Source organism: Oratosquilla oratoria, chromosome 42 (assembly GCF_046742065.1).
Source record: "Oratosquilla oratoria isolate Oo_2021 chromosome 42, ASM4674206v1, whole genome shotgun sequence".
Lineage (NCBI taxonomy): Eukaryota > Metazoa > Arthropoda > Malacostraca > Stomatopoda > Squillidae > Oratosquilla > Oratosquilla oratoria.
Genome location: NC_134818.1, coordinates 73,241 through 217,419, shown reverse-complemented (window position 1 = coordinate 217,419; position 144,179 = coordinate 73,241). Strand labels below are relative to the sequence as shown.

The 144,179-nt window shown below is 37.7% G+C and overlaps 18 protein-coding genes across 19 annotated transcripts; 9 read left to right on the top strand and 9 right to left on the bottom strand.

Moving 5' to 3' along the window:
• Nucleotides 1-3,032: 3,032 nt before the first annotated feature.
• On the bottom strand, nucleotides 3,033-4,069 carry LOC143021783 (uncharacterized). Its single transcript, XM_076179506.1, has 2 exons — nucleotides 3,917-4,069; nucleotides 3,033-3,800 (listed from the first exon to the last, which is right to left on the bottom strand). Exons 1-2 carry the CDS (start codon nucleotides 3,933-3,935, stop codon nucleotides 3,103-3,105), a joined length of 717 nt encoding a protein of 238 aa, XP_076035621.1. The 5' UTR covers nucleotides 3,936-4,069; the 3' UTR covers nucleotides 3,033-3,102.
• A 2,510-nt stretch (nucleotides 4,070-6,579) lies between these two features.
• Nucleotides 6,580-8,658, top strand: LOC143021375 (uncharacterized). Its single transcript, XM_076178810.1, has 2 exons — nucleotides 6,580-6,637; nucleotides 7,991-8,658. Exons 1-2 carry the CDS (start codon nucleotides 6,580-6,582, stop codon nucleotides 8,656-8,658), a joined length of 726 nt encoding a protein of 241 aa, XP_076034925.1.
• A 2,378-nt stretch (nucleotides 8,659-11,036) lies between these two features.
• LOC143021374 (uncharacterized) lies at nucleotides 11,037-11,869 on the bottom strand. Its single transcript, XM_076178809.1, has 2 exons — nucleotides 11,851-11,869; nucleotides 11,037-11,734 (listed from the first exon to the last, which is right to left on the bottom strand). The coding sequence occupies exons 1-2, from the start codon at nucleotides 11,867-11,869 to the stop codon at nucleotides 11,037-11,039; spliced, it is 717 nt and encodes a 238-aa protein (XP_076034924.1).
• Nucleotides 11,870-11,901: 32 nt separating this feature from the next.
• Nucleotides 11,902-16,063, top strand: LOC143021373 (uncharacterized). Its single transcript, XM_076178808.1, has 2 exons — nucleotides 11,902-11,977; nucleotides 15,166-16,063. The coding sequence occupies exons 1-2, from the start codon at nucleotides 11,902-11,904 to the stop codon at nucleotides 15,801-15,803; spliced, it is 714 nt and encodes a 237-aa protein (XP_076034923.1). The 3' UTR covers nucleotides 15,804-16,063.
• Nucleotides 16,064-22,799: 6,736 nt separating this feature from the next.
• Nucleotides 22,800-23,719, bottom strand: LOC143021722 (uncharacterized). The gene is made up of 2 exons (XM_076179399.1): nucleotides 23,685-23,719; nucleotides 22,800-23,543 (listed from the first exon to the last, which is right to left on the bottom strand). The coding sequence occupies exons 1-2, from the start codon at nucleotides 23,701-23,703 to the stop codon at nucleotides 22,936-22,938; spliced, it is 627 nt and encodes a 208-aa protein (XP_076035514.1). The 5' UTR covers nucleotides 23,704-23,719; the 3' UTR covers nucleotides 22,800-22,935.
• A 1,771-nt stretch (nucleotides 23,720-25,490) lies between these two features.
• On the top strand, nucleotides 25,491-26,434 carry LOC143021322 (uncharacterized). Its single transcript, XM_076178729.1, has 2 exons — nucleotides 25,491-25,529; nucleotides 25,643-26,434. The coding sequence occupies exons 1-2, from the start codon at nucleotides 25,511-25,513 to the stop codon at nucleotides 26,248-26,250; spliced, it is 627 nt and encodes a 208-aa protein (XP_076034844.1). The 5' UTR covers nucleotides 25,491-25,510; the 3' UTR covers nucleotides 26,251-26,434.
• Nucleotides 26,435-33,578: 7,144 nt separating this feature from the next.
• Nucleotides 33,579-34,337, bottom strand: LOC143021404 (U-scoloptoxin(01)-Er1a-like). Of its 2 annotated transcripts, none has more exons than XM_076178839.1 (2): nucleotides 34,301-34,337; nucleotides 33,579-34,188 (listed from the first exon to the last, which is right to left on the bottom strand). In XM_076178839.1, exon 2 carries the CDS (start codon nucleotides 33,860-33,862, stop codon nucleotides 33,581-33,583), a length of 282 nt encoding a protein of 93 aa, XP_076034954.1. In that variant the 5' UTR covers nucleotides 33,863-34,188; nucleotides 34,301-34,337; the 3' UTR covers nucleotides 33,579-33,580. The 2 variants fall into 2 exon arrangements, with proteins under 2 accessions (XP_076034954.1, XP_076034956.1); XM_076178841.1 differs by having other exon boundaries at nucleotides 34,301-34,331.
• A 10,013-nt stretch (nucleotides 34,338-44,350) lies between these two features.
• Nucleotides 44,351-45,931, bottom strand: LOC143021431 (uncharacterized). Its single transcript, XM_076178889.1, has 2 exons — nucleotides 45,895-45,931; nucleotides 44,351-45,781 (listed from the first exon to the last, which is right to left on the bottom strand). Exons 1-2 carry the CDS (start codon nucleotides 45,911-45,913, stop codon nucleotides 45,174-45,176), a joined length of 627 nt encoding a protein of 208 aa, XP_076035004.1. The 5' UTR covers nucleotides 45,914-45,931; the 3' UTR covers nucleotides 44,351-45,173.
• A 3,632-nt stretch (nucleotides 45,932-49,563) lies between these two features.
• On the bottom strand, nucleotides 49,564-50,425 carry LOC143021769 (uncharacterized). The gene is made up of 2 exons (XM_076179483.1): nucleotides 50,389-50,425; nucleotides 49,564-50,280 (listed from the first exon to the last, which is right to left on the bottom strand). Exons 1-2 carry the CDS (start codon nucleotides 50,405-50,407, stop codon nucleotides 49,673-49,675), a joined length of 627 nt encoding a protein of 208 aa, XP_076035598.1. The 5' UTR covers nucleotides 50,408-50,425; the 3' UTR covers nucleotides 49,564-49,672.
• An 8,281-nt stretch (nucleotides 50,426-58,706) lies between these two features.
• Nucleotides 58,707-59,594, bottom strand: LOC143021778 (uncharacterized). The gene is made up of 2 exons (XM_076179499.1): nucleotides 59,560-59,594; nucleotides 58,707-59,451 (listed from the first exon to the last, which is right to left on the bottom strand). The coding sequence occupies exons 1-2, from the start codon at nucleotides 59,576-59,578 to the stop codon at nucleotides 58,844-58,846; spliced, it is 627 nt and encodes a 208-aa protein (XP_076035614.1). The 5' UTR covers nucleotides 59,579-59,594; the 3' UTR covers nucleotides 58,707-58,843.
• Nucleotides 59,595-62,742: 3,148 nt separating this feature from the next.
• Nucleotides 62,743-63,504, bottom strand: LOC143021345 (uncharacterized). Its single transcript, XM_076178773.1, has 2 exons — nucleotides 63,470-63,504; nucleotides 62,743-63,361 (listed from the first exon to the last, which is right to left on the bottom strand). The coding sequence occupies exons 1-2, from the start codon at nucleotides 63,486-63,488 to the stop codon at nucleotides 62,754-62,756; spliced, it is 627 nt and encodes a 208-aa protein (XP_076034888.1). The 5' UTR covers nucleotides 63,489-63,504; the 3' UTR covers nucleotides 62,743-62,753.
• A 3,040-nt stretch (nucleotides 63,505-66,544) lies between these two features.
• On the bottom strand, nucleotides 66,545-79,354 carry LOC143021372 (uncharacterized). The gene is made up of 5 exons (XM_076178807.1): nucleotides 79,343-79,354; nucleotides 78,559-78,682; nucleotides 69,965-70,097; nucleotides 67,398-67,489; nucleotides 66,545-67,289 (listed from the first exon to the last, which is right to left on the bottom strand). The coding sequence occupies exons 1-5, from the start codon at nucleotides 79,352-79,354 to the stop codon at nucleotides 66,682-66,684; spliced, it is 969 nt and encodes a 322-aa protein (XP_076034922.1). The 3' UTR covers nucleotides 66,545-66,681.
• Nucleotides 79,355-86,522: 7,168 nt separating this feature from the next.
• LOC143021789 (uncharacterized) lies at nucleotides 86,523-87,692 on the top strand. Its single transcript, XM_076179519.1, has 2 exons — nucleotides 86,523-86,602; nucleotides 86,707-87,692. Exons 1-2 carry the CDS (start codon nucleotides 86,584-86,586, stop codon nucleotides 87,300-87,302), a joined length of 615 nt encoding a protein of 204 aa, XP_076035634.1. The 5' UTR covers nucleotides 86,523-86,583; the 3' UTR covers nucleotides 87,303-87,692.
• Nucleotides 87,693-95,691: 7,999 nt separating this feature from the next.
• LOC143021333 (uncharacterized) lies at nucleotides 95,692-96,574 on the top strand. The gene is made up of 2 exons (XM_076178740.1): nucleotides 95,692-95,733; nucleotides 95,856-96,574. The coding sequence occupies exons 1-2, from the start codon at nucleotides 95,715-95,717 to the stop codon at nucleotides 96,488-96,490; spliced, it is 654 nt and encodes a 217-aa protein (XP_076034855.1). The 5' UTR covers nucleotides 95,692-95,714; the 3' UTR covers nucleotides 96,491-96,574.
• A 7,553-nt stretch (nucleotides 96,575-104,127) lies between these two features.
• Nucleotides 104,128-105,085, top strand: LOC143021344 (uncharacterized). Its single transcript, XM_076178772.1, has 2 exons — nucleotides 104,128-104,245; nucleotides 104,367-105,085. Exons 1-2 carry the CDS (start codon nucleotides 104,227-104,229, stop codon nucleotides 104,999-105,001), a joined length of 654 nt encoding a protein of 217 aa, XP_076034887.1. The 5' UTR covers nucleotides 104,128-104,226; the 3' UTR covers nucleotides 105,002-105,085.
• A 7,618-nt stretch (nucleotides 105,086-112,703) lies between these two features.
• LOC143021432 (uncharacterized) lies at nucleotides 112,704-113,564 on the top strand. The gene is made up of 2 exons (XM_076178890.1): nucleotides 112,704-112,739; nucleotides 112,861-113,564. The coding sequence occupies exons 1-2, from the start codon at nucleotides 112,721-112,723 to the stop codon at nucleotides 113,493-113,495; spliced, it is 654 nt and encodes a 217-aa protein (XP_076035005.1). The 5' UTR covers nucleotides 112,704-112,720; the 3' UTR covers nucleotides 113,496-113,564.
• A 7,973-nt stretch (nucleotides 113,565-121,537) lies between these two features.
• Nucleotides 121,538-122,381, top strand: LOC143021439 (uncharacterized). Its single transcript, XM_076178903.1, has 2 exons — nucleotides 121,538-121,572; nucleotides 121,694-122,381. The coding sequence occupies exons 1-2, from the start codon at nucleotides 121,554-121,556 to the stop codon at nucleotides 122,326-122,328; spliced, it is 654 nt and encodes a 217-aa protein (XP_076035018.1). The 5' UTR covers nucleotides 121,538-121,553; the 3' UTR covers nucleotides 122,329-122,381.
• A 17,464-nt stretch (nucleotides 122,382-139,845) lies between these two features.
• On the top strand, nucleotides 139,846-140,723 carry LOC143021331 (uncharacterized). Its single transcript, XM_076178738.1, has 2 exons — nucleotides 139,846-139,889; nucleotides 140,011-140,723. Exons 1-2 carry the CDS (start codon nucleotides 139,871-139,873, stop codon nucleotides 140,643-140,645), a joined length of 654 nt encoding a protein of 217 aa, XP_076034853.1. The 5' UTR covers nucleotides 139,846-139,870; the 3' UTR covers nucleotides 140,646-140,723.
• The last annotated feature ends 3,456 nt before the right edge of the window (nucleotides 140,724-144,179 follow it).

The window sequence follows — 144,179 nt, the reverse complement described above, 5'->3', positions numbered from 1 at the left end:
ATTGTTAAACAGTCTGTGTTTGTATTATAAAGGATGTGGAAACGTTCAAATTTGTTCATATCGTTTCAGTTTTGTTCACTGCCGTCGTCTCTGCACAGCCGCAGTTCCCTGCTGTAAGACTTGCCCGACCTGGTTCCTTCGTTGGCGTAGGACTGCAGCAGGCAGACAACAGCTTCCGGCAAGGGATTAACAGTCAGAACAGTCAGTTCCAGGATGGATTCAGCAACAGTGGCCAGTTCCAAGCTGGATTCAGCAACAGTGGCCAGTTCCAGTCTGTCTCCAACTCCGAGTTCAGTAGCAGTCAGTTGAACTCTTTCCAGGACAGAAGCAGCCAGCTCTCCGCCCAGGTTCGCAGCTCTGACTCCGAGTTCCCCGTCGAGGGCGTCTTCGAGCCCCTCAACCTTCCCTCTGGAGCTTCCCTCCTGATGGGTCAGATCGACGTTTCCTTCTCGTGCGGCGATCGCCCCTACGGCTTTTACGCCGACGAGGGAAACAACTGCCAAGTCTTCCACGTGTGCAACCCTTACCTCTTCGACGACGGTCGCGTCGAGACCCACCAGTACAGCTTCATGTGCGGTGAGGGCAGAGTCTTCGATCAGAGCAAACTGACTTGCGTGGACCAGTTCGCTGCCATCCCCTGCGCTGAGTCTTCCTTCTTCTACTCCAGGAACGAAGAGTTCGGTCGTCCTGAAGAAAAGATCTTGTAGAAGGTGGTAAAGTCACAGCTGCCATGCGTGTAAATAATATTCAATAGCAGAACATTTCGAATAAAATAGAACAACTTATTTGTTGTTTCCACCCATGTATTACCATAATCCCTGCATCTTAATGGTATTTTGCTCTGGGCTCTTTCTGATAAAACAAACCAAACTTTATCTTCGATCAAGAATGAATTCATTATATATAATATATTAGGGATCTCGTTCATTTATGTTGCTACGATTCATTCATAAATAGAAAACCTGGCTTCTGTACGTGCCACATGTTTCTATATCCTTCCGGACAGGCGGTAAACTAATTATTTCACTGGGAAATGGGTTTTGCCCACTATTTACTAAGTAAATAAAAATTTTACAATAGGACCAAGTTAAATCCATTTCTGAGTGCCAATGCACCTCCATGGAGTAAGTGAAGAGATACATACATATGAGAACATAAGAATGGAGGGGACTGCAAGAGACCATAACGCCTACACAAATGCAGTTCCTTGGTCCATGACTACCCATCATTTCCATGTATTAAGTCGTCTAACCATTTCTTAAAACAACATTTTGTTTCAGCGCTTACTACATAGTTGCTAAGCCTATTCCATTTGTTGACCACTCTATTAGTAAACCAGTTTTTGCCTACAACCTTCTTAAATCTAATTTTGTCCAAATTAGATTCATTACTGCGAGTCCTACTCTGTTGTTTTGATATTATGACTTTGTTTTGCATCGCCTTGAACACCTCTATTAGATCATCTAGTACTCTGCGTATTTCCAGGGTATGTAAATTAAGGTGCCTAAATTTGTCCTTTTTAAAGGTAAATAACTGAGTCCCTGTATCATTGAGGCGGGCGGCGACTGCACTCACATTTTTTCATGAGGTGACAATTGTCAAAGTTGATATTTTTGGTCAGTAATCAAATCAATTAATCAAACTGTCACAATGAAAACAATAATAAAAAAAAATCTTCCCTGATCTTCCCTGTGTACAAGCGCACACACATGCGAGTTTCATGTATGTGACCGTAGAAGGTAGATCCACAGACAAAATCTTCGATTTTTTGTTATTAACAACAATACTAATACACTACAACCTTCTCACCGGTGGGTCACCAGTAGGGGAGCCACGCACGGCAGTCACGTGGGTTAGTAACCTATAACGGGGTTGGATAACCAGTGACTCAGATTTCATCTGCTATTTTTATTACAATCTTTTTCTTCCACCTGGGTATCCAACACACCCCTCTCACCAGTGGGTCACCAATAGGGGAGCTGGTTTAGTCGTCGACAATTCAACCATGCAGTAGGTAGTACTGGGTTACATGATACCAGTTACACAGCCTTGTTTATGAATGGGAGAGCTTCAGTTACTATTCTTATCCTAAGTATATTTGTATTTGTTTTCCTGTTTACGAATGCCTGCTTTGAAGATGTTGCATTATCTTTTGGTATTAGTGTTCTATTGTGTGTTGCAACAACTGATTCGTGAGAGAATGGACGATTCATTTTTAAGATTTTATTGCTTCTATTGTATTATGTCTTTTATCTATGTAATCACTTTTCCTCTCTAAAAATATATTTTTTTCTAAAATTTTGCTATTATCTTCCACTATCAATCCATTTGTAGGCGTTTCTGTTCCCCTTTATGTGTAGTATTAATCACATTTACTCACACACATACCCTCCTCTCACTCGACGGCGCCTGTGGTAGCGTTCGCAACAACTGGTACTACAGCGGTCCGGATTTGAATCCCACCCAGGGCTGAAATAATTTCAGTATCGCTGCGCTGTGAGTCGTTACTCCAACTCTCGTGAGCGGAGAGTTGGGGTGTGTGCGTATAAGGTCACATCATTATCCATAGATCGGTCATATATGAGCTTTGAGCTCTCTTCCGGGAGAGTAATGGCTGTCAATCCAACACGTGATCCAAGACCATGGTGAATCAAGATATCAGGTCTATCATTATTCATACCCACACCCACACCCATCCACCTAACCTAGGCATCTATATTTGTAAACTAGCAAAATCCATATAATTACACTCACTGACTGACACACGCACACCCACACACCCTCACGTCTTACCATACTCAAGACATAATGAATGCACCATAACCATGTTGAGGTTTTCAGTAGAAAATAAGATTGAGCCTAGATAAAGCCTTTCATATTTCATAACTTGAACTTATGCTTGACCCGAGAATAGAATTTGGTGTACTCTATCAGATGTAGCTCAGAACTGGGTCCTTGCTTTTATGGGCAAGTCCCATTTAGACGTGTGGATAAGGGTAGTGCTGTTGTCAAATAAAAAAATATTTGTTATGTTTTATTTGAAATGTTTCACTCTTAAATAACAACCCATTGCTTGGCAACAGGGACTCCCCTGGCTATTTTCTACAAGATCTTTTCTTCAGGACGACCGAACTCTTCGTTCTTGGAGTAGAAGAAGGAAGATTCCGAACAGGGAATAGCAGCGAACTGGTCCACGCAGGTCAGTTTGCTCTGGTCGAAGACTCTGCCCTCACCGCACATGAAGCTGTACTGGTGGGTCTCGACGCGACCGTCGTCGAAGAGGTAAGGGTTGCACACGTGGAAGACTTGGCAGTTGTTGGCCTCGTCGGCGTAGAAGCCGTAGGGGCGATCGCCGCACGAGAAGGAAACGTCGATCTGACCCATCAAGAGAGAAGCTCCAGAGGGAAGGTTGAGGGGCTCGAAGACGCCCTCGATGGGGAACTCGGAGTCAGAGCTGCGAACCTGGGCGGAGAGCTGGCTGTTTCTGTCCTGGAAAGAGTTCAATTGGCTGCTACTGAACTCGGAGTTGGAGACAGACTGGGACTGGCCACTGTTGCTGAATCCAGTCTGGAACTGGCCACTGTTGCTGAATCCAGTCTGGAACTGGCCACTGTTGCTGAATCCAGTCTGGAACTGGCCACTGTTGCTGAATCCATCCTGGAACTGACTGTTCTGACTGTTAATCCCTTGCCGGAAGCTGTTGTCTGCCTGCTGCAGTCCTACGCCAACGAAGGAACCAGGTCGGGCAAGTCTTACAGCAGGAAACTGCGGCTGTGCAGAGACGACGGCAGTAAACAAAACTGAAACGATATGAACATATATGAACGTTTCCACATCCTTCATAATACAAACACAGACTGTTTATCAAGAGGTCATTCAATTCCTTTAATGTAATATCATAACTTATACCACTCACCAATTGCGAGAGAATTCATAGTGAACGTTGTTTAGGCGGATCCAAAGTAGAATGTTTTCCTAAAGCGTTGAGGTGCTTTTATGTGGCACTGTCGCGCCGAATGGAAAGGTGTGGTTTTGTGCCAAGGTGAGGTACGCCGCGACCGCTGCTACAGCGTTCACATTCACCACCGCCATTTGGTGGGTAGAGAAACCAGAACCATTCTTGTCGGTGATTCGAGCTGCAGTTGTAACGCAAACATGATACATATTGCTTATTATAGGTTGTGGAAAGGCACTCCACCAAAAGACCTTTTGGTGGACTTAATGTATATTTCAAAGAAAAATACAAAGAAAATGCACTACATCTCATGAAGTTGAAAGAAGGAATGAGGATACTGTTATGTTATATATATATATATATATATATATATATATATATATATACACATACATATATATATATACATACATATATACATATATATATATATATATATACATATATATATACATATGTGTATATACATATCTATCTATCTATATATATATATATATGTATATATATATATATATATATATATATATGTATGAGGAGGGTGGAAGAGTAAGACACGGGTGTAGGGCCGAGTTTATTCCTGACCGGTTTCGCTTCAATCAGAAATGTTTTCAACATAAAAAGATAAGATTGTTCGAACTAAAGAGCTAGGAATGGTTACCAGCCATTTGCAGAGTTGTATAAGAGGCGGATCCTATTGATGAAATAATAAATCTTGTAGAGTAATTACATTTATGGGTCTTGATGAGACCACACATATAGGGTAAAGGAGGGCTAAGTGAAGTAAATTTCTGGATAAGGTCTCTATTTCCAATAAGTTGTTCTTTTAACTTCTTATTACAGTTATCATTTACTGATTTGGTGGGGGTTTTGGTAAGAGGGGTGTAAGTACTTCTCTCATCTAATAGATAATTAATTTTCCTTATCACACTTGTTTAAGATTACAACTGCATTAGACTTATCAGCTTCAGTGAAATGTAAATCACAATCCATTTTAAGATTGTTAATTGCATTCTTAAAGCCTTCTGGACAGTTAGGAACAATCTGTTATGACAAACGTCCTCAAATAAATCCTTTGCAAATATTGAAATATTCTACAGACAAATCTTGATTGTGTTTTAGATTACAAAAAGGTTCATCAATGCTTACAAAATCTGTAGGAATTAAATTGTTGGCAAAGCAAAACCCATAACCCAGAGCTGCAAACTCGACATTGCTAAGGATTTTGTCAGAAAAGTTGACTACAAACTTACTATTAGCATGATTAGTTATCAATTAGCTCTTGCAATTTCTTATCTGATTTATTGGATAACTTGTACAATTGAACACAAGTTACCAGTGTTTCTTACTAGTATATATATATATATACACACTCATACCTCGATTTAACGGACCTCACTTTAACGGATTTCGGATGCAACGGACAAAAAATGTAGCTTCCGGATCGTCCGGAGCGACCGGACTTTGTCCGATGTTTCCGCAGTTGACCGACAGATAACCTATGGTCGCTTTGTTTACAACTGTGCCGTACACGTGGAGCTGTTTGGTCCGTGTTTTTCGACCTTTTTGGCCCTGTTTTGTGTGTTGTTTGTGAAATAATTCATTTTTTTTTAACCATGGCACCTGTACATCCTGTAGAAAAGAGAAAAAGAGTCAATTTAACAGTATCACAGAAGCTTGAGTTGATTAAAAAGTTGGAAAGTGGAGTGTCGGTGAAGCAGGTGTGTGATGAATATGGAGTAAAGAAACAAACTGTGTCTGATATTCGTAAACAAAAGGAAGAACTTACCCAATATTCGCTGAAGTATTCGGTTGATGAAAATTTTGGACTTGGTACTCCTGGGGTGAAAATTTTGGGCCAGATCCCAGGTATTTACACTAACAGATTGGATAGTGTGCTTAAGTAAAAGTACCGTACTGTATTCATTCCTCATTTTTTCGTAACGTAATCGTTGAAATACAGTAGTATCGGAAACTTTGGACAATCGGGTATATCGGACCGGTGTTCCCCCCTTTTAGTCCGTTAAATCGAGGCATGAGTGTATATATATATATATATATATATATATATATATATATATATGTAGATACATGTATATATATATACATGTAGATACATGTATATATATATATATATATGTATATACATATATATATACATGTATCTACATGTATGTATATATATATATACATGTAGATACATGTATGTATATATATATATGTATATACATATATACATATATACATATATATATATACATGCAGATACATGTATGTATGTATATATATATATATATATATATACATGTAGATACATGTATGTATATATATATTTATATATATATACATATATACATATATATATATATATATATATATATATATATATCTATATATAAGATTCCATGTCATGATTGGTTGCAACAAACAACATCGAAAAAACATCTATCGTCAGAAATAAATATCGTTCCCATAGAATACACTCCCCCCAAATAAAGTATGCTACACATTCAGATCACGAAACAAGCACTTCACAACAGGCCTCCTAGTTTTATACTTCACCGGTTCTCCTCAGACATCAGCCCAACTGAGGAATCCCTCCCAGGACAACTAAGAACCACACTGGCATGGCTTCGTTCAGGTCTCTACCCCGCATTAAAAATGTACCAACACAGAATTGGTCTCGTAACGGACTCAAACTGCCCCCCGACGCAAGAACCACATAGAGGACAAACACTACATTCTGTACTCTCCCATCCTGACACTATATAGGTTTCGCAAAACCTCTTTTCTGAGTAACTTATTGTCTAGGCCAGAGGTGGGGAACCTGCGGCCTTAAGGCCTATGCGGCCTTCCAGACCATCAAGTGCGGCCTTCTGCGGCCTTAATATACATATTATTTTTTTTAAAAGGCCTTGAATATTTTTTAAGTCTGAAATGATTATACACCTGAAACTTATAATATAATAAAAGGGATAAAATAATTGAAAATAATAATAATAATTTGTTCAGTGCGGCCTCTATGTGGGACGATGAATTGTAAGGTGGCCTTCATGCACAAAAAGGTTCCCCACCCCTGGTCTAGGCTGTTGGCCATACCCTGTATCCCGTGGGCCGCATGTTTCCTGCAGGAGAGACCTGGAGCAACGAAATGAATGAACAATATTATTATTATCATTATTGTCAACAATATTATTAGTATTATCACTACTCCCCTGTGGTGAAATTCCATAGCATTTTATATATGTATATATATATACATATATATACATATATACATATATATACATATATATATACATACATATATGTATATATATATACATATATATATATACATATACCAAGGCTTTTTCCCCCTTACAAGGGAGGTAGCCAAAAAGGGAAAGGCATAAAATCATTTTCACCCATTCCATCCCTGAATACACTCCACACACCTCCACCCTCCCTCTTATCTTAGCACCACCTGGATGACGGGTAATCCCTGCACCTTGTCCACTGCAAACTGTGTCTCTGGTAATAGTAGTATCCTCATTTTTTTCTTTCTTTTTCATGACATGCAGTACATTTTCCTTGTTTCTTTGATACATATCTGCAGATATTATAATCTGCCTGGCCAGAGAGCAAAAGATCTTTCAGCGGAGTGCCTTCCCATAACATATTATAAGCAATTATATATATTATGCTTGCGTTACAACTCCAGATCGAATCACCGACAAGAATGGTTCTGGTTTCTCCACCCACAAATGGCGGTGGTGAATGTGGACGCTGTAGCAGCGGCCGCGGCGTACCTCACCTTGGCACAAAACCACACCTTTCCTTTCGGCGCGACAGTGCAACATAAAAGCAGCTCAACACTTTGGGAAACCATTCTACTTTGGATCCGCCTAAACAACGTTCACTATGAATTCTCTCGCAATTGGTGAGTGATATAAGTTATAATATCACATTAGAGGAATAGAATGACCTATTGTTAAACAGTCTGTGTTTGTATTATGAAGGGTGTGGAAACGTTCATATTTGTTCATATCGTTTCAGTTTTGTTTACTGCCGTCGTCTCTGCACAGCCGCAGTTTCCTGCTGTAAGACTTGCCCGACCTGGTTCCTTCGTTGGCGTAGGACTGCAGCAGGCAGACAACAGCTTCCGGCAAGGGATTAACAGTCAGAACAGTCAGTTCCAGGATGGATTCAGCAACAGTGGCCAGTTCCAGACTGGATTCAGCAACAGTGGCCAGTTCCAGACTGGATTCAGCAGCAGTGGCCAGTCCCAGTCTGTCTCCAACTCCGAGTTCAGTAGCAACCAGTTGAACTCTTTCCAGGACAGAAGCAGCCAGCTCTCCGCTCAGGTTCGCAGCTCTGACTCCGAGTTCCCCATCGAGGGCGTCTTCGAGCCCCTCAACCTTCCCTCTGGAGCTTCCCTCCTGATGGGTCAGATCGACGTTTCCTTCTCGTGCGGCGATCGCCCCTACGGCTTCTACGCCGACGAGGCCAACAACTGCCAAGTCTTTCACGTGTGCAACCCTTACCTCTTCGACGACGGTCGCGTCGAGACCCACCAGTACAGCTTCATGTGCGGCGAGGGCCGAGTTTTCGACCAGAGCAAACTGACTTGCGTGGACCAGTTCGCTGCCATCCCCTGCGCTGAGTCTTCCTTCTTCTACTCCAGGAACGAAGAGTTCGGTCGTCCTGAAGAAAAGATCTTGTAGAAGGTGGCAAAGTCACAGCTGCCATGCGTGTAAATAATATTCAATAGCAGAACATTTCGAATAAAATAGAACAACTTATTTGTTGTTTCCACCCATGTATTACCATAATCCCTGCATCTTAATGGTATTTTGCTCTGGGCTCTTTCTGATAAAACAAACCAAACTTTATCTTGAATCAAGAATGAATTCATTATATATAATATATTAGGGATCTTGTTCATTTACGTTGCTACGATTCATTCATAAATAGAAAACCTGGCTTCTTTACGTGCCACATATTTCTATATCCTTCCGGACAGGCGGAAAACTAATTATTTCACTGGGAAATGGGTTTTGCCCACTATTTACTAAGTAAATAAAAAAATTACAATAGGACCAAGTTAAATCCATTTCTGAGTGCAAATGCAACCTCCATGGAGTAAGGGAAGAGATACATACATATGAGAACATAAGAATGGAGGAGACTGCAAGAGACCATAAGGCCTACACAATGCAGTTCCTTGTCCATGACCACCCGTCATTTCCATGCATTAAGTCGTCTAAACTTTTCTTAAAACAACCCATAATTTCAAGCGCTCGCTACATGATTACTAAGCCTATTCCATTCGTTGACCACTCTATTAGTAAACCAGTTTTTGCCTACAACTTCCTTAAATCTAAATTTGTCCAAATTAAGTTCATTACTGCGAGTCCTGCCCTGTTGTTTTAATATTTTGACCTTGTTTGCATCACCTTGAACACCTCTATTAGATCATCTAGTACTCTGCATCTTTCCAGGGTATGTAAATTAAGGTGCCTAAATTTGTCCTTTTAAGGTAAATAATTGAGTCCCTGTATCATTGAGGCGGGCGACTGCACTCACATTTTTTCATGAGGTAACTATTCTCAAAGTTGATATTTTTGGTCAGTAATCAATCAATTAATCAAACTGTCACAATGAAATTAATTAAAAAAAATCTTCCCTGATCTTCCCTGTGTACAAGCGCATACACATGCGAGTTTCATGTATGTGACCGTAGAAGGTAGATCCACAGACAAAATCTTCGATTTTTTTGTTATTACCACAATATTAATACACTACAACCTTCTCACTTGTGGGTCACAAGTAGGGGAGCCACGCACGGCAGACACGTGGGTTAGTAACCTATAACGGGGTTGGATGGCCAGTGACTCAGATTCCATCTGCCATTTTTTTTTTCTTCCAATTGGGTATCCAACACACTCTTTTCACCAGTGGGTCACCAATAGGAGAGCCGGTTTAGTCGTCGACAATTCAACCATGCAGTAGGTAGTACTGGGTTACATGATACCAGTTACACAGTCTTGTTTATGACTGGGACAGTTTCAGTTACTACTCTTATCCTAAGTATCTTTGTATTTGTTTTCCTGTTTACGAATGCCTGTTTTGAAGATGTTGCATTATCTTTTGGTATTAGAGTTCTATTGTGTGTTGCAGCAACTGATTCGTGAGAGAATGGACGATTCATTTTTAAGATTTTACTGTTTCTATTGTATTACATGTGTTTTTTTACTTATGTAATCACTTTCCTCTCTAATATATATTTTTCTAAATTTGCTATTATCTTCCACTATCAATCCATTTGTAGGTGTTTCCTGTTCCCCTTTATGTGTAGTATTAATCACATTTACTCACACACATACCCTCTCTCACTCGATGGCGCAGTGGTAGCGTTCGCAACTGCTACTACAGCGGGCCGAGTTCGAATCCCACCCAGGGCTGAAGTAATTTCAGTATCGCTGCGCTGTGAGTCGTTACTCCAACTCTCGTGGGCGGAATGTTGCAGTGTGTGCGTATAAGGTCACATCATTATCCATAGATCGGTCATATATGAGCTTTGAGCTCTCTTCCGGGAGGGTAATGGCTGTCAATCCAACACGTGATCCAAGACCATGGTGAATCAAGATATCAGCTCTATCGTTATTCGTACCCACACTTATATATACACCCATCCACCTAACCTAGGCATCTATATCTGTAAACTAGCAAAATCCATATAATTACACTCACTGACTGACACACGCACACCCACACACCCTCACGTTTTTTCCATACTCAAGACATAATGAATGCACCATAACTATGTTGAGCTTTTCAGTAGAAAATAAGATTGAGCCTAGATAAAGCCTTTCATATTTCATAACTTGAACTTATGCTTGAACCTAGAATAGAATTTGGTGTACTCTATCAGCTGTAGCTCAGAACTGGGTCCTTGCTTTTATGGGCAAGTCCCATTTAGACGTGTGGATAAGGGTAGTGCTGTTGTCAAATTAAGAAATATTTGTTATGTTTTATTTGAAATGTTTCACTCTTAAATAACAGCCCATTGCTTGGCAACAGGGACTCCCCTGGCTATTTTCTACAAGATCTTTTCTTCAGGACGACCGAACTCTTCGTTCTTGGAGTAGAAGAAGGAAGATTCCGAACAGGGAATAGCAGCGAACTGGTCCACGCAGGTCAGTTTGCTCTGGTCGAAGACTCTGCCCTCACCGCACATGAAGCTGTACTGGTGGGTCTCGACGCGACCGTCGTCGAAGAGGTAAGGGTTGCACACGTGGAAGACTTGGCAGTTGTTGGCCTCGTCGGCGTAGAAGCCGTAGGGGCGATCGCCGCACGAGAAGGAAACGTCGATCTGACCCATCAAGAGAGAAGCTCCAGAGGGAAGGTTGAGGGGCTCGAAGACGCCATCGATGGGGAACTCGGAGTCAGAGCTGCGAACCTGGGCGGAGAGCTGGCTGCTTCTGTCCTGGAAAGAGTTCAACTGGCTGCTACTGAACTCGGAGTTGGAGACAGACTGGGACTGGCCACTGTTGCTGAATCCAGTCTGGAACTGGCCACTGTTGCTGAATCCAGTCTGGAACTGGCCACTGTTGCTGAATCCAGTCTGGAACTGGCCACTGTTGCTGAATCCATCCTGGAACTGACTGTTCTGACTGTTAATCCCTTGCCGGAAGCTGTTGTCTGCCTGCTGCAGTCCTACGCCAACGAAGGAACCAGGTCGGGCAAGTCTTACAGCAGGGAACTGCGGCTGTGCAGAGACGACGGCAGTGAACAAAACTGAAACGATATGAACAAATTTGAACGTTTCCACATCCTTCATAATACAAACACAGACTGTTTATCAATAGGTCATTCAATTCCTTTAATGTAATATCATAACTTATAGCACTCACCAATTGCGAGAGAATTCATAGTGAACGTTGTTTAGGAGGATCCAAAGTAGAATGTTATCCCAAAGCGTTGAGCTGCTTTTATGTGGCATTGTCGCCCCCGAATGGAAAGGTGTGGTTTTGTGCCAAGGTGAGGTACGCCGCGGCCGCTGCTACAGCGTCCACATTCACCACCGCCATTTGTGGGTGGAGAAACCAGAACCATTCTTGTCTGTGATTCGATCCGGAGTTGTAACGCAAGCATAATATATGTAATTGCTTATCATATGTTGTGGGAAGGCACTCCGCTAAAAGATCTTTTGCTCTCTGGCCAGACAGATTATAATATCTGCAGATATATATCAAAGAAAGAAACAAGAAAAATGTACTTCATCTCCTAAAAAAGAAAAAAAAAATGAGGATACTACCATTACCAGAGACACATTTTACACACACACACACACACACACACACACACACACACACACACACACACACACACACACACACACACACACACACACACACACACACACACACACACACACACACACACACACACACACACACACACACACACACACACACACACACACACACACCTACATATATATATATATATATATATATATATATATATATATATATATATATGCATATATATACACATATATACATATGATATGGAATTTCACCACAAGAGAGTAGTGATAACACTGATAATATTGATTATAATAATGGGGATAATAATATTCTTTCAATTCATTGCTCCAAATCTCTCCTGCAGGAAACATGCGGCTTACGGGATACAGGACTTGGCCACCAGCCCAGACAATAAGTTACTCAGAAATAAGGTTTTGTGATACTTGTATAGTATCAGGATGGGAGAGTGCAGAATGTAGTGTTTTGCTCCTCTACGGCAGCGTTTCTCAACCTTTTTACCCTTGCGTATCCTTTAAAATAAATTGCATGTCTCAAGGAACCCCTGCGCAAAAAAAAAAACAAAAAAAAAACCATATACCATATCTTTCTCATTTTTTTCCCATCGTAGTAGTAGGTTAGATAGGATGATGTCTATATTACATTTATTACAATATACAAGAATATGTGCATGTTTAATTGTATTACGTATAGGAAATTAAATAAAAAAAATCAAATGTTAATTAGCTTATCTCACTTGTTCTTGCGGAACCTTGATTGAGAAATATTGCTCTATGTGGTTCTTGCGTCGGAGGCAGTTTGAGTCCGTTACGAGGCCAATTCTTTGTTGGTACAGTTTTAATACGGGTTAATGACCTGAAGGAAGTCGTACCAGTGTGGTTCTTTGTTGTCCTGGGAGTGATTTCTCAGTTGGGCTGATGTCTGAGGAGAACCGGTGAAATATAAAACCTGGAGGCCTGTTGTGAAGTGCTTGTTTTGTGATCTCAATGTGTAGCACACTTTTTTTTTTTTTGGGGGGGGGGCTGTATTCTATGGGAATGATATTTATTTCTGACTTTAGATATTTTCTCGGTGTTGTTTGTTGCAATCAATGATGACACTGAATCTTACACACACACACACACACACACACACACACACACACACACACACACACACACACACACACACACACACACACACACACACACACACACACACACACACACACACACACACACACACACACACACTATATATATATATATATATATATATATATATATATATATATATTTATGTACATATATATGTTAATAAGAAACACTGGTAACTTGTGTTCAATTATACAAATTGTCCAAGAAATCAGATATGAAATTACAAGAGCTAATTGATAACTAATCATGCTAGTAGTAAGTTTGTAGTCAACCTTTCTGACAAAATCCTTAGCAATGTTGAGCTTGGAGCTCTGCGTTTTGGGCTTTGCTTTGCCAACAATTTAATTCCTACGGATTTTGTAAGCATTGATAAATCTTTTTTCGTAATTCAAAACACAATCAAGATTTATCTGTAGAATATTTCAATATTTGCAAAGGAATTATTTATGGACCTTTGTCATAACAGATTGTTCCTAACTGTCCAGAGGTCTTTAAGAATGCAATTAACAATCTCAAAAGGGATTGTGCTTTACATTTCACCGAAGCTGATAATTCTAATACAGTTGTAATCTTAAACAAGTGTGACTAAGAAAAATTAATGATCTATTAGATGAGAAAAGTACTTACATCCCTCTTAACAAAATCCCCACCAAATCAGTAAATAGTAACCAATAAGAAGTTAAAAGAACTACTTAGTGGTAATAGGGACCTTATCCAGAAATATACTTCAGTTAGCCCCCCTTTACCCTATATGTGTGGTCTCATCAAGACCCATAAATTTAATTACTCTACTAGACTCATTATTTCATCAATAGGATCCGCCTCTTACAAGCTCTGCAAATAGCTGGTAACCATTCCTAGCCCTTTAGCTCGAACAATCTTATCTTTCCATGTTATAAACACTTCTGATTGAAGCGAAACCGGACAGGAATAAACTCGCCCCTAGACCCGTGTCTTACTCTTCTACCTTCTTCATATATATATATATATATATATATATCTATATCTATATCTATCTATATATATATATATGTATATATATATATACATATTTATATATATATATACATTTATATATGTATGTATATATACATACATATAAATATATATATATATACACATTTATATATGTATGTATATATATACATATATATATATATATATATATATATATTATATATACACATATATATATATATATATATATATATATATTATTGTAAACTTTGTCTCTGGTAATGGTAGTATCCTCATTTTTTCTTTCTTTTTCATTACATGTATTACATTTTCCCTGTTTCTTCAACATACATCTGCAGATATCATAATCTGCCTGGCCAGAGAGCAAAAGATCTTTTAGCGGAGTGCCTACCCACAACATATGATAAGCAATTATATTTATTATGCTTGCGTTACAACTCCAGATCGAATCACAGACAAGAATAATTCTGGTTTCCTCACCACCAAATGGCGGTGACGGTGGTGAATGTGGACGCTGTAGCAGCGGCCGCGGCGTACCTCACCTTGGCACAAAACCACACCTTTCCATTCGGCGTGATAGTGCCAAATAAAAGCAGCTCAACGCTTTGGGAAACCATTCAACTTTGGATCCGCCTAAATAACGTTCACTATGAATTCTCTCGCAATTGGTGAGTGATAAAAGTTATAATATTATATTAAAAGAATTGAATGACCTATTGTTAAACAGTCTATATTTGTATTATGAAGGATGTGGAAACGTTCATATCTGTTCGTATCGTTTCAGTTTTGTTCACTGCCGCCGTCTCTGCACAACCGCAGTTTCCTGCTGTAAGACTTGCCCGACCTGGTTCCTTCGTTGGCGTAGGACTGCAGCAGGCAGACAACAACTTCCGGCAAGGGATTAACAGTCAGAACAGTCAGTTCCAGGATGGATTCAGCAACAGTGGCCAGTTCCAGACTGGATTCAGCAACAGTGGCCAGTTCCAGTCTGTCTCCAACTCCGAGTTCAGTAACAGTCAGTTGAACTCTTTCCAGGACAGAAGCAGCCAGCTCTCCGCACAAGTTCGCAGCTCTGACTCCGAGTTCCCCATCGAGGGCGTCTTTGAGCCCCTCAACCTTCCCTCTGGAGCTTCTCTCTTGATGGGTCAGATCGACGTTTCCTTCTCGTGCGGCGATCGCCCCTACGGCTTTTACGCCGACGAGGGAAACAACTGCCAAGTCTTCCACGTGTGCAACCCTTACCTCTTCGACGACGGTCGCGTCGAGACCCACCAGTACAGCTTCATGTGCGGTGAGGGCAGAGTCTTCGACCAGAGCAAACTGACTTGCGTGGACCAGTTCGCTGCCATCCCCTGCGCTGAGTCTTCCTTCTTCTACTCCAGGAACGAAGAGTTTGGTCGTCCTGAAGAAAAGATCTTGTAGAAAGTGGCTAAGCCACAGCTGCCATGCGTGCAATTAATATTCAATAGCAGAACATTTCGAATAAAATAGAACAAATTATTTGATGTTTCCACCAATGTATTACCATAATCCCGGCATCTTAATGGCATTTTGCCTAGAACAAGGGACAACTACTCTGGGGTCTCCCTGACAAAGTAAACCAAACTTTTATCATAGATCAACAATGAATTCATTATATATATATAAGATATTAGTGGTCTTGTCCACTTACGATGCTATTATTCATTCATAAATAGAAAACCTGGCCTTCTTTACGTGCCACATGTTTCCATATCCTTACGGACAGGCGGAAAACTAATTATTTTAATGGAAAATGGGTTTTGCCCACTGTTTACTAAGTAAATAATTTTTTTACAGTAAGACCAAGTTAGATTCATTCCTGAGTGCAAGTGCAACTTCCGTGTTGAGTTTCACTGGTGGAGTGGGGGAGGAGATGCATACACATAAGAACATAAGAATGGAGAAGACTGCAAGAGACCATAACGCCTACACGAGGCAGTTCCATGTCCATTACCACCTGTCATTTCCATGCATTAATCTGTCTAACCTCTTCTTAAAACAACCTATAGTTTCAGCGCTCACTACATGATTACTAAGTCTATTCCATTCGTTGACCACTCTATTAGTAAACCAGTTTTTGCCTACAACCTTCTTAAATCTAAATTTCTCCAAATTAAATCCATTACTGCGAGTCCTGCCTTGTTGTTATGATATCATGACCTAGTTTGCATAATCCTTGTGAAACCCCTAAATCTACTTGAACACCTGTATTAGATCATCCTGTACTCTGCATCTTTCCAGAGAGTGTAAATTTAAGTGCCTAAGTTTGTCCTCGTAAAGTAAATAACTGAGCCTGTGTATTATTCAGGCGGACGACTGCACTTATATTTTTTTTTCAAGAAGTGACTATTGTCAAAGTTGATAATTTTTTTTGTTAGTAATCAGTCAATTAATGAAACTATCACAATGAAATTAATTCAACAATCTTCCCTGTGTACAAGCGCACACATGCCAAGTTTCACGTATGTGACCGTAGAAGGAAGATCCACAGACAAAATCTTCGATTTTTTTTTACTACCACAATATTAATACACTACGACCTACGTACCTACCTACCTACTTATGGTGTGCATCACGCTTTCCATATTAATTGATACTCCTGAAGACTACTTTGGAGACTTCTTCGAAGACTCCTTCGGGAGACTTTGAAGATTTCTTCGGGTGATCTTCAAAGACTCCTTTGGAAGATTTCAAAGTTGAAAGACTGGAATTTCCATGGGTCCTGTACATCATACTTTGCCGAGTCCATTTGGAGAATTTTACAGTTTTCCTATACATGGATACAAACTTATCACTACGGTTCTATGGTTTATGAGGCTCGGTCAAGTTGAGATGTTTGAAAAGATCTGGGTTCATATTTCTTTTTGAGATTTGAAAATATATTGGGTCTCATGGACCTAACATGCTCCATTTTATCTCCATCGTTAGCTTTTTGCGATTTCACGATTTTTCCATTTGTGGGAAACTGGAACTCTTTGAACTCTGTGGATCCGAATTTCTGGGAAAGTTCTTCTGCTCTCTTATTTTTGGTCATCTCCCATTTGATTTGAGCTATAGAGGCCAAGTTTACTTCCTCCGCTTTGTCAAGAGTTTTAAATTGAGATCCTATTTTAAGGTCATTCCATTTGATTCTGTAATTTTTTCTTGGGATTGTGAGCGTGTGAAAACATTCTCAGAAGAGATACTTGTACAATTATGAAAAAGAAGCTTGTCATTTGCAGGAGTATCTGTGGCTTTAGGAGTGTATATTTTTCCATTTGCTAAGTCTTTAGTCAACAATAACTGGACATTGGTTATAGGCAACGAATCTGTACAAACAATATTGACTTCTCCCATTATCAGAGGGAAAGTGAGAAGCAGTTTGTGTAACTGGTATATCTAATATCCACCTAACCCATGTATTAGCACTGTACATACTTATGAAGGTAAGATTCAGTGAACTCAGATAAAGCGTCCTTCCTCATAAGGGTCTATTTGACTCTAGTATCTCTCAGAACAAAGATGGGGTGACGTGGACTATTCTTAGATGTGGGAATAATTCCGATAAAAAGGGTAGTCGGCTGTCCTGAGAGAGAGAATTTTCCAGGCACCCAGGAGTTTTACCTCGGGCCTAGCTCGACGCGTTTGTGTTTCATTTGCAACACCCCCGCACAGCGGGTTTTGTGATTTTGACGGGGACAGGTTGCAAACAAATCCCCAGCATATATGTCTAGTATAGTTGGCATATGTGTCTAGCCTGTGATTCACTCTCCCACGCCCCCAACCATCACCGAGCCCAAAGAGGGGAGACCAGGATTTGGGTATACACATTAACCTAATAGTCCCAGAGGTCATGAGAGAGTATTTGCACCCACCACCTTGGCACTAGGGGATGACAGCCGCGGGCCGTGCCGTGTCGCCCCAGGTGGTAGTTGCTTGACACAGGGCGTTCCTCATCCACAGATTCAAGTCTATATATCCAATTGATTTGCCTTTCTGAGCCAAGAGGGGCCGCCCGTCCTGGCCTGAATAGAGAATTAAGGAGACGTGTTGTTAGTTCCAGGGGGACACCTCAGTGCAATCACGGCACTGGGACATCACCCAGCCTCCAGGACTCCCATCTCCAGGCTCTGCAGGGATGCCACGCACGGCAGACACGTGGGTTAGTAACCCATAACGGGGTTGGATGGCCAGTGACTCAGATTTCATCTCTCATTTTCATTATTTTCTTTTTCTTCCATCTGGGTATCCAACACACCCTTTTCACCGGTGGGTCACCAGTAGGGGAGCCGGTTCAGTCGTCGACAATTCGATCATGCAGTAGGTGGTACTAGGTTACATACCAGTTACACAGCTTTGTTGATGAATGGGACAGCTTCAGTTACTACTCTTATCCTAAATATCTTTGCATTTGTTTTCCTGTTTACGAATGCCTGCTTTGAAGATGTTGCATCATCTTTTGGTATTAGTGTTCTATTGTGTGCTGCAGCAACTGATTCATGAGTGAATGGATGATTCATCTTTAAAGTTTTATTGTTTCTATTGTATTACATGTGTTTTTTTTATCTATCTAATCACTTTCCTTTTTTTCTAAAATGTATTTTTTCAATTTTGCTATTGTCTTCCACTGTCAATCCATTTGTAGGTGTTTTATCTCCTCCTTTATATGTAGTATTAATCACATTTACTGACGCACATAGGCCCTCTCCCTTATGATATCAGGTGCATCATTACTCATACCTACACTTATATATACACCCATCCACCTAACTACGCATCCGCATTTGTAAATTGGCAAAATCCATATCATCACTCACACTCACTGACTCGCACATACCCACACACCCTCACGTTTTTATCATACTCAAGACATAATGAATGCACCATAAATGTGATCAGTATCAAATAAGACTGAACCTAGATAAAGCCTTTAATATTTCATAACTTGAACTTATGCTTGACCCGAAAATAGAATTTGGTGTGCTCTATCAGATGTAGCTCAGAACTGGGTCTTTGTTTTTATGGGCAAGTCCCTTTTAGACTTGTGGATAAGGCTAGTGCTGTTTTCAAATTAAAGATTATTTGTTACGTTTTATTTGAAATATTTAACTCTTAAATAACAACCCATTACTTGGCAACAGGAACTCCTCTGGTTATTTTCTACAAGACCTTTTCTTCAGGACGACCGAACTCTTCGTTCCTAGAGAAGAAGAAGGAAGACTCCGAACAGGGAATAGCAGCGAACTGGTCCACGCAAGTCAGTTTGCTCTGGTCGAAAACTCGACCCTCACCACACATAAAGCTGTACTGATGGGTCTCCACTCAACCGTCATCGAAGAGGTAAGGGTTACACACGTGGAAGACTTGACAGTTGTTTCCTACGTCGGCGTAGAAGCCATAGGGACGATCGCCACACGAGAAGGAAACGTCGATCTGACCCATTAAGAGGGAAGCTCCAGAGGGAAGGTTGAGGGGCTCGAAGATGCCACCAACGGGGAACTCTGAGTCAGAGCTGCGGGCCTGGGTGGAGAGCTGGCTGCTTCTGTCCTGGAAAGAGTTCAACTGGCTGCTACTGAACTCGGAGTTGGAGGCAGACTGGGACTGGCCACTGTTAATGAATCCAGTCTGGAACTGATTGTTCTGACTGCTGAACCCTTGTTGGATGGTATTGACTGTTTGCTGAAGTCCTACGCCACCGAAGGAACCAGGTCGGGCAAGTCTTACAGCAGGAAACTGCGGCGTTGCCGAGGCGACGGCGGCAAGCAAAACTGAAAACGACATAAATGATCAAATATTAATTTCTCTACACTCTTTATAGCCCAAACGCCTATGTTGACCAAGAGGTAATTCAATTCCTATAATGCAATATCACAGCATAAGTCACTCACCGACTGCAAGAGGATTCATGTTCGGAATTAGGCAGGTGGATTCGTTGAAGAATGACTTCTCGAAGGATGGAGCTGCTTTTATGCGATCCTGTCGCACCAAATAGAAAGGTATGGCTACTTGCTAAGGTGAGGTCCGCCGCCGCCACTGCTTCCACCCTAACCACTGCCCCCAGGCCGCCACCACCACTGCCGTCGCTGCTTAGTCACCAAAGTTACCACCGACCCCATTCCGTTTTAGGTATTAATTGTATAAGTTTTATCTAGCTAATATTTAGGTAAACAAATCTTCACACCTGCAGTAAATTTAGTTGTATTGTTAGCAATTTACTATCAATTCTTCAACACTCCATCCCCACTAATTAGAAGTATAAACTAATGGTACCAGAAGATGATGATTACCACTTACATTTGAATCCAGCAAAATTTTAAAGCACATGAAATCCTTACTCCTTGTGTTTCCTTTGTTTTGTATATTAGAATTTGCACCAATGGAAGCTACTCAGAACGGTTAAAATTAAATAATTTAAATGAAGTATAACACTGATGGCCTCGGCACTAGAAGCCGTGGACTTGATTACTGCCCATGGAACTGAAATTCTAGCAGATGGGAGTAAACTCGAGTCAGCATCAAATGGGTGTGCACCTCAGCTGACACACTGAGCAGTGTAACTAATGCAGTCTTTCCGGTCCCCCTGTTCCATCTAGTAAGGAACTATCATTAACTTTTTCCAGCCACAAAAAATGGCACCGGACAGCAAATGGGTAGCAGCACTGCATGCAGTTCAGGGATCATGACCTCACTATCGGCTTTCAGCAACACTAGGTTAAAGTTACAAATACCAAACCCTCAATTTGGAGTACCACTTATTTCATTAAAAAAAACAATGAAATTTTATCTATTTTTATCAGCAACAGTCATCCGAAAACCAACCAGGGAAATCTAGGCCCAGTCATGTACAGATGCTCAAAGTATTAGCCCAGCGAACACTTTTAGTCAAACCTGACGCTACATAGGCTGTTCGGACATTATCTGGATCAGAAAATTACATAAGTTTGTTTGTTTTTTTCAGTGATCGGAAACATGATAATTTGCAGTAAAATGATTCAAGACATTCTCAGCAACTTCTCTGATATACATATTCTTATCTTCACTCAAGATATCTTTATGCCGCCATTTTAGAGTCTTGTATAGGTATACGAACCCATTCAACCTGGCAACACGACTCATCTCTTTATTCTCCAGTGTCTCACGCAGCGATGCCACTCCCACTCGTTGACTCTGATAGCTCTCCAGTGCCCTCGCCGAAAGTTTTCATATTTTCACGCTTGATAGTAGTCCATAGTTCTTCAAGGTCCTTAATCGAATGAAGATTGTTACCAAGTCTATCACTCTTAGGAACCTGGAATCAGTAATCTTCAACTTTCAGGACTTTGCAAGCCTTAGAAGAAGAGAGCTATCGGTATTCCTGTTCCTAAAGCCATGAATTTCTAAACATACTTTATAGCCAGCTCTGTCGGTGCCAGTAACCGCACTGAAATGGCCCAAAGTAACAAGAGTGTAACTCGGCGGGCACTGGTAGACAATGGGGTCAAACACGATATAGATAATATTTTCTCTTCAGATCTACATAGCCTCAGATTGAGCAAATGCTATGATAAGAGAAGCAGATCACAAGGGGTGTTTCAACTTCACTATCATCTTACGCTAATCAACTAGTGTAATATTTACCACGACGGGTTATAGTCGGCTAGACATGCTTAAAGCTACATCCCCATGTAAGCCTATTGGTGCGGCTTGACCATTAGTGAGTGTTATCTCACTGCTTATCTCATCACTATGACTCTTCAACTCAGAGAGAGAGCCAAAATGTCCATCCTATGTCCATCAGAATCCTTTGATAATAAAGGGTAGTAGATCACCTCAGGAGAGGGCAAATGTTCCAGGCGCCTTCAAGAGAAGCCTGGTGGACAATCACCCCGGACCCAGCTCGATGTGATTGTGACTAGTTTGTCTGACCAAAACCGCTTACATCTCGGCCTTAAAGAAATTGGCGGTAGAAGTAAAGAGACGTTTCGGTCAATCACGTATGTTGATGCCGTGAAAACATGGGCCAATCAGGTGTGTCGGCTTCGGGAGTCTAGGGCTGTGATGTCATCAGTCGAGTTGGGTTCATCGTCGAGTATATGTCTCTCCTGCGGGACGGGATGACAATGGATCTCTGTGTTTGCAGATTCATTGAAGGCGTTCTCCCCCGCATTGGGAGAGCTGCAAAAATCTGCATTCTCCTTGAGTCTTGTGCTTGCTTTATTATTTTAACTTTTTCTATCATCATGGTCCTAGTAAGTGTAGTATTATGGCAAGTCGCAGTGTGCATCTTTTGTGTTCCATGCTTCATATGTAGGTTGATTCTCCAGGCAACCTATTTATGTGGAATAAAGAGACTCAAAGTTTCCTTCTTTGCATGTATATTCATACACAAGATGTTGTAGCACAGAGGGTTTGCTAGTAGAATTGTTCTTGGGTAAGAGATTCGACATGACAATGGGGAAATCTACTTTGGGTTAAGGATGATACTGATGTAAAAACAAGGACTCTCTGGTTTCGTTTTATTGTAAATTTCCGCAATTAATTCCCTTGCATAGCAACGGTGACTTTTAATTATTTCCTACAAGTTCTTCTCTTCAGGACGACCAAACTCTTCGTTCCTGGAGTAGAAGAAGGAAGACTCAGCGCAGGGGATAGCAGCGAACTGGTCCACGCAGGTCAGCTCGCTCTGGTCGAAGACTCTGCCCTCACCACACATGAAGCTGTATTGATGGGTCTCGACGCGACCGTCGTCGAAGAGGTATGGATTGCACACGTGGAAGACTTGGCAGTTATTTCTCTCGTCGGCGTAGAAGCCGTAGGGGCGATCGCCACACGAGAAGGAAACGTCGATCTGACCCATCAAGAGGGAAGCTCCCGAAGGAAGGTTGAGGGGCTCGAAGACGCCCTCGACGGGGAACTCAGAGTCAGAGCTGCGAACCTGAGCGGAGAGCTGGCTGTTTCTGTCCTGGAAAGAGCTCAACTGGCTGCCACTAAATTCGGAGCCCGAGGAGGACTGGAACTGGCCACTGCTGCTGAATCCAGTCTGGAACTGACTGTTCTGATTGTTGAATCTTTGTTGGAAGCCATTAAGTACCTCCTGCTGTCCTACACCACCAAATGAACCTTGTCCAGCAAGTTTCACAGCAGGAAACTGTGGCTTTGCCGAGACGACGGCAGCGAGCAGAACTGAAACGACAAAAAATATTAAATGTTATCTCCATGCACATCCTACTTCGCAAAATAAAACAAATAAAAGAATATATAGATAAATGTTAAAAAACGTCCATTGAACTTTATTAAAGTAATATTATAACTTATGTCACTTACCAACTGCAAGACAATTCATGTTGAGCGTTGGCAGGGCGAATTCACAGTCGAATGTTTTCCGTACAGCTGGAACAGCCTTTTTGTAATGCTGTCTATCCGACTAGAAAGGCCAGGCTTCGTGGGAAACGTGCCAAGGAGAAACAGTCGCCAGTGTGTGCTTTCACGTCCGGGTCCGAATTGTGAGTGTAACAAGCCTTTCGCATGTAATTCGATTACTCTTTATACAAAATATTTTGGTGGTAATTTGGCTACTCTTGATATGAATAGATTCATGCGGTTCAACATATGTCTGCATAGTGGGGCGTATGGTTAAATGTCTATATAAAAATTATAATTCCCCTGTCAGATGGGAGAGAATTGTTAACGTCTACTAGAAGAAGCCTATTAATGTATAGTTTTCACTAAAGAGGCTAAACATTTCCAAATTTGTCTATAGTACAATATGTCTTTGGATCAGGTCATGTGAATATAGCAATCATGTCTCTTTTTCCTCCTTCCTTCAATGATGGCAGGTGCAGTGCTTGAAGCCATTCTTCATAACTCTTTTGATCGTCTTGATCCTGCTTATAAATTTCACTTTGGGCAAGGATTATACTCTTACTGTATCTTTCAATCACGGAAGAATTAGTGTGTCTATGATTTCCTCATTATCTCATTATCCATATAGTAAAGTTAGCTTTCTGTTCTTGAGCAATCCGAAAGTCTCCCCAACAATCTTATTGATATGTTTGTCAAGCGACAGATTATCCTTCATCAATACTCAGATCTTTCTCCTGTTTTGCATTTGTGATTGTTTGACCTCCTATTGAATTATTCAATGATGTTCCCTTGAACTATTTCCTATTTCTCTTATTTTGCAATTTTGCCATTGAAATTACTTTTCCACTCATAGCCCAAACCATATGTTATTTTCATATTTTTGCAAAAACCTACGTTTTTCTTGTCCCTAACGATTCTCATGATCTTGGCGTCGTCTACAAACATAATAGCATGTTGCCTGTACCTTCCATCATGTCATGTACGTAGATTAGGAACATTATAGGAGCTAGTACCGACCCTTGTGTGACTCCGCTTGCTACTGCTACTTATGTCCTCATAAACCTGTCCTTTAGGAAATCTTTCATTCTTTCAGAAAATTTATTTCTTAGTTTTCCAACATGTTTCAGTTTCCATAATAGTCGATTGTAAGGTACTTTTTCAAAGAATTTCTCCAGATCCACCCAGCCAGCTCCTTTTTCCAGCACATCAATCACTCGAAAAAAAAATGCGACATATATAATATTCCGTATGTAAAGCAGAATTGATTATATATCCACCAAAATATTCATCTCTTCAAGATAGCAAATATATCGATCTTTGACGACTCCTTCACATAACTTTACTCTAAACCTGATCCCAAGACATATTGTGCTATAGACAAATTTGGAACTGTTTAGCTTCTTTAGTAAAAAGTACACCTTATTAAACTTTTTCTGGTAAACATTAACAATTCACTCGCATATGACGGAATTACAAAAACTATATACATTCAGCTATATGTCTCACTTTGTAGACATATGTTGGGCCTCATAAATCTATTCATATCAAAGGTGGTCAAATTACCACCAAGATATTTTATATAAAAAGTAATCGAAATACATATAAAACGTTTGTTAGTTACGCGCACAATTCAGACCCGGACGTGAAAGCACACGTTGACGACTGTTTATCCTTGGCACTTTTCTCACGATGCCTGGCCTTTCTAGTCGGACAGACAGCATTATATAAAGGCCGTTCCAACTATCGGGAAAACATTCGACTGTGAATTCGCCCTGCCAACGCTCAACATGAATTGTCTTGCAGTTGGTAAGTGACATTAGTTATAATATTTCGTTGATGAAGTTCAATGGCAGGCTTTTTATTATTTTACGATGTAGGATGTGGATGGAGATAACATTTAATAATTTGTATTGTTTCAGTTCTGCTCGCCGCCGTCGTCTCGGCAAAGCCACAGTTTCCTGCTGTGAAACTTGCTGGACAAGGTTCATTTGGTGGTGTAGGACAGCAGGAGGTACTCAATAGCTTCCAGCAAAGATTCAACAATCAGAACAGTCAGTTCCAGACTGGATTCAGCAGCAGTGGCCAGTTCCAGTCCTCCTCGGGCTCCGAATTTAGTGGCAGCCAGTTGAGCTCTTTCCAGGACAGAAACAGCCAGCTCTCCGCTCAGGTTCGCAGCTCTGACTCTGAGTTCCCCGTCGATGGCGTCTTCGAGCCCCTCAACCTTCCTTCAGGAGCTTCTCTCTTGATGGGTCAGATCGACGTTTCCTTCTCGTGCGGCGATCGCCCCTACGGCTTCTACGCCGACGAGAGAAACAATTGTCAAGTCTTCCACGTGTGCAATCCATACCTCTTCGACGACGGTCGCGTCGAGACCCATCAATACAGCTTCATGTGTGGTGAGGGCCGAGTTTTCGACCAGAGCGAGTTGACCTGCGTGGACCAGTTCGCTGCTATCCCCTGCGCTGAGTCTTCCTTCTTCTACTCCAGGAACGAAGAGTTCGGTCGTCCTGAAGAGAAGAACTTGTAGGAAATGATTCAAAGTCACCGTTGCTATGCAAGGGAATTAATAGCAGAATTTTACAATAGAACGGAACCGGAGAGTCCTTGTTTTCACATCAATATTTTCCTCTGTCCCACACCCAAGTTGGATTCTCCCCATCGTCATATCAAACCATTCAGCCCTCTATCAGAGTGAATTTCGTCATCTACTAATAAACAAGAAGACATCAAATATCCTACTCAAGAACAATTCCACCAGCAAACCCTTTGTGCTACAATATTTTTTATATGGCTATACATGCAGACATTGGAACTTAAAAGTCCCTTCATTACACGTACATGGGTTTCTGCACCCCTACATTTACCAGAAGAATCAGTCCACATTTACAGAATGGAACTCCAAAGACGCACATTGGAACTTGCCACAATACTACACCTACTAGGCCTATGATGGTAGAAAAACTAAGATAATAGACCAAGCACAAGACACAAGAATATTACAGATTTTTTAAGCTCTATTAATATGGGAGAGAACGCTTTCAATGAATTTGCAAAGACAGGGACCTCTTGCCATTGTTTTATAAATGTAAATAATGTACGAAACGTCAAGCACTAAACTACTTTCTCTTCTCCTAAGTTTGACTTATATCCTTCGGACGATTTTTTTTAATACAGAAGTCACTTCTAAGATTAGACACCATGAAATCTCTCTATAAGATCATTCATGTAGATATTGTTGTTTGTTTCAACGATATATAATATATATATATATATATATATATATATATATATGTATATATGTATACATATATATATATATATATATATATATATATATGCATACATAATATATATATATATATATGTGTGTATATACATATATATATATATATTTACAAAGGATTACAAAGGCGGAGCATGCCGACAGGAGACCTTTTGTTCCATATCTAAGTCGGATGCGAAAAAAAAAATCATATTAATAATAGAATAATAAATAAAAACTATGATAATGTAAATACTATGATATATATATATATATATATATATATATATATATATATATATATATATATATATATATATATATATGTGTGTGTGTGTGTGTGTGTGTGTGTGTGTGTGTGTGTGTGTGTGTGTGTTTGTGTGTGTATGTGTATGTGTGTGTGTATGTGTTTGTGTGTGTGTGCGGAGTCACACACACACAACAATCACAAAGGCAAAACAGGTGAAAGTTCTGAGCATTGATGAAGGATAACCTGTCGCCTGACAAACATATGAGTAAGATATTTGAACTTTTCCCCACTCATATTCTTAATCAATGTCAAAATACCGACAAGAAACTTGCAATAAAAAACGAGGACACCATAAAAAACTTAATACACTTGTTCTTCCTTTTCATGAACATTTTCTTAGTATCATCAACCTACTCAAAAAATTGGATATCAAAGTAGCTTTTAAATATGACCACACCATCAAGAAAACTTTAATTAAGAACAGACCTCCTAACAACAACGGTGTGGTCTATAAAATTCCTCCCCAAGATTGTAAATTTTTGTATATTGGACAAACTGGGAAAAACTTGGAAACAAGGATTTCCCAACATAAATATAGTGTGAGATATGCTCAGGAAAATAATGCGTTATTTCAACATAAAGCGTTATACAACCATCATATTGATTGGTCTAAGGCAACAATTTTAGCCAAAAGAAAAAGCCTACAAGAAATATTATAGAATCCTGCTTAATATCAGGCACGTTTGATAAAAACATAAACTTTAAACTATGGTCATTTTAAATGTGATAAATTGGTAACCCAAATGGTCACCAAGATCTTTCCGCCAGATTGAGCCTTATGTGTTGGTCATGTCGATAGAGGTAAGGCCATCCTCCCTTCTCACATTGCATTGTCTCCCCCTCCCCCTCCTATGGTTGCCACCTGATACTTACATTTATACACAACTCTGTATTTCTGTCATTTAGTCTGAAGATGTAATATACAAAAGTACTTACTGTCTACAAGTTTCCCTTCTCCTGTGGTTATTTTGCATTTCTGTATCCCGGTGATGTGATTGCTTGCATATATATATATATATATATATATATATATATATATATATATATATATATATATATACATCATTGAAACAAACAGCAACATCTACATGAATGATCTTATAGAGAGATTTCATGATGTCTAATCATAGAATTGGCTTCTGTATTAAAAAAAATTGTAAACAAATAAAAAAATCGTCTGAAGGATACAAGTCAAACTTAGGAGAAGAGAAAGTAGAAGTTTAGTGCTTGATATTTTGTACATTATGTACATTTGTAAAAGCAATGGCGAGAGGTCAGAGTACAGGGTCTCATGTACAAAGAGTGGCAGATCAGATATAAAAATTCACAGGCAATAGAAGTAAAGAGAGAAATGTTTCGGTCAATCAGATGTGTTGATGCTGTGAAAACATGGGCTAATCAGGTGTGTCGGTTTCAGGAGTCTGAGACGAGGTGCTGACGTCATCAGTCGAGTTGGGTTCATCGTCAAGTGCCTCTCTTGGGGGACAAGATGACCATGAATCCCTGTGTTTGCAGATTCATTGAAGACGTTTTCTACCATATTAATAGAGCTAAAAGAATCTGCAGTGACCTCGCGTCTTATGCTTGCTCTGTTATCTTAGTTTTTCTATCATATGGTGCAAGTTCCAATGTTCGTCATTGAAGTTCCATTCTGTAAATGTAGGTTGATTCTTCTAGTAAGTTTTGTGGTGCAGAAACCTATGTATGTGGGATAAAGGGACTTGAAGTTCACTTGTTTGCATGTATATTCATACACAAGATGTTGTACAACAGAGGGTTTGCTGGTAGGATTGCTCTTGAATAAGATATTCGATGTTTACTTGTTCATATAGTAGATCACGATATCCACACTGATAGAGGGCTGACTGTCTTGACATGACGATGGGCAAAATTTAACTTGGGTGTGGGGTTGAGGATAATATTGATGTAAAAACAAAGACTCTATTTCTGTTTTATTGTAAATTTCTGCTATTAATCCCCTTGCATAGCAACGGTGACATTTAGTTATTTCCTACAAATTCCTCTCTTCAGGACGACCAAACTCTTCGTTTCTGGAGTAGAAGAAGGAAGACTCAGCGCAGGGGATAGCAGCGAACTGGTCCACGCAGGTCAACTCGCTCTGGTCGAAAACTCGGCCCTCACCACACATGAAGCTGTACTGATGGGTCTCGACGCGACCATCGTCGAAGAGGTATGGATTGCATACGTGGAAGACTTGGCAGTTGTTTCTCTCGTCGGCGTAGAAGCCGTAGGGGCGATCGCCGCACGAGAAGGAAACGTCGATCTGACCCATCAGGAGGGAAGCTCCTGAAGGAAGGTTGAGGGGTTCGAAGACGCCCTCGACGGGGAACTCGGAGTCAGAGCTGCGAACCTGAGCGGAGAGCTGGCTGTTTATGTCCTGGAAAGAGCTCAACTGGCTGCCACTAAATTCGGAGCCCGAGGAGGACTGGAACTGGCCACTGCTGCCGAGTCCAGTCTGGAACTGACTGTTCTGATTGTTGAATCTTTGTTGGAAGCTATTGAGTACCTCCTGCTGTCCTACACCACCAAATGAACCTTGTCCAGCAAGTTTCACAGCAGGAAACTGTGGCTTTGCCGAGACGACGGCAGTGAGCAGAACTGAAACAATACAAATTATTAAATGTTATCTCCATTCACATCCTACCTCATAAAAGATAAAAAGCGTACCTTTCCACTTCATCAACGAAATATTATAAATTATGTCAACTTATGTCACTTACCAACTGCAAGACAATTCATGTTGAGCGTTGACAGGGCGAATTCACAGTCGAATGTTTTCCCGATAGTTGGAACAGCCTTTATGTAGTGCTGTCTACCTGACTAGAAAGGCCAGGCATCGTGGGAAACGTGCCAAGGACAAACAGTCGCCAACGTGTGCTTTCACTTCCGGGTCCGAATTGTGGGCATAACTAATAAACGTTTTATATGTATTTCGATTAATCTTTATACAAAATATTTTGGTGGTAATTTGGCCACCTTTGATATGAATAGATTTATGAGGACCAACCTATATTTATAAAGCGACGCATATAGCTGGATGTTTACAGTTTTTGTAAATGCCTGTCAGATGGAAGTGAATTGCAAATGTCTACCAGAAGTCTAATAAGGTGTGTTTTTTACTAAAGAAGCCAAACATTTCTAAATTTGTCTATAGCACAATATATATTGTGATTAGGTTTAAAGTAAATTCATGTGAATGAGTCGTCAGAGATCGATATATCTAGTATCTTGAAGTGATGGATATTTTTGTGGATAATCAGTTCAGCTTCAGATTTGGAATTCCTGATGTTATGGGTCTCAGTGAGATGCCTGGTTTTTGCACTTTAGGCATCCTACTGAGACCCATAGGTTCAGGAATCAGTAGCGCACTACACAGATTAGCCAGTTAGACAAACCACTTTCACAAATGTTAGGATCAATAAGCGGAACCCATCTAAAGAATTCAGGAGATATGATAAATGGCGTAAAATATATATAATTTAAAATCAAGACGTAATATTGCTCTTTACAAATATTCCAAGAAATGAAGCATTAGACCCTATAAAAAGAGTAGCAGAAAGGATAGATGACAATAAACTACCCATTCCAAAACCAAATTATTTACAAGTAATTTCATTATGCATTAACTTCTGTCCCTTCGCATTCAACCAAGTGAAATATAGACAACACTACGGTCTTCCTATGAGGTCACCGTTTAGTGTAATAGCTACGAATCTTTTCTTGGAGACATTAGAATTAGACAATATACAAAAAATAATAGGCAGGCACATCACATGGATTTGATATGGGTAACATCCAAAAACTACAAACATACAAAACAAAGTCCGATTATTAAATAATGTACACGAAAAGATCAAGTTCACGTTAGAATAGGAATAAGAAGGGTGTTTATCATTTTTGACACAACAATCATTAGAACAGATTCCAGCCCAAAATATAAGGTACACAGAAAAAAAGAAAAAAAAAAAAATGATGTCCACAATTTATCAGGTCACAGTGAAAGAATTAATTCAAGTATAACTATTGGGTTCTTCCTACGCGAATATAGAATATGTAGCACAGAGTATATGGAAGACGAAATAAAACGCATAGTTTTAATATTTCAAAAATTAAGATATCATAACAGATTAATTAGTCAAAAACTAAAGGACAAGAAATGGAAAGGACAACAAGTAAGAAAGAAAAAGAAGAAAATAATAAGAACAATATATCAGTAATCCTAAAATCTACAGCAGTCACAACACTAAGAAAATGATAGAACAAAACAACATTAAAATAATTACAAACACAGGACAAAGAAGAGGAAAAATAAAAATAGCATTGTGTACAAAATCCACTCTACCGGGTGTGATCAATCGTACTATGGAGATGGTGGACAAGGAATCATAAAACGGACACAACACAAAAACGACGTTAGATCACACAGAACCAGAAACTCACTTGTAACACACATGGACAAAACAGGACACCTACCGAATTGGAAATACATAGAAATATTACACCAAAGACTCAACAAGAAAATGAGATAAATTATAGAAGCTGCAGAAATTAGTACTCGTAATAATTCTAATAATAACCGAGGAGGATTTATCATATGGTCTCTCCCAGCGGCATCACTAGCAATCAACGATTGGAAGAGACGAAAATGAAGGAGCTAACAACACGCGTAAATTATATATAAACTGTGCACCTATCCTCTAGATGTACTACTTTGAAAAATACCAGATATCGAAACTTCGGTAATAAAACTAAAAGCTCTTCTCGTGTTTCCGTTTCCTCTTTGTCCTAAAAATTTTCGTGATGAAGAATCATCATATATACATACATACATACATACATACATACATATATATATATATATATGTATATATATATATATATATATGTATATATATGCACGGAGTTAAACACGACAGCATTTTGGCACTGGTTAATCTTCTTACTGAGATTTTAAATTTTCCTCACAGTAGGTCTCATTTCAGGAGGGTGGGCAAATACAAGCCTTCCAAATTCTTCCATATTCAATTAACGTTTCGACTTCAGGGAGTCATCTTCAGAATAGTTACAAGAGAAAACTATTCTGAAGATGACTCCCTGAAGTCGAAACGTTAATTAAATATGGAAGAATTTGGAAGGCTTGTATTTGCCCACCCTCCTGAAATGAGACCTACTGTGAGGAAAATTGAAAATCTCAGTAAGAAGATTAACCAGTGCCAAAATGCTGTCGTGTTTAACTCCGTGTGTATTAGTGAGAATCTGCGCCCTAAATATACAATATATATATATATATGTATATATATATGTATATATATATATGTATATATATATATATATATACATCGTTTAAACAAACAGCCATATCTACACGAATGTCTGATGTCTAGTCATAGAATTGGCTTCTGTATAAAAAAAATCTTCCAAAGGATATAAATCAAACGTAGGTAAAGAGGAATTAGAATTTAGTGCTTGACGTTTTATACATTATGTACATTTGTAAAAGCAATGGCAAGAGGTCTGAGTTCAGGGTCTTGTGTGAAAAAAAAAAAAAGGTAGATCAGATATCAAGATTCACATGCAATAGAAGTAAAGAGAGAAACGTATTGATCAATCAGGTGTGTCGATGCCGTGAAAACATGGGCCAATGAGGTATGTCGGTTTCGGGAGGCTAAGGTGCTGACGTCATCAGTCGATTTAGCCTCATCATCCAGTGTATGTCTCTTCTGGGGGACGAAATGACCATGAATCCTTGTGTTTGCAGATTCATTGAAGGCGTTCTCTCCCATATTAATAGAGCTTCAAGAATTTGTAGTCTTCTTGTGTCTTGTGATTGCTCTAGTTTTTCTACCATCATAGGCCTAGTAAGTGTAGTATTGTGGCAAGTTCCAATGTGCGTCTTTGGATTTTCATTCTGTAAATGTAGGCCGATATTCCTGGTAAGTCTAGGGGTGCAGAAACACATGTATGCGAAATGAAAGGACTTTTAAGTTCCATTGTGTGCATCTATATCTCTACAAAAATGTTGTAGCACAGAGGGTGGTGGAATTGTTCTTTAGTAGGAGATTTGATGTCTTCTTGTTTATTAGTAGTTGTCGAAATTCACACTGATAGAGGGCTGACTGGCTTGACATGACGATGGGCAAAATATAACTTGGGTGTGCGACTGAGGATAATATTGATATGAAAACAAAGACTCTCTGGTTCCGTTTTATTGTAAATTTCTGCTGTTAATCCCCTTGCATAGCAACGGTGACTTTTAATTATTTCCTACAAGTTCTTCTTTTCAGGACGACCGAACTCTTCGTTCCTGGAGTAGAAGAAGGAAGACTCAGCGCAGGGGATAGCAGCGAACTGGTCCACGCAGGTCAACTCACTCTGGTCGAAGACTCGGCCCTCACCACACATGAAGCTGTATTGATGGGTCTCGACGCGACCGTCGTCGAAGAGGTATGGATTGCACACGTGGAAGACTTGGCAGTTGTTTCTCTCGTCGGCGTAGAAGCCGTAGGGGCGATCGCCGCACGAGAAGGAAACGTCGATCTGACCCATCAAGAGGGAAGCTCCTGAAGGAAGATTGAGGGGTTCGAAGACGCCCTCGACGGGGAACTCGGAGTCAGAGCTGCGAACTTGGGCGGAGAGCTGGCTGCTTTTGTCCTGGAAAGAGCTGAACTAGCTGTCACTAAATTCGGAGCCCGAGGAGGACTGGAACTGGCCACTGCTGCTGAATCCAGTCTGGAACTGACTGTTCTGATTGTTGAATCTTTGCTGGAAGCTATTGAGTACCTCCTGCTGTCCTACACCACCAAGTGAACCTTGTCCAGCAAGTTTCACAGCAGGAAACTGTGGCTTTGCCGAGACGACGGCAGCGAGCAGAACTGAAACGATACAAATTATTAAATGTTATCTCCATTCACATCCTACCTCATAAAAGATAAAAAGCCTACCATTCAACTTCATCAACGAAATGTTAGAACTTATATCCCTTACCAACTGCAAGACAATTCATGTTGAGCGTTGGCAGGGCGAATTCACAGTCGAATGTTTTCCCGACAGTTGGAACAGCCTTTATGTAATGCTGTCTATCCGACTAGAAAGGCCAGGCATCGTGGGAAACGTGCCATGGACAAACAGTCGCCAACGTGTGCTTTCACGTCTGGGTCCGAATTGTGTGCATAACTAACAAACATTTCATATGTTTTTCGATTAATCTTTATACAAAATATTATGGTGGTAATTTGGCCACCTTTGATATGAATAGATTTATGTAGCCCATCTTCTGTCTACAAAGTGAGACCTGAATGTTTACAGCCCAACATATGTTTACAAAGCGACGTATATAGTTCAATGTTTACAGTTTTTGTAATTGCCTGTCAGATGTGAGTGAATTGTTAATGTCTACCAGAAGTCTAATAAGGTGTACTTTTTGATAAAGAAGCCAAACATTTCTAAATTTGTCTATAGCACAATATATCTCGCGATCAGGTTTGGAGTAAAGTTGTGTGAAGGAGTCGTCAAAGATAAAAAAATTTTTTGTGGATAATCAGTTCTGCTTTACATCCGGAATTCCTAATGTTATGGGTCTCAGTGAGATGCCTAGTTTATGCACTTTAGGCATCCTACTGAGACCCATAACATCAGGAATCAGTAGCGCACTACACAGATTAGCCAAACAATTAGCCAAACCACTTTCACAAATGTTAGGATCAATAAGCGGAACTATCTAAAGAATTCAGGAGATATGATGAATAGATTAAAAGATACACAATTCAAAGACAAGAAACTATATAGTCTAGACATAATATCGCTCTTTACAAATATTCCAAGAAATGGAGAACTTGGCGCTATAAAAAAGTAACAGAAAGGATAGATGACAATAAACAACCAATTCCAAAACTAGATTATTTATAAGCCATTTTATTATACATTAACTTCGACCGCTTCGCATTCATCCAGGTAGACTATAGACAATACTACGGTCTCCCTATGGGGTCACCGTTTAATGCAATAGCTACAATTTTTTTTTTTTTGAGACATTAGAAATAGACAATATACAAAGAATAATAGGCAGACACATCACATGGGTTTGATTTGTAGACGATATATTAATTGTAACACCCAAAGCCACAAAAATCCAAAACAAAATCCGATTATTAAATAATGTAAACGAAAAGATCAAGTTCACATTAGAAGAACAAGAAGGATGCTTATCATTTTTTGACACAACAATCATTAGAACAGATCCCTGCCCAAAATACATCCACCCGCCTCACACCTGACCGCACATGACCGCCAAGCCAAGCAACATACGAAATCCCACCCCACGTCCCTCATAAACCACAGCAACTGCCCCACAAATACCAATGAATTCATTCTCTGTAAATATTACCTCTGAAGAAGCCTCATAGGCGAAATCGGTCAGGGATAAAGTATCTTGTTCCCAATCGTGTCTTTCTACTCTTACCATACATACATACATACATACATACATACATACATACATATATATATATATATATTTATTGTATATACATATATATACATATATATATATACATATTATATATACATATATATATATATAATATATATATATATATATATACATATATATATATATATATATATATATATATATATATATATATATATATATATATATATATATATCGTTGAAGCAAACAGCTATATTTCTCCATGAATGATCTTCTGAACTCTAATCATAGAATTGGCTTCTGTACAAAAAAAAAGTTCGTCCGAAGTATATAAGTCAAATTTAGAAGAGAAAATAGAATTTAGTGCATGACATTTTGTATATCATGTACATTTGTAAAACCGAGGGCGAGAGGTTAGAGTTCATAGTCAGATGTACAAAGAAAGGTAGATCAGATATCAAAATTCACATGCAATAGAAGTAAAGATAGAAACTTTTTGGTCAATCAAGTTTGTCGAAGCCGTGAAAATGTGGGCCAATCAGGTGTGTCGGTATCGGGAGTCTGAGGCGAGTTGCTGACGTCATCAGTCACGCTAGCTTCATATTCCAGTGTATGTCTCCTTGGGGACGAAATGACCACGAATCCCTGTGTTTGTAGATTCATTGAAGGCGGTCTCTCCCATATTGATAGAGCTTAAAGAATCTGTAGTGTTCTTGTGTCTTCTCCTTGCTCTATTATCTTAGTTTTTCTACCATCATTGGCTTAGTAAGTGTAGTATTGTGGCAAGTTCCAATGTGAGTCTTTGAAATTCCATTTTGTAAATGTAGACTGATTCTTCTGGTAAATATAAGGGTGCAGAAACCTATGTGGAATGAAGGGACTTGAAGTTCCATTATCTGCATGTATATCCATACACAAAATGTTTTAGCATAGAAGGTTTGCTGGTGGAATCGTTCTTGAGTAGGAGATTTGATGTCTTCTTGTTTATTAGCAGATGTCGAAATTCACACTGATAGAGGGCTGACTGGCTTGACATGACGATGGGCAAAATATAAATTGGGTGTGGGGCTACGGATAATATTGATGTGAAAACAAAGACTCTCTGGTTCCGTTTTATTGTAAATATCTGCTATTAATCCCCTTGCATAGCAACGGTGACTTTGAATTATTTTCTATAAGTTCTTCTCTTCAGGACGACCGAACTCTTCGTTCCTGGAGTAGAAGAAGGAAGACTCAGCGCAGGGGATAGCAGCGAACTGGTCCACGCAGGTCAACTCACTCTGGTCGAAGACTCGGCCCTCACCACACATGAAGCTGTACTGATGGGTCTCGACGCGACCGTCGTCGAAGAGGTATGGATTGCACACGTGGAAGACTTGGCAGTTGTTTCTCTCGTCGGCGTAGAAGCCGTAGGGGCGATCGCCGCACGAGAAGGAAACGTCGATCTGACCCATCAAGAGGGAAGCTCCTGAAGGAAGATTGAGGGGCTCGAAGACGCCATCGACGGGGAACTCGGAGTCAGAGCTGCGAACCTGAGCGGAGAGCTGGCTGCTTCTGTCCTGGAAAGAGCTCAACTGGCTGCCACTAAATTCGGAGCCCGAGGAGGACTGGAACTGGCCACTGCTGCTGAATCCAGTCTGGAACTGACTGTTCTGATTGTTGAATCTTTGCTGGAAGCTATTGAGTACCTCCTGCTGTCCTACACCACCAAATGAACCTTGTCCAGCAAGTTTCACAGCAGGAAACTGTGGCTTTGCCGAGACGACGGCAGCGAGCAGAACTGAAACGATACAAATTATTAAATGTTATCTCCATCCACATCCTACCTCGTAAAAGATAAAAAGCGTACCATTCAACTTCATCAACGAAATATTATAACTTTTTCACTTACCAACTGCAAGACAATTCATGTTGAGCGTTGGCAGGGCGAATTCACAGTCGAATGTTTTCCCGACAGTTGGAACGGCCTTTATGTAGTGCTGTCTACCTGACTAGAAAGGCCAGGCATCGTGGGAAACGTGCCAAGGAAAAACAGTCGCCAACGTGTGCTTTCACTTCCGGGTCCAATTTGTGTGCATAACTAATAAACGTTTTATATGTATTTCGATTAATCTTTATACAAAATATTTTGGTTGTAATTTGGCCACCTTTGACATGAATAGATTTATGAGGCCCAACCTATGTTTACAAAGCGACGCATATAGCTAGATGTTTACATTTTTTTCAATTGCCTGTCAGATGGGAATGAATTGTTAATGTCTACCAGAAGTCTAATAAGGTGTGCTTTTTACTAAAGAAGCCAAACATTTCTAAATTTGTCTATAGCACAATATATATTGCGATTAGGTTTAGAGCAAATTCATGTGAATAAATCGTCAAAGGTTGATATATTTAGTATCTTGAAGTGATGAATATTTTGGTGGATAATCAGTTCAGCTTCAGGTTCGGAATTCCTGATGTTATGATTCGCAGTGAGATGCCTGGTTTTTGCACTTTAGGCATCCTACTGAGACCCATAACTTCAGGAATCAGTAGCACACTACACAGATTAGCCAAACCACTTTCACAAATGTTAGGATCAATAAGTGGAACCAATAAGAAATTCAAAAGATATGATAGAGTAAGATATACACAATTTAAAGTCAAGACGTAATATTGCTCTTTACAAATATTCCAAGATGGAGCATTAGACCCTATAAAAAGAGTAACAGAAAGGATAGATGACAACAAACTACCCATTCCAAAACCAGATTTTACAAGTAATTTCATTATGTATTAACTTCTGTCCCTTGGCATTCAACTAAGTACAATATAGATAAAACTACGGTCTCCCTATGGGGCCACCGTTTAGTGTAATAGCTGCGAATCTTTTCTTGGAGACATTAGAATTAGACAATATACAAAAAATAATAGGCAGACACACCACATGGATTTGATATGTAGACGATATATGAATCATAGCACCCAAAACTACAAACATCCAAAACAAAGTCCAATTATCAAATAATGTAGAACAAGAAAGGTGTTTATCATTTTTAGACACAACAATCATTAGAACAGATTGCCGCCCAAAATATAAGATACACAGGAAAGAAACAAAAAAGAAGATTATGCCCACATTTTATCAGGTCACAGTGAAAGAATTAAATCAGGTATAATCATTGGGTTCTTCCTACGCGAATATAGAATATGTAGCATAGAGTATATGGAAGACGAAATAAAACACATAGTTTTAATATTTCAAAAATTACGATATCGTAAGAGATAAATTAGTCAAAAAGAAAAGGACAAGAAATAATGGAAAGAACAACAAGTAAGAAAGAAGAAGAAGAAAATAATAAAAACAATATATTAGTAATCCCAAACTCTACAGCAGTCACAAAACTAAAAAAATAATAAAACAACCCAACATTAAAATAAGTAAAAACACAGAACATAGAATGGGAAAAATAATAACAAAGAAAACAACTGACATTAAAAATGAAAATAGCATTGTGTACAAAATTTTCTGTACCGGGTGTGATCAATTGTACTATCGAGAGAATGGACAAGGAATTGCAAAACGGACACAACACAAAAACGATGTTGGATCACACAGAACCAGCAACTCACTTGTAACACACATGGACAAAACAGGACACCTATAGAATTGGAAATACATAGAAATATTACACCAAGGACTCAACAAGAAAATGAGAAAAGTTATAGAAGCTGCAGAAATAAGTAATAATAATTCTAATAACAACCGAGGAGGATTTATCATATGGGTCTCCCAGCGGCATCACTAATCAACGATTGGAAGAGACGAAAATGAAGGAACTAACAACACGCGTAAATTATATATAAACTGTGTATCTATCCTCTAGATGTAGTACCTTGAAAAAGACCAGATGTCGAAACGTCGGTAATGAAACTCAAAGCTCTTCTCGTATTTCCATTTCCTTTTTGTCCTAAACTTTTTCATGATGAATGATAATCATATGTACACACACACACACACACACACACACACACACACACACACACACACACACACACACACACACACACACACACACACTCACATTCACACACACACACACACACACATCTACACACACACACACACACACACACACACACACACACACACACACACACACACACACACACACACATATATATATATATATATATATATATATATATACATATACATATATATATATATTACACAGAGGAACCCACAGTCGGAGAAAGAATAAACTTCGAATAAAGAAAAATCCTATATTTCGGCTATCAACTGTAGCCCTCTTCAGGAAAGTCTCTTTCCTGAAGAGGGCTACAGTTGATAGCCGAAATATAGGATTTTTCTTTATTCGAAGTTTATTCTTTCTCCGACTGTGGGTTCCTGTGTGTAATTTACAAATGTGCTACTACATTTCTGTTTAGAAATACATATATATGTATATATACATATATATATACATATATATGTATATATATGTACATATATATATTATATACATATGCATATATATACATATATATATTATATACATATATATATATATATATATATATATATATATATATATATATCGTTGAAACAAACAGCAATATCTACACGAATGATCTTCTGATGTCTAATCATAGAATTGGCTTCTGTATAAAAAACTCTTCCGAAGGATATAAGTCAAACGTAGTAAAAGAGAAAGTAGAATTTAGTGCTTGACGTTTTATTCACTGTATATTTGTAAAAGTAATGGCAAGAGTTCTGAGTTCCGGGTCTTGTGTATAAAAAAAGTAGATCAGATATCAAAATTCACATGCAATAGATGTAAAGAGAGAAACGTATTGGTCAATCAGGTGTGTCGATGACGTGAAAATATGGGCCAATGAGGTGTGCCGGTTACGGGAGGCTAAGGTGCTGACGTCATTAGTCGAGTTGGCTTCATCATCCAGTGTATGTCTCTTCTGGGGGACGAAATGACCACGAATCCCTGTGTTTGCAGATTTATTGAAGGCGTTCTCCCCCATATTAATAGAGCTTCAAGAATTTGCAGTCTTCTTGTGTCTTGTGATTGCTCTTTTATCATAGGCCTAGTAAATGAAGTATTGTGGCAAGTTCCAATGTGCGCCTTTGGAATTTAATTTTGTAAATGTAGGCCGATTTTTCTGGTAAATCTAGGGGTGCAGAAACCCATGTATGGACTTTAAGTTCCATTGTCTGCATACGAGTATATATCCCTAGAAAAATGTTCTAGCACAGATGGTTTGCTAGTGAAATTGTTATTGAGTAGGAGATTTGATGACTTCTTGTTTATAAGCAGATGTCGAAATTCACACTGATAGAGGGCTGACTGGCTTGACATGACGATGGGCAAAATATAACTTGGGTGTGGGGCTGAGGATGATTTTGATGTGAAAACAAAGACTCCCTGGTTCCATTTTATTGTAAATTTCCGTTATTAATCCCCTTGCATAGCAACGGTGACTTTGAATTATTTTCTACAAGTTCTTCTCTTCAGGACGACCAAACTCTTCGTTCCTGGAGTAGAAGAAGGAAGACTCAGCGCAGGGGATAGCAGCGAACTGGTCCACGCAGGTCAACTCACTCTGGTCGAAGACTCGGCCCTCACCACACATGAAGCTGTACTGATGGGTCTCGACGCGACCGTCGTCGAAGAGGTATGGATTGCACACGTGGAAGACTTGGCAGTTGTTTCTCTCGTCGGCGTAGAAGCCGTAGGGGCGATCGCCGCACGAGAAGGAAACGTCGATCTGAGCCATCAAGAGGGAAGCTCCTGAAGGAAGATTGAGGGGTTCGAAGACGCCCTCGACGGGGAACTCGGAGTCAGAGCTGCGAACTTGAGCGGAGAGCTGGCTGCTTCTGTCCTGGATAGAGCTCAACTGGCTGCCACTAAATTTGGAGCCCGAGGAGGACTGGAACTGGCCACTGCTGCTGAATCCAGTCTGGAACTGACTGTTCTGATTGTTGAATCTTTGCTGAAGGCTATTGAGTACCTCCTGCTGTCCTACACCGCCAAATGTACCCTGTCCAGCAAGTTTCACAGCAGGAAACTGTGGCTTTGCCGAGACGACGGCAGCGAGCAGAACTGAAACGATACAAATTATTAAATGTTATCTCCATCCACATCCTACCTCGTAAGAAATAAAAAACGTACCATTCAACTTCATCAACGAAATTAGAACTTTTTCACTTACCAGCTGCAAGACAATTCATGTTGAGCGTTGGCAGGGCGAATTCACAGTCGAATGTTTTCCCGACAGTTGAAACGGCCTTTATGTAGTGCTGTCTACCTGACTAGAAAGGCCAGGCATCGTGGGAAACGTGCCAAGGACAAACAGTCGCCAACGTGTGCTTTCACTTCCAGGTCCGAATTGTGTGCATAACTAATAAACGTTTTATATGTATTTCGATTAATCTTTATACAAAATATTTTGGTTGTAATTTGGCCACCTTTGACATGAATAGATTTACGAGACCCAACCTATGTTTATAAAGCGACGCATATAGCTAGATGTTTACAGTTTTATTAATTGCCTGTCAGATGGGAATGAATTGTTAATGTCTACCAGAAGTCTGATAAGGTGTGCTTTTTACTAAAGCCAAACATTTCTAAATTTGTCTATAGCACAATATATATTGCGATTAGGTTTAGAGCAAATTCATGTGAAGAAATCGTTAAAGGTTGATATATTTAGTATCTTGAAGTGATGAATATTTTGGTGGATAATTAGTTCAGCTTCAGATTCGGAATTCCTGATGATATGGGTCTCAATGAGATGCCTGGTTTTTGCACTTTAGGCATCCCACTGAGACTCATAACTTTAGGAATCAGTAGCGCACTACACAGATTAGCCAAACAGTTAGCCAAACCAGTTTCACAAATGTTAGGATCAATAAGTGGAACCAATAAAAAACTCAAAATATATGACAAATAGAGTAAAATATATACAATTTAAAGTCAAGACGTAATATTGCTCTTTACAAATATTCCAAGTAATGGAGCATTAGACCCTATAAAAAGAGTAACAGAAAGGATAGATGACAACAAACTACCCATTCCAAAACCAGATTTTACAAGTAATTTCATTAGGTATTAACTTCTGCCCCTTGGCATTCAACTAAGTACAATATAGATGAAACTACGGTCTCCCTATGGGGCCACCATTTAGTGTAATAGCTACGAATCTTTTCTTGGAGACATTAGAATTAGACAATATACAAAAAATAATAGGCAGACACACTGATATATGATAGACGATATATGAATCATAGCACCCAAACTACAAACATCCAAAACAAAGTCCAATTATTAAATAATGTAGAACAAGAAAGGAGTTTATCATTTTTAGACACAACAATCATTAGAACAGATTGCCGCCCAAAATATAAGATACACAGGAAAGAAACAAAAAAGAAGATTATGCCCACATTTTATCAGGTCACAGTGAAAGAATTAAATCAGGTATAATCATTGGGTTCTTCCTACGCGAATATAGAATATGTAGCATAGAGTATATGGAAGACGAAATAAAACACATAGTTTTAATATTTCAAAAATTACGATATCGTAAGAGATAAATTAGTCAAAAAGAAAAGGACAAGACATAATGGAAAGAACAACAAGTAAGAAAGAAGAAGAAGAAAATAATAAAAACAATATATTAGTAATCCCAAACTCTACAGCAGTCACAAAACTAAAAAAATAATAGAACAAACCAACATTAAAATAATTACAAACACAGGACAAAGAATAGGAAAAACAATAACAAAGAAAACAACAGACTTTAAAAATAAAAATAGCATTGTGTACAAAATTCCCTGTACCGGGTGTGATCAATCGTACTATCGAGAGAATGGACAAGGAATTACAAAACGGACACAACACAAAAACGATGTTGGATCACACAGAACCAGCAACTCACTTGTAACATACATGGACAAAACAGGACACCTACCGAATTGGAAATACATAGAAATATTACACCAAAGACTCAACAAGAAAATGAGAAAAGTTATAGAAGCTGCAGAAATAAGTAATAATAATTCTAATAACAACCGAGGAGGATTTATCATATGGGTCTCCCAGCGGCATCACTAGCAATCAACGATTGGAAGAGACGAAAATGAAGGAACTAACAACACGCATAAATCATATATAAACTGTGTATCTATCCTCTAGATGTAGTACCTTGAAAAAGACCAGATGTCGAAACGTCGGTAATAAAATTCAAAGCTCTTCTCGTGTTTCCGTTTCCTCTTTGTCCTAAACTTTTTCATGATGAATGATAATCATATGTACTGACACACACACACACACACACACACACACACACACACACACACACACACACACACACACACACACACACACACACACACACACACACACACACACACACACATATATATATATATATGTGTATATATATATATATATATATATATATATATATATATATATATGTATATATATATATATATATATCGTTGAAACAAACAGCAATATCTACACGAATGATCTTCTGATGTCTAATCATAGAATTGGCTTCTGTATAAAAAACTCTTCCGAAGGATATAAGTCAAACGTAGGAAAAGAGAAATTAGAATTTAATGATTGACGTTTTATACACTATGTATATTTGTAAAAGCAATGGCAAGAGTTCTGAGTTCAGGGTCTTGTGTATAAAAAAAAAGTAGATCAGATATCAAAATTCAAATGCAATAGATGTAAAGAGAGAAACGTATTGGTCAATCAGGTGTGTCGATGCCGCGAAAACATGGGCCAATCAGGTGTGTCGATGACACGAAAACATGGGCCAATCAGGTGTGTCGGTTTCGGGAGGCTAAGGTGTTGATGTCATTAGTCGAGTTGGCTTCATCATCCAGTGTATGTTTCTTCTGGGGGACGAAATGATCATGAATCCCTGTGTTTGCTTATTTATTGAAGGCGTTCTCTCCCATATTAATAGAGCTTCAAGAATTTTTTGTTTTCTTGTGTCTTGTGATTGCTCTATTATCATAGGTCTAATAAATGTAGTATTGTGGCAAGTTCCAATGTGCGTCTTTGGAATTTAATTGTGTAAATGTAGGACGATTTTTCTGGCAAATCTAGGGGTGCAGAAACCCATGTATGGACTTTAAGTTCCATTGTCTGCATATATATCCCTAGAAAAATGTTTTAGCACAGAGGGTTTGCTAGTGGAATTGTTCTGGACTAGGAGATTTGATGACTTCTTGTTTATAAGCAGATGTCGAAATTCACACAGACTGCCTTGACATGACGATGGGCAAAATATAACTTGGGTGTGGGGCTGAGGATCATATTGATGTGAAAACAAAGACTCTCTGGTTCCATTTTATTGTAAATTTCTGCTATTAATCTCCTTGCATAGCAACGGTGACTTTTAATTATTTCCTACAAGTTCTTCTCTTCAGGACGACCGAAATCTTCGTTCCTGGAGTAGAAGAAGGAAGACTCAGCGCAGGGGATAGCAGCGAACTGGTCCACGCAGGTCAACTCGCTCTGGTCGAAGACTCGGCCCTCACCACACATGAAGCTGTACTGATGGGTCTCGACGCGACCATCATCGAAGAGGTATGGATTGCACACGTGGAAGACTTGGCAGTTGTTTCTCTCGTCGGCGTAGAAGCCGTAGGGGCGATCGCCGCACGAGAAGGAAACGTCGATCTGACCCATCAAGAGGGAAGCTCCTGAAGGAAGATTGAGGGGCTCGAAGACGCCCTCGACGGGGAACTCGGAGTCAGAGCTGCGAACCTGAGCGGAGAGCTGGCTGTTTCTGTCCTGGAAAGAGCTCAACTGGCTGCCACTAAATTCGGAGCCCGAGGAGGACTGGAACTGGCCACTGCTGCTGAATCCAGTCTGGAACTGACTGTTCTGATTGTTGAATCTTTGCTGGAAGCTATTGAGTACCTCCTGCTGTCCTACACCACCAAATGAGCCTTGTCCAGCAAGTTTCACAGCAGGAAACTGTGGCTTTGCCGAGACGACGGCAGCGAGCAGAACTGAAACGATTCAAATTATTAAGTGTTATCTCCATACACATACTACCTCGCAAAAAGACAGAAAGCCTGCCATTTAACTTCACCAACAAAATATTAGAACTTATGTCACTTACCAACTGCAAGACAATTCATGTTGAGCGTTGGCAGGGCGAATTCACAGTCGAATGTTTTCCCGACAGTTGGAACGGCCTTTATTTAATGCTGTCTACCCGACTAGAAAGGCCAGGCTTCGTGGGAAACGTGCCAAGGATAAACACTCGTCAACGTTTGCTTTCACGTCAGGTCCGATTTTTGTGCGTAACTAATAAACGTTTTATATGTGTTTCGATGACTATTTATACAAAATATTGTGGTGGTAATTTGGCCACCTTTGATATGAATAGATTTATGAGGCCCAACATATGTTTACAAAGCGACGCATATAGCTGAATGTTTACAGTTTTTTTTTAATTGCTTGTCAGATGCGAGTGAATTGTTGATGTCTACCAGAAGTCTAATAAGATGTACTTTCTTACTAAATAAGACAAACATTTCTAAATTTGTCTATAGCAAAATATATGTTATGATCAGGTTTAGGCTTCAATTTATGTGAAGGAGTCGTCAAAGATCGATGTGTTTAGTATCTTGAAGAGATAAACATTTTGGTGGATAATCAGTTCTGCTTTAGATCCGGAACTCCTGATGTTATGGGTCTCAATTGAGATGTATGGTTTGTTCACTTTAGGCATCCCACTGAGACCTATAACATCAGTAATCAGTAGCGCACTACACAGATTAGCCAAACAATTAGCCAAACCACTTTCACAAATGTTAGGATCAATAAGCGGAACTCATGTAAAGAATTCAGGAGATATGATAGATAGATTAAAAGATATACAATTTAAAGACAAGAAACTATACAGCCTAGATATAATATCGCTGTTAACAAATATTCCAAGAAATGGAACAGTAGACGTTCTAAAAAAGTAACAGAAAGGATAGATGACAATAAACTACCCACTCCAAAACTAGATTATTTATAAGTAATTTCATTATGCATTAACTTCGACCCCTTTTCATCGAACCAAATAGAATATAAATAACACTATGGTTTCCCTATGGAGTCATCGTTTAGTGCAATAGCTACAAATCTTTTCTTGGAAATATTAGAAATAGACAATTTACAAAGAATAATAGGCAGAGACACCACACGGCTAAGATATGTAGATGATATATTAATCATAACACCCAAAACCACAAACACCCAAAACAAAGTTCGATTATTAAATAATGTACACGAAAAGATGAAGTTCACATTAGAAGAAGAACAAGAAGGATGCTTATCATTTTTTGACACAACAATCATTAGAACAGATTCCAACCACAGAAAATAAACCAACAAAGAAGATTATGTCCACTATTTATCAGGTCATAGTGAAAGAATTAAATCAGATATAATTATTGTGTTCTTCCTACGCACACACAGAATATGGAGCATAGAATATATAAAGACAAAATAAAACGCATAGTTTCAATATTTCAAAAAACAAAATATCCTAAGAGATCAGTTATACAGTCAAAAACGAAAGCACAAGAAATAATGGAAAAGGACAACAAGTAACAACGAAAAAGAAGAACAAAGGATTACAAAGGATTACAAAGGCGGAGCATGCCGACAGGAGACCTTTTGATCCATATCTAGGTCGGATGCGAATGATAAATAAAAACTATAATAATATAAATAACAAATAAGATACATAAATAAATGCATAGGTATAGTTAAATAATAAACAAACAGGTAAATAGTAAATAATAACAAATTGACATATAACTAATAATAGATGAAAATCACAGACAAATGATAACAAAACAGAAACAAATAATATAAGATAAATTATAATCATTACAGCATCTTAGTTAGGTATTTATCTAAATGATTCTTAAAGCTTCGAACTGAACTACATTGCACTACCTGTGCAGGAAGTTTATTCCATTCATTAACTACAATATATTAGTAATCCCAAACTCTACAGCAGTCACAAAACTAAAAAAAGTTATAGAATAAAATAACAATATCATAATTACAAACACAGGACAATGAATAGAAAAAATAATAAAAACAAAACAACAGACTTTGAAAATGGAAATAGCATTGCGTACAAAATCCCCTGTACCGGATGTGATCAATCGTACTATGGAGAGAGGGGACAAGGAATCACAAAACGGACAGAACACAAAAACGACGTTATATCACACAGAACCAGCAACTCACTTGTGACACAAATAGACAAAACAGGAAACCTTCCGAATTGAAAAAAAAAAAGAAATATTACACCAAGGACTCCACAAGAAAATGAAAAAAGTTATAGAAGCTGCAAAAATAAGTAATAATAATTCTAATAACAACCGAGGAGATGATTGATCACATGGTATCTCCCAACGGCATCACTAGCAATCAACGATTGGTGGGGACAAAAAAAATGAGTTAACAACACACGTGAAATATATATATATATATATATATATATATATATATATATATATATATATATATATATATATATATATATATATATATTGTGTATCTATCTTCTAGATGTAGTACCTTGAAAAAGACTAGTATCGAAACGTCGGTAATAAAACACAACGCTCTTCTCGTGTTTCCGTTTCCTCTTTTTCCTCAAAATTGTGACGATGAGTGATAATCATATATACATATATATATATATATATATAATATATATATATATATACATGTATATATGCATATATATATATACATACATATACATGTTTATACATATATATATATATATATATATATATATATATATATATAGACTAGTATCGAAACGTCGGTAATAAAACACACAGCTCTTCTCGTGTTTCCGTTTCCTCTTTTTCCTCGAAATTGTGACGATGAATGATAATCATATATACATACATACATACATATATATATATATATATATATACATATATACATGTATATATACATATATACATACATACATATACATGTGTATACATATATATATATACATATATACACATATATACATGTATATATACATATATGTATATATATATATATATATATATATATATACATATATGTGTATATATATATATATATATATATATATATATGTCGTCCAAAGAATCTAAATCAAACTTAGGAGAAGAGAAAGTAGAATTTAATGCATGACGTTTTGCACATTATACAAAGAAATGTTTTGATCAATCAGGTGTGTCGATGCCGTGAAAACATGGGCCAATCAGGTGTGTCGGTTTCGGGAGTCTGAGGTAAGGTGCTGGCGTCATTAGTCGAGTTAACTTCATCATCCAGTGTATGTCTCCTGGGGGACGAAGTTACCATGAATCCTTCTGTTTGCAGATTCATTGAAGGCGTTCTCTCCCATATTGATAGAGCTTCAAGAATCTGTAGTCTTCTTGTGTCTTCTGCTAGCTCTATTATCTTAGTTTTTCTTCCGTTATAGGCCTAGTAAGTGTAGTATTGTAGCAGGTTTCAACGTGCGTCTTTGGAATTCCATTTTGTAAATATAGGTTGATTCTTCTGGTATAAGGGTGCAGAAACCTATGTATGAGGAATGAAGGGACTTGAAGTTCCTTTGTCTGCATGCATATCCATACACAAAATATTGTAGCACAGATGGTTTGCTGATGAAATTGTTCTTGAGTAAGGGATTTGATGTCTTCTTGTTTATTAGTAGATGACGAAATTCACTCTGATAGAGGGCTTACTGTTTTGACATGACGATGGGCAACATATAACTTGGGTGTGGGGCTGAGGATCATATTGATGTGAAAACAAAGACTTTCTGGTTCCGTTTTATTGTAAATTTCTGCTATTAATCCCCTTGCATAGCAACGGTGACTTTTAATTATTTCCTACAAGTTCTTCTCTTCAGGACGACCGAAATCTTCGTTCCTGGAGTAGAAGAAGGAAGACTCAGCGCAGGGGATAGCAGCGAACTGGTCCACGCAGGTCAACTCGCTCTGGTCGAAGACTCGGCCCTCACCACACATGAAGCTGTACTGATGGGTCTCGACGCGACCATCGTCGAAGAGGTATGGATTGCACACGTGGAAGACTTGGCAGTTGTTTCTTTCGTCGGCGTAGAAGCCGTAGGGGCGATCACCGCACGAGAAGGAAACGTCGATCTGACCCATCAAGAGGGAAGCTCCTGAAGGAAGATTGAGGGGCTCGAAGACGCCCTCGACGGGGAACTCGGAGTCAGAGCTGCGAACCTGGGCGGAGAGCTGGCTGCTTCTGTCCTGGAAAGAGCTCAACTGGCTGCCACTAAATTCGGAGCCCGAGGAGGACTGGAACTGGCCACTGCTGCTGAATCCAGTCTGGAACTGACTGTTCTGATTGTTGAATCTTTGCTGGAAGCTATTGAGTACCTCCTGCTGTCCTACACCACCAAATGAGCCTTGTCCAGCAAGTTTCACAGCAGGAAACTGTGGCTTTGCCGAGACGACGGCAGCGAGCAGAACTGAAACGATACAAATTATTCAGTGTTATCTCCATCCACTTCATACTTCGTAAAGAAAAGCCTACCATTCAATTCCATCAACGAAATATTATGAGTTATGTCACTTACCAACTGCAAGACAATTCATGTTGAGCGTTGGCAGGGCGAATTCACAGTCGAATGTTTTCCCGACAGTTGGAACAGCTTTTATATAATGCTGTCTACCCGACTAGAAAGGCCAGGATTCGTGGGAAACGTGCCAAGGATAAACACTCGTCAACGTTTGCTTTCACGTCAGGTCCGATTTTTGTGCGTAACTAATAAACGTTTTATATGTGTTTCGATTACTATTTATACAAAATATTTTGATAGTAATTTGGCCACCTTTGATATGAATAGATTTATGAGGCCCAACATATGTTTACAAAGCGACGCATATAGCTGAATGTTTACAGTTTTTTAATTGCCTGTCATATGCGAGTGAATTGTTGATGTCTACCAGAAGTCTAATAAGGTGTACTTTTAACTAAAGAAGACAAACATTTCCAAATTTGTCTATAGCATAATATATCTTGCGATCAGGTTTAGAGTAAGTTTATGTGAAGGAGTCTTCAAAGATCGATGTGTTTAGTATCTTGAAGAGATAAACATTTTGGTGGATGATCAGTTCTGTTTTAGATCCGGAACTCCTGATGTTATGGGTCTCAATTGAGATGCCTGGTTTGTTCACTTTAGGCATCCCACTGAGACCTATAACATCAGGAATCAGTAGCGCACTACACAGATTAGCCAAACAATTAGCCAAACCACTTTCACAAATGTTAGGATCAATAAGCGGAACCCATCTAAAGAATTCAGGAGATATGATGATAGATTAAAAGATATACAATTTAAAGACAAGAAACTATACAGCCTAGACATAATATCGCTGTTAACAAATATTACAAGAAATGGAGCAGTAGACGTTCTAAAAAAGGAACAGAAAGAATAGATGACAATAAACTACCCATTCCAAAACTAGATTATTTATAAGTAATTTCATTATGCATTAACTTCGACCCCTTTTCATTGAACCAAATAGAATATAAATAAAACTATGGTTTCCCTATGGAGTCATCGTTTAGTGCAATAGCTACAAATCTTTTTTTGAAAATATTAGAAATAGACGATTTTCAAAGAATAATAGGCGGAGACACCACACGGCTAAGATATGTAGACGATATATTAATCATAACACCCAAAACCACAAACACCCAAAACAAAGTTCGATTATTAAATAATGTACACGAAAATATCAAGTTCACATTAGAAGAAGAACAAGAAGGGTGCTTATCATTTTTTGACACAACAATCATTAGAATAGATTCCAACCACAGAAAATAAACCAACAAAGAAGATTATGTCCACTATTTATCAGGTCATAGTCAAAGAATTAAATCAGGTATAATTATTGTGTTCTTCCTACGCATACACAGAATATGCAGCATAGAGTATATAAAGACAAAATAAAACACATAGTTTCAATATTTCAAAAAATAAAATATCCTAAGAGGTTAGTTATACAGTCAAAAACGAAAGCACAAGAAATAATGGAAAAGGGCAACAAGTAACAAAAAAAAAAAAAGAAGAACAGTATATTAGTAATCCCAAGCTCTACAGCAGCCACAAAAGTAAAAAAAAAAAAGTTATAAAACAAAGCAACATTAAGATAATTACAAACACAGGACAATGAATAGAAAAAATGATAAAAACAAAACAACATACTTTGAAAATGGAAATAGCATTGTGTACAAAATCCCCTGTACCGGATGTGATCAGTCGTACTATGGAGAGAGTGGACAAGGAATCACAAAGCGGACACAACACAAAAAGCGATGTTATATCACACAGAACCAGCGACTCACTTGTAACAGACAGACAAAACAGGACACCTTCCGAATTGGAAAAAAACATAGAAATATTACACCAAGGACTCAACAAGAAAATGAGAAATGTTATAGAAGCTGCAGAAATTAGTAATAATAATTCTATTAACAACCGAGCAGGTTTTATCACATGGATCTCCCCCAACGGCATCATTAGCAATCAGTGATTGGAGGAGACGAAAAAAAGAGCTAACAACACACGTGAAATATATATATATATATATATATATATATATATATATATATATATATATATATATATATATATATATAATATTGTGTATCTATCTTCTAGATGTAGTACCTTGAAAAAGACCAGTGTCGAAGCGTCGGTAATAAAACACACAGCTCTTCTCGTGTTTCCGTTTCCTTTTTGTCCTCAAAATTGTCATGATGAATAATAAACATATATACATAAATACATTAATATATATAAATATATATATATATATATATATATATATATACACATATATATATACATATATATATTATATATATGTATATATATATATATATAAATATATATATATATATACTGTATATATGTCGTTGAAACAAGCAGCAATATCTACAGGAGTGATCTTCTGATGTCTAATCATAGAATTGGTTTCTATAAAAAAAAGAAAATAAATGAAAAAAAAAATCGTCCGAAGAATCTAAGTCAAACTTAGAAGAGAAAATAGAATTTAGTGCATGGAATTTTGTACATTATACAAAGAAATGTAGATTAGATATCAAAAGTCCGCTCGTGACCTCTCTCAGTCCGCTCGTGACCTCAGCTCAGTCCGCTCGTGACCTCAGCTAGAGACCTCGTTTTTCTGCACAGACACCAGCTAGCGAATTCCTGTGAATTTTATATCTCCGAATAGTGTTAAGTGATTGTGTTGTGTTTTTGTAATTGTATACGTATAGCGCTATACAGTTACAGATATAATATAAAGTGCAGGGTTCTATTTAATTTCAAAACAGTTTTCTGTTACCGTACTCCAAAGGTAGGAGAAATAGTATAAGGTAAGCAGAGTAAGCTTCGCGTATTTAGTTTATTAGAGACCGCTTTGATTTTTGTTGTTGTTGATTTGTATTTTCTCTTTGCCGTTTTTATTGCTTAAGGGGGAGCGAAATGGCTTGTGAAGGTTGCGTGAACCTAGAGGTCCGTCTCAGGATGTGTGAGGAGGAAATTCGGCTTCTCAGGAGTGCGCTCCGTGAGAAGAGTGAACCCTCCCCACAACCCAAAGAGCGTTCCACTTCTTCACCTACTGTCACTGCCATGAGCGAGTGGCGCTCCGTGGGGTCCCGTTTGTCGAGCCCGCGTTCGGTAGACGTGTGCCCTGTGGAGCAACCGCTGGCTCTAGTCAATCGTTTTGCTCTACTGGAGGATGAAGTGGCTGAAAACCAGGAGTTCTTGGTGGTGGGGGACTCCATGGTTCGAGGCTATGACGACATCCTGCAGCGAAAGACTAAGCGACGTTGCAAGCTTGTATGTCAACCGGGCCGTGGGATTGTTGATTGTACCCGGTCCATCAGGGAGCAAGGACGGAAGAACACGGTTACGATTGTTCATACGGGAAGTAACGATGTAGGTAGGGTGAGATCAGAGGAGCTTGTTCGGAATTACAAGGTCCTCCTTCAGGAGATGAAGGAACGTGGGAGCCGTCACGTAGTCTGTGGGATCCTCCCGAGGATCTACGCAGGTTCGTGTTGGAACAGTAGAGCCATAGGGATCAATGATAGGATATCGCAGTTGTGCACACAATTGGGATACCACTTTCTTGATCCTTGGTATCTCTTTTCTAGGCGCCATGACCTTTACGCTTCTGATGGGATCCACCTTACCCGCAGAGGCAAAGATGTTCTTACAAACCTCATTGTGGGAGTTTGTAATGAACTAGCTCCTTTTTTAGGGTAGAAGGCCAAAGGGAAGGGGAAATAGAATGTACTTGGGAAAACAGTGTAGAGTATAGCATTAATGTAGAACAATGTACCAGTATAGGACAAAATATAATTTTAGGATTTAATGTCGCTAGAGGACGAAATGTCACATTAGGATATAATGTCATAGGCCAAAATGTCACAATGGGATGTAATGACAGTGGAGGACAAAAGATCACGATGGGAAGTAATGATAGTGGAGAACAAAATATCACGATAGGATGTAATGATAATGGAGGAGAAAATATCACGGTAGGATATAATGTCATTGAAGGCCAAAATGTAATTTTAGGAAGGGATACCGGACAGAATGTCAATGAAGGCCAAAATATCATGATAGGATGTAATGTCGCTAGAGGACGATATGACACATTAGGATGTAATGTCATTGGACAAAATGTCACAATGGGATGTAATGACAGTGGAGGACAAAAGATCACGATGGGAAATAATGATAGTGGAGAACAAAATATCACGATAGGATGTAATGATAATGGAGGAGAAAATATTACGGTAGGATATAATGTCAGTGAAGGACAAAATATAATTTTAGGAAGAGATACCGGACAGAATGTCAATGAAGGCCAAAATATCAAGATAGGATGTGATGACAGTGATCACGATGGGATGTAATTATAGTGGAGGACAAAATATCACGGTAGGATATAATGTCACTGGAGGACAAATATAATTTTAGAAAGGGATGCCGGACATAATGTCACTGAACGATGGGAGGCCGGCGTGAATCACGGTGACGTAGGGGGACAAAATGTACAAAATAGATCGGATGACCGTAATCGACCAGATGTCCGTGATGGGGGAAATTTTAATTTAGATAGGAGAAAAGTTAATGAGGCATTGAATGTCAATGAAGGACCAAATAATAATAATATAGAGCAAGGCATAAATAAAAAACAAAATGATAATATAAGACATGATATTGAAACTCAAAATGTGACAAAAAGAAATAATCACGAGTTTCTTAAAACTATGTACTTTAATGCTCGTAGTATTAGGAACAAATTTCAAGAAATACAGGCGTATGTCAAAAGCGAAAATCTCGATATGATAGGAATAACTGAGACATGGTTAAATGGTACAGAGTTCGAAGCTGAATTTAATATTGCGGGATTTAAACACTTTCATCAGGATAGAAACCACAAGAAAGGTGGGGGTGTTCTATTGTACGTTAAAAACAATGTTCATGCTTGTGTTTTAGAGAAAGTGAAACAGGATGCATATGACAGTTTGTGGGTTGAGTTAACCCTAACAAATGGACAAAAAATGAATATAGGTGTAATATATAGGCCAAAGACATTATCATTAGCAGACGACAAACTGTTATTTCAAGAACTGTCTAGTTTCTGCAACCGGGATTTATTGATAATGGGTGATTTAAATTTTACTGACATTGATTGGATGACCCTTGAACATGGCCATATAGGTAGTCGCTTGATTGATTTTCTTGGTGACAATTACTTAATTCAGCATGTAAAAGAGCCCACAAGATATGGAAACTTGCTCGATTTATTGATCACTAGCCGCGAAAGCATGGTAACTGATGTAGAAGTCGGTGAATCTGTTGCAAATAGCGATCACAATTTAGTCAGATTCAAACTCCTAAACAATTTTAGAATAGATACTTGTGCTTCTAAAATACCCGATTTCAGTAAAGCTCAGTTCATAGAACTACGTCAGGAGCTTCAGCTTACAGATTGGGAGGCAAAATTAAACGAAAGTCCTGTAGATCAGATGTGGGAAATATTTCAAAATACGCTCACTAAGATGATTCAAACTTACATTCCTTTTAAGGACAGACGTCCCCCAAATCAGGCTCGCCCAAAGTGGCTCGACAAAGAAACTGAAAAAAGTATTGCTAAAAAGAGACAGGCTTATAAGAAATATAAGTGCTCGGGTGCATCTAATGACTATGAAAGTTATGTATCAATACAGAGAGATTTAAAAAAGACAATAAGAAAAAGAAAACGACAAAACGAAATGAACATCGCTGATAAATCCAAAGAGAATCCCAAAGAATTCTATAGTTACATTAGAGATAAAAAGGTTGTTAGGAATCACATTGGTCCACTATTATCTGCTGACGGTCAACTTGAATATTCAAATGAAGGAATGTGTAATATCTTAAACAATTATTTTAGCTCGGTATTCGTAAACGAAACACCTCAAAGTGAATTCCAAACTGAAACCTGTGAAAAGTCTGGGGTAAACTTACTCACTACGGTAAATATAACAAAAGAAAAAATTAAAAGGTGTATAGACAATCTCAAAGTTAATAAAACACCAGGGCCTGACGGTTGGCATCCAAGAATCTTAAAGGAAATGAAAAATGAGATTGTTGTTCCATTAGAAATTATTTTCAAGAAATCCATCATATCCGGAGATGTCCCAAGAGAATGGAAGCTAGCTAACGTTACTCCCATATTCAAAAAAGGTGACAAAAAGAAACCAAATAACTATCGGCCTATAAGTTTGACTTCGATCGTAGGAAAAATAATGGAAACTATCATCAGAGATGATATCGAATATCATTTAGAAAGTAACCGTTTGATAAATGATAGCCAGCATGGTTTCAGACGGAAACGTTCTTGCGTGACTAACTTACTCGAATTCTACAACACAGTTATCTCGAATTATGACAAAAGAAACAATATAGATTTAATATATCTAGACTTTGCAAAAGCTTTTGATACCGTCCCACACGAAAGACTACTCACTAAATTAGCTTTGCATGGAATAAGTGGTAGCCTATTAGGTTGGACTAGTAATTGGTTGAAAGGTCGAAAACAGAGTTGTTTTAAATGGAAAAACTTCTGGATGGAAAAATGTTGCAAGTGGAGTTCCTCAGGGTTCCGTTCTTGGGCCACTTCTATTCATAGTATATATAAATGATATAGACCATGGACTAAAATCTACTGTTTCCAAATTTGCTGATGATACAAAACTGTGCGGAGTGGCAAATGATCACTCAAACCAATTAGATATTCAAGAAGATTTAGATCAATTACAGCAATGGTCTGAAAAGTGGCTAATGAAATTTAACACAAGTAAATGCAAGGTAATGCACATAGGTAAAAATAACAGTAAGTACGATTACAAGTTATTTGGAAATTCGTTAACAAAAGTGGATAGTGAAAAAGATCTCGGCGTAATTATCAGTAATGACCTCAAATCATCCAAGCAGTGTATTTCAGCCTCTGAGAAAGCAAATAAGATTCTGGGATTGATTGCGCGATCTTTTGATTTCAAAAGTCCATCACTCATTAACAAGCTATATAAATCGTTAGTTCGTCCACATTTGGAATATGCTGTTTCCGTATGGTCACCGAATCTCATTAAAGACATTGACAGACTGGAAAAAGTACAACGGCGAGCCACAAAACTGATTCCAAATATCAAAAATAAATCATACGAAAATCGACTTAAGCACATGAATCTGTTTTCCCTAAAAAAAGCGTAGACTCAGAGGTGACTTGATACAGGTCTTTAAGATTTTAAAGGGAATTGACATCAAAAGTGACAAAATTTTCACATTGAATGAGAATCAGACAAGAAACAATGGTCTCAAACTGTCCGGAAATAGATTCAATTTGGAAGTAGGTAGAAACAACTTTGCCAACCGTGTAGTTAATGAATGGAATAAACTTCCTGCACAGGTAGTGCAATGTAGTTCAGTTCGAAGCTTTAAGAATCATTTAGATAAATACCTAAGTAAGATGCTGTAATGATTATAATTTATGTTATATTATTTGTTTTTGTTTTGTTATAATTTGTCTGTCTGATTTTCATTTATTATTAGTTATATGTCAATTTATAATCATTTACTATTTACCTTTTTGTTTGTTATTCAACTATACCTATGCATTTATTTATGTATTTTATTTGTTATTTTTACATTACTATAGTTTTAATTTATTATTAATATGATTTTTTTTTATTTATTTTTTTTTGCATCCGACCTAGATATGGATCAAAAGGTCTCCTGTCGGCATGCTCCGCCTTTGTAATCCTTTGTAAAGAGAGAAACGTTTTGGTCAATCAGGTGTGTCGATGCCGTGAAAACATAGGCCAATCAGGTGTGTCGGTTTCGGGAGTCTGCGGTAAGATGCTGACGTCATCAGTCGAGTTAGCTTCATCATCCAGTGTATGTCTCTTCTGGGGGACGAAATGACCACGAATCCCTGTGTTTGCAGATTCATTGAATGCGTTCTCTCCCATATTGATAGAGCTTCAAGAATCTGTAGTCTTCTTGTGTCTTGTGCTTGCTCTATCATCTATTATCTAACAACATAGGCCTAGTAAGTGTAGTTTTGTGGCAAGTTTCATCGTGCGTCTTTGAAATTCCATTTTGTAAATGTAGACTGATTCTTCTGGTAAATATAAGGGTGCAGAAACCTATGTATGTGGAATGAAGGGACTTGAAGTTCCATTGTCTGTACGCATATCCATACACAAAATGTTGTAGCATAAAGGGTTTGCTGGTGGAATTGTTCTTGAGTAGGAGATTTGACGTTTTCTTGTTTATTAGTAGATGACGAAATTCACTCTGATAGAGGGCTTACTGGCTTGACATGACGATGGGCAAAATATAACTTGGGTGTGGGGCTAAGGAAAATATTGATGTGAAAACAAAGACTTTCTGGTTCCGTTTTATTGTAAATTTCCGCTATTAACCCCCTTGCATAGCAACGGTGATTTTTAATTATTTCCTACAAGTTCTTCTCTTCAGGACGACCGAAATCTTCGTTCCTGGAGTAGAAGAAGGAAGACTCAGCGCAGGGGATAGCAGCGAACTGGTCCACGCAGGTCAACTCGCTCTGGTCGAAGACTCGGCCCTCACCACACATGAAGCTGTACTGATGGGTCTCGACGCGACCATCGTCGAAGAGGTATGGATTGCACACGTGGAAGACTTGGCAGTTGTTTCTCTCGTCGGCGTAGAAGCCGTAGGGGCGATCACCGCACGAGAAGGAAACGTCGATCTGACCCATCAAGAGGGAAGCTCCTGAAGGAAGATTGAGGGGCTCGAAGACGCCCTCGACGGGGAACTCGGAGTCAGAGCTACGAACCTGGGCGGAGAGCTGGCTGCTTCTGTCCTGGAAAGAGCTCAACTGGCTGCCACTAAATTCGGAGCCCGAGGAGGACTGGAACTGGCCACTGCTGCTGAATCCAGTCTGGAACTGACTGTTCTGATTGTTGAATCTTTGTTGGAAGCTATTGAGTACCTCCTGCTGTCCTACACCACCAAATGAGCCTTGTCCAGCAAGTTTCACAGCAGGAAACTGTGGCTTTGCCGAGACGACGGCAGCGAGCAGAACTGAAACGATACAAATTATTCAGTGTTATCTCCATCCACTTCATACCTCGTAAAGAAAAGCCTACCATTCAATTCCATCAACGAAATATTATGAGTTATGTCACTTACCAACTGCAAGACAATTCATGTTGAGCGTTGGCAGGGCGAATTCACAGTCGAATGTTTTCCCGACAGTTGGAACAGCTTTTATATAATGCTGTCTACCCGACTAGAAAGGCCAGGATTCGTGGGAAACGTGCCAAGGATAAACACTCGTCAACGTTTGCTTTCACGTCAGGTCCGATTTTTGTGCGTAACTAATAAACGTTTTATATGTGTTTCGATTACTATTTATACAAAATATTTTGATAGTAATTTGGCCACCTTTGATATGAATAGATTTATGAGGCCCAACATATGTTTACAAAGCTACGCATATAGCTGAATGTTTACAGTTTTTTAATTGCCTGTCATATGCGAGTGAATTGTTGATGTCTACCAGAAGTCTAATAAGGTGTACTTTTAACTAAAGAAGACAAACATTTCCAAATTTGTCTATAGCATAATATATTTTGCGATCAGGTTTAGAGTAAGTTTATGTGAAGGAGTCTTCAAAGATCGATGTGTTTAGTATCTTGAAGAGATAAACATTTTGGTGGATGATCAGTTCTGTTTTAGATCCGGAACTCCTGATGTTATGGGTCTCAATTGAGATGCCTGGTTTGTTCACTTTAGGCATCCCACTGAGACCTATAACATCAAGAATCAGTAGCGCACTACACAGATTAGCCAACCAATTAGCCAAACCACTTTCACAAATGTTAGGATCAATAAGCGGAACCCATCTAAAGAATTCAGGAGATATGATAGATAGATTAAAAGATATACAATTTAAAGACAAGAAACTATACAGCCTAGACATAATATCGCTGTTAACAAATATTCCAAGAAATGGAACAGTAGACGTTCTAAAAAAGGAACAGAAAGAATAGATGACAATAAACTACCCATTCCAAAACTAGATTATTTATAAGTAATTTCATTATGCATTAACTTCGACCCCTTTTCATTGAACCAAATAGAATATAAGTAACACTATGGTTTTCCTATTGAGTCATCGTTTAGTGCAATAGCTACAAATCTTTTCTTGGAAATATTAGAAATAGACGATTTTCAAAGAATAATAGGCGGAGACACCACACGGCTAAGATATGTAGACGATATATTAATCATAACACCCAAAACCACAAACACCCAAAACAAAGTTCGATTATTAAATAATGTACACGAAAATATCAAGTTCACATTAGAAGAAGAACAAGAAGGGTGCTTATCATTTTTTGACACAACAATCATTAGAATAGATTCCAACCACAGAAAATAAACCAACAAAGAAGATTATGTCCACTATTTATCAGGTCATAGTCAAAGAATTAAATCAGGTATAATTATTGTGTTCTTCCTACGCATACACATAATATGCAGCATAGAGTATATAAAGACAAAATAAAACACATAGTTTCAATATTTCAAAAAATAAAATATCCTAAGAGATTAGTTATACAGTCAAAAACGAAAGCACAAGAAATAATGGAAAAGGGCAAAAAGTAACAAAGAATAAGAAGAACAATATATTAGTAATCCCAAGCTCTACAGCAGCCACAAAAGTAAAAAAAAAAAAAGTTATAAAACAAAACAACATTAAGATAATTACAAACACAGGACAATGAATAGAAAAAATAATAAAAACAAAACAACATACTTTGAAAATGGAAATAGCATTGTGTACAAAATCCCCTGTACCGGATGTGATCAGTCGTACTATGGAGAGAGTGGACAAGGAATCACAAAGCGGACACAACACAAAAACGATGTTATATCACACAGAACCAACGACTCACTTGTAACAGACAGACAAAACAGGACACCTTCCGAATTGGAAAAAACATAGATATATTACACCAAGGACTCAGCAAGAAAATGAGAAATGTTATATAAGCTGCAGAAATTAGTAATAATCATTCTATTAACAACCGAGCAGGTTTTATCACATGGATCTCCCCCAACGGCATCATTAGCAATCAGTGATTGGAGGAGACGAAAAAAAGAGCTAACAACACACGTGAAATATATATATATATATATATATATATATATATATATATATATATATATATAAATATTGTGTATCTATCTTCTAGATGTAGTACCTTGAAAAAGACCAGTGTCGAAACGTCGGTAATAAAACACACAGCTCTTCTCGTGTTTCCGTTTCCTTTTTGTCCTCACAATTGTCATGATGAATAATAAACATATATACATAAATACATTAATATATATATATATATATATGCATATATATATACAAATATATATATTATATATATATATATACATATATATATATATACTGTATATATGTCGTTGAAACAAGCAGCAATATCTACAGGAGTGATCTTCTGATGTCTAATCATAGAATTGGTTTCTATAAAAAAGAAAATAAATGAAAAAAAATCGTCCGAAGAATCTAAGTCAAACTTAGAAGAGAAAATAGAATTTAGTGCATGGAATTTTGTACATTATACAAAGAAATGTAGATTAGATATCAAAAGTCACATGCGATAGAAGTAAAGAGAGAAACGTTTTGGTCAATCAGGTGTGTCGATGCCGTGAAAACATAGGCCAATCAGGTGTGTCGGTTTCGGGAGTCTGAGGTAAGATGCTGACGTCATCAGTCGAGTTAGCTTCATCATCCAGTGTATGTCTCTTCTGGGGGACGAAATGACCACGAATCCCTGTGTTTGCAGATTCATTGAAGGCGTTCTCTCCCATATTGATAGAGCTTCAAGAATCTGTAGTCTTCTTGTGTCTTGTGCTTGCTCTATCATCTATTATCTAACAACATAGGCCTAGTAAGTGTAGTTTTGTGGCAAGTTTCATCGTGCGTCTTTGAAATTCCATTTTGTAAATGTAGACTGATTCTTCTGGTAAATATAAGGGTGCAGAAACCTATGTATGTGGAATGAAGGGACTTGAAGTTCCATTGTCTGTACGCATATTTATACACAAAATGTTGTAGCATAAAGGGTTTGCTGGTGGAATTGTTCTTGAGTAGGAGATTTGACGTTTTCTTGTTTATTAGTAGATGACGAAATTCACTCTGATAGAGGGCTTACTGGCTTGACATGACGATGGGCAAAATATAACTTGGGTGTGGGGCTAAGGAAAATATTGATGTGAAAACAAAGACTTTCTGGTTCCGTTTTATTGTAAATTTCCGCTATTAACCCCCTTGCATAGCAACGGTGATTCTTAATTATTTCCTACAAGTTCTTCTCTTCAGGACGACCGAAATCTTCGTTCCTGGAGTAGAAGAAGGAAGACTCAGCGCAGGGGATAGCAGCGAATTGGTTCACGCAGGTCAACTCGCTCTGGTCGAAAACTCGGCCCTCACCACACATGAAGCTGTACTGATGGGTCTCGACGCGACCGTCGTCGAAGAGGTATGGATTGCACACGTGGAAGACTTGGCAGTTGTTTCTCTCGTCGGCGTAGAAGCCGTAGGGGCGATCGCCGCACGAGAAGGAAACGTCGATCTGACCCATCAGGAGGGAAGCTCCTGAAGGAAGATTGAGGGGCTCGAAGACGCCCTCGACGGGGAACTCGGAGTCAGAGCTGCGATCCTGAGCGGAGAGCTGGCTGTTTCTGTCCTGGAAAGAGCTCAACTGGCTGCCACTAGATTCGGAGCCCGAGGAGGACTGGAACTGGCCACTGCTGCCGAATCCAGTCTGGAACTGACTGTTCTGATTGTTGAATCTTTGCTGGAAGCTATTGAGTACCTCCTGCTGTCCTACACCACCAAATGAGCCTTGTCCAGCAAGTTTCACAGCAGGAAACTGTGGCTTTGCCGAGACGACGGCAGCGAGCAGAACTGAAACGATACAAATTATTCAGTGTTATCTCCATCCACTTCATACCTCGTAAAGAAAAGCCTACCATTCAATTCCATCAACGAAATATTATGAGTTATGTCACTTACCAACTGCAAGACAATTCATGTTGAGCGTTGGCAGGGCGAATTCACAGTCGAATGTTTTCCCGACAGTTGGAACAGCTTTTATATAATGCTGTCTACCCGACTAGAAAGGCCAGGATTCGTGGGAAACGTGCCAAGGATAAACACTCGTCAACGTTTGCTTTCACGTCAGGTCCGATTTTTGTGCGTAACTAATAAACGTTTTATATGTGTTTCGATTACTATTTATACAAAATATTTTGATAGTAATTTGGCCACCTTTGATATGAATAGATTTATGAGGCCCAACATATGTTTACAAAGCGACGCATGTAGCTGAATGTTTACAGTTTTTTAATTGCCTGTCATATGCGAGTGAATTGTTGATGTCTACCAAAAGTCTAATAAGGTGTACTTTTAACTAAAGAAGACAAACATTTCCAAATTTGTCTATAGCATAATATATCTTGCGATCAGGTTTAGAGTAAGTTTATGTGAAGGAGTCTTCAAAGATCGATGTGTTTAGTATCTTGAAGAGATAAACATTTTGGTGGATGATCAGTTCTGTTTTAGATCCGGAACTCCTGATGTTATGGGTCTCAATTGAGATGCCTGGTTTGTTCACTTTAGGCATCCCACTGAGACCTATAACATCAGGAATCAGTAGCGCACTACACAGATTAGCCAAACAATTAGCCAAACCACTTTCACAAATGTTAAGATCAATAAGCGGAACCCATCTAAAGAATTCAGGAGATATAATAGATAGATTATAAGATATACAATTTAAAGACAAGAAACTATACAGCCTAGACATAATATCGCTGTTAACAAATATTCCAAGAAATGGAGCAGTAGACGTTCTAAAAAAGGAACAGAATGAATAGATGACAATAAACTACCCATTCCAAAACTAGATTATTTATAAGTAATTTCATTATACATTAACTTCGACCCCTTTTCATTGAACCAAATAGAATATAAATAACACTATGGTTTCCCTATGGAGTCATCGTTTAGTGCAATAGCTACAAATCTTTTCTTGGAAATATTAGAAATAGACGATTTTCAAAGAATAATAGGCAGAGACACCACACGGCTAAGATATGTAGACGATATATTAATCATAACACCCAAAACCACAAACACCCAAAACAAAGTTCTATTATTAAATAATGTACACGAAAATATCAAGTTCACATTAGAAGAAGAACAAGAAGGGTGCTTATCATTTTTTGACACAACAATCATTAGAATAGATTCCAACCACAGAAAATAAAACAACAAAGAAGATTATGTCCACTATTTATCAGGTCATAGTGAAAGAATTAAATCAGGTATAATTATTGTGTTCTTCCTACGCATACACAGAATATGCAGCATAGAGTATATAAAGACAAAATAAAACACATAGTTTCAATATTTCAAAAAACAAAATATCCTAAGAGATTAGTTATACAGTCAAAAACGAAAGCACAAGAAATAATGGAAAAGGGCAACAAGTAACAAAGAAAAAGAAGAACAATATATTAGTAATCCCAAACTCTACAGCAGCCACAAAAGTAAAAAAAAAAGTTATAAAACAAAACAACATTAAGATAATTACAAACACAGGACAAAGAATAGAATAAATAATAAAAACAAAACAACATACTTTGAAAATGGAAATAGCATTGTGTACAAAATCCCCTGTACCGGATGTGATCAGTCGTACTATGGAGAGAGTGGACAAGGAATCACAAAGCGGACACAACACAAAAACGATGTTATATCACACAGAACCAGCGACTCACTTGTAACAGACAGACAAAACAGGACACCTTCCGAATTGGAAAAAACATAGAAATATTACACCAAGGACTCAACAAGAAAATGAGAAATGTTATAGAAGCTGCAGAAATTAGTAATAATAATTCTATTAACAACTGAGCAGGTTTTATCACATGGATCTCCCCCAACGGCATCATTAGCAATCAGTGATTGGAGAAGACGAAAAAAAGAGCTAACAACACACTATATATATATATATATATATATATATATATATATATATATATATATATAAATATTGTGTATCTATCTTCTAGATGTAGTACCTTGAAAAAGACCAGTGTCGAAACGTCGGTAATAAAACACACAGCTCTTCTCGTGTTTCCGTTTCCATTTTGTCCTCACAATTGTCATGATGAATAATAAACATATATACATAAATACATTAATATATATATATATATATATATGCATATATATATATACATATATTATATATATATATATTATATATGTATATATATATATATATATATATATATATATATATACTGTATATATGTCGTTGAAACAAGCAGCAATATCTACAGGAGTGATCTTCTCATGTCTAATCATAGAATTGGTTTCTATAAAAAAAAAAAAAAAAAAAAAAAAAAATCGTCCGAAGAATCTAAGTCAAACTTAGAAGAGAAAATAGAATTTAGTGCATGGAATTTTGTACATTATACAAAGAAATGTAGATTAGATATCAAAAGTCACATGCGATAGAAGTAAAGAGAGAAACGTTTTGGTCAATCAGGTGTGTCGATGCCGTGAAAACATAGGCCAATCAGGTGTGTCGGTTTCGGGAGTCTGAGGTAAGATGCTGACGTCATCAGTCGAGTTAGCTTCATCATCCAGTGTATGTCTCTTCTGGGGGACGAAATGACCACGAATCCCTGTGTTTGCAGATTCATTGAAGGCGTTCTCTCCCATATTGATAGAGCTTCAAGAATCTGTAGTCTTCTTGTGTCTTGTGCTTGCTCTATCATCTATTATCTAACAACATAGGCCTAGTAAGTGTAGTTTTGTGGCAAGTTTCATCGTGCGTCTTTGAAATTCCATTTTGTAAATGTAGACTGATTCTTCTGGTAAATATAAGGGTGCAGAAACCTATGTATGTGGAATGAAGGGACTTGAAGTTCCATTGTCTGTACGCATATCCATACACAAAATGTTGTAGCATAAAGGGTTTGCTGGTGGAATTGTTCTTGAGTAGGAGATTTGACGTTTTCTTGTTTATTAGTAGATGACGAAATTCACTCTGATAGAGGGCTTACTGGCTTGACATGACGATGGGCAAAATATAACTTGGGTGTGGGGCTAAGGAAAATATTGATGTGAAAACAAAGACTTTCTGGTTCCGTTTTATTGTAAATTTCCGCTATTAACCCCCTTGCATAGCAACGGTGATTTTTAATTATTTCCTACAAGTTCTTCTCTTCAGGACGACCGAAATCTTCGTTCCTGGAGTAGAAGAAGGAAGACTCAGCGCAGGGGATAGCAGCGAACTGGTCCACGCAGGTCAACTCGCTCTGGTCGAAGACTCGGCCCTCACCACACATGAAGCTGTACTGATGGGTCTCGACGCGACCATCGTCGAAGAGGTATGGATTGCACACGTGGAAGACTTGGCAGTTGTTTCTTTCGTCGGCGTAGAAGCCGTAGGGGCGATCACCGCACGAGAAGGAAACGTCGATCTGACCCATCAAGAGGGAAGCTCCTGAAGGAAGATTGAGGGGCTCGAAGACGCCCTCGACGGGGAACTCGGAGTCAGAGCTGCGAACCTGGGCGGAGAGCTGGCTGCTTCTGTCCTGGAAAGAGCTCAACTGGCTGCCACTAAATTCGGAGCCCGAGGAGGACTGGAACTGGCCACTGCTGCTGAATCCAGTCTGGAACTGACTGTTCTGATTGTTGAATCTTTGCTGGAAGCTATTGAGTACCTCCTGCTGTCCTACACCACCAAATGAGCCTTGTCCAGCAAGTTTCACAGCAGGAAACTGTGGCTTTGCCGAGACGACGGCAGCGAGCAGAACTGAAACGATACAAATTATTAAGTGTTATCTCCATCCACTTCATACCTCGTAAAGAAAAGCCTACCATTCAATTCCATCAACGAAATATTATGAGTTATGTCACTTACCAACTGCAAGACAATTCATGTTGAGCGTTGGCAGGGCGAATTCACAGTCGAATGTTTTCCCGATAGTTGGAACGGCCTTTATATAATGCTGTCTGCCCGATTAGAAAGGCCAGGCTTCGTGGGAAACGTGCCAAGGAGATACAGTAGCTAACCTGTATTTTCATGTCCGTATCCGAACTGTGAACGTAACAAACGTTTCATATGTATTTTGATTACTCTTTTACAAAATATTTTGGTGGTAATTTGGCCACCTCTGATATGAATAGATTCATGAGGCCCAACATATGTTTATAAATTGAGGCATATGGTTTAATGCTTATGATGATTATTCTAATACCCTGTCAGATGGGAGTGTTCTATATACCTACAAGAAGAAGTCTACTAAAGTATATTCTTAATTAAAGAAATAAAATACTTTCAAATTTGTTTATAGCACAATATATCTTACGATCAGGTTTGGAATAAAATTATGGAAGTATTGGTGGACAATTAATTCTGCTTTATATCCGGAATGTCATATATGTCGATTTTTTATTTATTTACTTATTTTTTTTTTTTTGTTTTTTTTTTTTTTTTTTTTTTTTTTTTTTTTTTTTTTTTTTTTTTTTTTTTTTTTTTTTTTTTTTTTTTTTTTTACTTGAGGGTGTAATGCAATAAGGAATTGGCTGGGTGGCTTGTGTCTGCCTGGATATGGATTTTTTTTTGAAAAAGTAACTCACAAACGAGGACAGTAGGGTAAGATGGAGAGCAGTGACAAGTCGAGTCACATAAGGGTCAGTACCAGCTCCTATAATGTTTCTAATCTACGTAAATGACAAAGAGGTACAGCAAACATGTTATTATGTTTGCAGAGGACGTTAAGACCACGGGGAGCGTGAGGGACGAGGAAGACGTAGGTTTTGGCAAAAATATTCATATAATATACAGTATATAGTTGAGGCTAAAAGTGGAAAATTAGTGTTTCAATAGCAAAAATACAAACTGGTGGAAATAGGAAATAGTTCAAGGGAACACCATTGAATAATTCAATGGGACGTGAAACAGTCAATGAGGCAAAACAGGAGAATGTTCTGAGTATTGATAAGGGATAACCTGTCGCCTGACAAACATATCAATAAGACTGTCGGGGAGACTTATGGGTTTCTGAAGAACGGAAAGATGAACTTTTACTATATATATGATGAGATAATGAGGAAATCATAGAGACCTTAATTCGCCCTTGATTGAATGTGAAATTTATGAGCAGGATCGAGAGGATAAAAAGAGAAGTGAAGAATAGGTAGAAGCACTGAAACTGCTATCATTGAAGGAATGAAAAAAAAAAAAAAAAGAGACATGATTGCAACATTCAGATAACGGAAGGTAGTGGATAAAGCTGGCTTGAATGATTTATCTATTTAGGATTGGAAGGGACCAAGAAGTAATGGAAACAAGTTGAAAAGATCCCAAATGTGTAAAGGATTGAAATATATATACATATCATGCAGGTAGGTAACCTTCTAGGGTAACCTAAATGATATAGGTCAAAATGGCATCATACATGAAGTTGGTATGAGGTATGATAAATGTTCGCTGGTGGTGTAATCGGAAGCAAAGATGACGGCTTCGGCCGCAGGTACGCGCCTCCGGGCGTAGGCCTCTCACCTTCCTTCTACGATGATTGGAGAATAAGGAACAGGGCCTCACTAGCATAGCTCACATCCTGTATACTATAATCAGGTAAATGCAGTTTGGTAAACATAATTAGGCAAATGCATAAAATTTAGTTTCGTGAATGAAGTTGGTACTCTAAAGTACCAGCAATGACAAAGATTACCATATGATAATTCTGCCAAAGTATATTAAATGTGCAGATATTAGTGACGCTTTGCTGGTCCTTCTTGAAAAAAAAAAGAAGAAAAAAGAGGAGTTGATATTAGAATGTATTTAACTATTACCGAAGACCTCAGGAATGCTCAGAAAAAGTGGTCATCAGGATCCTTGTGGGATTGACACAAGGGGTGTTGCAGTGACCCACAAGAAGAATTTTAATGTTGTCTTTTTCTTTCTCAGTGTTTTAAATAATTGTTTAATCAATTAAACTATTTTTCAATTATTTACGATCTTATCTATTTCCTATTAATTCGTTTATTTATTTATTCATATATTCATCTATTATTCATATACTTACTCAATTATCTATTCATATAATTATTCATTTGTTTATTTTTCTATCCTCTCAATTATTTATTTTGTTTTTTTATTTATCTGTCTATTTATCTGTGTACTGTATTTATTTATTAATTCATTCATCTATCTGAATTACTCATCTCTCCAATGATCTATTTTGTATTTATTTCTATTTATCTATTTATTCATTTATCAATTAATCATTTAATTAGTTAGTTAATAAATTCATTTGTATACTAATATTTATCTAACTATATATCTTTTTATTTGTTTATTCTTATCTATGAAACTATCTATTCGTTTTGCTATCTATTCATCTATACATATTTATTCACCTTTTTACTTATCAGCTTACATATTTTGATAAAAAAAAAAAAAAATTGGATATTCTACTATACCCACATCCTTCCCCGGCTGTAATACAATCCCTACATTGTGGTCGGTTACTTGTTCGGGAGAGGTACCGCCTCGCATGATCTACACTGGCTGTCTCCAACCATTTCTCTTCATTGAGATAAGACCTTTCAATGCCTGGCGGGAAGAAGAATGACGCTTCCTGAACGGAATACGGTCGTTTTGCGTGTTCCATAGTTAAGTCTACAGTGACGTCCTTCAGGACGAAAATCGCCTGATGATAACCGAAATAGAAATGGTAGACTAGGTCACTTCGTTCAGGGGTTCTGCTCTTGGTGACAAAGCTGTGTTGCATTTTAGGAAGTGTCAAAGCAAGACATGACCTGAGATACACAAAAAATGTACACACACGCGGGCTCATTTGTTGTGTGTGTGTGTGTTTGTGTGTGAGTATGTGTGTGTGTGTGTGTGTGTGTGTGTGTGTGTGTGTGTGTGTGTGTGTGTGTGTGTGTGTGTGTGTGTGTGTGTGTGTGTGCCCCTTTATTAGGCGTGCCCATGTATGCTAATGTGATTATTTCTCATGTCTACTTGTCTCTTGAAGGGAACGGGGTTCTGTACACCTATGCCCATGTACAGTGCTAATTTGTATATGTATATGTATATGTATATGTATATGTATATGTATATGTATATGTATATGTATATGTATATGTATATGTATATGCATATGCATATGTATAGGTACGGTATATGTATGTATATGTATGTGTATATGTATATGTATATGTATATGTATATATATATATGTATGTACGGTATATGTATATGTATATGTATATGTATATGTATACGTATATGCATATATTTATATGTATATGTATATGTATATGTATATGTATATGCATATGTATATGTATATTTGAAAAGATTTCTGTGCGGATCCACTGTTCATGATTAACCCGTTTGTGAGTTCTGTCGTCTTATACGCCATACTGCTCAGCAGAAGAAAAAAATTATTCCGTAACGAGTTAATACCAAACTCGATTAACCCGTTCGCAAGTTCCGCTGTCTGATATGCCAAACTGTTTTGTTCTCAGAGGGAAAGCTTTATTTCACAAGAGGATGAAAATGATCTCGATTATTCCACTTGAGAGTTTTGTCATCTTATACACGAGATATTTTTGTCCGGCAAAGGGGAAGTCTTCACTCTCCATAGGACTGAAGCGAATCTCGATTAATGTACTATATATTAATTTTTGCTAATATTAGAAGACTTGATTCAGTCGAAGAATAGCTCTCTGCCCAAAGGATTGACCAAACGAAGGTCGCCCACAGAAATCATGACTGCCGGATGTCGATCAAACTTGCCAAGAACTGTTTGGGATGGGAATGGGAGCTGCATGGGAGCTTGCCCGGAAGAACCGTAGCTATCAACGATTGCGTGCGAATGAACCGTCGACTCCCCTCCCTGCGTATTCTCTCAATTGATAATGATAAAAGGATTACCTATTTATATACTCTTTGGTACTCAAAATATTCATATACAGAATAAAAAGAAAAATACTTCATAATCAGAATGATGCATATATATATATATATATATATATATATATATATACATATACATACATATGTATATATATATACATATGTATACTTAGGGCGCAGGTTTTCTTTCATACACACTGATTTGAACACCAGAGCATTTTCACAGTTATTAATTTTTTTCTGAATATTTTCAAGTTTCCTCACTAAAGTTCTGATATTGGGAGGATGAGCGGAAACGAACTTTCCAAAGTTCTCCATTTTAATTATTCGACGGTTCGACTGTAAAGAGTCATTATCAAGATACAAGAACAGTTAAGACAACACAATCTACAGATACGTTACATGGTCACAGGAAAAATTAGAATGTTACACTCTTAGTTCAAGTGCGATCTTTAATATATATACATATGTATATGTATATATATACATATGTATATATATATATATATATATATATATATATATATATATATATATATATATATACATATATGTATATATATATTCCTTCATTAATTTGAGTGAGATTTTTGTCGGCTCACGATGTCCTCTTACTGAAATTCGTTCCTCATGTTTTGAACAATTCCTGATCACCTTGACCTACTTTCCTGCTCTCAAAATAAAACTGCATGTAAAGACGAAAAAGGCAAAGAGCTTACGCCAGGAGACGTTTTGCTGCAAGTGTCTTTCCTGTAGGATTAGGTTTGTTTATTATCTAAATATATCTAAACATTTGTTTATTTATTTTGTTCATTATCATTTATACTGTTATAGTTTTTATTTATCATTATTTTTTTCGCATCCGACCTAGTTATGGATCAAAAGGTCTCCTGTCGGCATGCCCCTCCTTTGTAATCATTAGATTCACAGTGCAAGAATCGATTACTGGAAGACATTGGACATGATTCCAAATCCCCACAAGCAAAATCGACATCATCGCGCCAAAGGTGAAGATGGTTAAGAATATGACTTAAGATATCCAAGGTCGTCTCACTCGAACATGTCTGTAACTGGAAATAAATCAAGTCATACTCCGTGAGGTGATACTAAGGGTTATAACTGCACTGAAGTACTGCTGTTTCTAGATTTTCCACATTCTTATTCCAAGGGCAACCAAAAACCTGTTTCTACTGCAAACTCGACTATATGGATCCACCGAACTTGTCTCTCTTTCGTGTCAAAGGAACATAATATCCTTTCATTTTCTTTAAATGGCGTGATAAAATGAATGAGTAATATATTCACGCATATTACCTTGTCCTCTTTTTTATCTTATTTCATGTTTTCAGCTGAGGCATCTGGTAAAAATATACAATTACATTTATATGAAAAATAGCAATAGCACAGATGAATATTTGTTTTGCTGATGCATTTGGTTCCTTATGATTTTGAACACTCGATCATATCTACCTGTGGACATCATCCTGGCTTTAGAAGGACTGGTATTGCTTCCGATGTCTCTCCACGGAGAGCGAGATTGGATGGGGCTGGGTGGTGTTGGGGTTGCGATGTGTGACGTCATATCGTCTCGCTCAGATCCAAAATCACATAAAGTATATTTATCATTATCAGTAATTTTATGTAAGTCACAGCCAATCATCAAAGATTAACATGGCGAGAGGACATGACTTGACCAACTACTGTCTATAGGGCTAGAAAACATTTCGCTAATAATTTATTTTGTTTTTAGCTAGTGTGGGTTTTGACTAACCGTGACAGTTTCACCAAACCGAAGTAAAAATAGAGTTGAATCTGTACAATCTCAAAATTACCCAAAGATGAATTATGTGACGAAACTCTATGTAATGTGAGAAGCGTTTGTTCTACGAAAAAAAGTAGAGTTTTAGGAAGAAAAATAGTGTAAGAAAATAAAAAGTCAAAGGAATCGAATTCAACCGCAGATCGGTTCCACTCCAGTCACTGTCGTCAACAATCCAGTCTCACCACTGTGCGCGCGGTCGAACAAGTTTCCATGCAACTGTACCCAAAGTAGAAGGCACCTCGGAGCAGTTTAGCTACTCCATTAATGCTGAATAAAATCGTCTGGAAGTTCCTGGAAAAATACAGATTATCACTGTATTGGAAGAGTTTATGGTGACGTCTACATTTTATGGAAAGTACCCTATGGATCATAAAAAAAAAACATGTTTAACTAATTCTAGGTTGAAAATTACTTCACATTTTCCCCTAGTTTCCGAAATAACTTTAAATTCTCATTGCTGTCGAAGAGTACCGTGCAAATTAATAAAATCGTATGATAATAGTCGCAACAAAAGAATAAGAACCCACCACCTTCAGGTACGTAGGAGATTAGTAAGTTCATCTCTGCTGAACCTTTCTTCATGAGTCTGCCAAGTCCTTTGAAAATAAACTCGAAGGAGATAGTTATCTTTCATATTTAAGAATGAGGGTCACAGAGAATAAATCGCATATTTATTAGATAGTAACAGTGTTTATTCTGCATATATTTTTTGATTAACATAATCAACATATAGGGTATATATTTTGCAAGCTATGTGCATCGTCAATGATATACTAAAGACTTTAGACTTAGACTTTTCATTTCACCAATATTTCCTTCATTATTCTCAGAGGTTTATATCATTATATGGTTCTTATTCGGCTGCATATATTTTTTGATTAATATAATCAATATATAGGGTATATATTTTGCAACCTATGTGCATCGTCAATGATATACTAAACACTTTAGACTTGGACTTTTTATTTCACCAATATTTCCTCCATTAATCTTAGAAGTTTTTATAATTATATGCTTCTTATTCGGCTGCCACCCCCCATACCTTTTGAAAATACACATCGTCATCTCTGTTCCTCTGTCAATTCCTTTTACGCTACAGACCCCATAAACAGGTCTTTTCTAAAACCTTCATAGTCATTTATCCCGATCTTCACCTTTCAGACACGAATATATTGTATGTTGGTGCAACTGGTTTGGTAAATTCTAACATTTACTTCAGGGGCCTCATTTCTGTTCTCCGTTTTTTTTTTTTTCATTTATTCGTTATGATTTGAACTGTAATTATTCACCTCTTCCGCACTATCATCCAGTGGACTACCGTCCCATCACAGTGTTTTGTTTATTCTAAAACCCCAGTCAACTTGTCTTACTCCTTTTGCAATTCCAGTCAACTCTCACTCATCCAGATTTGTTCCTTCTACTCCCAAGTGGAAAAAATCAACTACAATTTATTCATGAAAGGGTGATTGAAAAACATGTAACTCATAAGTATAATTTAACTAGAGGTATCACCAGCAGATGAAAGGGACCACAGACTGTAGTCGTGATATAAAGGCCAATAAAAAAAATATTCAGACCTGACAAAGGAACATGAGCGAACATTAGTGAACGGATACTACTGTGGACATGGGAACTTGAGCTGTTACATCAAAGATATGCATAAATTTTTGTTGTTATCCGATAAACAGTAATTCCATATACAATAATTCTATTATGATAGTATATTCGTGGACAAGATTGTATTCAACAAAAAATAAAAAAGTTTACATGATTCCTAATATGACATGGATCAGGTTCGGAAGTAAGTACCATTGGAAAAAAAAAAAAAAAAAAAAAAAAAAATCCAGACCATTCGAAATGGACAATTAATTACCACAGGTGAAGGCATATTTCTATAAAATAATCACAATAAAAATGCCACAGGAATGATGTCAACCAATACCACGCCGTTCCCAAGCCTAGTTAAAAAAAGAGGGAAGTCTTGCAACAGGCCTAGTAGGCCGACAACGAGCCTTGTGCGCGTAAAACGCATACTAAACCTCGGAGGGGTAACAAGGCACAAGCAAATGACAAGTGTCATTTCAGAAGTAAGAATGTAAAAGTGTTAACAAGTTATGAAAGCCACTTCGTTGGGTTTGTTCTCTTGCACTTGGTATATTCTTTGCGGGTCTAATCGTAGGCTAGTCTGGCCAACCTGCCCATCCCTTTTTTATTTTATTTTACTTATTTATTTTTTGTCACGTTTCGTATTTACGAGAAAGTAAATTTATATAAACGAAATGCTTACTTCCAGCATATGTTCGTGAAAATTAATATATACATTACAACGTCTAGATATGTATACAATAATGATGTTTGTGATAATTCTGAATCGATGGAGTATTTATATCAATGAACATGAAACCATGTCAAAAACATAATCAAAAAGTAATACCTGTTTTTTTTTTATTATCTTTATAGATTTTTGGAAGAAGAATATTATACTATCAACCTTAAAATAATCGTTTCTATCTTGCAGTAACTTGTTTGTTACGAAAAGCTTATAAATTTTATCATGCAGGTCTCGTACTTACTGAGTACTCTCCGGCCACAGAAAACTGTATGGAGAGATCTGCTCCGGCTGTAAAATATTTCATGGCTACCATATGCCGGGTGACATTTTGGACCGAACAAACAACCTACCTGGAGTCTGCTGACCAAGGTGACGATCAACACGAAATATACAGCCTTCTCCACCAAGCAAAGGCTGGCCTTCGACAGTGCATTTTCCTTACAAAGGAAAGCTCCAACAATGTCCTATCTATGAAAGTTGACAAGATCAACCACTGAAAGCATTTCAGCCAGAACTCTCACCATCCATCCTTTCCTGAGGACCCCTCTTTTATGGATGCAGCCATTGCAGCCAACGACCCAAATCTAGATAACTTTCTACTCCACTAGCCTAGACGGGACCAAAACAGCAGCAATAAGGAATCTAAAAACAGAAAAAATCCTGGTATCTGCAGCATCACAGTCGAGATACTTAATGTCTTACCTAAACCATAAGCTACATGCGGAGGAGCAGCAAGAATTCAAGATGGACAGATCCTCCACGTCACTTTTATTGACTCAATGCTGCCCAAAATTATTAGGTCTTTTTAACAGTTGTATGACAAAGCTCAAACGTGTATTCGGGTGAACGGTAAGGACTCCAAATGGTTCTCCATTATGAGTAGAGTACGGCAAGGCTGCGTCTTTGCTCAGGAGTTTTCAACTACGTCATCGAATACATTATGACAAGGGTTTAAAAGCTTGTCTTTGGAATGTTATTTGCTGAATGCACCCTTGCGAACCTCAGATACGTGAATGATATAATCCTATTAGTTGACACGCTCGAAAAACTTAAAGACGTCCTACCAGTATCCGATGAAGCGTCCAAAAATCTTGATCTTATTATCTGCTGGTCAAAGACCAAACCTAAGCATGTCGGAAACGCCCCCAATCGTCCACCATTCCATTTCAATAACACTATCGTAAAATTTGCATCCGTCCTCAGATTATTGTATTGCATTGCAATGTATTATGTTACATTAATAGAAGCACGCACTCAGAAATACGGGTCCCATAGATAAGAAATGTGCGAAGGAACAAGTCAGATCGTGACTGAGGACACATTAGGGTAATCACTCGATACGACGATAAGCCATGATGATATACGAATACGAAAGACGCAGAACCAAGAATGCCAAAATCAGAAGTTAGAATAAAATTAATTATAAAGTGGTAGTAATCTGGAAATGAGCATTAAGGGAGAGCAACTGGAGGAAGTTGATAGTTTTAGATATTTGGGTGCAAATGTGGCAGGAAAAGGTGGAGTGAAGGTGGAGGTAGAATGTAGATTGAGAGAAGCGAGTAAATGCCTTGGTGGATTAAAAAGTGTGATGAGGAATAGAAATTTGGGAATGGATGCTAAGAGGAGACTGTATGAAGGAGTGATTGTGCCAACAGCACTGTATGGAGCAGAAACATGGAACATAAGAGAGGAAGAGAGAAGGAGCTTGAATGTGTTTGAGATGAAGTGTCTGAGAAGTATGATGGGGGTTACTAGGCTAGATAGAGTGAGAAATGAGGAGGTGAGGAGGAGAACAGGGGTGGAAAGGGAGCTGGGAGATAGGGTTGATGAAAGAGTATTAGGATGGTTTGGACACATGGAAAGAATGAGTGAGGAAAGACTGGTGAAGGAGGTATGGAGGGCAGATGTGGAGGGAGTGAACATGAGGGGACGTCCTAGGATGAGATGGATGGATGGGGTGAAGGGGGCTTTGGGGAAGAGGGGAATGTCTGTTGAGGAAGGACGGGAGAGGACAGAAGACAGGGGTGAATGAAAAATTGTTGTATATGGAAGATGTTGTGATGCATGAGGTGGAATGGACGGGGGGATGGGGGGTGAGGTAGTGTGTGTGAGCAAAATTTTGACGCAGCCCGAAGGGATTTCTCCCCGTCCTCTCCTTTATATGGGGGGACGGAGAGGGGGGGGTCGCCGATTTAATGAAGCGGCCTTGCTGTGGATGTGCTGTGTCTTGCGACACTGCTTCTGACCCAGGGCAGTGGACAGGGTGCAGGGATGACCCGTCATCTAGGAGGTGCTAAGATGGGAGGGAGGGTGGAGGGGTGTTGAGTGTTTTCGGGGATGGAATGGGTGGGAATGATTTTATGCCCTTTCCTTTTTGGCTACTTCCCTAGTATATGGTATATGTATGCATGTACAAAAGTCAGATAAACTAATAAGAAATAAAGTAGCATAGATCATGTTATAATAAAGACAATGGTGACAAAGTAGAATGTAAAAAAGTCAGTTAGGAAGTAGAAGGAATAGAACATATGCAAATTGGTAACTCAATGAGTCTACTTAATCGTAGAACAGACAGGAGAGAGGACGAGAAAGAGAGGTTCACAGTTAGAGTATGGGTGTTAGGGTTACTTGTGAACTAATTTACGTGTGGCTAAATTATAGTTCTATAAGATGGTGTCTGAGTGTAGTATACTACTGTGTTACGCTGTATTTACTCCGAAGTGTTTGAAAAATGTGTTAAGTTGGGAATATACGGAAAACGAACAAAATACTTTATTTGTTACGCTACCTTTCCAACAAAATATCTCTCATCATTTTCCAAATCGGGCGAGCTAAAAACAGAAACTGATCTGCGACTAGCATCTGCAGTCATGCAGTCGTTTCTGGGACCCATGTAGAGATAACAATACCTCCCAAAGAACCAAACTACCCATTTAAAATGCCTCAGTGGTGTCAATTTTCTTGTATGTTTCCAAGTCTTGGCCGCGAAATGATACCTTGGCGGCCAAAATTGATGACTTTGACCGCAGATCCCTCAGAAAGAGTAAAGGTAAGCAGTGGTTCCAGCACATAACCAATGATAAACCCAAAGAGAGGACCCAACAGCCACCAGGCTTCCGCCTATCCGCAAAAAGTCCGATGGTATGACCACATCTTGTGTCTCCCTCCTAATCACCCAACCTGCCCCATACTGGACTTCGATCCTGACCGAGTTGGCTGGAGACAATTAAGAGGGGTTCTCCACTTTCGTTGGTTTGATGTCGTATTCTGTAACATCATCCAGGATCAAGCTCATCAACTACCATAGAATAGATCCATGCAGAAAATACTAATGAATCTTGTTAGCCCAAATGCGGAAGCAGATAAATATTAATGAAAATAATTATATTGTTTTTGTCTTCTCCATAAAGGCATACACCTGAGAGGAACGCCCGTTACCCAAAGACTGTAACGATACCTGGTGACCGTGACAGAACAGGTCCTCAATAAATATCTGGACATTTGACTCTTCACATTTCCCACTCTACAGTTTCATTTCCTGTGTACATGAATGGCAATGCCAGTGGTATAACAAACGAATAACATCTATAGTTCTATTACTTGTAGGACTAGTTGCTTTTCACCAATGACAGACATATCCAAAAATATTCATTGTATTACTACACAGTATCTAAATTACATTTTACATTGTCTCTCTCATGAACAAAAAAGTAAAAAAAAAAAATAATAATAATAATAATAATGCATGTATGAAAATTTCTTCTTTATACCAAATCATACCTGTTGAGACATGTTTCCGTTCCACTTCACATTTTCTATTACTTCTCCAAACCCTCAAGCATCTATTGTACTACGATGATTTTCTTCTTTCAAGCAGTTATGCCCAGTAATCTACCTTCGAACATCAAAATCCTTAATCGCCATAAGTAATTTTGTGAATTAAAAAATAAAAGTTCAAACAAAGACCAGCCCCTCATATGTCATGCTTTGATCCATCAGGAAAAATCGGGAATTAAAATCAAAATGTGAAAACTCTGACATAGTAGAAGTTGCTTACCTTCCTATTCCGGTATCCTCGAAGTCACTCACTGCAAGGACGCATTCAAATGCTAGTACACGCACGTAACCACACACGCACACACAAAAACACAAGCACCCCCCCCACACACATACACTATATATATATATATATATATACATATATATATGTATATATATATATATATATTATATATATGTATATATTTGTATATATATATATATATATATATATATATTTATATATATATATATATATTCGTAAATAGCTGGAGTCCAGGAACCATTTTTATGGGAGAAAGTATACGCTGGACTCGACGTTCGTCAATTTATTCTGACGTTTCGAACCCTGTCCGGGGTTCGTCTTCAGGGTAATTACCCTGAAGACGAACCCCGGACAGGGTTCGAAACGTCGGAATAAATTGACGAACGTCGAGTCCAGCGTATACTTTCTCCCATAAAAAAAAAAAATATATATATATATATATATATATATATATATATATATACATATATATATACATATATATTTTTGCAGAAACCACCGGGAAATTGAAAAAACAGATACCGAACGTTTTCGTCTATTTAGACATTTTCAAAGGTACAAAAAAAGCAATACAGAAAGAAACAATAAATACATAAGAAGACGAGGATACTCGGTGAGGTCCCATGTTACAATTTATCACCCACAATTTTGTCAATGATAAAATTGTCCAATCTAAATAAACCCAAACTCAAGTTCGTGTTATTTCCAAAATTTCTTTTTATATAACAAGATTCAATAATATTTCTTTCTATAATATTATTACAAGAAGTAATTACTTTAGAGTTTCCCCATCAATATTATGACCATAATCCCTTTGGTGGACAAATAATCCACTGGACACTTGTCCCGTTCTGATACTATATTTATGTTGGCCTATTCTTTTTTCTAAGCCTTTGCCTGTTTGGCCTATATAAATAAAATCACAGTTTTTACATGGTATATTATAAATACATCCTTCTTTACTTCTTGGAGAATTTTTAATTAACAGACTCTTAATGTTATTATTATTTTTGAATACTATCTGGATACCAAATTTTTCAAAAATGCTAGGAAGATGGATTAGATTTTCGTGGTACGGAATTGTTAACATATTTCTATAATTAAATGGTTTGACCTGCGACGTATTAAGAAAACATTTCCTAGCTTTGATTTTTGTTTTATCAATAAGATGTTTTGGATATTTTAAATTTTCTCCAATGTCATAGATGAATTGTATTTCTTGATCCAAGAACTCAGGGGAACAAATTCTATAAGCTCTCAGGAACATTGAAGAAAAAACTGACAACTTGGATTTTTGACTGTGATACGAGTAAAAATGAATGTACGAGAGGACATTGGTCGGCTTCCTGTAAACGTCAAATTTAAAGTATTTTCCACATCGGTAAATATTTACATCTAAAAATGGTAACATATTATTTTCTTCAACCTCTACTGTGAATTTAATGGAATGCACCAAATTATTTAAATCTGACAAAAAAGTATCCAAATGTTGATCATTAGGCCAAATGCATAATATGTCGTCAACATACCTGTACCAAACTGCATTAATTGGAAGAATGTTTGGTAATAACTCTCTTTAAAAAAACTCCATATACAAATTGCTAAGAATTGGAGACAGACATTCCCCATGGCCATACCAAATGTTTGAGTATAAAAGTTTCCATTAAATTCAAACTTAGAGTCTATTACACATAATTTGATTAAACTAATAATAGTATGAGCAGGGAGTGTAAAGTCATGTTTCTTTAATTCTTTTTCTAGAAATCCCAACAAATCTAAACCTGGGACCCAGTGGGACCCAGTGGACCCAGCATCGACGCCACCTCGATAGGGAGACTATGGTAAAAAACACCGAAGTTGTGGCAAAAGAAGAGGACCCACAGCGCTTGGCTATCTTGGAAGCCATCTGGATAAAGGAGCTGCAACCTGCCATTAATAGGCAGGTAAACGATTTCGCCCTCCTCCCTAGCATGAAACCTGTTCGGAGGAACCAGATGGACAATCCCAAGACATTGGGCTCTCCTCCCCAGAAGCTCCCCATTCCCCGTGAAAGGGAAAAACTTCCTACCATACGTCGTTCCCAAAGACTGAGAAGCAGATTGGCGCCGAACCCGGGAGTGACCTCCCCGAGTACCATTTCCGCCAACCTGTGATCTCTCCCAGTGTTCGTGGTCCTGCGTGTGACTACCCCCAGTTGCAACACGGTGACTTCTCCCCGTGCTTCCCATTTCATTTAGAATATGCTCCCTTTCCCTTTCTTTTCACTTCAACTGAGGATGCAGAAAGATCTGCGAAACGTCTTGATATCTATTTTGTTGTGCTTGTATTTTGTTTTTTGCTGTATTTCTTGTATTCTTTTCTTGTATTGTGTACTGTACTTTTGTGTTTGTTATAACTTTTGTGTTTCCTATGAATTTTGGAAATTTGATTTACTCCCTTTCCCCCTACCAAAAATCTACTTTTCGCAAGCTTGAGAGCTCACGGAAAAAACTAATTAATAATTCTTTTGCTGTCGTTTTTAACAGAATATGCCTCAGAGAGAATCTCCTGCCACGCTTCACCAATATATATATATATATATATATATATATATATATATATATATATACAATCACACACAAACACACGCGCGCACGCACACACGCACACACACACACATACACACACTCACACACCCGCACATACACACACACACACACCCGCACATACACACACACACACAAACATACACACACACACACACACACACACATTTTACAAGTATATCCTATTATGTAAACGACTGCTTTTTTATATTCGAGATCCGGATGACCCGTAGAGGTAAAACGCTCGAACAACTGCTTTATCCAAGTTGCACATTTAACAGCCTCTCATCAAGGACCTTTCGACCTACTCATCAGTAAGACGGGGTCGTCGTCGGAACAAACTGTCCACCTTCGAGATCATCGTCACCTTCAGGACCTTCAAGATCTTCAAGAACTTCAAGACCTTCGAGATCCTCAAGACCTTCAAAAGCCTCGGGAATCTCAGGAGCTTCAAGATCTTCAAGACCTTCGAGATCTTCGAGACCTTCAAGATCTTCAAGACCTTCGAGATCTTCAAGACCTTCAAAAGCCTCGGGAATCTCAGGAGCTTCAAGATCTTCAAGACCTTCGAGATCTTCGAGACCTTCAAGAGCTCCAAGAACTTCAAGAGCTTCAAAAATTACAATCCTCAGGAACTTCACTTCCAGATCTTCAAGAACATCAAGGCCCTCGAGGTCTAAAAGTCCACTTGATCTAAAAGACCTACAAGATCAAAGAGATCCATAAGATCTAAAATATCCACAAGATCTAAGAGATCCATAAGCTCTAAAAGATCTAGAAGACCTAAAAGATAATCGATATCTAAAGATTTGCGACGACTAAAAGATTCACTGGATCTAAATGGTTTTCCAAAATCTAAAAGTCTTAAGGATCTAAAAGACCTAATGGTTCTAAAAGATATCAAGGATTTAGAATATCTCAAAAATCTACAAGAACTGAAGGGTCTAAAAGAACTCAAGCATCTTAAAGATTTCTAGAATCTAAAAGATCTAATGGTTCTAAAAGATTTCCTCAATGCTTGCATTCGTTCTCTATTACGGTCTCGTAATATTTTTCTTTCTTGTGCTCGTAATCCCCCTCGTCTTCTTGTTTGGCGTTCTCTTGCTGCCTCCCTCTGTTGTCTCACTCTCTCTTCAATGTTTTGGACTTTTGGTGAAATACCAGTAATTCTAAGTCAAAATAACTACTAAGTTTTGTAGTTCGACGAACTATATAGTTTGTAGTATCCGTGATAGAATGAATCCACCCAAAACATACTTGCCCATGTGCAGGAGAGGCATGTATAGACGTTTGAATTATCAGGGAACCTATAGATAAACTTGAATAGACGTTTGAATTGTCTTCACAGAACCTATGGAGGAGTATGACGAACACTATTAAGAATATATTTATTTACCCATTTAATTATTTATTAACTTATTTACTTATTGATTTATTTGTTTATTTGTTTATTAATTTATTTATAAGTTTATATATTTATTCATTTATTTATCTATCTACTTATTTTTGTGAGGTTCGGTCAGAAGCTCAGAAAGCAACGCGACATGACATCATACGTTACCCGTTGGAAGCACAGAATGCGCAGCGGATTCTCGACTCGGCTCTCTTTCGTTAGGTCAATCATAAAGGCAATAAAAGTTTTTGAATCGTTTATGTCATGTCTTGGTATGAATATGTTATATATAGAAATACAAGAGGAAAAATTTATTATAGAGCAGATTATTCTGAAAAACAAATGGGTTTTGAAGTTTGTGTGTCACTGCTTGGGCTTGTGTACGTGCTTGTGAACGTGATTGTGTTCGAGTGTGTGATGCTGTGCTTGGATATACGTGCATACATGTTTCTCCAGTCAAGCGCTACAGGAACAAGTAAAAAATGTAATATATATCCCGTTCTTTTTTACGAATATTTTTTTTTATTTACGTTTGAAATACTTTGATTTATTCATCTGTCTAATTCTTGGATTTATTTTCTCATGTAATCATTCCATTTTATTTACTTGTTTGATTATCTTATTTACCTATTTATTTATTCATTCAATCTATGTAACTCTAATATTTTATTTATTTATTTTATTTTATTTTATTTTTGCCTCAGCAGAATTTACACGATATCGTTTGGTTGATGAAATCAGATTTGGGATAACATTGTATCCCGGTCGATAGTGATTCATTCGGAACGAAACTAAGTGACATTTATTTGACTTGATTCAAACGAGAGCTATAAATCACGTTACTGTGTTGAATTAGTTGAAACGACTTAGATTTCACTTTAATGGCATTCTATCCTAGGTGACGCTCTGAAGTTTACTTTCTAACCCTGACCGCAGTTCTCGATCTAGAAAGTGTCCTTGAACCGACAAAAATCGTCAGGCTTCAATCTAAGAGGGTTAAGGACAGTTACCATAGCAGTCCGGTAGGCTGGCATATGGTGACGCAAAACCATAATGGAAAGATAATCGAACCATTCACAAAATGTGGAAGTTTTGATGTTGATGTTATCTTTCAACTCTGCGGTACTGAATGATTATCTCATCCAGCTCGTGTATATAATGAGCCAAACATAATGAAAGGAAAGGGACATCTCTTCATTACATCTTTGGATCGTGTATGTACTGATTTTGCTTTGTCCGACCGACATATACGATCCAATGCGGTCGGATCCGACCACCGGCCTCAAGATCAGATCGTACCGTGGATGGAGGTCCCTAAGAGCTCGGTTTCCCATCACGTAAATCGTCACGCTTGAGTGTCTGTGAATTGGTTCTTCCTCTGTATCTGGAACAGATACAGAGAGCAAAATTGCTCTCCTCTGTATCTGGAACAGATACAGAGGAGAGCAATTTCCAGCGGCCATCTATATATATATATATCCACTTTCCGTCTGGTCTCTCTCCTACCCATTTCCCATCTCGCGTCGTCCACTCAATAGCACATTTGCTCCACCGCTCATCATTTTTCGCACTAACTTAACCTCCCAATTTCACTTCTTCTCTTTTACTGGCTCAAAAAAAAAAAACCAAAAAAAAAAAAAAACACTCGTGTCTGCATTACCTTCATTTTAGTCATATACATCTTCAAAAATATCTTCAGACTTTCCTTGTTTGCATCACTCAAAGCCTATCTTCTATTTTTTTTTTCTGAAATATGAATGATGCCACTCCACCAACTTCATCTTAAAAAAAGTATAACACTGTCCTTCAACATCCCCAATAAATCCTGAAAGCGCTACTTGATTTGTGTTCAAAGGAAAACCTTTTTTTTTTTTTTTTATTTCATCTGCCCCAATGGTCTCTGGGCTCCTAACAGAGAATCATTCTTCCCTTCTCTACTGCTACATCGCTGACATCTTGCGAGTAAAAGAAACAAATAGTTTCCACGACCTTAAGAATTGCTTTGTTGATGCCTCTAGACTTAATTTTGAATAAGAAGTCAACAATGGACACCTCCCTTTCCTTGATGTCCTTGTCACCACGCTAGGAACAGGCTTCATAACGACGATTTACACAAATACAACAAACACCGGGCTCTTCTTAAACAGAAAAAGTGAATGCCCTTACTATTGGCGCCTATATCAGAACACTCTCCCACTACTCATCATAGAGACCCATAAGGAATTAGAGAGGATATCCATGTCATCACCATCCTGTAGACGTATATGGAATTACCTTTAGCTAATTGAAAAATACAAATAAGTTTATTTTCGATCGTTCAGCTCAATTTAAAACCTGTAGAACTTGAGACCCCACCGGCACGATTAACCACAATTCATCTGAACATTGACCACAAACGACAAGTATGACGGTTGTCAAAAACCTAGCTTTACCTGACTGAATCGGCCTGGGGAGAGCCCAAAGTGAAAACAAGCTCCTCAGGAGTCTCCTTCATTCGTTTCCAGTGAAGGCCGATTCAGATCCGACGGATTGTGTTCTCTTGAATTGGAACCTTTACGAGTCACGTGTGGAGGGTTCAAGGACATCGGATAAGTGAGTCTTGTTGCTTCAAATGAAAGTTGAAACTCCGAAATGAAGCTGGGAATCCAACTTATAGCGTAAAAGTGGAATATTATATGACAGCAAGCGGATTTACGTTGTTGCACATATGATTATGCAGGTAACAACCAAACCTGCTCAACGACTGAAACAGTCACTGTTACTCCTTCAGACAGGTTATGCCGTCACCTCCATACCCCACCCTGCACCTCCTCACTTTCTTCCTCCTCTCCCTCCTCCGTGAAGAGTGCTGTCCTCTCAAGCCACCTCCTCCTTCAAGTTTTCCTTCAACGTAGCCCAGTTTTAAAAGCCGCATGGTTTGTTGAGCTGTCATTCGTCGCTTATCCATATTCATCTCAACATGAACGCCCTTGTCCTTGGTAAGAAATATACTAAATATTGTCTTCAGAAGCATTGAGGTCACTGTTGCATTGTTAAACTCCTTTCTAACCCCAAGCTTTAACCAGAGTCGTTTTTCTTTCAGTTCTGCTTGCTGCTGCGGCTTCAGCCAAACCCCAATTTCCTGCTGTAAGACTCGCCGGCCCCGGATTCTTCGTGGGTGAAAGTGCCTTTAGGTCCTCAGGATTTCAGGGCAATAACTTCCAGCAAGGAAATAATAACCAGAACAACCAGTTCCAGGGCAGTTTCAGTAACAGCCAGCTTCAATCCGAGTTCCAGCAAAGTAGTCAATTTCAGACAGCAAATGCCCAGCTCGCTGCCCAGCTCCGCAACACCAATTCCGAGTTCCCCATAGATGGAGTCTTCGAGCCCCTCAACCTTCCCTCCGGAGCTTCCCTACTAATGAGGCAGATCGACACTTCCTTCTCTTGTGGCGACCGCCCCTACGGCTATTACGCCGATGAGGGTAACAACTGCCAGGTCTTCCATGTGTGCAACCCTTACCTCTACTCTGATGGCCGCATTGAGGCTGTTCAACACAGCTTCATGTGTAACGAAGGTCTTCGCTTCGATCAGAAAGAGCTGACTTGTGTGGAACAGTATGCTGCCATTCCCTGCGCTGAGTCTTCCTTCCATTACTCCAGGAACGAAGAATTCGGACTTCCCGAGGAGAAGTTTTAATACTAGAGAACAAAGCCGTTTACAAAAGGCAATTGTAATTCAGTCCTTAAACAAATCAGAATTCACTAACAAATGTTGGTGTTCCTTTGTAAATCTATGCCTTTTGTTTTTAGTGTTGAATAGTGTACATATGAAAATATGGGCTGCTGAGATGATGAAGGCCTTGCTTAGGATCTTTTTGCTATGTGTATATGGGTGACGAAAATAAATAACAAACGAAGAGCCATGTTTTATACTTGGTCCCTTAGAAAAATTTCCTTGACAACTAACATTATCATTATATGTGTTTCTCTACTAAATTTCACTGAGATACATAAAGTCATTCCAGTAATACTTTTTTCTCGGAGATAAGGAATGTTTTTTTTAGAGAAGATCATGCCTCTTAAGCGTTCCTTCTACTTTACACTTTCATTCCATGACCTTCAATTAAAAATATAATCGAATGATAAATTTATGGCGGGAAAGCATTTTCCAGGTAACTCACATGAAAAACAATCATATCTATAACTTGAAAAATTACTTGAATTTTTTTTTTATCATATAATTACTAGAAATTACCCTCTGATACTACATAAATGAACTTTTTAATCTCTTCTCGATTTTTACCAGCTAATATATCTTTGTATTTTGAAATTATATTTGCTTTAATTTGCAACACTGATTTCTTTGCCAACAAGCAGGGTTTTTCTGTATATTTGCAGTTATTAGATCTAAATAATCTCCATAAAGTGCTGCGAATTCTACCAATCAAGAGCTCCCCTTTTTTTGTATAATTTCTTTTACTATATCACTTCCCTCCCCAAATATGGGTGTGGCGGAAGGGAAAGAATCCTGACACTATATTTCCCATGCGTATTGTAAAAGGTGACTTAGTGGGTTGGTGTGAAGGGACAAGGCATCCTGCACTCTATATGTTTCTCTTATGAAAAGTCAAGGCATAAGAGAATCTAGGAGGAGTTCAGCTAGAGCCCTAATGAGGTCATTAGATGTTCGTGGCTGTGGTACATATGAGGCTAAAAAGGAAAAGATAAGCAGTTCCGCCCCCACCTTTTTAAGAAGGAAGATGGATTTGTTAGCGTTAAGTGAAAAAGCCAACTCTAGTTTGGCAGTGTAGTGGGAAGGATATTGGCAGTAATGAGGAAGCGAAGGATAGGAGTGGTTCTGCATCTAAATGATAAAATAGGAATGAGTGTGATGGATTAGAAAGAACCGTCTTCGATGTTAGTGTGGTTGAAAGTGAAATTGAGATGAAAGATGTGAGTTTTTTGTGAATACGCACGGTCCTGGTAGTTAGAAAAGTGAAGAGAAAAAGGAGGGAGATGAGTAGAACATTTCAGAAATTTGTTAAATGTGGAGGAGGTTAGTAACTGATTGATCATGGTAGTTTAAGGTGCATAAAAACATAAGGTACAAAGACCAATGAAAGTAATGAAAACTGGTTAAGTACCTGGTTTGGTGCGGTCTGTCTGGCAAAAGGAGGAACAGTTATAGTGGATTCGCTAGTGAGGCTGTTTAATGTATGCCTAAGGGAAGGGAATGTTCCGGAGAAGTGAGGGAGTGCTTGTACATTTCTGTCTTACAAAAAGATCAGTTTTTTGAGTGTAGTTGGAAAGGGATATAGGAGGGTGCTCAGAGAATAGGAGTGGAACAGAAAGATTAATGCAACAGGAACAGTTTGAGATTTGGAAAGGTAGAGGGTATATGGATTAATTTATTGTGGTCAGACAGATATGCGAGAAGCTTCTGGCAAAAGGTAAAGATTTTTGGGTCTTTTATGAATTTAGAGAAGGCTTATGATAAGGCCGACAGGAAGACATTCTGGGAGGTGTTGCCAATGTATGGGATAGGTGAAAAACTGTTGAGGACTCAATTTTTTTTTACGTTAGTAAATGAGCTTATGCTAAGGAATGGTGAGAGTGAGAAATTTGAGCTCAACGTTTCGTCTTAAATACAAGTACCCGATTTCTTAGCACTTTTTTGTATTGTACCTTTCCCACATATTAACAGAATTGTTCCTATATAATTTACTCGTTGCTGTAATTGTATTCTTTTTCAAATTTTACCAGAATTGTTCATATATAATTTGTTTTTGTACAATTGTTGTCGTTGCTGTATGTGATTGTGTACTTTTTGTTATTGCAGTTTACTCTTGAAAATGTCTTTCTCAAGACGAAACGTTAAGCTCTACAATTAAAAGAAATGAAATGGAAGAATACGGAGACCTAGTTTCTGTTCACCCTGTTCATAGCAGAATTTCAATCAGGAAAATTGAGAATACGACGAAAAATCTGAACAACTGCAATGTTGTCGTTTTTAACCCTACGTGGATTACTGAAAACCTGCTCCCTTCTTTTACATATTTATTATATATATATATATATATATATATATATATATATATATATATATATATATATTTATATATATATATATATTTATATATATATATTTATATATATATATATATTTATATATATATATATATGTATTTATATATATACATATATATATATATATATATATTTATATATATATATATATATTTATATATATATACATATATATATATATATATTTATATATATAAATATATGTACATATATATATATATATATATATATATATATATATATATATATATATATATATATATGATTGGCCCTAGTACATCTCATCGCTGCCTTGGCATGGTAGTTTGTACACTCCGGGGTTATTGTCCATATTAAAGAATCAATGTGGATAATAGCAGAAATTTAGTGCACCAATGATTTCTAATTTTATCAATTCATTTACCTTACTGTAATGCAATCGGCCTTATCATAGATCAAAACATGTCTTGTCGGCGTTTTCTTTCATGAAATTCGTTGTAGACTAAAATGAAATATATGAAAAAACGCCATCGTGAGGAAACGGTAATGTAAGTCTTATAACCATACCTTTTTATCCATTACATGTTAACTGTTGATCATTTAAAACTGCTAATCTGGTATCCTGGATAATCATGAACCAAATGAGATTCTTTTACACTATACTGACTATATATGAAGTTATTCATGCGTGTATAGTTTTGTTGTGGTATGTTCATAATGAAACAATAACTAAAGTATAAATTCAGGATTTTTACGGCCGTTCCTTTCCAATGACGGTGGAAGTGATTGCAACAGGGACAGACTTCGCCTTGATACGAAGCCAAAACTTTCTAATCCGCTCAGCAGCAGCACATAAAAGCGAATCCATGCATCGGGTTAGCATTCGAATCTGAATCCGCCAAGTGAACCTTCAATATGAATTCTCTTGCACTTAGTAAGTTAATATTAAATGTGTTGTTGCACTAAAGACATGAAACGATGTCTTGGCAAAGGTAGATTGTATATATGATGTGTAGAGTGTGTAAAAGTTGATATCTAATCATTCATATCGTTTTCAGTTTTGCTTGCTGCCGTCGTCTCGGCACAACAACAGTTTGCTGCTGTTAAACTTGCTCGACCCGGTTCCTTCGGTGGCGCTAGGCAGCAGCAGGTAGTTGAAAGTAATCAGCAAAGATTCAACGGCCAGCAAAATCTTTTCGAGGCCAGTTCTAGTAACAGCGGCCAGTTCCAGTCACGTTCCGATTTCAGCGGCAGCCAATTGAGCTCTGTCCAGGACAGAAGCAGCCAGCTCTCTGCTCAGGTCCGCAATTTCGACTCCGAGATCCCTGTCGATGGAGTCTTCGAGCCCCTCAACCTTCCTTCCGGAGCTTCCCTCCTGATGGGTCAGATCGACGTTTCCTTCTCGTGCGGCGATCGCCCATACGGCTTCTACGCCGACGAAGCCAACAACTGCCAGATCTTCCATGTGTGTAACCCTTACCTCTTTGATGACGGACGCGTCGAGACCCACCAGTATAGTTTCATGTGTGGCGAGGGCAGAGTCTTCGACCAGAGTGAGTTGACGTGCGTGAATCAGTTCGCTGCCATTCCCTGTGCTGAATCTTCCTTCTTCTACTCCAGGAACGAAGATTTTGGTCGTCCTGAAGAAAAGGTCTTGTAGGGAGAATCTAAAGCCATCACTTTCATCCAAGCGTTTAATGATAATAGCGGAACTTTTCGAATAAAACGATATAAGTAATTCTGTGTTTTATTAGCGTTATATTTATTTCTAAGACTAGAGAAATTTTTGTCTTTGAGAAACAAAAGAACATTTGATGAATTTCATCTACTACGAGAAACCAAAAGGGATGTCTTCTTTTTATGCTTACACAGAGCTTGACTGAGAAATCAGTAATTTCGAGAATTCTAATTAATGAGAATATGGAGTCCATGAGATTAGACATGATATGTAATTTGTTAAATAAAAAAGTCAGAACTAAATTATAATTTTAGAGCGTCACTAGAATTCATAATAATGATGTTTGGTGGGTATTCGTAATCTGTTTACAAATATGACCAATGATGAAACTATCCAACATATACAGTACAAGCCACTACTAATGTTCAAATGATCTATTCAGAATGTTTGATAAGACTGCTTTCTACGATATTACTGTTCACAATTTTAAGTTGTACTTCAATTGTGAACACAGATATCAGGGGAGACAGTATTTTTAAGCATCCTGAAGAGGTTAATCTCAACATTAGTAGTGGGTTGTATAAATTGATTAGTTTCATCTCTGGTAACATTTATAAACAGTTTATAAATTTCCGTCGAACATCATAGTTATGAATTCTATTGACATTCTAAACTCATAATTAAGTTGTGACTTTCAAATCTAATTATGTGCTGTGACTACATACTAATACATTACGCAAATATCATTGGGGTTTTGGTCAATTTCTTTTGTATGATTGTCGTGGAGAATTTGTTAGTGTCCTTGATTTACGGTAAAAATTAGCACAGCCAATGGTTCAAGTCCTAGCTGCATAACCTCTAGGTCCATTTGTCATAAATTCACAATTTGTCGAATGGCTTGCCTGAATAAAGACTCGATGAAATTGAGGCTATATACTGATAAACTACGTGAATCTTGTCGGGGAATTAGTCACTTCATTTTATACGATTGTCGTGGAGCATTGGTTAGCGTCGTTTGCCTTGTGTTAACGATTAACACAGCCAAGGGTTCAGGTCCCATTGACGTATTTTCTAAATACATTTGTCATAAAGTCACAACTTCACAGCTGGCTCACCTGAAAAAAGACTCGATAAAATTGAGACTACATACTAATACACTACTCGAATGTCGTAGGGGAATTAGTCAATTGCTTTTGAACGATTGTCGTGGAGTATTGGTTAGCGTCGCCTTATGGTAACAATGAGCAAAGGCAAGGGTTTGAGTTCCAGTGGCATTGCTTCTAAAGCCATTTATCATAAATTCCCAACTATATATATATATATATATATATACATATATATATATATATATATGTGTGTGTGTGTGTGTCTGTCTGTGTGTGTGTGTGTGTGTGTGTGTGTGTGTATGTATATATATATATATATATATATACATATATATATGCATACATATGCCAACAGCTCTTTTCCTCCTACAAGGAGGTAGCCAAAGTCAAAGGCATAAATCCGGTTCCACACTTTTCATCCCCACACACCCAACTCCCATTCACCACCCCTTCCTCCCTCTTTCTTTGGCTTCCCCTGGATGACAGGTCATCCCTGCATCTTAACCACTACCCTGGGTTAGAAGCAATGCAGCAAAACACAGCACATCTACAGCAAGGCCGCTTCATTTAATCGGCGACCCCACTCTCCGTCCCCTCATGCAGAAAAAGAGAAGACAGGGAGAAATCCATTCGAGCAGTGTCAAAATTTCATTCACACATACACCCTCACCCCATCCCCCACCTACTCCCTTACATGCATCACAGCTTCATCCATACACAACCATTCTCCACTCACCCCTATCTCCTGTCCCCTCCCTTCCTTCCTCAACAGACATTCGCTTCTTTCCCAATGCCCCTTTTACCCCATCCATCCATATCATCTTTGGTCACCTCCTCATATTCACTCTTTTCACCTCGGCCTTCCACACCTCTTTTACTGATCTTTCTTCATTCCTTTTTTCCATGTGTCTAAACCATCCCAAAACTTATCCATCCTATCTCCCAACTTCCATTCCACCCCCCACTCTCCTCCTTACCTCCTTGTTTCTCACTCTGTCCAGCCTAATAAACCCTACCATACTTCTCAGGCATTTCACATATGTTCAATGTTTCTTCCCCATACAATACTGTCATCACAACTACTCCTTTATACAATCTCCTCTTAGCACCCATTCCCAAACGTCTATTTCTCATTACATATTTTAATCTCCCAAGGCATTTACTTGCTTCTCTCAGCCTACATTCTACCTCCACCTCTACTCGTTCCTTTCCCGCCATATTCGCACTCAAGTATCTAAAGCTATCCACTTCCTCCAGTCTCTCTACCTTAATACTCACTTCCAAATTGCTGCCATCCTTTCCCCTTGTACATTTCATCATCTTATTTTTATCCACATTTGTCTTTCGCACACTTTCCCAAGTTCCATAACTAACTTCCTTAATCCCTTTTCTGATCCTGCTTCAAGCGGAGTGTCGTCAGCAAACAACGACTGGCTTATCTCCCACTTTTCTCCATTTTCTTTAACCATCACGTTTACCTTTCGCACCACCCCATCCATGTATAAATTGAACAGCCAAGGCGACACAACACATCCCTGGCAAAGTCCCACCTTCACCACAAACCACCCAGTCTCTCCATTTCTAATTCTAACACAGGCTCAACTATTCTCATAAAAACTTTTGACTGCTCTTAACAGCTTTCCTTCTATTCCATATATCTGCGATACCTCCTACAGTGCCTTCCTGTCTACTCTGTCAGAAGCCTTTTCCAAATCCATAAACGCCCAAAAAACATCCTTACCTTTTTCTAAAGCTTTCACACATATCTGCCTTACCACAAAAATCTGATCCACCCAACCCCTACCTGTCCTAAACCCACACTGTTCTTCACCAATTACTCCCTCTGTTCCTCTCCTAATCCTCTCAATCAAAACCCTCCCATAAGTCTTCCCAACTACACTCAACAAACTGATCCCTCTGAAACTACTACACTCACACTTGCCCCCTTTCCCTTGTAAAGTGGAACTATACAGGCACTCCTCCAGTCCTGCGGCACTCTACCCTCTTTTAAACAAACATTAAACAACCTCACCACCCAGTCCACCATCACTGTATCTCCCTTTTTTAGACACTCCGCATGACACCCATCTAACACTGCCTTACCTGCTATCATAATTTTAATAACTGCTTTCACCTCCTCTTTCCTTATTTCTCTTTTATTTTCCTCATTCATCGATGTCATTTTCTTAGCGCTTCCTACTGCAACTATCCCTCACATTTAGCACCTCCCTAAAATAATCTGCCCATCTTCCTCTTATATCTATATAGGAATGACACACAGGGAAAGTAAATTAAACAAAGCATATCGCTTCCATATATTACATCTTCAGTTTAAAGTACACAGAAAAAGAGGATAGAAGCGATTAACACAGAAACACTATTTGGTCGTGTGGAACGCCATAGTCCTTGTGGACCCCCTAGAATCACGTAAGGACGTTATAGGCGCTTGGAGTTCCCATGTAGTCACGTTAGGAAGCCAAAGTGCCACATGGGAATACATAAGGTGCAGGTGTTTATGCTTAATAATTTATCTACTTATCATTATTATTATTATTATTATTATTATTATTATTATTATTATTATTATTATTATTATTATTATTATTATTATTATTATTATTATTATTATTATTATTATTATCATTATCACTATTTTTACAAATAAAGTTATATAGTTTGTATAAACAATGGTGAAGATTTCGTTATCATCCTGGGTGGTGTAGATCAAGTTGCATTTTATTAGACTTCTTACTACCATGCTGTTACAGAAAGTGATGGTTTGGGCGTTGGCCCAACTAACTGGATAATTTAGTTCTTCTACATGTTTGAATATAGCATTGATATCCTTACCAACCCTACATTTTTTCTTGTGTTGTTCAATTCTCATATATAAGGATTGGCGATTTGGCCTGTAAAGAATTAATTACATATTTTCAAAGTATTTTGTAAATACATCCTTTTTAACATTTAATACTGTTATGAATATGAAAATGTTTCATTCTACTGATGGTCTTCATAAGCATATTTACATTAAAAGTTTTTAGTAAATCTGGAACATGTAACAAATTTTCTTGCTAGCGCCGAACTGAGATAATCTAGGGAACTATACCCGTGAATTGGTGGTTGTGGTTTCGGTGGCGGTGGTAGACTCACCTTGACGAGAAGGCTCACCTTTCTAACCAACCCCACGCAGTACATAAAGGCGGTTTCGTGCTTGTGACAAGCATTCAATTCTGAATCCGCCCAGCCAACATTCAATATGTATCCTCTTGCAGTTGGTGAGTGACACGTACCTGTAAGCGAGTACGCAGGTGCTAAAGGACGTTTTGTGTAAGAGTGAGCTGTGTTTACTCTGTAGGACTTATAGTAACTGATATATGATCATTTGTATCCTTTTCAGTTTTCCTTGCTGCTGTCATCTCGGCACAGCCACAATTTCCTGCTGTGAGACTTGCCGGACTTGGTTTCTTTGGTGGTGCAGGACAACAACAAACAGTTAATAAGTTCCACCAAGAATCCAACTCTCAAGGCAACCAGTTCGTGGCCAATTTCAACAGAAATAACCAGTTTGACCAATCTAGATCTGAGTTCAGTGGCAGCCAGTCGAGTTCTTTCCAGGACAGAAGCAGCCAGCTGAGTTCTTTCCAGGACAGAAGCAGCCAGCTCTCCGCTCAGGTCCGCAGCTCCGACTCCGAGTTCCCTGTCGATGGCGTCTTCGAGCCCTTCAACCTTCCCGCCGGAGCTTCCATCCTGATGGGTCAGATCGACATTTCTTTCGCATGCGGTGATCGCCCATACGGCTTCTACGCCGACGAAGCCAACAACTGCCAAATCTTCCATGTGTGTAACCCTTACCTCTTTGATGACGGACGCGTCGAGACCCACCAGTATAGTTTCATGTGTGGCGAGGGCAGAGTCTTCGACCAGAGTGAGTTGACCTGCGTGGATCAGTTCGCTGCCATTCCCTGTGCTGAATCTTCCTTCTTCTACTCCAGAAATGAAGATTTTGGTCGTCCCGAAGAAAAGAACTTGTAGAAAGATACACCAGGCATCCCCACTGCCATGCAAGGGATTAATGACAATAGCAGAACATCTATAATAAAATGATATAACATATAATTTTGTATTCCCACTTTATTATCCTTATTCATCTTCAAACCTACTTTGAGACTTTCCTTGTTCATATCACTTAGCATATCTTGCAAGTCTCCATGTACGTATATGGAAAAAATGGAGGACAATGGTGAGTCTATTGCAAGTCCGTGTTTAGTATAGTTAATCTATCTATGGCTTTTTCAGCGGGGAGAACTTGAAAGGTGGTTTAGAACATATACAAATTCATTGAGGCTGCTATAGCAATAGTTTACATATGAGTTTTCAGCTAAGTTCATTGACGAGATAATAAGAAAATAAACTTGTCAGAAGAAAAGAAGTCATGTGCAATTGCAGAAGATAAAATATAAATGTAGAAGATTATATCAAGTGAACAGGTAGAGAAATAGAGTCTTGGTGGACCACAACGACACTAGATTTTTTTCTGGTCCAGTTGGATATGATAGAGAGTTCAGAAGTCAGGTGTTTTGTAACAATCATTTTAGAAGAATTGAGTTTTTTTTTCGTGATGGTCAACTGAAGAGCGAAGTAGAAAATCGTAGAGAAGTGTTATCTACATAACAATGTATAGAAAAATATGTATTGTCTGCTATGCTAGATCAATTATTGATTGTAGGAAAACAGAATAAGACAGAATAGATCCCTGTAGGGTGGCACAGGCTACAGACATAAAGAAACAACGAAGAGTTACATTAGCTTTTAAAGAACAGCCAGAAAGAAAACAAAGAATGAGGAGGCAGACAGAAAAATAGATTTCAAATGAGATTACCTTAAAAATAGCATGTTTTTTCCACTCTTTCAAGTGGTTTTGATATGTCTAGTGCAGCAGCATAGTTATCATAAAATAAAAAAGACCAAAATTGAAAAGAAGCTTTAAAAGACCTGCAGGAACACTCCCTTACGGATGCCATACTGGTAATCAGAATCTTGAGAGGATAGGTCTTTCATAATATTTCATTTAAAGATATATATATATATATATATATATATATATATATATATATATATATATATATATAGGAACGTTAGATTGATTTGTAGGATTATCCACCTACCTATAGAAGAGGTTTGATATATTTATGATAGAACATAACAAGGAGCAGCAAGTTCAACGACACAGATGAAACAACTTACCTAGACAAGGAGTCGGGATTCAGATATTTTATCGACTAACGAAACGGAATAATTCATCTAGACCGTAAGCATTTTTATTTGAAGGCAAAATACATACCTATAGCAAAAAAACTTTACCCCTATATTAGGTAATTGAGTAAAAGACAATTGTGCAGGGTACAAGATTTCCAAAGCAAGGTTTGACAGCCAAAGCTGGTCTATCCCCACCGCTTCATCTTATGGTGTTTACCCTTTTCATTCAAGGCCAACTAGAAAATAAGAAAAAATTAAAAAGAAAATTGGATGGTTAGTATGAAGAGGTTAGAGGGAGTGGTAGGAGGAGTAATGGCGTCAGAACTATAATTTTTTTTTCCAGTGTGTGTTTTAGAAAATAGATATGATTTTCAGATTGATATATAACACTACCTTAGCCAAAATTAACAGGAGCCACAGATCATATAAAGAATCAGAAGAACCAAGCGTTAGACATTTGTTAATTATATAAGTGTTTGGCTTTGCTAAGGATGGGTTTTGCACCATTTCGGGCAGAAGTAAATAGCTTATACATACATACATACATACATACATACATACATACATACATACATACATACATACATACATACACATTATGTATATATATATATATACATATATATATATATATATATATATATATATATATATATATATATATATATATATCAATTATTTGTAATGGGACAGTATTTCCTTTTTATTTTAAAAGACTTCGATGCCAATCGTCGGGTCTTTATGTTTTTATAATTATGAGTTTTCCATACAATTTCTTTGTTATTTTTCCTAATATATATAATTTCTTCTAAATTTACCATAATTTAGATAACCATTGATAGACAATGTGGACCAATTTGATAACTGATAACCTTCTTATATCTAATGTAACTGGACAGTTATTTGGGATTTTCTTAGAACTGATCAATAATCTTAATTTCTAATGGTATTTATTTACATATATGTAGTCATCATTATCATAGATTAAAATATGTCCTGTAGACGTTTTCTTTCATGTAATTTATTGTAAACCAAAGTGAAACATATAAAATCAACACTGTGTAGAAACGGTAATATAAGTCTTATAATCGTACCTTTTTATCCACTCCATGTTAATTGTTGATCATTTAAACGTTCTTCATTTGGTATCCAGAATGATCATGGACCGAATAATATTCTGTTAAACTAAGCTGACTTTATGTATGAAATCATTCATGTGTCTATAACTTTGCTGTATTATTTTCATAGTTCAACCAAAACTACAGTAGAACCTCAAAATTTGAATAAGTTTTACTGCTGCACCTTTCCAATGGCGGTGGAAGTGATTGCAGTAGGAACAGGCTTCACCTTGATACAAATCAAAACTTTCTAATCCGCTCATTAGCAGTACATAAAAGCGGATCCATGCATCGGGTTAGCATTCGAATCTGAATCCGCTAAGTGAACGTTCAATATGAATTCTCTTGCACTTAGTAAGTTAATGTTTAATGTGTTGTTGCACTAAAGAAATGGAACGACGTCTTGGCAAAGGTGGATTATATATATGATGTGTAGAGTGTGTAAAAGTTAATATCTAATCATTCATGTAATTTTCAGTTTTGCTTGCTGCCGTCGTCTCGGCACAACAACAGTTTGCTGCTGTTAAACTTGCTCGACCCGGTTCCTTCGGTGGCGCTAGACAGCAGCAGGTAGTTGAAAGTAATCAGCAAAGATTCAACGGTCAGCACAATCTTTTCGAGGCCAGCTCTAGTACCAGCGACCAGTTCCAGTCACGTTCCGATTTCAGCGGCAGCCAATTGAGCTCTGTCCAGGACAGAAGCAGCCAGCTCTCCGCTCAGGTCCACAGCTTCGACTCCGAGTTCCCTGTCGATGGAGTCTTCGAGCCCCTCAACCTTCCCTCCGGAGCTTCCCTCCTGATGGGTCAGATCGACGTTTCCTTCTCGTGCGGTGACCGTCCATACGGCTTCTACGCCGACGAAGCCAACAACTGCCAGATCTTCCATGTGTGTAACCCTTACTTATTTGATGATGGCCGTATCGAGACCCACCAGTATAGTTTCATGTGTGGCGAGGGCAGAGTCTTCGACCAGAGTGAGTTGACCTGCGTGGACCAGATCGCTGCCATTCCCTGTGCTGAATCTTCCTTCTTCTACTCCAGAAACGAAGAGTTCGGTCGTCCTGAAGAAAAGGTCTTGTAGGGAGTATCTACAGCCATTGCTACCATGCAAACGTTTAATGATAATAACGGAACTTTTTGAATAAAACGATATAAGTAATTCAGTGTTTTCTTGCCGTTATTCTTAATACTAGACCTAGAAAAGGGGTATCTGGTGAATTTCATCTGCTATGAGAAACTAAAAGAAATGTCTACTTTTTATGCCTGCATAGAGCTCGACTGAAAAGTCAGTAATTTAGAGAAATCTAGATTGTCACCTTACAACTAAAACGGAATAAAAGATAGGAGCAGCGGAGATGAAAGTGCATAGATGTTTAAAAGGGTTGGCGAAAATGGACAGAATCAGAAATACGCAAATAAGGGAGGAACTTGGAATAACAGATATTATGAAAATCATAGAAACAATCAGAACTAGGTGGTACGGACATGTAATGAGAATGGACAAAGAGAGACTGCTAAGACAAGCACTGACATGGAAGCCTAATACAAGAAGACCAATTGGTAGACCCAGAAAGAGATGGATTGACGGTGTGGAGGAAGCGCTATAAAGAAAAGACGAAGTTCTGGGAATGATGGGTAAGAGGAAAGATATCAAAACAAAGAGAAACACAAAAAAATCGTTGAGACGAGGCCCCCTAGCTGACAGGCGTCGGGTGATATTCGTAATCTATTTACATATATGACCAATGATAAAACTATTCAACTTATACAAGACGCTATTAATATTGAAATTATCCTCTTCAGAATGTTTGATAAGCCTGCTTTTTATGATATTTCTGTTGACAATTTTATGTTGCAATTAAATTGTCAACAGAAATATTAGAGAAAGCAGTATTATTAAACATTAGTAGTGGTTTGTATAAGTTGGATATTTTCATCTTTAGTAATATATATAAGTTTGTAAATTCCCGACAAACATCATCATTATCAATTCTATTGACGTTCTAAACTTGTATTCATATTGTTATCGTAAAACTGGTCAATAGCGTGATTTACAAATGTTTCCATAAATGATGCCCTAGAGGCAGTAAAGAAAGTGGCTGCAGATATAAATGATGATATTCTTCCAGTTCTGCTTATCTAAGGGAGTGTCGCATCGCTTTACAGAGTAGATGAAATTAAACGTTCAAATATGTGTTTAATGACCTTAGGCATAATTACCTCTTACATTAGTGCATAGTTCCTCAGGTTATTATGTTCCTCCCATGTATATGTAAAGCATAGTAAAGATTTAGTGAAGATATAGTGAGCTCGAGTGAAGTTCTAATTACTTAACGGAAAACACTTCCACATCATTCAGCTTAATATGAAATAAAAACTTAGAGTTTTGGGAACAAAAAATATTGAATACATTTTCTCTGAATAATTAAAAAAGGCTACAAAATTTAGGTTTCATAAAAAATCAAATTTCGATTTATTTTTACAGCAGAAAATAAAGAGCATGATGTTTTCTTTCAAATGAAACAAAAATGACAAAAGTCCATAGAGAACAACCGATGATATTACAACAAAAAGAACAAAAACATCAACTTTACAGGACGGGGATTTAAGTTTTCGCAACCGGTTTTTGCGACCATTTGTTTGATTGTTGCCATGTATAACAAATCTCCAATTTCCTCTTCTTTGCTGATGAGGTGTGAGGTGAGGGTGAGTGGTGTGGCGTGAATGGAGGAGGTGTAAGGTGGGCGTGGCTAGTAGATGCTTGCGGAGTGATGGGTGCAGCTGTGCTGCTTTTCTCCTCTTTCTCTTTCCTTCTTCTTTTTCTATTTCAGGCACTCACTGGCCCTCTCTATATTCTGCCGATTCACTCTCTTGTTTCTTGTTCACTTCTCCATGATCACAGCAACAATACAGAGCGAGGAATCAAAATTGTTGCGTACGGTGAGAGCGCCAGGAGCGACGTCACCTTACTTTGATCTTTGCAAGAGTACTGGTGTCCTGTCCATTGTCTTTGTGAGGTATACTGGTGGGACGAGTTGCCAAATATCTCCATAAACACAAATCTGTAGCAAAACACGAAATAGCTATAGAAATGTTGACTCTATTTCAATATACAGAATGTTTTTTATGTAATGGGGTTGCCAGAGGTTGCCAATATTTGATCTATTCTTATGCCGTATAAAAATAGAAAAGAAACAGTTGTATAACTTTGTATGAGTGTTGTCACCATCATAGATGCTTTTGAAATGTTTACCTAAAATTCGCTCATGTACCAGAATTATTAGAATGATCGCTGGCGATGCTCCCTTAAAGCTTATCTCCATGTGTAAGTTTTGGATACTTAATGTTCAATGACACTGAATTTAAACAGCTCAAAGGCCTCGCAATGGGGAGTCCGTTATCGACTGCTATGGCCTGTCTGTTCATGGAAGTGTTATAAACAGACAAATATATTAACTTCATGGGAAGAGGTATCACTTGGCTCAGGTACGTGGTTGATATAATTGTGGCAATGCCAAAAGGAACCAGTGTAGAGGGTAAGGTAAAGACTCAACGCTGTGAATAGAAACATTCGATTCACAATTGAGGTAGAAAAAGAGTGTAAGTTACCTTATTTAGGCACGTTGATAAATAGAGGATTTTATTTATTTATTATTATTATTATTTTTTTTTTTTTTGGTAAATACAACACACACCAATAGGGATGATTTCATGTACTATTTCTCAGCACACAGCAGACGAATCTAAACTGGTGTTTTAATAGGTTTCTTTCTCAGAGCTTTTCGTATCAGTGGTAAAAGACTCCCAGAAGTCGAATTTATATACGTCAAGAATGATCTTAAGAAGCTGAAATACCCCGGAGGCTTCATCATCAAAGCATTGAAAAAAAATAACAAGGAATTTTACGAAAGACCAAATTTCCAGGCCCCTAGAAAAAATAAGTCACAATTCATATATGTCCCTAATTCTATGAACACCGAAACTATTGGTGATTAATTATTCAATGAAAGGTGAAAGTGTCTTCCAGTATGACAGGAAAAATATTCAAAAACTATATCATTAATCGTAATAGCCTCATTATCATTGACCGCATTCCCTGCGGCGGTTGTCCCCCATCGTACTTCGGCGAGTCAGGTCGAGGAATTGAGGAACGCCTGAGTGAACACAAAAATGATCCTAGGACATATGGAACGCCTAGCACCTTAAATCGTCACCTAGACAAATGCCTAATGGAGCCAAAAATAAATACTGGACGAGGGACTTGAGAAGATGAGAAAGACTGTGGAAGCTGCGTTCATTATAACCAGGGAAAACAACAAGGACAGAGAAGTGTTTGTCTGCGTTTCAAAAGCAGCAAGTATCTTAATAACTAAATCGGTATTCAAAGGGACAACTTCGCATATCCAACCACTCATACCATGACGGGTACACTCTCGCTACTATTATAAAATATGTGATCAAAATGTAATGCAGCAAGTCCTCTGAAGAAGACCATGGAGGTCGCAACGTTACGGCAACAACTCTATTGCCAGACAATCTTAACTTATTTATATACATATACAATATATGTATGAATGACGACTGGGAAAAAAATCAAACGAAGCAAAGCGCTTCCGTATATTACATCTTCAGTGCAAAGTACATAGAAAAAGAGGATTGGAGTACTATATAAATGCATCCGTATAAAGAATGTAGATACACTATTTAGTCATCTCGGACGCCACAGTTGCTTGCACATATCCTGGAGGCCCGTAGGGAAATCATAGGCGCTTGGGGAAACCTTGGAGTCACGTTGAGACGCCTAGGTGTTACATAGGGAAACAAAATATTTATTGTATTCATAATAATCTAGAGTTTTCTTTATAGCTGAAATTATATAATTCGTATAAACCATGGTGTATATTTCATTATGATCCTGGGTGGTGTAGACCACTACATTTCATTAGATTCCTTATGACCATGTTATTACTAAAATTATTTGGGCGTTGGCCCAGCTTTACCCGATGATTTTGTTCCTTTACATATTTGATTATACCACTGGAATTGTTGTCATCCATACATCTATATAGAATTTATTACCAATTTTGTAAATTCATCCTTTTTGACATTTAGTACTGCTATTAATAAGCAAATGTGTTATTCCATTGGTGTTCTTGAAAAATACATTTACATTAATTTTTTTTTATAAATCTGAGACATTTAATTTTTTTTTGAAAGCCTCACGTTCAGATAATTTAGGCAACCCCCCGTCCCCACCCATGGTCGTTTCTGTGGTGGTGGTAGACTCACCTTGACGAGAAGGCTCACCTTTCTAACCAACACCACGCAGTACATAAAGGCGGTTCCGTGCTTGTGACAAGCATTCGATTCTGAATCCGCCCAGCCAACACTCAATATGTATCCTCTTGCAGTTGGTAAGTGATACGTACCTGTAAGCGAGTACGCAGGTTCAAAGGGCGTTTTGTATAAGAGTGAGCTATGTTTACTACTCAGGACTTATAGGAACAGATATCTGATCATTCGTATCCTTTTCAGTTTTCCTTGCTGCTGTCATCTCGGCACAGCCACAATTTCCTGCTGTGAGACTTGCCGGACTTGGTTTCTTTGGTGGTGCAGGACAACAACAAACAGTTAATAAGTTCCACCAAGAATCCAACTCTCAAGGCAACCAGTTCGTGGCCAATTTCAACAGAAATAACCAGTTTGACCAATCTAGATCTGAGTTCAGTGGCAGCCAGTCGAGTTCTTTCCAGGACAGAAGCAGCCAGCTGAGTTCTTTCCAGGACAGAAGCAGCCAGCTCTCCGCTCAGGTCCGCAGCTCCGACTCCGAGTTCCCTGTCGATGGCGTTTTCGAGCCCTTCAACCTTCCCGCCGGAGCTTCCCTCCTGATGGGTCAGATCGACATTTCTTTCGCATGCGGTGATCGCCCATACGGCTTCTACGCCGACGAAGCCAACAACTGCCAGATCTTCCATGTGTGTAACCCTTACCTCTTTGATGACGGACGCGTCGAGACCCACCAGTATAGTTTCATGTGTGGCGAGGGCAGAGTCTTCGACCAGAGTGAGTTGACCTGCGTGGATCAGTTCGCTGCCATTCCCTGTGCTGAATCTTCCTTCTTCTACTCCAGAAATGAAGATTTTGGTCGTCCCGAAGAAAAGAACTTGTAGAAAGATACACCAGGCATCCCCACTGTCATGCAAGGGATTAATGACAATAGCAGAACATCTAAAATAAAATGATATAACATATAATTTTGTATTCCCACTTTATTATCCTTATTCATCTTCGAACCTACTATGAGACTTCCCTTGTTCATATCACTTAGCATATCTTGCAAGTCTCCATATACGTATATGGAAAAAATGGAGGACAATGGTGAGCCTATTGCAGGTCCGTGTTGACTATAGTTAATCTATCTATGGCTTTTTCAGCGGGGATAACTTGAAAGGTGGTTTAGAACATATACAAATTCATTGAGGCTGCTATAGCAGTATTTTAGATATGAGTTTTCAGCTAAGTTCATTGACGAAATAATAAGAAAATAAACTTGTCAGAAGAAAAGAAGTTATGTGCAATTGCAGAAGATAAAATATAAATGTAGAAGATTATATCAAGTGGACAGGTAGAGAAATAGTCTTGATGGACCACAACGACACTAGATTTTTTTTTCTGGTCCAGTTGGATATGATAGAGAGTTCAGAAGTCAGGTGTTTTGTAACAATCATTTTAGAAGAATTGAGTTTTTTTTCGTGATGGTCAAATGAAGAGCGAAGTAGAAAATCGTAGAGAAGTGTTATCTACATAACAATGTATAGAAAAATATGTATTGTCTACTATGCTAGATCAATTATTGATTGTAGGAAAACAGAATAAGACAGAATAGATCCCTGTAGGGTGGCACAGGCTACAGACATAAAAAAACAACGAAGAGTTACATTAGCTTTTAAAGAACAGCCAGAAAGAAAACAAGGAATGAAGAGGCAGACAGAAAAATAGATTTCAAATGAGATTACCTTAAAAATAGCATGTTTTTTCCGCTCTTTCAAATGGTTTTGATATGTCTAGTGCAGCAGCATAGTTATCATAAAATAAAAAAGACCAAAATTGAAAAGAAGCTTTAAAAGACCTGCAGGAACACTACCTTACGGATGCCATACTGGTAATCAGAATCTTGAGAGGATAGGTCTTTCATAATATTTCATTTAAAGACATATATATATATATATATATATATATATATATATATATATATATATATATATGTATGTATATATATATATATAGGAACGTTAGATTGATTTTTAGGATTATCCACCTACCTTTAGAAGAGGTTTGATATGTTTATGATAGAACATAACAAGGAGCAGCAAGTTCAACGACACAGATGAAACAACTTACCTAGACAAGGAGTCGGGATTCAGATATTTTATCGACTAACGAAACGGAATAATTCATCTAGACCGTAAGCATTTTTATTTGAAGGCAAAATACATACCTATAGCAAAACAACTTTACCCCTATATTAGGTAATTGAGTAAAAGACAATTGTGCAAGGTACAAGATTTCCAAAGCAAGGTTTGACAGCCAAAGCTGGTCTATCCCCACCGCTTCATCTTATGGTGTTTACCCTTTTCATTCAAGGCCAACTAGAAAATAAGAAAAAATGAAGAAAGAAAATTGGATGGTTAGTATGAAGAGGTTAGAGGGAGTGGTAGGAGGAGTAATGGCGTCAGAACTATAATTTTTTTTCCAGTGCGTGTTTTAGAAAATAGATATGATTTTCAGATTGATATATAACACTACCTTAGCTACAATTAACAGGAGCCACAGATCATTTAAAGAATCAGAAATACCAAGCGTTAGACATTTTTTAATTATATAAGTGTTTTTTGCTTTGCTAAGGATGGGTTTTGCACCATTTCGGCCAGAAGTAAATAGCTTATACATACATACATACAAACACACACACACACACCTATATGTATATATATATATATATATATATATATATATATATATACATATATATTTACATATATATATGTATATATATATGAATTATTTGTAATGGGACAGTATTTCCTTTTTATTTTAAAAGACTTCGATGCCAATCGTCGGGTCTTTATGTTTTTATAATTATGAGTTTTCCATACAATTTCTTTGTTATTTTTCCTAATATATATAATTTCTTCTAAATTTACCATAATTTAGATAACCATTGATAGACAATGTGGACCAATTTGATAACTGATAACCTTCTTATATCTAATGTAACTGGACAGTTATTTGGGATTTTCTTGGAACTGATCAATAATCTTAATTTCTAATGGTATTTATTTACATATATGTAGTCATCATTATCATAGATTAAAATATGTCCTGTAGACGTTTTCTTTCATGTAATTTATTGTAAACCAAAGTGAAATATATAAAATCAACACTGTGAAGAAACGGTAATATAAGTCTTATCATCGTACCTTATTATCCACTCCATGTTAATTGTTGATCATTTAAACGTACTTCATTTGGTATCCAGAATGATTATGGACCGAATAATATTCTGTTAAACTAAGCTGACTTTATGTATGAAATCATTCATGTGTCTATAACTTTGCTGTATTATTTTCATAGTTCAACCAAAACTACAGTAGAACCTCAGAATTTGAATGATTTTTACTGCTGCACCTTTCCAATGGCGGTGGAAGTGATTGCAGTAGGAACAGGCTTCACCTTGATACAAATCAAAACTTTCTAATCCGCTCATTAGCAGTACATGAAAGCGGATCCATGCATCGGGTTAGCATTCGAATCTGAATCCGGTAAGTGAACGTTCAATATGAATTCTCTTGCACTTAGTAAGTTAATGTTTAATGTGTTGTTGCACTAAAGAAATGGAACGACGTCTTGGCAAAGGTGGATTGTATATATGATGTGTAGAGTGTGTAAAAGTTGATATCTAATCATTCATGTAATTTTCAGTTTTGCTTGCTGCCGTCGTCTCGGCACAACAACAGTTTGCTGCTGTTAAACTTGCTCGACCCGGTTCCTTCGGTGGCGCTAGACAGCAGCAGGTAGTTGAAAATAATCAGCAAAGATTCAACGGTCAGCACAATCTTTTCGAGGCCAGCTCTAGTACCAGCGACCAGTTCTAGTCACGTTCCGATTTCAGCGGCAGCCAATTGAGCTCTGTCCAGGCCAGAAGCAGCCAGCTCTCCGCTCAGGTCCACAGCTTCGACTCCGAGTTCCCTGTCGATGGAGTCTTCGAGCCCCTCAACCTTCCCTCCGGAGCTTCCCTCCTGATGGGTCAGATCGACGTTTCCTTCTCGTGCGGTGACCGTCCATACGGCTTCTACGCCGACGAAGCCAACAACTGCCAGATCTTCCATGTGTGTAACCCTTACTTATTTGATGACGGCCGTATCGAGACCCACCAGTATAGTTTCATGTGTGGCGAGGGCAGAGTCTTCGACCAGAGTGAGTTGACCTGCGTGGATCAGTTCGCTGCCATTCCCTGTGCTGAATCTTCCTTCTTCTACTCCAGAAACGAAGATTTCGGTCGTCCTGAAGAAAAGGTCTTGTAGGGAGTATCTACAGCCATTGCTACCATGCAAACGTTTAATGATAATAACGGAACTTTTTGAATAAAACGATATAAGTAATTCAGTGTTTTCTTGCCGTTATTCTTAATACTAGACCTAGAAAAGGGGTATCTGGTGAATTTCATCTGCTATGAGAAACTAAAAGAAATGTCTACTTTTTATGCCTGCATAGAGCTCGACTGAAAAGTCAGTAATTTAGAGAAATCTAGATTGTCACCTTACAACTAAAACGGAATAAAAGATAGGAGCAGCGGAGATGAAAGTGCATAGATGTTTAAAAGGGTTGGCGAAAATGGACAGAATCAGAAATACGCAAATAAGGGAGGAACTTGGAATAACAGATATTATGAAAATCATAGAAACAATCAGAACTAGGTGGTACGGACATGTAATGAGAATGGACAAAGAGAGACTGCTAAGACAAGCACTGACATGGAAGCCTAATACAAGAAGACCAATTGGTAGACCCAGAAAGAGATGGATTGACGGTGTGGAGGAAGCGCTATAAAGAAAAGACGAAGTTCTGGGAATGATGGGTAAGAGGAAAGATATCAAAACAAAGAGAAACACAAAAAAATCGTTGAGACGAGGCCCTCTAGCTGACAGGCGTCGGGTGATATTCGTAATCTATTTACATATATGACCAATGATAAAACTATTCAATTTATACAAGACGCTATTAATATTGAAATTATCCTCTTCAGAATGTTTGATAAGCCTGCTTTTTATGATATTTCTGTTGACAATTTTATGTTGCAATTAAATTGTCAACAGAAATATTAGAGAAAGCAGTATTATTAAACATTAGTAGTGGTTTGTATAAGTTGGATATTTTCATCTTTAGTAATATATATAAGTTTGTAAATTCCCGACAAACATCATCATTATCAATTCTATTGACGTTCTAAACTTGTATTCATATTGTTATCGTAAAACTGGTCAATAGCGTGATTTACAAATGTTTCCATAAATGATGCCCTAGAGGCAGTAAAGAAAGTGGCTGCAGATATAAATGATGATATTCTTCCAGTTCTGATTATTTAAGGGAGTGTCGCATCGCTTTACAGAGTAGATGAAATTAAACGTTCAAATATGTGTTTAATGAACTTAGGCATAATTACCTCTTACATTAGTGCATAGTTCCTCAGGTTATTATGTTCCTCCCATGTATATGTAAAGCATAGTAAAGATTTAGTGAAGATATAGTGAGCTCGAGTGAAGTTCTAATTACTTAACGGAAAACACTTCCACATCATTCAGCTTAATATGAAATAAAAACTTAGAGTTTTGGGAACAAAAAATATTGAATACATTTTCTCTGAATAATTAAAAAAGGCTACAAAATTTAGGTTTCATAAAAAAATCAAATTTCGATTTATTTTTACAGCAGAAAATAAAGAGCATGATGTTTTCTTTCAAATGAAACAAAAATGACAAAAGTCCATAGAGAACAACCGATGATATTACAAAAAGAACAAAAGCATCAACTTTACAGGACGGGGATTTAAGTTTTCGCAACCGGTTTTTGCGACCATTTGTTTGATTGTTGCCATGTATAGCAAATCTCCAATTTCCTCTTCTTTGCTGATGAGGTGTGAGGTGAGGGTGAGTGGTGTGGCGTGAATGGAGGAGGTGTAAGGTGGGCGTGGCTAGTAGATGCTTGCGGAGTGATGGGTGCAGCTGTGCTGCTTTTCTCCTCTTTCTCTTTCCTTCTTCTTTTTCTATTTCAGGCACTCACTGGCCCTCTCTATATTCTGCCGATTCACTCTCTTGTTTCTTGTTCACTTCTCCATGATCACAGCAACAATACAGAGCGAGGAATCAAAATTGTTGCGTACGGTGAGAGCGCCAGGAGCGACGTCACCTTACTTTGATCTTTGCAAGAGTACTGGTGTCCTGTCCATTGTCTTTGTGAGGTATACTGGTGGGACGAGTTGCCAAATATCTCCATAAACACAAATCTGTAGCAAAACACGAAATAGCTACAGAAATGTTGACGCTATTTCAATATACAGAATGTTTTTTATGTAATGGGGTTGCCAGAGGTTGCCAATATTTGATCTATTCTTATGCCGTATAAAAATAGAAAAGAAACAGTTGTATAACTTTGTATGAGTGTTGTCACCATCATAGATGCTTTTGAAATGCTTACCTAAAATTCGCTCATGTACCAGAATTATTAGAATGATCGCTGGCGATGCTCCCTTAAAGCTTATCTCCATGTGTAAGTTTTGGATACTTAATGTTCAATTACACTGAATTTAAACAGCTCAAAGGCCTCGCAATGGGGAGTCCGTTATCGACTGCTAGGGCCTGTCTGTTCATGGAAGTGTTATAAACAGACAAATATATTAACTTCATGGGAAGAGGTATCACTTGGCTCAGGTACGTGGTTGATATAATTGTGGCAATGCCAAAAGGAACCAGTGTAGAGGGTAAGGTAAAGACTCAACGCTGTGAATAGAAACATTCGATTCACAATTGAGGTAGAAAAAGAGTGTAAGTTACCCTTTTTAGACACGTTGATAAATAGAGGATTTTATTTATTTATTTATTTATTTTTTTATTTTTTTTTGTAAATACAACACACACCAATAGGGATGATTTCATCTACTATTTCTCAGCACACAGCAGACGAATCTAAACTGGTGTTTTAATAGGTTTCTTTCTCAGAGCTTTTCGTATCAGTGGTAAAAGACTCCCAGAAGTCGAATTTATATACGTCAAGAATGATCTTAAGAAGCTGAAATACCCCGGAGGCTTGATCATCAAAGCATTGAAAAAAACAAAAAAAATTACGAAAGACCAAATGTCCAGGCCCCTAGAAAAAATAAGTCACAATTCATATATGTCCCTAATTCTATGAACACCGAAACTATTGGTGATTAATTATTCAATGAAAGGTGAAAGTGTCTTCCAGTATGACAGGAAAAATATTCAAAAACTATATCAATAATCGTAATAGCCTCATTATCATTGACCGCATTCCCTGCGGCGGTTGTCCCCCATCGTACTTCGGCGAGTCAGGTCGAGGAATTGAGGAACGCCTGAGTGAACACAAAAATGATCCTAGGACATATGGAACGCCTAGCACCTTAAATCGTCACCTAGACAAATGCCTAATGGAGCCAAATATAAATACTGGACGAGGGACTTGAGAAGATGAGAAAGACTGTGGAAGCTGCGTTCATTATAACCAGGGAAAACAACAAGGACAGAGAAGGGTTTGTCTGCGTTTCAAAAGCAGCAAGTATCTTAATAATCAAATCGGTATTCAAAGGGACAACTTGGCATATCCAACCACTCATACCATGACGGGTACACTCTCGCTACTATTATAAAATATGTGATCAAAATGTAATGCAGCAAGTCCTCTGAAGAAGACCATGGAGGTCGCAACGTTACGGCAACAACTCTATTGCCAGACAATCTTAACTTATTTATATACATATACAATATATGTATGAATGACGACTGGGAAAGAAAATCAAACGAAGCAAAGCGCTTCCGTATATTACATCTTCAATGCAAAGTACATAGAAAAAGAGGATTGGAGTACTATATAAATGCATCCATATAAAGAATGTAGGTACACTATTTAGTCATCTGGGACGCCATACTTGCTTATACATATCCTGGAGGCCCGTAGGGAAATCATAGGCGCTTGGGGAAACCTTGGAGTCACGTTGAGACGCCTAGGTGTTACATAGGGAAACAAAATATTTACTGCATTCATAATGATCTAGATTTTTTTTTATAGTTGAAATTATATAATTCGTATAAACCATGGTGTATATTTCATTATGATCCTGGGTGGTGTAGACCACTACATTTCATTAGATTCCTTATGACCATGTTATTACTGAAATTATTTGGGCGTTGGCCCAGCTATATTCGATGATTTTGTTCTTCTACATGTTTGAATATACCACTAGAATTGTTGTCATCCATACATCTATATAGAATTTATTACCAATTTTGTAAATTCATCCTTTTTGACATTTAGTACTGCTATCAATAGGCAAGTGTGTTATTCCATTGGTGTTCTTGAAAAATACATTTACATTAAAACTTTTTGATAAATCTGAGACATTAAAACAAAAACAAAATTGAAAGCCTCAAGTTCAGATAATTTAGGCAACCCCAACCATGGTCGTTTCTGTGGTGGTGATAGACTCACCTTGACGAGAAGGGTCACCTTTCTAACCAACCCCACGCAGTACATAAAGGCGGTTCCGTGCTTGTGACAAGCATTCGGTTCTGAATCCGCCCAGCCACTCACTCAATATGTATCCTCTTGCAATTGGTAAGTGATACGTACATGTAAGCGAGTACGCAGGCTTAAAGGGCGTTTTATATAAGAGTGAGCTATGTTTACTACGCAGGACTTATAGGAACAGATATCTGATCATTCGTATCCTTTTCAGTTTTCCTTGCTGCTGTCATCTCGGCACAGCCACAATTTCCTGCTGTGAGACTTGCCGGACTTGGTTTCTTTGGTGGTGCAGGACAACAACAAACAGTTAATAAGTTCCACCAAGAATCCAACACTCAAGGCAACCAGTTCGTGGCCAATTTCAACAGAAATAACCAGTTTGACCAATCTAGATCTGAGTTCAGTGGCAGCCAGTCGAGTTCTTTCCAGGACAGAAGCAGCCAGCTGAGTTCTTTCCAGGACAGAAGCAGCCAGCTCTCCGCTCAGGTCCGCAGCTCCGACTCCGAGTTCCCTGTCGATGGAGTCTTCGAGCCCTTCAACCTTCCCGCCGGAGCTTCCATCCTGATGGGTCAGATCGACATTTCTTTCGCATGCGGTGATCGCCCATACGGCTTCTACGCCGACGAAGCCAACAACTGCCAAATCTTCCATGTGTGTAACCCTTACCTCTTTGATGACGGACGCGTCGAGACCCACCAGTATAGTTTCATGTGTGGCGAGGGCAGAGTCTTCGACCAGAGTGAGTTGACGTGCGTGGATCAGTTCGCTGCCATTCCCTGTGCTGAATCTTCCTTCTTCTACTCCAGAAATGAAGATTTTGGTCGTCCCGAAGAAAAGAACTTGTAGAAAGATACACCAGGCATCCCCACTGCCATGCAAGGGATTAATGACAATAACAGAACATCCAAAATAAAATGATATAACATATAATTTTGTATTCCCACTTTATTATCCTTATTCATCTTCGAACCTACTATGAGACTTCCCTTGTTCATATCACTTAGCATATTTTGCAAGTCTCCATGTACGTATATGGAAAAAATGGAGGACAATGGTGAGTCTATTGCAAGTCCGTGTTTAGTATAGTTAATCTATCTATGGCTTTTTCAGCGGGGATAACTTGAAAGGTGGTTTGAACATATACAAATTCATTAAGGCTGCTATAGCAATAGTTTAGGTATGAGTTTTCAGCTAAGTTCATTGACGAAATAATAAGAAAATAAACTTGTCAGAAGAAAAGAAGTTATGTGCAATTGCAGAAGATAAAATATAAATGTAGAAGATTATATCAAGTGGACAGGTAGAGAAATAGAGTCTTGATGGACCACAACGACACTAGATTTTTTTCTGGTCCAGTTGAATATGATAGAGAGTTCAGAAGTCAGGTGTTTTGTAACAATCATTTTAGAAGAATTGAGTTTATTTTCATGATGGTCAACTGGAGAGGGAAGTAGTAAATCGCAGAGAAGTATTATCTACATAACAATGTATAGATGAATATATATTGTCTGCTATGCTAGATCAATTATTGATTGTAGGAAAATAGAATAAGACAGAATAGATCGCTGTAGGGTGGCACAGGCTACAGACATAAAAAAACAACGAATAGTTAAATTAGCTTTTAAAGAACAGCCAGAAAGAAAACAGGGAATGAAGAGGCAGACAGAAAAATAGATTTCAAATGAGATTACCTTAAATATAGCATATTTTTTCTACTCTTTCAAATGGTTTTGATATGTCTAGTGCAGCAGCATAGTTATCACAAAAAAAAAAAAGACCAAAATTGAGAAAAAGCTTTAAAAGACCTGCAGGAACATTCCCTTACGGATGCCATACTGGGAATCAGAATCTTGAGAGGATAGGCCTTTCATATTTTATTTAAGGACACATAGATACATACATATATATATATATATATATATATATATATATATATATATATATATATATATATATATATATTAAAGAACGTTAGATTGATTTTTGGGAGTATCCACCTTCCTTTAGAAGAGGTTTAATATAGTTATTTTTTAACATAACAAGAAGTAGCAAGTTCAACGACACAGATCGAACAACTTACCTAGACAAGGTTCGGGATTCATATATTTTATCGACCAACGATACTGAATAATTCATCCAGACCGTAAGCATTTTTTATATCAAGGCGAAATACATACCTATAGCAAAAAAACTGGAACCCTATATTAGGTAATCGAGTAAAAGACAATAGTGCGAGGTACAAGATTTCCAAAGCAAGGCTTGACAGCCAAAGCTGGTCTATCCCCACCGATTCATCTTATGGTGTTTACCCTTTTCATTCAAGGCCAACTAGAAAATAAAAACAAATGAAGAAAGAACATTGGATGGTTGGTATGAATAAGTTAGAGGGAGTGGTAGGAGGAGTAATGGCTTCAGAACTATAATTTTTTTCCAGTGTGTGTTTTAGAAAATAGATATGATTTCCAGATTAATATATAACTCTGCCTTAGCTACAATCAACATGAGCCACAGATCATGTAAAGAATCAGAAGAACCAAGCGTTAGACATTATTTAAGGATACAAGTGTTTGGTTTTGCTATGGATGTGTTTTGCACCATTCCGGGCAGAAGTAAATAGCTTATACATGTATATATATATATATATATATATATATATATATATATATATATATATATATATATATATTTATTAATTAACGATTTGTAATGGGGCAGTATTTATTTTTGTTTTAAATGTCTTCGATGCCAATCGTTGGGTCTTCATCTTTTTATATCTATGAGTTTTCTATACATTTTTTTTTATTTTTTTTTATATATACAGAAGTGAGTAAATTTCTTCTAAATTTATCATATTCTAGTCGACCATTGATTGATAATGTGGGCCAATTTGGTAACTGATAACCTTTTCTATCTAATGTAACTGGACAATTATTTGGGATTTTCTTGGAACTGATGAATAATTTTCATTTTTAACTGTATTTATTTATTTATATATTTTCAGTCACAATTATCATGAATTAAAAATGTCCTGTAGGCGTTTTCTTTCATTTGATTTATTGTAAACCAAAGTGAAATATATAAAATCGACACTGTGAAGAAACGGTAATAGAAGTCTTATCATCGTATCTTTTTATCCACTCCATGTTACTTGTTGATCATATATGTGAGTAAATTTCTTCTAAATTTATCATATTCTAGTCGACCATTGATTGATAATGTGGGCCAATTTGGTAACTGATAACCTTTTATATCTAATGTAACTGGACAATTATTTGGGATTTTCTTAGAACTGATGAATAATTTTCATTTTTAACTGTATTTATTTATTCATATATTTTCAGTCACAATTATCATGAATTATAAATGTCCTGTAGGCGTTTTCTTTCATTTGATTTATTGTAAACCAAAGTGAAATATATAAAATCGACACTGTGAAGAAACGGTAATATAAGTCTTATCATCGTATCTTTTTATCCACTCCATGTTACTTGTTGATCATTTAAACCTTCTTTATTTGGTATCCAGAATGATCATTCACCAAATTATATTCAGTTAAATTATGCTGACTTTATACATGAAATCAATCATGTGTCTATAACTTTGCCGTGGCATTTTCATAGTGCAACCAAAACTACAGTAGGAACTCAGAATTTGAATAAGTTTTACTGCTGCACCTTTCCAATGGCGCTGGATGTGATTGTAATAGGGACAGGCACCTTGATACGAAGCCAAATTTTCTAATCAGCTCAGTAGCAGCACATAAAAACGGATCCATGCATCGGGTTAGCATTCGAATCTGAATCCGCTAAGTGAACGTTCAATATGAATTCTCTTGCACTTAGTAAGTTAATGTTAAATGTGTTGTTGCTCTTAAGAGATAGAACGACGTCTTGGCAAAGATAGATTGTATATATAATGTGTAGGATATGTAAAAGTTGATATCTAATCATTCATTTCGTTTTCAGTTTTGCTTGCTGCCGTCGTCTCGGCACAACAACAGTTTGCTGCTGTTAAACTTGCTCGACCCGGTTCCTTCGGTGGCGCTAGACGGCAGCAGGTAGTTGAAAATAATCAGCAAAGATTCAACGGTCAGCACAATCTTTTCGAGGCCAGCTCTAGTAACAGCGGTCAGTTCCAGTCACGTTCCGATTTCAGCGGCAGCCAATTGAGCTCTGTCCAGGACAGAAGCAGCCAGTTGAGCTCTGTCCAGGACAGAAGGAGCCAGTTTTCCGCTCAGGTCCGCAGCTTTGACTCCGAGTTCCCTTTCGATGGAGTCTTCGAGCCCTTCAACCTTCTTGCCGGAGCTTCCCTCCTGATGGGTCAGATCGACGTTTCCTTCTCGTGCGGTGACCGCCCATACGGCTTCTACGCCGACGAAGCCAACAACTGCCAGATCTTCCATGTGTGTAACCCTTACTTATTTGATGACGGCCGTATCGAGACCCACCAGTATAGTTTCATGTGTGGCGAGGGCAGAGTCTTCGACCAGAGTGAGCTGACCTGCGTGGATCTGTTCGCTGCCATTCCCTGTGCTGAATCTTCCTTCTTCTACTCCAGAAACGAAGAGTTCGGTCGTCCTGAAGAAAAGGTCTTGTAGGGAGTAACTACAGCCATTGCTACCATGCAAACGTTTAATGATAATAGCGGAACTTTTTGAATAAAACGATATAAGTAATTCAGTGTTTTCTTGCCGTTATTCTTAATACTAGACCTAGAAAAGGGGTATCTGGTGAATTTCATCTGCTATGAGAAACTAAAAGAAATGTCTACTTTTTATGCCTGCATAGAGCTCGACTGAAAAGTCAGTAATTTAGAGAAATCTAGATTGTCACCTTACAACTAAAACGGAATACAGTAAAAGATAGGAGCAGCGTAGATGAAAGTGCATAGATGTTTAAAAGGGTTGGCGAAAATGGACAGAATCAGAAATACGCAAATAAGGGAGGAACTTGGAATAACAGATATTATGAAAATCATAGAAACAATCAGAACTAGGTGGTACGGACATGTAATGAGAATGGACAAAGACAGACTGCTAAGACAAGCACTGACATGGAAGCTTAACACAAGAAGACCAATTGGTAGACCCAGAAAGAGATGGATTGACGGTGTGGAGGAAGCGCTATAAAGAAAAGACGAAGTTCTGGGAATGATGGGTAAGAGGAAAGATATCAAAACAGAGAGGAACAGAAAAAAATTGTTGAGACGAGGCCCTCTAGCTGACAGACGTCGGGTGATATTCGTAATCTATTTACATATATGACCAATGATAAAACTATTCAACTTATACAAGACGCTATTAATATTGAAATTATCCTCTTCAGAATGTTTGATAAGCCTGCTTTTTATGATATTTCTGTTGACAATTTTATGGTGTAATTCAATTGTCAACAGAAATAGTAGAGAAAGCAGTATTATTAAACATTAGTAGTGGTTTGTATAAGTTGGATAGTTTCATCTTTAGTAATATATATAAGTTTGTAAATTCCCGACAAACATCATCATTATCAATTCTATTGACGTTTTAAACTTATATTCATATTGTAATCTTAAAACTGGTCAATAGCGTGATTTACAAATGTTTCCATAAATGATGCCCTAGTGGCAGTAAAGAAAGTGGCTGCAGATATAAATGATGATATTCTTCCAGTTCTGATTATTTAAGGGAGTGTCGCATCGCTTTACAGAGTAGATGAAATTAAACGTTCAAATATGTGTTTAATGAACTTAGGCATAATCATCCCTTACATTAGTGCATAGTTCCTCAGGGTATTGTGTTCCTTCCATGTATATATAAGGCATAGTGAAGATTTAGTGAAGATATAGTGAGCTCGAGTGAAGTTCTAATTACTTAACGGAAAATACTTCCACATCATTCAGCTTAATATGAAATAAAAACTTAGGGTTTGGGGAACAAAAAATATTGAATACATTTTCTCTGAATAATTAAAAAATGCTGCAAAACTTAGGTTTCATAAAAAATAAAATTTCTTTTATTTTTACAGCAGAAAATAAAGAGCATGATGTTTTCTTTCAAATGAAACAAAAATGACAAAAGTCCATAGAGAACAACCGATGATATTACAACAAAAAGAACAAAAACATCAACTTTACAGGACGGGGATTTAAGTTTTCGCAACCGGTTTTTGCGACCATTTGTTTGATTGTTGCCATGTATAGCAAATCTCCAATTTCCTCTTCTTTGCTGATGAGGTGTGAGGTGAGGGTGAGTGGTGTGGCGTGGATGGAGGAGGTGTAACGTGGGCGTGGCTAGTAGATGCTTGCGGAGTGATGGGTGCAGCTGTGCTGCTTTTCTCCTCATTTTCTTTCCTTCTTCTTTTTTTTATTTTAGGCACTCACTGGCCCTCTCTATATTCTGCCGATTCACTCTCTTGTTTCTTGTTCATTTCTCCATGATCACAGCAACAATACAGAGCGAGGAATCAAAATTGTTGCGTACGGTGAGAACGCCAGGAGCGACGTCACCTTACTTTGATCTTTGCAAGAGTACTGGTGTCCTGTCCATTGTCTTTGTGAAGTATACTGGTGGGACGAGTTGCCAAATATCTCCATAAACACAAATCTATAGCAAAACACGAAATAGCTATAGAAATTTTGACGCTATTTCAATATACAGAATGTTTTTTGTGTAATGGAGTTGCCAGATGTTGCCAATATTTGATCTATTCTAATGCTGTATAAAAATAGAAACGAAATACAGTTGTATAACTTTGTATGAGTGTTGCCACCATCATAGATTCTTTTGAAATATTTACCTAAAATTCGCTCATGTACCAGAATTTTTCGAATGATCGCTGGCGACACTCCCTTAAAGCTTATCTCCATATGTAAGTTTTGGATACTTAATGTTCAATGACACTGAATTTAAACAGCTCAAAGGTCTCCCAATGGGTAGTCCGTTATCGACTGCTATGACCTGTCTGTTCATGAAAGTGTTAGAAACAGACAAATATATTAACTTCATGGGAAGAGGTATCACTTGGCTCAGGTACGTGGTTGATGTAATTGTGGCAATGCCAAAAGGAACCAGTGTAGAGGGTAAGGTAAAGACTCAACGCTGTGAATAGAAACATTCGATTCACAATTGAGGTAGAAAAAGATTGTAAGTTACCCTTTTTAGACACGTTGATAAATAGAGGATTTTATTTATTTATTTATCTATTTTTTTTTTTTTTTTGGGGGTAAATACAACACACACCAATAGGGATGATTTCATCTACTATTTCTCAGCACACAGCAGACGAATCTAAACTGGTGTTTTAATAGGTTTCTTTATCAGAGCTTTTCGTATTAGTGGTAAAGGACTCCCAGAAGTCGAATTTATATACGTCAAGAAGGATTTTAAGAAGCTGAAATACCCCGGAGGCTTGATCATCAAAGCATTGAAAAAATTCAAGAAATTTTACGAAAGATCAAATGTCCAGGCCCCGAGAGAAAATAAGTCACAATTCATACATGTCCCTTATTCTATGAACATCGGAGCTATTGGTGAATAATTATTCAATGAAAGATGAAAGTGTCTTCCAGTATGATAGGAAAAATATTTAAAAACTATATTAATAATTGTAATAGCCTCATTATCATTGATCCGCATTCCCTGCGGCGGTTGTCCCCCATCGTACTTCGGCGACTCAGGTCGAGGAATTGAGTAACGCCTGAGTAAACACAAAAATGACCCTAGGACATATGGAACGCCTAGCACCTTAAATCGTCACCTAATGGAGGCAAGTAGAAATACTGGACGAGAGACTTGAGAAGATGAGAAAGACGGTGGAAGCTGCGTGCATTATAATCAAGGAAAACAACAAGGACAAGGAATGGTTTGTCTGCGTTTCAAAAGCAGCAAGTATCTTAATAACTAAATCGGTATTCAAAGGGACAACCTGACATATCCAACCAATCATACCATTACGGGTACACTCTCGCTATTATAAAATATGTGATCAAAATGTAATGCAGCAAGTCCTCTGAAGAAGACCATGGAGGTCGCAACGTTACGGCAACAACTCTATTGCCAGACAATCATAACTTATTTATATACATATACAATATATGTATGAATGACGACTGGGAAAGAAAATCAAACGAAGCAAAGCACTTCCGTATATTACATCTTCAGTGCAAAGTACATAGAAAAAGAGGATTGGAGTACTATATAAATGCATCCGTATAAAGAATGTAGATACACTATTTAGTCATCTGGGACGCCATAGTTTCTTGCACATATCCTGGAGGCCCGTAGGGAAATCATAGGCGCTTGGGGAAACCTTGGAGTCACGTTGAGACGCCTAGGTGTTACATAGGGAAACAAAATATTTATTGTATTCATAATAATCTAGAGTTTTCTTTATAGCTGAAATTATATAATTCGTATTAACCATGGTGTATATTTCATTATGATCCTGGGTGGTGTAGACCACTACATTTCATTAGATTCCTTATGACCATGTTATTACTAAAAAATTTTGGGCGTTGGCCCAGCTTTACCCGATGATTTTGTTCTTCTACATATTTGATTATACCACTGGAATTGTTGTCATCCATACATCTATATAGAATTTATTACCAATTTTGTAAATTCATCCTTTTTGACATTTAGTACTGCTATCAATAAGCAAATGTGTTATTCCATTGGTGTTCTTGAAAAATACATTTACATTAAAACTTTTTGATAAATCTGATACATTTAATTTTTTTTTTGAAAGCCTCACGTTCAGATAATTTAGGCAACCCCCCTCCCCCACCCATGGTCGTTTCTGTGGTGGTGGTAGACTCACCTTGACGAGAAGGCTCACCTTTCTAACCAACACCACGCAGTACATAAAGGCGGTTCCGTGCTTGTGACAAGCATTCGATTCTGAATCCGCCCAGCCAACACTCAATATGTATCCTCTTGCAGTTGGTAAGTGATACGTACCTGTAAGCGAGTACGCAGGTTCAAAGGGCGTTTTGTATAAGAGTGAGCTATGTTTACTACGCAGGACTTATAGGAACAGATATCTGATCATTCGTATCCTTTTCAGTTTTCCTTGCTGCTGTCATCTCGGCACAGCCACAATTTCCTGCTGTGAGACTTGCCGGACTTGGTTTCTTTGGTGGTGCAGGACAACAACAAACAGTAAATAAGTTCCACCAAGAATCCAACTCTCAAGGCAACCAGTTCGTGGCCAATTTCAACAGAAATAACCAGTTTGACCAATCTAGATCTGAGTTCAGTGGCAGCCAGTCGAGTTCTTTCCAGGACAGAAGCAGCCAGCTGAGTTCTTTCCAGGACAGTAGCAGCCAGCTCTCCGCTCAGGTCCGCAGCTCCGACTCCGAGTTCCCTGTCGATGGCGTTTTCGAGCCCTTCAACCTTCCCGCCGGAGCTTCCCTCCTGATGGGTCAGATCGACATTTCTTTCGCATGCGGTGATCGCCCATACGGCTTCTACGCCGACGAAGCCAACAACTGCCAGATCTTCCATGTGTGTAACCCTTACCTCTTTGATGACGGACGCGTCGAGACCCACCAGTATAGTTTCATGTGTGGCGAGGGCAGAGTCTTCGACCAGAGTGAGTTGACGTGCGTGGATCAGTTCGCTGCCATTCCCTGTGCTGAATCTTCCTTCTTCTACTCCAGAAATGAAGATTTTGGTCGTCCCGAAGAAAAGAACTTGTAGAAAGATACACCAGGCATCCCCACTGCCATGCAAGGGATTAATGACAATAGCAGAACATCTGAAATAAAATGATATAACATATAATTTTGTATTCCCACTTTATTATCCTTATTAATCTTCGAACCTACTATGAGACTTTCTTTGTTCATATCACTTAGCATATCTTGCAAGTCTCCATGTACGTATATGGAAAAAATGGAGGACAATGGTGAGTCTATTGCAGGTCCGTGTTTACTATAGTTAATCTATCTATGGCTTTTTCAGCGGGGATAACTTGAAAGGTGGTTTAGAACATATACAAATTCATTAAGGCTGCTATAGCAGTATTTTAGATATGAGTTTTCAGCTAAGTTCATTGACGAAATAATAAGAAAATAAACTTGTCAGAAGAAAAGAAGTTATGTGCAATTGCAGAAGATAAAATATAAATGTAGAAGATTATATCAAGTGGACAGGTAGAGAAATAGAGTCTTGATGGACCACAACGACAATAGATTTATTTTCTGGTCCAGTTGGATATGATAGAGAGTTCAGAAGTCAGGTGTTTTGTAACAATCATTTTAGAAGAATTGAGTTTTTTTTCGTGATGGTCAACTGAAGAGCGAAGTAGAAAATCGTAGAGAAGTGTTATCTACATAACAATGTATAGAAAAATATGTATTATCTGCTATGCTAGATTAATTATTGATTGTAGGAAAACAGAATAAGACAGAATAGATCCATGTAGGGTGGCACAGGCTACAGACATAAAAAAACAACGAAGAGTTACATTAGCTTTTAAAGAACAGCCAGAAAGAAAACAAGGAATGAAGAGGCAGACAGAAAAATAGATTTCAAATGAGATTACCTTAAAAATAGCATATTTTTTCCACTCTTTCAAATGGTTTTGATATGTCTAGTGCAGCAGCATAGTTATCATAAAATAAAAAAGACCAAAATTGAAAAGAAGCTTTAAAAGACCTGCAGGAACACTCCCTTACGGATGCCATACTGGTAATCAGAATCTTGAGAGGATAGGTCTTTCATAATATTTCATTTAAAGATATATATATATATATATATATATATATATATTTGTGTATTTTGGGAGCAGGTTCTCTTTTAAACATGTTTGATTGAATACGACAGCATTCTGGAAGTTGTTGAATTTCTTTCTTGTATTTTCTATTTTTCTAATTAAATTCTTCCCTTGAATAGGGTGGGCATAGACCAATTCATTATACTTCTCCATTTTATTGCACAACGTTTCGTCTTTAATAAGACATCTTCTGGTATTTCTGTTTTAAAGATACAATAGATATTTATGATACTAGTCTGAATTACATTGATTATTACACATTAACAATTTATATCATATCTTACAATTGCATTTACATTTTAAATTTGAATGAATAATAACACTAAAGATAATATTATTGATAATAATAATGATAATAATAATATTAAAAACAACTTCTTGCCTTAGGTGAAAAGGATGGCGAGTCGGCTACATAGTAAGCCGCGGTGACCTTCTCCTAGTAACCACAAGAGATTTAATATCTAAAAATACTAAAATCATTGGACACCATTATAATTCAAGAAAACTCCAGCTCTTAGAATCTATATACATTAGAGAAAAAGCCCCTTCCATCAATTTGCAATGCGACCTATTATCTAATATCCCCTTGTATAACCAAAAATTGTATAACCAAAAATTGCAACATTCCGCCTCTACCACCCCCTCCTCCTCAGCTTCACCCTCTCCTCTCCCTCCTCCTCCTCCTCCTCCCCCACCCCCTCCACACACCCCCTCTCCTCATCAGGTCTCTGAACCATTTAAAAGGGCAGAGGTCACGGGTAATCCGCTAATCTCCTCACACCTCCATAGGAGAAGGTCACCGCGGCTTACTATGTAGCCGACTCGCCATCCTTTTCACCTAAGGCAAGAAGTAGTTTTTAATATTATTATTATCATTATTATTATCAATAATATTATCTTTAGTGTTATTATTCATTCAAATTTAAAATGTAAATGCAATTGTAAGATATGATATAAATTGTTAATGTGTAATAATCAATGTAATTCAGACTAGTATCATAAATATCTATTGTATCTTTAAAACAGAAATACCAGAAGATGTCTTATTAAAGACGAAACGTTGTGCAATAAAATGGAGAAGTATAATGAATTGGTCTATGCCCACCCTATTCAAGGGAAGAATTTAATTAGAAAAATAGAAAATACAAGAAAGAAATTCAACAACTTCCAGAATGGTGTCGTATTCAATCAAACATGTATAGATATATATATATATATATATATATATATATATATATATATATATATATATATATGAACGTTAGATTGATTTTTAGGATTATCCACCTACCTTTAGAAGAGGTTTGATATATTTATGATAGAACATAACAAGGAGCAGCAACTTCAACGACACAGATGAAACAACTTACCTAGACAAGCAGTCGGGATTCAGATATTTTATCGACTAACGAAACGGAATAATTCATCTAGACCGTAAGCATTTTTATTTGAAGGCAAAATACATACCTATAGCAAAAAAACTTTACCCCTATATTAGGTAATTGAGTAAAAGACAATTGTGCAAGGTACAAGATTTCCAAAGCAAGGTTTGACAGCCAAAGCTGGTCTATCCCCACCGCTTCATCTTATGGTGTTTACCCTTTTCATTCAAGGCCAACTAGAAAATAAGAAAAAAATGAAAAAGAAAATTGGATGGTTAGTATGAAGAGGTTAGAGGGAGTGGTAGGAGGAGTAATGGCGTCAGAACTGTAATTTTTTTTTCCAGTGTGTGTTTTAGAAAATAGATATGATTTTCAGATTGATATATAACACTACCTTAGCTACAATTAACAGGAGCCACAGATCATATAAAGAATCAGAAATACCAAGCGTTAGACATTTTTTAATTATATAAGTGTTTGGCTTTGCTAAGGATGGGTTTTGCACCATTTCGGGCAGAAGTAAATAGCTTATACATACATACATACATACATACATACATACATACATACACACACATATATGTATATATATATATATATATATGTATATATATATATATATAATATATATATATATATATATATATATATATATATATACATATATATATGTATATATATATGAATTATTTGTAATGGGACAGTATTTCCTTTTTATTTTAAAAGACTTCGATGCCAATCGTCGGGTCTTTATGTTTTTATAATTATGAGTTTTCCATACAATTTCTTTGTTATTTTTCCTAATATATATAATTTCTTCTAAATTTACCATAATCTAGATAACCATTGATAGACAATGTGGACCAATTTGATAACTGATAACCTTCTTATATCTAATGTAACTGGACAGTTATTTGGGATTTTCTTGGAACTGATCAATAATCTTAATTTCTAATGGTATTTAGTTACATATATGTAGTCATCATTATCAGGGATTAAAATATGTCCTGTAGACGTTTTCTTTCATGTAATTTATTGTAAACCAAAGTGAAATATATAAAATCAACACTGTGAAGAAACGGTAATATAAGTCTTATCATCGTACCTTTTTATCCACTCCATGTTAATTGTTGATCATTTAAACGTTCTTCATTTGGTATCCAGAATGATCATGGACCGAATAATATTCTGTTAAACTAAGCTGACTTTATGTATGAAATCATTCATGTGTCTATAACTTTGCTGTATTATTTTCATAGTTCAACCAAAACTACAGTAGAACCTCAGAATTTGAATAATTTTTACTGCTGCACCTTTCCAATGGCGGTGGAAGTGATTGCAGTAGGAACAGGCTTCACCTTGATACAAATCAAAACTTTCTAATCCGCTCATTAGCAGTACATGAAAGCAGATCCATGCATCGGGTTAGCATTCGAATCTGAATCCGGTAAGTGAACGTTCAATATGAATTCTCTTGCACTTAGTAAGTTAATGTTTAATGTGTTGTTGCACTAAAGAAATGGAACGACGTCTTGGCAAAGGTGGATTGTATATATGATGTGTAGAGTGTGTAAAAGTTGATATCTAATCATTCATATAATTTTCAGTTTTGCTTGCTGCCGTCGTCTCGGCACAACAACAGTTTGCTGCTGTTAAACTTGCTCGACCCGGTTCCTTCGGTGGCGCTAGACAGCAGCAGGTAGTTGAAAGTAATCAGCAAAGATTCAACGGTCAGCACAATCTTTTCGAGGCCAGCTCTAGTACCAGCGACCAGTTCCAGTCACGTTCCGATTTCAGCGGCAGCCAATTGAGCTCTGTCCAGGACAGAAGCAGCCAGCTCTCCGCTCAGGTCCACAGCTTCGACTCCGAGTTCCCTGTCGATGGAGTCTTCGAGCCCCTCAACCTTCCCTCCGGAGCTTCCCTCCTGATGGGTCAGATCGACGTTTCCTTCTCGTGCGGTGACCGTCCATACGGCTTCTACGCCGACGAAGCCAACAACTGCCAGATATTCCATGTGTGTAACCCTTACTTATTTGATGACGGCCGTATCGAGACCCACCAGTATAGTTTCATGTGTGGCGAGGGCAGAGTCTTCGACCAGAGTGAGTTGACCTGCGTGGATCAGTTCGCTGCCATTCCCTGTGCTGAATCTTCCTTCTTCTACTCCAGAAATGAAGAGTTCGGTCGTCCTGAAGAAAAGATCTTGTAGGGAGTATCTACAGCCATTGCTACCATGAAAACGTTTAATGATAATAACGGAACTTTTTGAATAAAACGATATAAGTAATTCAGTGTTTTCTTGCCGTTATTTTTAATACTAGACATAGAAAAGGGGTATCTGGTGAATTTCATCTGCTATGAGAAACTAAAAGAAATGTCTACTTTTTATGCCTGCATAGAGCTCGACTGAAAAGTCAGTAATTTAGAGAAATCTAGATTGTCACCTTACAACTAAAACGGAATAAAAGATAGGAGCAGCGGAGATGAAAGTGCACAAATGTTTAAAAGGGTTGGCGAAAATGGACAGAATCAGAAATACGCAAATAAGGGAGGAACTTGGAATAACAGATATTATGAAAACCATAGAAACAATCAGAACTAGGTGGTACGGACATGTAATGAGAATAGACAAAGAGAGACTGCTAAGACAAGCACTGACATGGAAGCCTAACACAAGAAGACCAATTGGTAGACCCAGAAAGAGATGGATTGACGGTGTGGAGGAAGCGCTATAAAGAAAAGACGAAGTTCTGGGAATTATGGGTAAGAGGAAAGATATCAAAACAGAGAGGAATAGAAAAAAATCGTTGAGACGAGGCCCTCTAGCTGACAGGCGTCGGGTGATATTCGTAATCTATTTACATATATGACCAATGATAAAACTATTCAACTTATACAAGACGCTATTAATATTGAAATTATCCTCTTCAAAATGTTTGATAAGTCTGCTTTTTATGATATTTCTGTTGACAATTTTATGTTGGAATTCAATTGTCAACAGAAATAGTAGAGAAAGCAGTATTATTAAACATTAGTAGTGGTTTGTATAAGTTGGATAGTTTCATCTTTAGTAATATATATAAGTTTGTAAATTCCCGACAAACATCATCATTATCAATTCTATTGACGTTCTAAACTTGTATTCATATTGTTATCGTAAAACTTGTCAATAGCGTGATTTACAAATGTTTCCATAAATGATGCCCTAGAGGCAGTAAAGAAAGTGGCTGCAGATATAAATAATGGTATTCTTCCAGTTCTGATTATCTAAGGGAGTGTCGCATCGCTTTACAGAATAGATGAAATTAAACTTTCAAACATGTATTTAATGAATTTAGGCATAATTACCCTTTACATTAGTGCATAGTTCCTCAGGGTATTGTGTTCCTTCCATGTATATATAAGGCATAGTAAAGATTTAGTAAAGATATAGTGAGCTCGAGTGAAGTTCTAATTACTTAACGGTAAATACTTCCACATCATTCAGCTTAATATGAAATAAAAACTTAGATTTTTGGGAACAAAAAGTATTGAATACATTTTCTCTGAATAATTAAAAAATGCTGCAAAATTTAGGTTTCATAAAAATCAAATTTCTTTTATTTTTACTGCAGAAAATAAAGAGCATGATGTTTTCTTTCAAATGAAACAAAAATGACAAAAGTCCATAGAGAACAACCGATGATATTACAACAAAAAGAACAAAAACATCAACTTTACAGGACGGGGATTTAAGTTTTCGCAACCGGTTTTTGCGACCATTTGTTTGATTGTTGCCATGTATAGCAAATCTCCAATTTCCTTTTCTTTGCTGATGAGGTGTGAGGTGAGGGTGAGTGGTGTGGCGTGGATGGAGGAGGTGTAAGGTGGGCGTGGCTAGTAGATGCTTGCGGAGTGATGGGTGCAGCTGTGCTGCATTTCTCCTCTTTCTTTTTCCTTCTTCTTTTTTCTATTTCAGGCACTCACTGGCCCTCTCTATATTCTGCCGATTCACTCTCTTGTTTCTTGTTCATTTCCCCATGATCACAGCAACAATACAGAGCGAGGAATCAAAATTGTTGCGTACGGTGAGAGCGCCAGGAGCGACGTCACCTTACTTTGATCTTTGCAAGAGTATTGGTGCCCTGTCCATTGTCTTTGTGAGGTATACTGATGGGATGAGTTGCCAAATATATCCATAAACACAAATCTGTAGCAAAACACGAAATAGCTATAGAAATGTTGACGCTATTTCAACATACAGAATGGTTTTTATGTAATGGGGTTGCCAGAGGTTGCCAATATTTGATCTATTCTTATGCTGTATAAAAATAGAAACGAAATAGTTGTATAAATTTGTATGAGTGTTGCCACCATCATAGATTCTTTTGAAATGTTTACCTAAAATTCGCTCATGTAACAGAAGTTTTCAAATGATCGCTGGCGACGCTCCCTTAAAGCTTATCTCCATGTGTAAGTTTTGGATACTTAATATTCAATGACACTGAATTTAAACAGCTCAAAGGCCTCGCAATGGGGAGTCCGTTATCGACTGCTATGGCCTATCTGTTCATGGAAGTGTTAGAAACAGACAAATATATTAACTTCATTGTAAGAGGTATCACTTGGCTCAGGTACGTGGTTGCTATAAGTGTGGTAATGCCATAATGAACCAGTTTAGAGGGTAAGGTAAAGACTCAACGCTGTGAATAGGGACATACGATTCACAATTGAGGTAGAAGAAGAGTGTAAGTTACCTTTTTTAGACACGTTGATAAATAGAGGATTTGAAAAGTTATTATTATTATTATTTTTTATTTTTTAAATACAACACACACCAATAGGGATGATTTCATCTACTATTTCTCAGCACGCAGCAGACGAATCTAAACTGGTGTTTTAATAGGCTTCTTTCTCAGAGCTTTTCGTATCAGTGGTAAAGGACTCCCAGAAGTCGAATTCATATACGTCATGAATGATTTTAAGAAGCTGAAATACCCCGGAGGCTTGATCATCAAAGCATTGAAAAAAAAATCAATAAAATTTAAGAAACATCAAATGTCCAGGCCCCGAGAAAAAATAATTCACAATTCATATATGTCCCTAATTCTATGAACACCGAAACTATTGGTGATTAATTATTCAATGAAAGGTGAAAGTGTCTTCCAGTATGATAGGAAAAATATTCAAAAACTATATTAATAATCGTAATAGCCTCATTATCATTGACCGCATTCCCTGCGGCGGTTGTCCCCCATCGTACTTCGGCGAGTCAGGTCGAGGAATTGAGGAACGCCTGAGTGAACACAAAAATGACCCTAGGACAAATGGAACGCCTAGCACCTTAAATCGTCACCTAGACAAATGACTAATGGAGCCAAGTAGAAATACTATACGAGGAACTTGAGAAGATGAGAAAGACGGTTGAAGCTGCGCGTATTATAACCAGCGAAAATAATAACGACAGAGAAGGGTTTGTCTACGTTTCAAAAGCAGCAAGTATCTTAATAATTAAATCGGTATTCAAAGGGACAACCTGACATGTCCAACCACTCATACCATGACGGGTACACTCTCGCTACTATTATAAAATATGTGATCAAAATGTAATGCAGCAAGTCCTCTGAAGAAGACCATGGAGGTCGCAACGTTACGGCAACAACTCTATTGCCAGACAATCTTAACTTATTTATATACATATACAATATATGTATGAATGACGACTGGGAAAGAAAATCAAACGAAGCAAAGCGCTTCCGTATATTACATCTTCAGTGCAAAGTACATAGAAAAGGAGGATTGGAGTACTATATAAATGCATCCATATAAAGAATGTAGATACACTATTTAGTCATCTGGGACGCCATAGTTGCTTATACATATCCTGGAGGCCCATAGGGAAATCATAGGCGCTTGGGGAAACCTTGGAGTCACGTTGAGACGCCTAGGTGTTACTTAGGGAAACAAAATACTTATTGCATTCATAATAATCTAGATTTTTCTTTATAGTTGAAATTATATAATTCGTATAAACCATGGTGTATATTTCATTATGGTCCTGGGTGGTGTGGACCACTCTACATTTCATTACATTCCTTATGACCATGTTATTACTGAAATTATTTGGGCGTTGGCCCAGCTTTATTCGATGATTTTGTTCTTCTACATATTTGATTATACCACTGGGATTGTTGTCATCCTTACATCTATATAGAATTTATTTCCAATTTTGTAAATAAATTTAGTACTGCTATCAATAAGCAATTGTGTCATTCCATTGGTGTTCTTGAAAAATACATTTACATTAAAACTTTTTGATAAATCTGAGACATTTAGAAAAAAAAAAAAAAATTGAAAGGCTCAGATAATTTAGGCAACCCCACCCATGGTCGCTTCTGTGGTGGTGGTAGACTCACCTTGACGAGAAGGCTCACCTTTCTAGCCAACACCACGCAGTACATAAAGGCGGTTCCGTGCTTGTGACAAGCATTCGATTCTGAATCCGCCCAGCCAACACTCAATATGTATCCTCTTGCAGTTGGTAAGTGATACGTACCTGTAAGCGAGTACGCAGGTTCAAAGGGCGTTTTGTATAAGTGTGAGGTATTTCTACTTCGCATGACTTATAGGAACTGATATCTGATTATTTGTTTCCTTTTCTGTTTTCCTTTCTGATGTCATCTCGGCACAGCCACAATTTCCTGCTGTGAGACTTGCCGGACTTGGTTTCTTTGGTGGTGCAGGACAACAACAAACAGTTAATAAGTTCCACCAAGAATCCAACACTCAAGGCAACCAGTTCGTGGCCAATTTCAACAGAAATAGCCAGTTTGACCAATCTAGATCTGAGTTCAGTGACAGCCAGTCGAGTTCTTTCCAGGACAGAAGCAGCCAGCTGAGTTCTTTCCAGGACAGAAGCAGCCAGCTCTCCGCTCAGGTCCGCAGCTCCGACTCCGAGTTCCCTGTCGATGGAGTCTTCGAGCCCTTCAACCTTCCCGCCGGAGCTTCCATCCTGATGGGTCAGATCGACATTTCTTTCGCATGCGGTGATCGCCCATACGGCTTCTACGCCGACGAAGCCAACAATTGCCAGATCTTCCATGTGTGTAACCCTTACCTCTTTGATGACGGGCGCGTCGAGACCCACCAGTATAGTTTCATGTGTGGGGAGGGCAGAGTCTTCGACCAGAGTGAGTTGACCTGCGTGGATCAGTTCGCTGCCATTCCCTGTGCTGAATCTTCCTTCTTCCACTCCAGAAATGAAGAGTTTGGTCGTCCCGAAGAAAAGAACTTGTAGAAAGATACACCAGGCATCCCCACTGCCATGCAATGGATTAATGACAATAGCAAAACATCTAAAATAAAATGATATAACATATAATTTTGTATTCCCACTTTATTATCCTTATTCATCTTCGAACCTACTATGAGACTTTCCTTTTTCATATCACTTAGCATTTCTTGCAAGTCTCCATGTACGTATATGGAAAAAATGGATGATAATGGTGAGTCTATTGCAGGTCCGTGTTTACTATAGTTAATCTATCTATGGCTTTTTCAGCGGGGATAACTTAAAAGTTGGTTTAGAACATATACAATTTAATTGAGGGTGCTATAGCAATAGTTTAGATATGAGTTTTCAGCTAAGTTCATTGACGAAATAATAAGAAAATAAACTTGTCAGAAGAAAAGAAGTTATGTGCAATTGCAGAAGATAAAATATAAATGTAGAAGATTATATCAAGTGGACAGGTAGAGAAATAGAGTCTTGATGGACCACAACGACACTAGATTTTTTTTTCTGGTCCAGTTGGATATGATAGAGAGTTCAGAAGTCAGGTGTTTTGTAACAATCATTTTAGAAGAATTGAGTTTTTTTTCGTGATGGTCAACTGGAGAGCGAAGTAGAAAATCGTAGAGAAGTGTTATATATATAACAATGTATAGAAGAATATGTATTGTCTGCTATGCTAGATCAATTATTGATGGTAGGAAAATAGAATAAGACAGAATAGATCCCTGTAGGGTGGCACAGGCTACAGACATAAAAAACAACGAAGAGTTACATTAGCATTTAAAGAACAGCCAGAAAAAAAACAGGGAATGAGGAGGCAGACAGAAAAATAGATTTCAAATGAGACTACATTCAAAATAGCATATTTTTTCCACTATTTCAAATGGTTTTGATATGTCTAGTGCAGCACCATGGTTATCACAAAAATCTAAAAAAAAAAAAAAAAAAAAAAAAAAAAAAAAAAAAAAAAAAATTTAGAAGTTTTAAAAGACCTGCAGGAACATTCCCTTACGGATGCCGTACTGGGAATCAGTATCTTGAGAGGATAGGTCTTTCATAATATTTTATTTAAAGACACATAGATACACACACACACACACACACACACACACACACACACACACACACACACACACACACACACACACACACACACACACACACAGACACACACAGACACACACACACACACACACACACACACACACACACATATATATATATGTGTATATATATATATATATATATATATATTATATATATATATATATATATATATAAAAGAACGTTAGATTGATTTTTGGGAGTATCCATCTTCCTTTAGAGGAGGTTTAATATAGTTATATTAGAACATAACAAGGAGCAGCAAGTTCAACGACACAGATCGAACAACTTACCTGGACAAGGAGTCGGGATTCATATATTTTATCGACCAACGATACTGAATAATTCATCCAGACCGTAAGCATTTTTTATATCAAGGCGAAATACATACCTATAGCAAAAAAACTGGAACCCTATATTAGGTAATCGAGTAAAAGACAATAGTGCGAGGTACAAGATTTCCAAAGCAAGGCTTGACAGCCAGAGCTGATCTATCCCCACCGCTTCATAATATGGTGTTTACCCTTTTCATTCAAGGCCAACTAGAAAATAAGAGAAAATGAAGAAAGAACATTGGATGGTTGGTATGAATAAGTTAGAGGGAGTGGTAGGAGGAGTAATGGCGTCAGAACTATAATTTTTTTCCAGTGTGTGTTTTAGAAAATAGATATGATTTTCAGATTAATATATAAGCACAACCTTAGCTACAATTAACAGGAGCCACAGATCATATAAAGAATCACAAGAACCTAGCGTTAGACATTTTTTAATTATATAAGTGTTTGGCTTTGCTAAGGATGGGTTTTGCACCATTTCAAGCAAACGTAAATAGCTTATACATACATATAGACATACATACACACACATATGTATATATATATATATATATATATATATATATATATATATATATATATATATATATATACATATTAATTATTTGTAATGGGACAGTATTTCCTTTTTATTTTAAAAGACTTCGATGCCAATCGTCGGGTCTTTATGTTTTTATAATTATGAGTTTTCCATACAATTTCTTTGTTATTTTTCCTAATATATATAATTTCTTCTAAATTTACCATAATTTAGATAACTATTGATAGACAATGTGGACCAATTTGATAACTGATAACCTAATGTAACTGGACAGTTATTTGGGATATTCTTGGAACTGATCAATAATCTTAATTTCTAATGGTATTTATTTACATATACGTAGTCATCATTATCATGGATTAAGATATGTCCTGTAGACGTTTTCTTTCGTGTAATTTATTGTAAACCAAAGTGAAATATATAAATTCAACACTGTGAAGAAACGGTAATATAAGTCTTATCATCGTACCTTTTTACTCCATGTTAATTGTTGATCATTTAAACGTTCTTCATTTGGTATCCAGAATGATCATGGACCGAATAATATTCTGTTAAACTAAGCTGACTTTATGTATGAAATCATTCATGTGTCTATAACTTTGCTATATTATTTTCATAGTGCAACCAAAACTAGAGTAGAAACTCAGAATTTGAATAATTTTTACTGCTGCACCTTTCCAATGGCGGTGGAAATGATTGCAGTAGGAACAGGCTTCACCTTGATACAAATCCAAAACTTTCTAATCCGCTCATTAGCAGCACATAAAAGCGGATCCATGCATCGGGTTAGCATTCGAACCTGAATCCGCTAAGTGAAAGTTCAATATGAATTCTCTTGCACTGAGTAAGTTAATGTTAAATGTGTTTTTGCTCATAAGAGATAGAACGACTTCTTGGCAAAGATAGATTGTATATATGATGTGTAGGATATGTAAAAGTTGATATCTAATCATTCATTTCGTTTTCAGTTTTGCTTGCTGCCGTCGTCTCGGCACAACAACAGTTTGCTGCTGTTAAACTTGCTCGACCCGGTTCCTTCGGTGGCGTTAGACAGCAGAAGTTAGTTGAAAATAACCAGCAAAGATTCAACGGTCAGCACAATCTTTTCGAGGCCAGCTCTAGTACCAGCGACCAGTTCCAGTCACGTTCCGATTTCAGCGGCAGCCAATTGAGCTCTGTCCAGGACAGAAGCAGCCAGTTTTCCGCACAGGTCCGCAGCTTGGGGTCTGAGATCCCCGTCGATGGAGTCTTCGAGCCCTTCAACCTTCCCTCCGGAGCTTCCCTCCTGATGGGTCAGATCGACGTTTCCTTCTCGTGCGGTGACCGTCCATACGGCTTCTACGCCGACGAAGCCAACAACTGCCAGATCTTCCATGTGTGTAATCCTTACTTATTTGATGACGGCCGTATCGAGACCCACCAGTATAGTTTCATGTGTGGGGAGGGCAGAGTCTTCGACCAGAGTGAGTTGACGTGCGTGGACCAGTTCGCTGCCATTCCCTGTGCTGAATCTTCCTTCTTCTACTCCAGAAACGAAGATTTCGGTCGTCCTGAAGAAAAGGTCTTGTAGGGAGTATCTACAGCCATTGCTACCATGCAAACGTTTAATGATAATAGCGGAACTTTTCGAATAAAACGATATAAGTAATTCAGTGTTTTCTTGTCGTTATTTTTAATAATAGACCTAGGGGTATCTGTTGAATTTCATCTGCTATGAGAAACTAAAATAAATGTCTACTTATGCCTGCATAGAGCTTGACTGAAAAGTCAGTAATTTAGAGAAATCTAGATTGTCACCTTACAACTAAAAGTAAAAAATAAGAGCAGCGAGATGAAAGTGCTTAGAAGTATAAAAGGAGTGACGAAAATAGACAGAATCAGAAATAAAGGAAGAACTTGGAATGATATATATTATTGAAGTTATAGAAACAAACATATTTAGGTGGTATGGATATGTAATGAGAATGGACCAAGAAAGACTGCAAAGACAAGCACTGACATGCAAGCCTAACACAAGAAGATCAAGAGGTAGACCCAGAAAGAGATGGATTAACGGTGTGGATTAAGCGCTATAAAGAAATGACGAAGTTCTGGGAATGATGGGTAAGAGGAAAGATATCAAAACAGAGAGGAACAGAAAAAAATCGTTGACAGGCGTCGGGTGATATTCGTAATCTATTTACAAATATGACCAATGATAAAACTATTCAACTTATACAAGACGCTATTAATATTGAAATTATCCTCTTCAGAATGTTTGATAAGCCTGCTTTTTATGATATTTCTCTTGACAATTTTATGTTGCAATTCAATTGTCAACAGAAATATTAGAGAAAGCAGTATTATTAAACATTAGTAGTGGTTTGTATAAGTTGGATAGTTTCATCTTTAGTAATATATATAAGTTTGTAAATTCCCGACAAACATCATTGACGTTCTAAACTTATATTCATATTGTTATCTTAAAACTGGTCAATAGCGTGATTTACAAATGTTTCCATAAATGATGCCCTAGTGGCAGTAAAGAAAGTGGCTGCAGATATAAATAATGATATTCTTCCAGTTCTGATTATCTAAGGGAGTGTCGCATCGCTTTACAGAATAGATGAAATTAAACTTTCAAACATGTATTTAATGAATTTAGGCATAATTACCCTTTACATTAGTGCATAGTTCCTCAGGGTATTGTGTTCCTTCCATGTATATATAAGGCATAGTAAAGATTTAGTAAAGATATAGTGAGCTCGAGTGAAGTTCTAATTACTTAACGGTAAATACTTCCACATCATTCAGCTTAATATGAAATAAAAACTTAGATTTTTGGGAACAAAAAGTATTGAATACATTTTCTCTGAATAATTAAAAAATGCTGCAAAATTTAGGTTTCATAAAAATCAAATTTCTTTTATTTTTACTGCAGAAAATAAAGAGCATGATGTTTTCTTTCAAATGAAACAAAAATGACAAAAGTCCATAGAGAACAACCAATGATATTATAACAAAAAGAACAAAACTACAAACTTTACAGGACGGGGATTTAAGTTTTCGCAACCGGTTTTTGCGACCATTTGTTTGATTGTTGCCATGTATAGCAAATCTCCAATTTCCTTTTCTTTGCTGATGAGGTGTGAGGTGAGGGTGAGTGGTGTGGCGTGGATGGAGGAGGTGTAAGGTGAGCGTGGCTAGTGGATGCTTGCGGAGTGTTGGGTACAACTGTGATGCTTTTCTCATCTTTCTATTTCCTTCTTTTTTCTATTTCAGGCACTCACTGGCCCTCTCTATATTCTGCCGCTTCACTTTCTTGTTTCTTGTTATTTTTCCCATGATCACAGCAACAATACAGGGCGAGGAATCAAAATTGTTGCGTACAGTGAGAGCGTCAGGAGCGACGTTATCTTACTTCGACTTTTACAAGAGTACTGGTGCCCTGTCCATTGTCTTTGTGAGGTATACTGATGGGATGAGTTGCCAAATATATCCATAAACACAAATCTGTAGCAAAACACGAAATAGCTATAGAAATGTTGACGCTATTTCAACATACAGAATGGTTTTTATGTAATGGGGTTGCCAGAGGTTGCCAATATTTGATCTATTCTTATGCTGTATAAAAATAGAAACGAAATAGTTGTATAAATTTGTATGAGTGTTGCCACCATCATAGATTCTTTTGAAATGTTTACCTAAAATTCGCTCATGTAACAGAAGTTTTCAAATGATCGCTGGCGACGCTCCCTTAAAGCTTATCTCCATGTGTAAGTTTTGGATACTTAATGTTTAATGACACTGAATTTAAACAGCTCAAAGGCCTCGCAATGGGGAGTCCGTTATCGACTGCTATGGCCTATCTGTTCATGGAAGTGTTAGAAACAGACAAATATATTAACTTCATGGGAAGAGGTATCACTTGGCTCAGGTACGTGGTTGATATAATTGTGGTAATGCCAAAAGGAACCAGTGTAGAGGGTAAGGTAAAGACTCAACGCTGTGAATAGGGACATTCGATTCACAATTGAAGTAGAAAAAGAGTGTAAGTTACCTTTTTTAGACACGTTGATAAATAGAGGATTTGAAAAGTTATTATTATTATTTATTATTTTTTTTTTTTTTTTAAATACAACACACACCAATAGGGATGATTTCATCTACTATTTCTCAGCACGCAGCAGACGAATCTAAACTGGTGTTTTAATAGGCTTCTTTCTCAGAGCTTTTCGTATCAGTGGTAAAGGACTCCCAGAAGTCGAATTTCATATACGTCATGAATGATTTTAAGAAGCTGAAATACCCCGGAGGCTTGATCATCAAAGCATTGAAAAAAAAAGCAAGAAATTTTAAGAAACATCAAATGTCCAGGCCCCTAGAAAAAATAAGTCACAATTCATATATGTCCCTAATTCTATGAACACCGAAACTATTGGTGATTAATTATTCAATGAAAGGTGAAAGTGTCTTCCAGTATGACAGGAAAAATATTCAAAAATTATATCAATAATCGTAATAGCCTCATTATCATTGACCGCATTCCCTGCGGCGGTTGTCCCCCATCGTACTTCGGCGAGTCAGGTCGAGGAATTAAGGAACGCCTGAGTGAACACAAAAATGATCCTAGGACATATGGAACGCCTAGCACCTTAAATCGTCACCTAGACAAGTGCCTAATGGAGCCAAATATAAATACTGGACGAGGGACTTGAGAAGATGAGAAAGACTGTGGAAGCTGCGTTCATTATAACCAGGGAAAACAACAAGGACAGAGAAGGGTTTGTCTGCGTTTCAAAAGCAGCAAGTATCTTAATAATTAAATCGGTATTCAAAGGGACAACTTGGCATATCCAACCACTCATACCATGACGGGTACACTCTCGCTACTATTATAAAATATGTGATCAAAATGTAATGCAGCAAGTCCTCTGAAGAAGACCATGGAGGTCGCAACGTTACGGCAACAACTCTATTGCCAGACAATCTTAACTTATTTATATACATATACAATATATGTATGAATGACGACTGGGAAAGAAAATCAAACGAAGCAAAGCGCTTCCGTATATTACATCTTCAATGCAAAGTACATAGAAAAAGAGGATTGGAGTACTATATAAATGCATCCATATAAAGAATGTAGGTACACTATTTAGTCATCTGGGACGCCATACTTGCTTATACATATCCTGGAGGCCCGTAGGGAAATCATAGGCGCTTGGGGAAACCTTGGAGTCACGTTGAGACGCCTAGGTGTTACATAGGGAAACAAAATATTTACTGCATTCATAATGATCTAGATTTTTCTTTATAGTTGAAATTATATAATTCGTATAAACCATGGTGTATATTTCATTATGATCCTGGGTGGTGTAGACCACTACATTTCATTAGATTCCTTATGACCATGTTATTACTGAAATTATTTGGGCGTTGGCCCAGCTATATTCGATGATTTTGTTCTTCTACATGTTTGAATATACCACTAGAATTGTTGTCATCCTTACATCTATATAGAATTTATTACCAATTTTGTAAATTCATCCTTTTTGACATTTTGTACTGCTATCAATAGGCAAGTGTGTTATTCCATTGGTGTTCTTGAAAAATTCATTTACATTAAAACTTTTTGATAAATCTGAGACATTAAAAAAAAAAAAAAAAAAATTGAAAGCCTCAAGTTCAGATAATTTAGGCAACCCCAACCATGGTTGTTTCTGTGGTGGTGGTAGACTCACCTTGACGAGAAGGCTCACCTTTCTAACCAACCCCACGCAGTACATAAAGGCGGTTCCGTGCTTGTGACAAGCATTCGATTCTGAATCCGCCCAGCCAACACTCAATATGTATCCTCTTGCAATTGGTAAGTGATACGTACCTGTAAGCGAGTACGCAGGCTTAAAGGGCGTTTTATATAAGAGTGAGCTATGTTTACTACGCAGGACTTATAGGAACAGATATCTGATCATTCGTATCCTTTTCAGTTTTCCTTGCTGCTGTCATCTCGGCACAGCCACAATTTCCTGCTGTGAGACTTGCCGGACTTGGTTTCTTTGGTGGTGCAGGACAACAACAAACAGTTAATAAGTTCCACCAAGAATCCAACACTCAAGGCAACCAGTTCGTGGCCAATTTCAACAGAAATAACCAGTTTGACCAATCTAGATCTGAGTTCAGTGGCAGCCAGTCGAGTTCTTTCCAGGACAGAAGCAGCCAGCTGAGTTCTTTCCAGGACAGAAGCAGCCAGCTCTCCGCTCAGGTCCGCAGCTCCGACTCCGAGTTCCCTGTCGATGGCGTCTTCGAGCCCTTCAACCTTCCCGCCGGAGCTTCCATCCTGATGGGTCAGATCGACATTTCTTTCGCATGCGGTGACCGCCCATACGGCTTCTACGCCGACGAAGCCAACAACTGCCAAATCTTCCATGTGTGTAACCCTTACCTCTTTGATGACGGACGCGTCGAGACCCACCAGTATAGTTTCATGTGTGGCGAGGGCAGAGTCTTCGACCAGAGTGAGTTGACCTGCGTGGATCAGTTCGCTGCCATTCCCTGTGCTGAATCTTCCTTCTTCTACTCCAGAAATGAAGATTTTGGTCGTCCCGAAGAAAAGAACTTGTAGAAAGATACACCAGGCATCCCCACTGCCATGCAAGGGATTAATGACAATAACAGAACATCCAAAATAAAATGATATAACATATAATTTTGTATTCCCACTTTATTATCCTTATTCATCTTCGAACCTACTATGAGACTTCCCTTGTTCATATCACTTAGCATTTCTTGCAAGTCTCCATGTACGTATATGGAAAAAATGGAGGACAATGGCAAGTCCGTGTTTAGTATAGTTAATCTATCTATGGCTTTTTCAGCGGGGATAACTTGAAAGGTGGTTTAGAACATATACAAATTCATTAAGGCTGCTATAGCAATAGTTTAGGTATGAGTTTTCAGCTAAGTTCATTGACGAAATAATAAGAAAATAAACTTGTCAGAAGAAAAGAAGTTATGTGCAATTGCAGAAGATAAAATATAAATGTAGAAGATTATATCAAGTGGACAGGTAGAGAAATAGAGTCTTGATGGACCACAACGACACTAGATTTTTTTCTGGTCCAGTTGAATATGATAGAGAGTTCAGAAGTCAGGTATTTTGTAACAATCATTTTATAAGAATTGAGTTTATTTTCATGATGGTCAACTGGAGAGCGAAGTAGTAAATCGCAGAGAAGTGTTATCTACATAACAATGTATAGAAGAATATGTATTGTCTGCTATGCTAGATCAATTATTGATTGTAGGAAAATAGAATAAGACAGAATAGATCCCTGTAGGGTGGCACAGGCTACAGACATAAAAAATCAACGAATAGTTAAATTAGCTTTTAAAGAACAGCCAGAAAGAAAACAGGGAATGAAGAGGCAGACAGAAAAATAGATTTAAAATGAGATTACCTTAAAAATAGCATATTTTTTCCACTCTTTCAAATGGTTTTGATATGTCTAGTGCAGCAGCATAGTTATCACAAAAAAAAAGACCAAAATTGAGAAAAAGCTTTAAAAGACCTGCAGAAACATTCCCTTACGGATGCCATACTGGGAATCAGAATCTTGAGAGGTTAGGCCTTTCATATTTTATTTAAGGACACATAGATACATACACACATATATATATATATATATATATATATATATATATATATATATATATTAAAGAACGTTAGATTGATTTTTGGGAGTATCCACCTTCCTTTAGAAGAGGTTTAATATAGTTATTTTTTAACATAACAAGAAGTAGCAAGTTCAACGACACAGATCGAACAACTTACCTAGACAAGGAGTCGGGATTCATATATTTTATCGACCAACGATACTGAATAATTCATCCAGACCGTAAGCATTTTTTATATCAAGGCGAAATACATACCTATAGCAAAAAAACTGGAACCCTATATTAGGTAATCGAGTAAAAGACAATAATGCGAGGTACAAGATTTCCAAAGCAAGGCTTGACAGCCAGAGCTGATCTATCCCCACCGCTTCATAATATGGTGTTTACCCTTTTCATTCAAGGCCAACTAGAAAATAAAAACAAATGAAGAAAGAACATTGGATGGTTGGTATGAATAAGTTAGAGGGAGTGGTAGGAGGAGTAATGGCTTCAGAACTATAATTTTTTTCCAGTGTGTGTTTTAAAAAATAGATATGATTTCCAGATTAATATATAACTCTGCCTTAGCTACAATCAACATGAGCCACAGATCATGTAAAGAATCAGAAGAACCAAGCGTTAGACATTTTTTAAAGATATAAGTGTTTGGTTTTGCTATGGATGTGTTTTGCACCATTCCGGGCAGAAGTAAATAGCTTATACATGTATATATATATATATATATATATATATATATATATATATTATATATATATATATATATATATATATACATATATATATATATATATATATATATTTATTAATTAACGATTTGTAATGGGGCATTATTTATTTTATTTTTAAATGTATTAGATGCCAATCGTTGGGTCTTCATCTTTTTATATCCATGAGTTTTCTATACATTTTTTTTATATATATACAGAAGTGAGTAAATGTCTTCTAAATTTATCATATTCTAGTCGACCATTGATTGATAATGTGGGCCAATTTGGTAACTGATAACCTTTTATATCTAATGTAACTGGACAATTATTTGGGATTTTCTTGGAACTGATGAATAATTTTCATTTTTAACTGTATTTATTTATCTATACATTTTCAGTCACAATTATCATGAATTAAAAATGTCCTGTAGGCGTTTTCTTTCATTTGATTTATTGTAAACCAAAGTGAAATATATAAAATAGACACTGTGAAGAAACGGTAATATAAGTCTTATCATCGTATCTTTTTATCCACTCCATGTTACTTGTTGATCATTTATGTGAGTAAATTTCTTCTAAATTTATCATATTCTAGTCGACCATTGATTGATAATGTGGGCCAATTTGGTAACTGATAACCTTTTATATCTAATGTAACTGGACAATTATTTGGGATTTTCTTGGAACTGATGAATAATTTTCATTTTTAACTGTATTTATTTATTCATATATTTTCAGTCACAATTATCATTAATTGAAAATGTCCTGTAGGCGTTTTCTTTCATTTGATTTATTGTAAACCAAAGCGAAATATATAAAATCGACACTGTGAAGAAACGGTAATATAAGTCTTATCATCGTATCTTTTTATCCACTCCATGTTACTTGTTGATCATTTAAACCTTCTTCATTTGGTATCCAGAATGATCATTCACCAAATTATATTCAGTTAAATTATGCTGACTTTATACATGAAATCAATCATGTGTCTATAACTTTGCCGTGGCATTTTCATAGTGCAACCAAAACTACAGTAGGAACTCAGAATTTGAATAAGTTTTACTGCTGCACCTTTCCAATGGCGCTGGATGTGATTGTAATAGGGACAGGCTTCACCTTGATACGAAGCCAAATTTTCTAATCAGCTCAGTAGCAGCACATAAAAACGGATCCATGCATCGGGTTAGCATTCGAATCTGAATCCGCTAAGTGAACGTTCAATATGAATTCTCTTGCACTTAGTAAGTTAATGTTAAATGTGTTGTTGCTCTTAAGAGATAGAACGACTTCTTGGCAAAGATAGATTGTATATATGATGTGTAGGATATGTAAAAGTTGATATCTAATCATTTATTTCGTTTTCAGTTTTGCTTGCTGCCGTCGTCTCGGCACAACAACAGTTTGCTGCTGTTAAACTTGCTCGACCCGGTTCCTTCGGTGGCGCTAGACAGCAACAGGTAGTTGAAAATAATCAGCAAAGATTCAACGGTCAGCACAATCTTTTCGAGGCCAGCTCTAGTAACAGCGGCCAGTTCCAGTCTCGTTCCGATTTCAGCGGCAGCCAATTGAGCTCTGTCCAGGACAGAAGCAGCCAGTTGAGCTCTGTCTAGGACAGAAGCAGCCAGTTGAGCTCTGTCCAGGACACAAGCAGCCAGTTTTCCGCTCAGGTCCGCAGCTTCGACTCCGAGTTCCCTGTCGATGGAGTCTTCGAGCCCTTCAACCTTCCCGCCGGAGCTTCCTTCTCGTGCGGTGACCGCCCATACGGCTTCTACGCC

What these genes read in the sequence shown, in the direction of transcription:
- LOC143021375 (XM_076178810.1), top strand. Translation starts at nt 6,580, where the DNA reads ATGGCTTCGTTCAGGTCTCTACCCCGCATTAAAAATGTACCAACACAG. An exon ending in ACCAACACAGAATTGGTCTC is followed by an intron (nt 6,638 to 7,990) that starts GTAACGGACTCA and finishes ATATCGTTTCAG; the next exon opens with TTTTGTTTACTGCCGTCGTC.
- LOC143021373 (XM_076178808.1), top strand. Translation starts at nt 11,902, where the DNA reads ATGTTATCCCAAAGCGTTGAGCTGCTTTTATGTGGCATTGTCGCCCCC. An exon ending in AGGTGTGGTTTTGTGCCAAG is followed by an intron (nt 11,978 to 15,165) that starts GTGAGGTACGCC and finishes GTATCGTTTCAG; the next exon opens with TTTTGTTCACTGCCGCCGTC.
- LOC143021404 (XM_076178839.1), bottom strand. Translation starts at nt 33,862, where the DNA reads ATGGGTCAGATCGACGTTTCCTTCTCGTGCGGCGATCGCCCCTACGGC.
- LOC143021372 (XM_076178807.1), bottom strand. An exon ending in ACAGCCGGGGAAGGATGTGG is followed by an intron (nt 67,490 to 69,964) that starts GTATAGTAGAAT and finishes CTAATCGGGCAG; the next exon opens with ACAGCATTATATAAAGGCCG. An exon ending in CATGAATTGTCTTGCAGTTG is followed by an intron (nt 67,290 to 67,397) that starts GTAAGTGACATA and finishes GTATCGTTTCAG; the next exon opens with TTCTGCTCGCTGCCGTCGTC.